This window comes from Cryptomeria japonica, chromosome 3, assembly GCF_030272615.1.
Source record: "Cryptomeria japonica chromosome 3, Sugi_1.0, whole genome shotgun sequence".
NCBI lineage: Eukaryota > Viridiplantae > Streptophyta > Pinopsida > Cupressales > Cupressaceae > Cryptomeria > Cryptomeria japonica.
In genome coordinates, this window is record NC_081407.1 from 900,381,971 (window position 1) to 900,526,149 (window position 144,179).

The window sequence follows — 144,179 nt, forward strand, 5'->3', positions numbered from 1 at the left end:
CCTGAGAAAAAGTCTTTATTTCTTTATTGACCGACAAAGATGAGACTGTGCTTTCTATATCATTACAGAAAAAGAAAAGTAGTTGTGCTTAACAAGTACGATGTGTTTCTTTTATTTGTCGTAGCCCAATGAAAATCAATGAAGTCATATTTTTCTTTCTTATCAAGATTTTATTCTCTCATCTTTTGTGAAGTTCCTTTCAACATATAACAGGAAATAATTTGGGACCATTTTTCTATGTAGTCTTACAAAGGAACTAATATTATGAGAAAATATTAACGACTTGAGTTGACCAATACAAATAGATTTATTTTTTTATTCAAAAATCTATTTAATTAAAAAAAGAATTAGAATCATGATATGAGTCTTTCAAAAGTTAAATCTGTTATTTTTTATTATTTAAATAATTATTTTATTTTGTTTACATAAAATTATTATTATAATATATATATTAATTAATTTGAAGTTTCTTTTTATGGAAGATTGTATATCATTCACAAACAACTTTGTAGCTATTTGATATGAGATTAAGGCGCATCTATTCTACCAAATTCATTAGGGACGTCATCCCAACCTTATGTCTTATGATGTCGAGGTCTTGTGCTCAACAAGACTTGATCCTTGGTGGGATCATTAAGAACCATTCAACTTCACCATTAGATCAAAGACACATTGATTAAAGAGTTATTTTATATACTTAACGTTATTTTATTTTACTTTATTTTACTTCATTTTATTATATTGTTTGCTTTAACTTTTTTGAAGAAATGTTTTTCATCTTTCTTAAAAATATATTTTTTTTTTATTTACATAATAGTTGTCTTATTTTACTTTAGAATTGTTTTATATTGTCTATTTTAAAAGCTATTTTTATTACTTTGATAGTTATTTTATTTATTAAAGAGTTATTAGGAGTGTGATTTTCTCTCACCATGTTTTTCCCTTCTTAGGTTTTCCATATAAATCTAGTGCTCTCTCGTGTATATGTGTTCATTGCTTATCCTTCTTAAATGTTGATTAGATTAAAGTATAAAGTTGGAATTGAGTCAAATTATAAAGTGTTAATATTTGTTCAAGAGTGATTCACGCTCCCCACCCCCCCGCCCCCCTCTCTTAGTCTCGAGGTGTGTCTAACACCTAGCACTAGCAAAAACTTTAAGAAACCCCCCCTCAAAAAAGGTACAATATGAATTTTGTGTTACTCATAGAAATAACATTTAATTTTATTGGTGAATTCTTCATTATTGGTAGAAATAAAATATTAATGTGGTTGGTGAATATTTAGGAATCACCTAAAATTAGCAAAAATTATTGGCAAATATTTATCTTTCTTAAGAAATAAAAAATTATTATTGTTGGTGATTGTTCATTGTATTCAAACAAATGTAATATTTTTTTTGGTGAACCAAGCATTTGATATTTAAAAATAATAATAATTTTATTGGTGAATTATGTAAATATACAAAACTATAAAGTTTTACTTGGCGAATTGTGCTTTGATATAAAACAAATAAAATAATTTTACTGGCAAAATATATAAATATACAAAACTATAAAGTTTTACTTGGCGAATAACACTTTGATATAAAACAAATAAAAGAGTTTTTCTTAGCAAAATTTCATTTCCGTTGTTGAGCTAAATTTGAAATCCTTTATGTATGTGAAAACCTTTATAACTAAAACCAATATATGTATTACTATTTTTTGACCATATTTTTAGTTTAACATATGTGTTTAAACACTCCAAAAATCAATGAGAATAGGTTTTGTTATATTTATGTGTTTTAAAGCTTAAAATATGAAGTAGAGTAATATTTTCTTCAAGTTCATGCATTTGAAATATTAGATTAAGGTGGTTTGAGAGTTTCAAAAACTAAATAGATTATTTAAATTTTTATATTTGAATGCTTAAAAAATGAAATAATTCATGTGACATAAAGCCTAAAAATATTATTTTAGATGATAACTACTAAATATATTGCTTAGATGTCAAAATGATAATTCCAATGAGTAGTATTTCATTTATTTGGTCAAAATTTACAAAATACTAAGTAGCCCTAGGGTGAGTGCAAGAAGTTGGGTATCAATTGGGTGGAAGTCAGGGTGTTGGAGAAAATGCCACTAGGAACAGAGCCTTGTTATTTCCTAAACGAGACCCAATTATGACTTGAATCCTCAAGACAAAAAAATAATGGGGCTCTTTTATGTTTTGGGGCCTAGATCATAACGGGGCCCTTTTATGTTTTGGGGCCTAGATCATAACAGGGCCTCGTTCCATTTTCATAATGGGGCCTTGTTTCGCAAAAGTATTTTCACAATAAAAAACATAAAGGGGCCCCATTATGTAAACAGGTTCCCATTTAGATAATGAGGTCATGTTATTTAAAAATTGGAAAACCACCCTGCCATGTGCCTCGGGATTTGAGTCGAGTAAGGCCTAGAATGCCCAAACCTAAGTTTTAGACCTGCAAGTACAAGGTTGGACTATGTGAGTGACAAAATACTGACTTCTGACATATGTTTGGTGCTCATTTTTACAAAATTATTAGACAAAATTAAAACCCATTAGAGATTACATTGTGTAGATTCCAACTACATAATTTTTTAAAAGATTTGATTAGTTATTCTATTTTTTAATTAATTTGTACTAGATTTGATCCATAAATTTGAAATATAAAGTTTTCTTATTTATTTAATAACTTTTTTTTATGTTTTTTGAAAAACAAATCACATGACATCAATCTACATAAAATTCTTTTCAAAATTTTAAATAGAAAATAATATGTTTAGGTCAAATTATGGTGGTTGTACATGGGGGGTTTTTAAAACAACAATTATGGCCAATAGAAAGTTAATAAACAAAAATACAAATAAATATCTTCATCAATCTCCAGTGTCTTACAAATCTTTTCCCAAAAGGATTAAAAAAAAACTTTTATTTGCGTCAAAAAGTGGTGGTCATACACGTGCATGGTATGGTCCTGAAATAGGCATTTTAAAATAGTGGTTTATAGAAATCCCCTTTGAAAGTCAATTTCTATTATCTAGGTATTAAAATAAATTACATATTTCGAAACTAGACTCCAAGTGCTACATTTTATTTTTCTATTTTTTTTCAAGATTCAAACTTTAAGTTCTTCAAAAAAATTGAGTCAAATGTGACAAAATTTGAAAATCAGGGAAAAAACTTCCACTTTTTGGCCAAAAATTGGACTCAACTTCTTGCACACAATCCCTTGGATATTACCCAGAGTAAATAGATTCAAAATTTCCAAAATGAAAAAAATAGACCAAAACCCCATCAACAATAGCAAACTAAGAGAGTGACCAAAAGCTAATAAGCAAAGAACACAAAGAGGGTATTAAGACATCTCATAGATGTCCTTCTGCAACTACTTCAGCTATGAATTCATTAATCCACAATATGTTGTTGACGAGCTCAATCACAAGTAGCCTCTTCAAAAATCGACATGCCTTACATGCTTTGTTGTGATGCATAGCCAAGGTAGTTTGCCAAAAGCCTTATAAGAATCGATATCAGTGCACAGATGCCTAGGTCTTAAGATATATTTCAATATCTTGAGGTAAGGCACCCCAACTCCAAGATAGACCACCTCCACTACATCATCCAAGCCACCTAAAAATCCTCTTTGATAATTTCCTTGCTCAATTGTAACATAGTATCCTTATCATCGCCTAATTCGAGGAAAGATGCTACAAAGCAAGAGCACACATTCATGTTAACTCTATATCCAGTTTTCAAAACTAGAAACTCATCTCCTAGGATCCATTTCACTTCTCGTATCACCAAGTCTATGTTAATTTAAAAAATGCATTTCAAACACACATCTAAAATTGATCTCGAGAAGGCCATTTGCCTCAAATCTATTGTCAACCTAATCAATATATCCACAACTAAAGTGTTTTCCAAATGCAGACAAGAAACTATAGCTAGTTTTATATGAATTGGCAAAAGAAACCTTGAGAATCTAAAGTCAAAATGCATTAAGCTTGGATGAGTGTAATCAACCAAAAAATATTTTCCTGCAATAATTTTAAATTATTTAAGACTTTAAGCCATAATAAGCTAGAGTGATGACGACCTTTAATTCACACAAGTTGCCATAAACAACATTGGATTATCTAGATCCATTCTCATCTTAATTAATTAATTGAGACAAGTGTCACCTTTCTATTGCATCATGCATGGATTTCATATTGTGACTTTATGGAAGCAGTCCCATCTCAAAGTAGTGACACTACAAAATTACTTGATGTGACTGCTATTTACTTGACGCAAATGAGTGATCCCACAATATTGGGTTACTTACATCCTAATTTTTGTTGAAATCACATATAATGATTTAAGCCTTGAGAGGTCCCAACTGAAGAAATTGATTCAAGAGGGTTAGATCAAAGCCTCTTAGATCAAACTCCCTTAGATACAACATCTATACTCTTAAATCATACCTGCAATGGAGTCTCCCTCACACCTATCAAAATGCTGACAAAAAGTCATTTTTACATTAGCTTTTAGGGGGTCATATGAATTCATTTAGAAGTTTTGTTTTGTTTTGTAAGTATGTAGTTCTTATTATAAGATTTCCAAAAAGTATAATTTTGAATGTATTTAATTTCATTAATATGTTTATTTTTTATTTCTTATGGATGCAAGTTTTTATTTGAACATTAAGGACTGTGTTTCACACGTGGAAATTTTGAAAAATAGAGAAAAGAATGTAAAATATATATATTTCCCTAGGTATTGATATTTGTAAGGAAGTTAAGTAGTGGAATAAATTTTTACACTAATCTTAAGAGGAGGGTAATGCAAAACATTTATAGATATTTACAACAAATACAAAAGATTAATAGAAATAAACACGAATAGCATGCATACCATAACACCGTGATTTACGTGGGGAAAACCCTTTCAGGAGAAAAGCCCCACACTCCAAAAGACGCCCAATATATTATTCAGAAATCAACAAATTACAATATACTTCTAGCCAAAGCTTCTCATACAAGTATCACCCACAAAGATCTAGAGGAAACTCAATAGTTATCATAGTCTTACCCACAACCTCCATCTCATGCACCTAATATATAGGAGATATTGTTGAACAACCGAAATACTGAGAGGGGGTGTATCAGTATTCCCTTCTGATACTTTAAAATCAACCCAATTACCACTTTGTAGATTCACATTACTTAGCATGTAACAAAAATAAATGAATGATCAAATAAATAGCAAAAGTAGAGATACCATCCACACCAACATACACAAGAGAATGCCAAATTTTTGTGTGGAAACCCATTAGGGAAAATCCATGGAGAGGGTTAACTCTCAATATAATATAAGTAGTTATAGAATATTACAAAATGTTCACTTCTTGAGATTCACTGCCAGAGGGCTCATTGTCCCAAAGATGAAGGCTTAGTACCGAAGGGCTTATTGCCCAAAAGAGAACAAATAGACAAAATGAACTGCTATAGTTGCATCTTACATATGCATGGAATACAATTCCAATTAGGCTCAATATACTTCACACACTTCATTATCTCTTCAGTCATTCGCATCTACTTCGATCCACATCACATCTGATCACTATGTCACATATCTATATTTGTATCTCTCTATCTATGCATATATGTGTATGTCAACATCAAAAGAGTATATCCCATATATATACTAATCTATATCTCAAGTTGGCCACGCATGCCTTACAAAGAAAATACTTTCCCTACTACCCCAATATACCTCATACGAACTTCATCCATATAGGTCGACTAAGATGGAAAAAAAGTTAATGCCAATTTGAATACACGTGTTATCCACAATGCTTAATCGTGTCACAAAATTGCAGGACCAAAAACAATCAACTAATGAAATGTGGATGTCCAGACAAACTGTTTTGTTTCGAAGGAACAGACCAATGGATAGGTCAAACTGCCAAACCATGTTTCTCACCTTCCGAAGATCCATAACACATGCAAACTGGAATATAGGTACATCTAATATTCATGAGTATACTATCCAAACCACAAACCCATATTTGTAATTGCGGAGCAACGCAGAGCAAAACATGATGAACAAAGTCACATAATTACCAGAGCAACAAAAGTGAAAGTCAACAGAAGTGTGTTGACATCAATGAAAATTGACATAACCTATATAACATTCTCCTTTACCAAAATATATCAATGACAGAACTTCAACAATCTCCCCCTTTGTCATTGATGGCAACATGCAAAAAAAAGTTATCCACTTCAAAGTAATTTTCAAAGAAATGTTGCTCTTCAAAATTATTTTTCAAAAAATTACTTTTCTACCATTCTCCCCCTATATTATACAGTTTTTTACCATCACTTACTCTCCCTTTTGTCACCATCTCTCCCCCTTTCCACTTGCTCTCCAAACTTCTCATTTTATCCCAACTTCTCATACTCTCCCTCTTTGCCATCAAGGGGAAAGGGTATCAATTTTTTTTAAAAAAGATACCTTCACACAACTTCCCCTTACAATAGTAATACAATTCAGAAAGAAAAAGGGTCTCAATTACCTTTTTGTAGGAATATCTCCTTATACTTTTCTTTAAGTTCCGAGAGAGGAATTCCAGGAACTAATAGCAGATGTCAACACTATGCATTGACTATTGCATTGCACAAGCAGGTCAATAGCACTAATCAAATCATCTGGCACAAGCAAACTCAACTTATCTTTTTCTGCATATTCCAATAAATGGGTAAAATGATCCATTTTAGTTTCAATAATTTCTTTGATTGTCCATAACTTCCTGACAAAATCATCTCTCTATTTCTCCACCAAGGACAGTTCCAACTGCAATGAATTAATCTTACTCCTTACTGCACCATCTTTATCCTTGAAAATATTAAAAGATTCTACAAATTTGTTCAGCTCAGACTCAAGGGAGACAATATTTGCTTTGTGGTTTGTTGTGGCAGTAGGCCACCTAAGACAATATTTGCAAACATTAGCATCTGCACCCTCACATTTCCTCATCTCCTTTATACATTTAGTTAGTTTCTTATGTGCAACAATACATTCTTCTTCTCATAGCTCTCTGCTTCATCTTCAAGATTTGGGTGTCCTTTTTCAGTAGCTTTTAGGGCTAATTGTTCAATCAATTTATATGGGAGCAAATTTTCAATAGAATTAAGAACAATATTGTTTTGGAGCAAGTAAACAATTAGAGCTTCTTCAATCCTTTCTTTGTCATAAGATGGTTCTGATAACCATACATCTCCTATTCTCTATATGTCATCAGGTTCTTCAAGCATTTTCAACACTTTATCAACTTCAAAGGGATCTTCATTAGAAGAACCAAAGAGTTCCTTCAACTTTTCTTCTTCTGCAATAATTGTCTCCTTTTGCTTCACATTGATTTCAACAATCTCAACATCATCAATGCTAAAGACTTGAGTTTTTTCCTTTCTATCTGACTTCTTCTTCTTTGAAACCGGAGAGGGGATCTCAATAGATTTTTTGTTTCTCTTCTTACCAGAGGAGGAACCTTTTAGAGTCCTCTATCTAGTAACATTTGATCCAATGAGTTCTTCATAAGTACCAAACTTATCTTCGATGAGATCTACCTGAAGTTTAAGAAGATCATTTGCATACATCATACACTCTTCAATGCTAATTTTATATCCAAATTATATTACTTGGAACTTTTGGGGCAACACAGCTTCCAAGAAACAATGATTTGTATCCACCAAAAAAGTAATGTTGTCCTTGTATATCTTAACACATCTTTAAAAGATCCTAAATCTTCAAATCAAGTTTTTTTGGAGTTCATAGAAATATTCTTTGCATGCATTGTCTTTGTCATTCAGATTATCCAAATATATTTTAATTTGCTTTCCTATAGGTAAGTTATCAAGTAAAATGCCACACATACAATCAATGATTCAAAGTGAAAACCATAACCATCATTTTTTATCAACTTGATATTGTTCAATACTTGTTGTCTGAACAGTTGACATAAATCATAGTCATTTCCAGTCTTAGCCATATGATAAGCAACATATACTACAATATCAGATGTAGAACCTTCTCTATTCCAAAAGTAAATCTTATAGGTAATACCCATAGCAACATATCTTATCAGTGGCCTTGTAATGGCATCAATCCGTAGAGCTCTTTCATCCAAAGTCACACCTGTCAAAGCTTCAACTTCTTTGTTTCTTATTGTCTTCTTCATAGGTACGGTTCCATCCAAACAAAGACTAATAATAACTCTTAGACCTTCTTTTGTGATTTGATACGGTCTATCCAACCAAATGCAGTCATCGTGAATTCTGCTCAACACTATCTTGACCAATTCTTCATCAACTATTATTGAAAATTCACTCCAAATATTCAAACCCCTGTGCCCTAAATCAACAACAGACTGTAAATCTTCTTTGGAGAAAGAATATTCAAAATTCTTTATTTTTACATTATTATATTCCTCAATCTATACATTAACAGACTTGTAGATATCTTCAAGACATACTACCTTAGCCGGTAGTGACAAAAATGCACCAACAGAAACATTCCTTATCGGCTCTTTCATAAATTTCTTGAATTCGGATCGGGATTCATCTTCACAACTAACAAACTTCCTTGAGTCCATGAGATAGAATTTGTAAATACCTTATCTCTACTGATAGCAATTTCGTTCAAATACTTATTTCTGCTCCTCAAATTTGCCAATTCACCGATAACAAAATGAACATCAAAAAATTATATATTTTGCTGAATAACCTAGGGTTTTGCCGCTAAAACTGTCATATTATCAAAAATCTACTAAACATCTTTGTTTGTGTGAACAATCACTTTCTGAAAACTTCACATTCTATCGCATAGCAATATTTTATGTCGCAATCTTCACCAAGAGTTCAAGTTCATCAATTTGTCCAAAATATCAACATGTTGTGACAACAACATCGCCTCTTTGATGGGGGAAAAAAGATCTTCATTGTAGCTCCCCCTAAGCCAAAGCTTCTGAACTAGTTTCTGGAGGGGATCTCTGCATCGGAGCTAGATGTGACAACATTTTCCATCAAGTCCACTTCCTTCTTTCTCCAAATATTTTTTATTTCATTCCTTATCTCTTCTACATCAATCTTCTTTACAGTTTCATTCTTTTTTACCGAATTATCTTTTTTCATATCCCTACTTCTGCATGTTTTAGCAATGTGCCCAACTTTGTTGCAACTAAAGCACTTGATATTCCTCTATTCTAAATTTCTTGTAGTCATTCTAGATCTGCATTGATTAGCCTTGTGTCCAAAACACTGCATAACTATCAATAACCATAAAAGAATCTATTTTCTTCCATCCATAATTTGACTTATGCAATTACTAGCCTTATGACCAAATCTTTTGCAAGTAAAACACTAAACATTTTGATTCATTTTGTTTCTACATTCTAGTGCCTTATGTCCAAATTTATTATAGGAAAAACAATAGCCATTGAATGAAGGGTACCTTTGATCATTAGGTTGTTTCATTGGAGGTATACTTGCAGAACTTCTTTGATTCTAGGGTTGCCTTCCTTTGTTTTCTTTTTCAGTGTGTTGTTCAGATTCAATCTTCTTCATCTTGCCTTTATCTTCAGTCCTTTTATTTGAACATTCACTAGCTTCAAAACCTAATCCACTTTTATCTTCTAGATATTGCTGCATAGCCATCATTTCATCAAGTTTCTTAATACTTTCCTTGAATTTATCTTCAGATCTCGGAATTACAACTTCATGTTCCAATCTTGCACATTCTTCAATCTTATGTTTGATTAAGTCATTCAAACATTCCTCAATTTTCTTACTTTCCTCAACTTGTAACTTCAGATCGACAATTGTTTCATTTTCTTGTTTCAATTCCTTGTTGATCTCTTTATATCTTTATTTAAACTTTTTGATCTGTTCACTCAGGTTTTGGATGCACTCATTGGCTTCTTTGATATTTTTTTTTAGGTCTTTGTTTTCACTTTCCACATTCTCAAGATCTTCAAGAGCAGTCTATGATTCTCCATCCATAAGAGTTTCTTCAACACCTAACTCGGGAGTCATATGTTCAACCAACAAGATCTCCCTTAAGACATTTAGCTAAAACAAGGGACCAAGCTTTGATACCAATTGTTCAACAACTAGAATACTGAGAGGGAGGGTGAATCAGTATTCTCATATGATACTTTAAAATCGACCCAATTATCACTTTGTAGATTCGCATCAATTAGCATGTAACAAAAAGAAATGAATGATCAAATAAACAACAAAAGTAGAGACACCATCCACACCAAGGTATACACAAGAGAACACCGGATTTTTGCGTGGAAAACCGTTAGGGACGAACCATGGAGAGGGTTAACTCTCAATATAATATAAGTAGTTATAGAATATTTTTGCGTGGAAAACCATTAGGGACGAACCATGGAGAGGGTTAACTCTCAATATAATATAAGTAGTTGTAGAATATTACAAAATTCTCACTGCAAGGCTCACTATCAAATAATCATTGAAGAAAGCAAAGAATTAACTAATGTTGAGTCTTAATACATAGTTGGATTTCTTATGTTACATGAAGAAAGACAACTCAATTTTTTTTTCTTGAGAAATTATGCTTTGTTGTTAGCTATTTTTGGTGGATCTATTTTTAGTCCCATATTTTCTTGTTTAATGCATGTATGACATTCTTTGACTAAGATATTTTGTGCTTTATTTAGGAAATTAAATATTCATTTGGAGTGTTATATTCACTACATAGTGTCCATATTTTTGGGGCTGTAAATCTATAAATCAATCACCCCTATTGCTATTTTCTATTAGAAATAAGCTTGTTTCTAAATCATCCTTTGGTATTGAAGCAATTGTTTGTCAAAGATTTTTAGATTGTACATTATGCATTTGAGATATCTAACAATCGATCATGTTGAACGTAGACTATTTGCCCAGTCTATAATTTAATGAAGATGACTTATTATCGGACCATTCGAATGATGACTCTTTTGAGAGGAAAATATTATAGGAACATAAAAAAATTGTTATCAAAATCTGACTAATTAGGGCACTATTCCAACTAATGATAGAGTAACTAAGGAGGCTAAGAACTCTCAAGCCTTATTTCATATTTAGTCAACTCTATATAAGAGCCTATTTATAAGATTTGCATGTACAAAGGCAATTGTGGACACATGAAAGACTATACAAGAAGCTTATTGAGGTAATGATCAAGTCAAAGTGGTCAAGTTGAAAACTATAAATAGATAATTTAAGAATTTGAAGATGCACTAGCTTAAGAATAAAGGATCACATCGTTTGATGAATACTCTTGAAAAAAAATTGAACAAAGAGGTTGTGATGAAAAAGTGTTAAGGTCTCTAACACCAATGTGGAATCTTGCTGAAATAATTATTGAAGAAAACAGATATTTAACTACTCTTGAGTTTAATTGTGTTGGAAATTAGAATCAAAGGATACTAATCATTATAAACAAACTATTAAATAAATAAAATGAGAACCATATAAGCATAGATTTTACACATTACACAAGATATACATGCGAAAACCTTTTTGGGTAAAAAAAAAACCCATAAAGCATTATTTTATTAAAACGTGTACCAAAATAGTCAATTAAAAAATAGACTGAACCTAGGGACACTTCTCCTTACTCCCACACGGCCAATAATACTTTCTATGCGTAATGATATAACTTCCCCTGGGTGGCATCACCTTACAACCAATCATTGGACAAAGGTTTTGATATGTGATGGCTAAGATTCAAGATTATTTTTTATATTATAGCATTCTTTCACTTGAATAGAACTAGAGATAAATTTTATGATAGAATACTTTCACTTGACTGACATGCCCATGATGTTCAATGCATTTTTTCTCTATGAAATGAGATTCTTTGGTAATAGTAAAAAAACTCTAGTTATCATATAGTAAGGTGGTACTTTTACAAATATCCAATTAAAACTCTTCCATAAATCTTCAAATCCATATCGATCCCTCAAAAGATACTTTTGTATTTTGCCCTTTTGATTAAAAGAAAAACATAGAAGATAGCTCTATCCTTTTTAAAGTGTTATGTCATCCATGTAATAGCACCCATACCAATTATTTTAAAGATGGACTAAAATAGAATCACCAGAAGAATTAGTAGCACAATAATTAGGTGAATTTGATTCTTGGTGTAGGAATAAGACTATCTAGTTAAAAATATGTATTTGTCGTCTTCCAATTAGGATAAAGTATTCCACGTAGTTACTTTGATTGTAAATAATTTGATGATCATTAGCAAGGAATAATGTATCTTATTTCTTTCAAGGAAATAATAGCCATGCTACTAAACATATAGTAATGGTCCATAAAAAATAAGCAATAGATGAGTTGTCATTTCCAAGCTTGCTCCCCAAAAAGTTTATGGGGCAATAACCACCCACGATAAGTAGGTGCTTTGCACCCAATAAACTAGAAGGCTACCTAAATCTCATTCAAAAATATTAGCTAAAGTAACACTCAATAGGAAAATATAGTAGCCAAAAGATGTTTTAAAAGTTTATAAATTTCTATTTTACATGTAGATGTCTAAGAGTTTGAAACCTTTTGCCCTTGCCTTCTATATTCACCTTGTCATCTTTGTGTTTTACCAAAAAGGGAGTGAATTTGTTCATTTTAATATAACAAGAATGAGAATTCTTTGAGAGAAAAAATGATCTCATATGGTTGTGAAGACCACCTACATATTTTAGGATCCAAACTACTCTATGGTATTACATCAAATTTGGTACATATAAAATGCTAATGCCTAGTTATAAGTGTGAGGCCAAAAAAGATTACTCTTCTAATACAAATCTTCAAAAAAATCTCCAAACCTTGTCTCCATGTGGCAACCAACCATTTACCACTTGCAAACCTCTTAGAAGATATACGCATTTGCTCTATAATCATTAAGAATCACCCAAATGTGTCACCAAGTGTCCCTTTTCTTCTATTAGTTATTGCAAATCTTTAACTTTGGTAGATTTTATCAATACAACATCCTATGATCCATTCACTCAAAGACCACATATAATGTCTAATGTCGTATTATTATACATTTTTGTAGAAAATTCTCTATTGTATTTCTCTCTTGTGCAAGTAACCTTATTACGCATCATGACCCATTTTACAATTCTTACTTTGACACTATGGCAAATAAAAAATAATTTTATTAATAGTACAAAAAATCTTATCATCATTTTTCTTGGTTAGGAAATCAAACATTTTATCATCCTCTACCACATGATGAAAGAATCCAGAAACCATAACTGACTCGTGTATATAAGATTTAATTTGTGAACTATGAAAAAATAAATTTATTTTGCTTGGACATGATGACAAAAGAAAGATAAGTATGGAGGAGAAGTATTAAATCTTTTAAAATATAATGATTTTACTAATATTATATTGAAGAAATGAAGAATTAAAACAAGGTAATTCTAAAATATCAAGATATGATATTAAAACATTTATAATATTCACCTAAATAAGATGAAAATAACCTAAGGTATAATGATGTAGTAATTGTATGAACAAAAAATCATGCATATTGTTCCTCATGTTACACTCCCTCTAAGAGAGCCTATAACAAGTTCTCTTGCTTTCTTCACGAAAAACTAATAGTTTCACATAGCCTTTTAGAGTATTTGTTTCATTCTATAGGATAAAGTAAACAAAGACATCATTGATGTTTACAGATAGAGCATTGTACTTTCTACTAAATAGACTTTTTTTTGAATAGTTAAAAGTTTGAAGATTTAGAATTTTTGAAGAATTACATTTTTTATTAGGGGAGGATTAAGTAGTTAATGCGTTTTAATAGCTGTTATAGCATTTGTTGATTTAATGTCTAATATTTTTTACAATATTACATCAATAATTGTGACTTTAAAGTTGTTAGTTTGATGATGACTATTCATAATTAATCGAAATGTATCCCTAAGCACTTAAAAAGCAACGAATCATGTGATACCACATCAACACACAAGTATCGGTCTCACTTTTTTTTGGATCGTTTTGAACAACTTGACTAAAAGCATGCTGATGTGTCATCATATTAGACTCAGCTAATTTCCACACAAAACAGCACTGTACATTTTTCAAAATCCGCAAAACACAACAGGCTTCCGCAAAATTTTCAGTAAAACTAGGTCTTCATGATCTGCATCCCCATTACTGTAAAACCATAAAAAAATTGGACAAAAAATACTGTAAATTGCAAATCTGAAAGTTTTTTTACAGTAACATTTTGTGTGGAAATTAACCACTGAAGTTTTTAATAGACTTCCATTTGCTTCATTTTTCTCTTTTCTCTTCCCGCCCAGTCCAATCGATGCATTTTGCCATTCGTTGGGTGTCTTCTCAAATTGCTGGTCTGAACTTTCATGATGCCTTTGTGCATTCCTGAATTTTCTACTTTGTTTGCCAGCTCATTTTGCAGAGCCAAGACAAGAAATGCACTTGTTGTATGTTGATCTTCCAGGTTCTTGATTTAGTGGTATGCTCTGCAAACATCTTCTCCAGCTCAGGATTTGAGATTACAGTAGCTTACTTAACTGGATCGATCTGCTAATAGCTCTTTTTGCTTAAAACAGCAGTTGAAAGAGGAATCAATCCATTATTTTTTTTCTTAAAGCTCCATGATTTGTCATCCTCATCAGAGCAAGCTTTATACAGATATGAACTCTCCACATAAGCATCCAGGGGCTTAAAAGATGTATGCTGGAATCAATACTCAAGGGCTATTTATGATAAAGAATATGATTTCCAGAAATCACCATTATTTCCATGCTTCCACATTTTTCAGACATGCAATTAGGCAGCTGCAACTCCAACTTTTGTCAAAACAAAAACGAAGGAAAACTTTGCAAATTTAAGAGGTTTAGGCACTGAAAGAGAGATGCCAAAGCAAACCAAAACCAAAAATTAAGAAATAAATTGAAAATTTGTTTTTGGTTGGTGTTGATTGCGGATAGGTTCAGGTGTTCCTGCACCAGCTTTTGACACAATCAAACCATTCTTATAAAAGAGATGGAGATGTAATGTCGCTTCTTGTGATCTTCTTGATTAATTCATTTAATAATATAATTTTATAATAATATTATCAAATTTAGCGTACTATATAAGATAATCTTGGTTTAGGTCCTACAAACGATATTAATTAATAGAGATTGAAATTAAATATAAAGAATTCATGATAACATCTAAATCCACAAAGTATTAACATTAAATGTCAAGAATCCACGATAACATATAAATCCATATAAGCATCATTCATTTTTAAATCAAAATACTTCAATATCATTAGTTTATTCCAAGGCATATTTATATAGTCACCCATACTAGGAATCCATTGGAAATGTTTGCAAACTAATATCTTAAATATGGTTATCCTTGTATTGAGAGAGCATGGGTGAATTCCCGATCCATCCATCTTGGGGTGGCATACTCGAGAAGATCCTCAAGCCCAAAGCCAAGATTGGATCCTTGATCCTCATTACCACCTAGCCCATGAACATGGCAAGATTTTAGGTTCATTCCATCCCTTAGTCCACCTTCGAGGCCGGTCGTCCTTGACCAATCCCAAGAGTACTCATTTACCTTCAAGCCCACAAGCATGCCAGGACCTCCAATCCATCCATCTCGGAGTGGGGTGCTTAATAGCATGTATGAAGACTACCTTCGTCAACAAGCCCAAGAGCACTCATTCGCCTCCCAACCCACAAGCATGGAAAGACCTCCAATCCATCCATCTCGTGGGGCGTACTTAATGAAGAATGGTCGGTACTTCAACTCTTGTGAACTTGAAACACTGGTCAGCCTTCCTATTTGCAAGACATTTCTAATAAATTCAAAATTAGATTTTTAAGAGAATTTGCTATATGAATTTCTAATGAAAACCTCTAATAGAGATGCAATAGAATTATTTACAAATAATTGCAATAGCTTCATTTTTGCAACACACACACATTCTTTTGCTATAGACAATGATTTTTCTACTAGATATCTTATGTCTCAATTTCTTTGATTTATGAATTCTTTAATTTTTCAAATCATTTCCCACTTGATGGATCCCTCATAATTGAGTTCCATCTCTCTTTAAACTTGAGGGAGACTCACCCCTTCAACATTGTTGTCATTTGCAAGGGTTACACCTTTTCCTAACTAATCATTGCCAATGGTTTAATTTAATGTTATTTAAATGTCTTTATTATCTTGGAACCTTTATATTAATATTTGAAAGGAAATACAAAAGCAAGGAAAGAAAAACAAAATCCAAGTAAGCTTATTGATGAAGTAAATGTTACCAAGAGAAATGCAAAAACCTTGGAGAAATCACCCAAATGTGAAGAAGGAGACACGAGAACTTTTGAAAGGGGAAAAGCAAAGAAAAACCCCTTGTGATATTATGAATGAGGCAATGCCTAAAGAGAGAGAGAGAGAGAGAGAGAGAGAGAGAGAGAGAGAGAGAGAGAGAGAGAGAGAGAGAGAAGCTCTTTTACAATAACATCATTAAGAAGAAATGAGAGAGGAGACATCTCTTAAATAGAGATGAAGAGAAGAGTTACAAAGTAACTCCCAAATCTATGAATGCCACCATTCATTAAATGTGTGTGACATATGTCCACATCCTTTTATGGAGGAAATATAATATTCCTTAATAAAGGAAAATAAAAGAAATGACTTGTCCTCACACATGTACTAGAGGACAAATTACATGTAGGAATATCCTAAACTAAATACAAATAAACCTAAGCCAGGTAAAGATTAAATATTCTAACACCCCCCCTTAAGCTTTACGTGGGGAGTTTACATCAAACCCTTACATGGGTTGCAATCCAAGATTTTTACAATGAAATTGGAACTTTTCTTTACAAAGTGGCTTGGTCAAAATATCTACAACTTGGTCTTCTCCCTTGCAATAGAGGAGTGAAACTTGTTTGTCTTCAATTTGTTCTCTAATAAAGTGGTGTTGGAGAGAAATGTGTTTTGTCCTTGCATGGAAAACTGGATTTTTAGCCAAGGCAATGGCACTTTGGTTGTCACAATACAATTGAGTTGGTTCGTGTTGAGGTAGACCAAAATCTTCAAGTAGTCTTCTAAGCCACAAGGCTTCTTTGGAAGCATTAGTGCATCCTTTGTACTCAGCTTCAGTGGATCCAAGAGAGGTAGATTGTTGTTTTTTACTATTCCAAGAAATTGCTCTTAAACCAACAAAAAAACAATAACCACAAGTAGATTTCCCATCATTGGGATCTCCACCTAGATCGAAATCAGTAAAACCGTTTAAGGTAAAATCAAAATTTGCATCATAAAACAAACCTACATTAATAGTTCCTTTAATATATCTTAAAATTCTTTTAGCAACTTTAAAGTGTGTTTGTTGAGGTTTAGACATGAATCTTGAAACCAAACCAACATTATAAGCAATATCCGACCTAGTAAGAGTTAAATAATTCAAACTTCCAACTAATTGTCTATACAAAGTAGGATCAACAAGAGGAGTTTGCATATCAAGCATTAACTTAGTGCCTAATTCAATAGGAATTGAAACATGGTGAGCATCATTCATGTTAAACTTATCTATGAGATCTTGAGCATATTTACTTTGAGATAAGAAAATTCCTTTAGAGGTTTGCCAAATTTGCATTCCCAAGAAATAATGTAAAAGACCTAAATCAGTCATTTGAAATTTTTTATTAAGTTAAAACTTAATATCAGAAATCAAAGTATTGGAACTTGAAGTAAGAATCAAATCATCTACATACAAGATAATAATGATAATATCATCTTCACTATGTTTAATATACAAGTTAGGGTCATTTTTACTTTTAATAAAGCCTTGAGAAAGAAAGAATGCATTAATCTTTGAATATCACTCCCTAGGAGGTTGTTTTAATCCATAAATTGATTTCTTTAATTTACAAACTATGTGTGCATTACCTTCTTTAATAAAACCAGGAGGTTGAGACATATAAATTTCCTCATGTAAATCACCATTAAGAAAAGCACTTTTAACACCCATTTGGTGAATAGGCCAATTCATTCTAGAAGCTAAAGCAAGCACAAGTTTAATTGTAGGCATTTTAGCAACATGAGCAAAAGTTTCAGTATAATCTAAGCCTTCAATTTGAGAAAAACCCCTAGCAACTAATCTAGCTTTAAATTTACTAACTTGATTATTAGCATTCAATTTAGTTTTATAAAGCCATTTGCAAGAAACAATATTTTTACCATGAGGCAAGGGAACTAAATCTCAAGTTTGGTTAGAAATTAAAGTATCATATTCTTCCTTCATTTCTTTTTGCCAATGTGGTTGATTTTTAGCTTGATCAAACGTTTTAGGATTATTAGAATTCATAATAGTAGTCATTAAAGCATAATTACAATAATTAACTCTTCTAGCTTGAATTCTATCCATTCTAACTAAGTATTCATCACTATCTTGAATTAAAGATTTAAACCATTTAGGTCTTCTTTTAAAAGTAATGGATTCATCAGTAAAAGAAGAGTCGTGAGGAGTAGAGTTATTATTATCATCATCACTATCACTGGAAGGAATAGAAAGAGATGCATTAAGAGTAGGGTTAAGAGAAGGAGGTTGGTCCTCCACAAGCACAACTTTGCTTTGAGTAAGTTCATCATCCTCCACTTTAGAACCATCATGAATGCTTTTTTCTGCAATACAAACATCTCTTGCAACTTTTACCTTATTAGTAATAGGATTGTAGACTCTATAACCTTTAGTATTTTCATCATAACCAACAAAAATAAAAGGAGGAGATTTAGCATCTATTTTTTTTCTTTTCTCCTTAGGTTTGTGAATATAAGCTATGGAACCAAAAATTCTTAAATTCTACAAATTGGGCTTTCTACTAGACCAAGCTTCTTCAGGAGTTTTATCCTTTTAAGGCTTTGGTAGGTGTTCTATTAATTAAATGAGTTACACAAGCCATAGCTTCAGCCCAAAATTTGTAATCCATATTTTTTGCATGCAATAAACATCTAGCCATTTCAACAATGGTCGTATGCTTCCACTTCGCCATACCATTTTGTTGTGGTGTATAAGGAATGGTAAGCTCATGTTTAATTCCAAAAGATTTCAAATAAGTATTAAATGCATTATTGACATATTCTCTTCCATTGTCAGTACGGAGAATCTTAATTTTAGAACCAGATTGTCTTTCTACAAACATATGAAATTTAGTAAACACATCAAGCACATGATCCTTACTCTGAAGGAAATATATCCATGTTCTCCTTGAAAAATCATCAACAAAGGTAAGTGCATACCTTGAACCTTGGATGGAGGGATTCTCCATGGGACCCAAGAGATCACTATGAACTAGATGCAATTTAGTATATGCCCTCCAAGATTGACCATGAGGAAAGGGTTCCCTATGCATCTTACCACTCATGCAACCATTGCAAACAATTTGGGAAGGAACAATAGTAGGCAATCCATCAACCATATTTGTTTTTTGCATCAATAAAATATAATCAGAATTGAGATGGCCAAGTCTTTCATGTCATATAGTAAAATCAATAGTAGTCAGCAAGGAATATTTTGTAGGAGCAAATTCATAGAACTTGAATAAGTTATCACTATCCATTTTAGCAGTAGCAATAACATGATTAGTTTTTTGATCAATGATAGAACACATGCCCCTATAAAAGTTAATCTTATAATCTTGACAAAGTTTAGGAACTGAAATCAAATTTGATTTTAATTCAGGAACATAAAGAACATCATGTAATTTCCCATTAAGAACATTCACATCAGCAATAGCTTCAACTTTGCAACTATGATTATTAGCTAATTGAACAGGAATATTGGAAGTATCGAGATGCAAAGATTCAAAACATTCTTTATGAGAAGTAACATGTTGAGATGCACCAGAATCAATAATCCACTCAAGTGGTTGAGAAACATTATAAGTACATGTAAATGCATGACAAGATGAATTACCATTATTATTACCTTTCTTATAATGAGGTTTATGTTGTTGATTATTTTGATTATTTTGGTTCATGGGCTTCTAACCATTTTGCTTCTTAAAACAATTATTAGTAATATGTCCATCTTTCCCACAATATGTGCAATGGGGTCTTGTTTGAGAATTATTCTTTTGATTAGTGTACTTATTATTATGATTATTATTATGAGAATTGTTATGATAGGATTTAGAATGAGATTGATAATTAGAAGTTTTGTGATTAATATTATGATTATGATTATTATTATTGGATCTAAAATTATTATTATGATTTTGGTTTTTAGACATAAAAGCATGTTCACTACTTTTAAGAGTACCAAATTGAATTAATTTAGCTTCCTCTTGACGTAATAAATTACGAAAAATATCATAAGTTAATTGAGTAACTAAGCTAGGAATAGCAAGTTGAGCATGAATATTCGTAATAAATTGTTGAAATTGACAAGACATTTTTTAAGAATAAGATGAATTAAACGTAAATCATCAAGGGTAACTCCTAAACCAATTAATTGACTATTAACATAATCAAACTTTAATAAGAATTCATCCATAGTTTTAAAATATGTATCCCTGAGATCTTCAAGTTGATCTTGAAGCTGAATTTTTCGGGATTCATTTGAGCTATCATAAGTTGTTTTTAAAATTTCCCAAGCTTCATACGCTTTTGTACAATTTCCAATTAGAACATACAAATCAGGAACCATTGAAATACCAATTAAACCAAGTGCTTCCTCATTTTGAGTCTTCCATCTATCTTGGTCGGTTTGAGGAGCAGTTGAAGCAGGCTCAGAGGTTTTATCAATAGCAACATCCAAAAGGTGCTTGAAACGAAAAATAAAGGAAATATGAGTTTTCCATGAATGATAATTAGTGTTATTTAATTTAATTTATGGAATTAATGTAGACATATTTACAAAATAAAAGGTTAGTTTAAAAAAAAATAACCCCTTTGATTAAAAAACGAATAATAACTTCCTTGATTAAAATTGAATCAAATTTCAATAATACAATTTTAAAAAAATTAAAAAAATTGTTTTAAAAAAATTATTTATTAAAAAAATAAATTATTTTTAAATCTTAAATAATAAATTTCAATTATTTTTAAAAATAACTTTAATTTTATTTGAACAAACTTTATATTAAAAAACTTTTAATCTTAATAATAAAATAAAACAATTTTATATTAAAAAAACTTTATTTATTATAAACTTTTTAGAAAAAGTAAACTAAACTAAACTTTACTTAATGTAAAAAAAAATAAGACTTTATTATAAAAAGTCAACTACTTTATGTGAAAGTAAGAGACTTAAAAAAAACCTTTATAAACTTGAATATACGTGAAAAAGAATGAGAATAAGAAAGGTACATGCAAAGACAATGGAATGATAATCAACGCATAGAGAAAGTAGGATTCATTATTAAAAAACTAGAGAGATCACCCAAGCAGATAAAAACAGGTCAACGAAAACGAAAAATGTAGAGAGGCGTTATGGCAGAGAAGAACTAGAGAGCAGAGACCTTGTATAGACATAATGCCAGAGGTGAAACTTGATAACTTGAAAACGTCTTGATACTTATTATAGCCTTTGTCTGAAAGCTATGAAATAGCAACTCAAACTTGCATGGAACAACCACTATGATTTGAACCTACAGTGCAAAACAAAGGAATAATCGCTTAATAGAAAAACAGAAGCTGAAAAAAAAATCGAGTAGAGAGAAATCGAGATGACAAGAGAAAGCAACAAGAGAAGGTGAAAGTTGTGCACAAGCTTGCAAGATTTAAAGAATTTTTTTACAGATTAAAGTTATATTATGCAATAACATATTAAAGTACTCTTTGAAAACAATTTCTACAGTAAATAGAAGACAACAAAATGGAATGTGATGTTCAAAATATGTTACTATGAAAAGATTGAATAAAGAATATAATATAAGTATTAAACTTCTGGAAAACAAACTGCAAAATAAAAAATGTTGAAACTTGCAAGAAAATCACAGATGCAACTCAATGATAAACCAATTTTGGTAGCAAGCCTTCCAAAAACAAGATAGATAATATGGGTTTGGCGGCAAGCCGACCAAACAGATTAAGGAGGCTGAGTTTGGCGGTAAACCTTCCAAACTAGGCATTAAAAAAAACCAGAAAGAAGAGACTTTGGCGGCAAGCCTTCCAAAACCACAACTTTAAACCAAAAAGAAGAAACTTTGGCGGCAAGCCTTCCAAAGCCACAACTTTAAACCAGAAAGAAGAAACTTTGGCGGCAAGCCTTCCAAAGATGAGAATCTAAGAAAATTAAACCTGTAGGCAAACTTGTTAACAAGTTTGGAAAAAAATTTAAAATCTGAAATAAAAAACTTGCACAGTAGAAAATATTAGAGAAAGAACTACTTCTCCTCTCAAAAATGCCTCCAAGAAGGTGAACTCCATAGAATGGTAGTTTTCATCAATCTCAACTTGAAATAAGGATTAGAAACCTACTCTGATACCATGAAAGGAAATACAAGAGCAAGGAAAGAAAAACAAAATCCAAGTAAGTTTATTGATGAAGTAAATGTTACCAAGAGAAATGCAAAAACCTTGGAGAAATCACCCAAATGTGAAGGAGGCACAAGAAGTTTTGAAAGAGGAAAAGCAAAGAAAAACCCCTTTTGATATTATGAATGGGGCAATGCCTAAAATGTGTGTGTGTGTGTGTGTGTGTGTGTGTGTGTGTGTGTGTGTGTGAGAGAGAGAGAGAGAGAGAGAGACCCTTTTACAATAACATCATTAAGAAGAAATGAGAGAGGAGACGTCTCTTAAATAGAGATGGGGAGAGGAGTTACAAAGTAACTCCCAAATCTATGAATGCCACCATTCATAAAATTGGTGTGCCATGTGTCCACGTCCTCTTATGGAAGAAATCTAATATTCTTTAATAAAGGAAAATAAAAGAAATGACTTGTCCTCACACATGTATTAGAGAACAAATTACATGTAGGAATTCCAAAGGAATATCCTAAACTAAATACAAATAAACCTAAGCCAAGTAAAGATTAAATATTCTAACAATATTGGTGATGATATACTTTTAAGGTTTTTTTATTCAAATAAGGCTTGTGATAACCAATTTTCTCTTTACAAAAATATACAACAGTTAGAAGAAACTCATCAAGCCTAATCAAATATAGTTAAGTTAGACAGAACAAATTCATGTGTCAAAAATTGTCTCATCTAAGTATGGGGGTTCCCTTCTGAAAGTGTATGGTTGGCAACTCAAGGAAACAATGCACCAATCAATACATGCATACATACATACATATATATACACATACATCCATCCTTCCATGAGTCTTCCATTTGTTACACAATCATCTCACATACCTACCTATCATAGTGTCCCACTTCCTTATTCTCGAGCTCCTTCTACATCGGATCAATTTCATGTGAAGTTGGGACATCCTTGGCTCTCTTCCATGAAAGTGATCCTTTCTACAATTCATAAGTGTTTGAAATACCCTCTTAATGAAATATCATAGCATGTACCAACCCACAGTGAGGCATGGAGATGTTAATCTTGATTATTTTTGGTCTAAACAATTTGAACCTCTTAAGCCTCGAAGTGATGCTCTTTTTCAATTTTATCAAAGGTGGAAGAATGAGATGATCCTATCCTTGAGCAAGCCTAGAGATTATAATCTCATTCCTCTTCTTCATAATAGACCTATTCCTCCTCCTCATGATGGACCCAATCTTCTTCCTACACCTTCTACTCCTTTATAAGTTGCAGTTCCACTTCCTTCATCTTACAAAGGAAAGATATAGCATCTCCCATCTTTCCTAAAAAACCTTCTCCTTTGAATCCTTGTTTTAAGGAAGAGAAGAAGCCTATAATTGTTGATCCCAAACCTTCACAGCCTTCAACTAAAACTAAAAGAAACCGTTGTGCGAGCGAATGTCGATGGAGACATCATGCTAGAGCTTGTGAACTTGCTTCTCAACCTGTTTCCTCCCCGAAGACTCCAAATGTTGACATGATCCCACTTGTCCAACCTTCGCCTAACCCTAGGGAGGAAGTTCAACCTAAATCTCCAAGACGCAAAATGCTTAAGAAAAATGATGGTTCATGTTCTATTCCAATTAAAGATCCTATTTTTATTAATCTTGATGAAAAGATGAATGAAAATGATGTTCATGCTAACAATGTTGATTCAAGTGATGAATATGAATACGTTGATGTTGTTAATGATTTATCTAAACAATTTTCACAAACATTAATCATATCTCCTAGTAACAGACAAAGTGATCCATCATTAGAGAATGGTCTTTGTTTGGAACTTGTGGTAGCTCCATCTAGTGTACTTGAAGTTGCTCCTCTTGCATATTGTCCACCTTCCCAAAACAATGTTGAGCAAGATTGAACGGTGGATGACTTGCTTAAATAGCTTCATTTGTGTCGTCGACCCTCTTTCTCTCTCTCTCTTGCTTGTTCGTAACCTTCTTCTATTTGTTTCCCAGATATTCTATTTGTGGTCCCTAGTGTTGTCTACTTGAGGATGATGAAAAGCGTTGAGATCTCTTGTGGTTCTACTTTCTTTGGGGGATGAGGACAATTCAATGCATATAATACATGATATACATTATTTATCATAAGAGCATATTGACCCCAGTGTTAAGTAGAACCCTAATGTGTTTTATGTTTTGTGATTGTTATCCTTTGATTTGTCCTCCTTAGGGGCATATTGTTGTGATAACGTGTTTCTCTTTTGGATGAATGTATACTACCTTAAAGCAATTGCTCTCGTCATGGCGTATGCAATCACTTTAACGTGGGGACATACACTCTGCTCAATATTTCTCTCTTTGTGCATCTCAATACTCAAGTTACTTAGCAAACTTAGCCTTTTGCTTTGTAATTTTGGTATTTTTTCTTTTCATGAGTCATGGTAAGTGAGCCTTATTGGGCTTGCAGTCATGGTTCTCTTTCTCTTTCTTATGATGTCCACTTTATCTTGTTCTAGAAGTCGTAAGATACCTAAAGTCCACTAGGGGCGTGGTGTGTCTTGCCTCCACAACATCTTGTTGAAAGCCTTTCAATGTGAACCTTTGTACTTTACCGAGAGTATGCCTAGCCTCATACTCCCGCTAAAGTGGAGGCTAAATGTAGCATCCTAAATTGTACTCCCTACAGTTTTGATCGCATTTGGGTCCTCGCTTTAGTGTTTGCGCCCCTAGGCCTAATGAGGACCTGATTCTGCTCATATCATGCAAACTTGACTTCATTTTGACATTGTGCATCATCCAAACCCTTTGTCCTGACCCCTAAATTGGATAGGACCAAGGTGCCTAATAGGACTAAGGCACCACACCTTGGTCCTCCCAATTAGGGCCTTGCTTTAGGCCCCTTAGCCATTTCAAAATTTGACCAAGAAACCCAACCCCATGTCGGCTCATCTCGGAAAAATTAATGTTTTTCGACTGGCAAGTATAAAAGGAGGCTTTCCCCTCTCATGTAAGGATCCATCCATCCATCAACACACAAACAAGACACATTCGACATCAAGCAATCAAGCATTTAAAATCAAGTGAGCAAACAATCAGTCTTCCTTCAAGCATAGGAGCAGCAATAAGGTCAAAATTCAAGCATTGGAGTTGACATTCATGTTCCATGTCATTGAAGACTCCATAAAACCCTAATTTTGTGTGGAGACAAACAAAACTTCACAAGGAGGTATATCATTTGTGTTTTCAGTCATTATTCAACATTTCCATTACTACAATTCAATAATCTTCCATTTCTATTTCATGGGTAATTCCAAAACTGGGATTTGACTTAGGCAAACCCCTATTCCCAGCCTATTTCCCCTTCTTTCTGTGTATAGGAAACAAGTACAGAGCTGTGATCTTCAGAATAAGCAATATTTATAGTGACGAAGCAATCCCCCTTTGGAGTGTGAAAAGTTTGGAGGACCAGGGCGTTGGTGAAATAGTCTCGATATTTTAGGAGCTCTTTCTGGGAACAGGTTTAAATCATCTTATACTACTCAAACCCAGATTCGTGGCTCAGTCATGTAGCTATAGTTTATTGTTTTCATATTTTTAGCACTTTTAGCCTAATTTCCGCAATTCAACTCACAAAAGAGGGATATCCATAAAACACCCAATCCAATCAAATTCTCAGTCCCAATCCTTGTTGGTTTGTGACTAAATATATTGGATTGGAACCCTCTTTTGAATGTAATGGTCTTAAGTCATAAAATCGGTGGTTTCTTCCTTATGTGGTGGAAACCCTAATTTTTCACCATTTACAATTTTATATATATATATATATATATATATATATATATATATATATATATATATATATATATATATATATATATATATATATATATATAATTCAATCCCATAGAAAAGGGACATTACAAGAGATGGGTTGAGGATTTGTCTTTCTTTTAACCATCATAACATATAGTGGTACTGCATCATTAACAAATCCAATCAGCTTGTGGCTAAGACTCCAAGAATTAATGCTCTTAGGGTTTCTAGAAAAGGCACATTTACTATAGATCTAATTTTGTTTTGATTAGGTAAGGATAGGAATTGCTTGGACCCATTACAATGCAACCATCAAGACAAAAGGAACAAATCTCACAAGTGATATTGGGAAAACAATAGTGAAAAAGCTTTTGACCAAAACAAGGAACCTCGAGAGACAAGGGTCTTGACCCTAAATAACATATTTCTCTTTCACAACCCCCGAAATTTTATAAGGAGATAAAGAAGAACCTTTCCTCCTACGAATGATAGTCCAAGAAATACTATTGTCCAAGACCTCATTACCATGGGAAACAAGAGATGGCCCTTTGATTGGAGGAACAACAACAACCAAATAGGGGACAAGATGACAAGGTGGGAGATAGTCGTCAAGCACATGAGGAGACTGAAGTTGTGAGGAAGCACTCAACACAAACTAAGTTGGACTCAGGGTACGAGGATGTGCAATAAGGGCTTCAAGACACGTCAAAGCCACACCAAAAATAGGATTGTCATCAAAATATTGGGAAGAACCGTCATCGAAAGAGGAAGGAACCTCCATGGTCAAGTGATCTTCCTTAGCATTCTTCCATCAAGTAGCAAAACCTTTCTAATGCAAAAGAGAGCAATTTGAAGCTAAGTGACCAATAGTGAAATAGCGACAACATCTAAAAGGGAGGCCCTCATAATCTGACAATCGCATCCAAGGTTGATCCCCAACCATCAAAACCACCCCCCACGAAGGGGTTTGGAGATATCAACATCAACCAAGATGTGTGCAAAGGTGGAATGACCCATGTGGGAAACAAAATCATCAATCTTCAAAAATGAACAATTGAGTTGCTAAAGGCCTCATAATAGGAATTCTCTCAAAACTAGAGGGGAAGATATAATGGTCTAGCCCAAATCAAGCGCACATGGAGTGATTCAGTGGGGGGATTAAATGAAGAAGCCCAAGATTTAATGGAGAGAGAGTGCTCTCCCTAAACCCAAAGTTAATCTAGTACCAAATTACGATCCTCAAAAGAAGCAATGAAAAATCATTTAGTGTAGGGAAATATCTCAATCTTACCAGACGCAATAGGCTTCCATGAAGCTTACACCCAATAGTGTAGCTCTGGAAGTAGGTCTAGAAGAGTAGGCAAGAGATTGGAGAAACAACACACCAAGCCTCACCATTCGTAGAAATCCTCATTCTCAGCAACATTTGCATTGCAAACAACCACAAGAGAAGATTTAGCACATGAGAGAGATCAGCTCACATGCGGAGTGCAAATATGACCATATCTTCTAGCTTGAGAAAAATTGTGAGACCTACAAGAAGTCCACGTACGTTTAGGACAAATAGGGATAGCAAAAGACCCCCAAGGGCCACTCAGGCTAGAAGGGACACCAACAATAGCATCATTAGAAGGGAAGGGGCCAACATCCACCTACTTAGGAAGGGAAGGCGAAGAAATGGAGCCTACAACCAAAGACACCATAGGTAAACCCAAATCAAATCCAACCTTAATTGATGTAGAAAACCTAGGCATAGCCACAACATAGGGAACCTAAGGAGGAGGCACAATCATGACAACAAAAGGAGTCGTGCAAGGGACCCCTAAGGCCGCGGGAGCGAACGCAAGGGTTGCAAGAGTAGCAAGAGTGAGCGCAAGGAGAACAAGAGCAATAGCACTCCTTTTCAATTTACATTATATATATATATATAATTTTGTTATTTTTAGAGACTAGAATCATTGATTTTCTCTGTAGAATAAATATAAGATTATCAACTCTAATTTTCATTCTCTCCTTTATACTCAAGAGCTCATGCTTAATTCCATTTTGCAGAAGTCAAGTCTTCAACCACCAATTGCTTGGTGAAAGTTGGTGTTAGAATTGTAATACACTCTTATTAAAATTAATTCTAGGCTCTTATACATAAGTCTTTGTATCATTTTACTCAACCCACCTAATTCAAACTTATTTATCTCAAAATTAGATGGAATCCCACTATTTTTCAAAAGCTCAATGTGTTCAAAATAAGTACTAGTTTGCTCAATTTGAGGACCTCTCTATCTTAAAATTTGTATGATTAAATCTAATCTTATATGATCAATAATAGTTGAAAAATCACTCAACCACTTGATCATCATCTCAATAGACTTTGTTAGCTCTACTCCATGTCATGGTACGAAGTTAAGGAAATCAAAATGTCTAGGATGAAAAAAGAGTAACAATTATAATGTTGGACTTCTTAGTGGAGATCCACTCCCCAATATTTGAAGAACTTCTCACACCATCTTGCACTAGGGCTCTTCGATAAATAATAGAGATGAAAGGTTGATCTCATATCTACACATTATTCAATTTTTAAAGTCTTCTTCAATGACTTTTTATGCACAAAAATACATCTATGGCAAATTGAGTTGTCTTGCCTATTGATCACACTATAGGCTATGATATGGTGTTCTATTTCCTTCTTGAAAAATCCTACTTGACTTGATTTTAGGTGATTAGAATCTTGTCAATCAACTCACCTAGTTTATTATTTGCAATAGCTTGTATTTATGAGTCATAAAAAAACAATTTAAATCCCTTGTAGGAATGGTAGATTATAGTCTTGTCAAACACACTTCATAATACTAATTAGTCTATTCGATTTTATTCATTTGAATCATTTGTTCAAACAATTACATCTTTGTATCACCCTCCTATACAACATTTATATATTCAAATTTTTGGCATTAAAACATTTATATGAAAGGTTGATGCTAGGCACCATTTCTGGCATTCCAATAGACCATCAATCTAGACCTCCTCTATTATAAATTTTTAACATACTTGGAGTGTGCTGATAAATTTGAACTATTGTTCTCTATGTAAATCTGCACACTCTAGGATTCAAGAACTTTTAGCCATCAGTAACATTACTCTTGTTAAAGGTACAGGACCAAGAATCCTCTAGGAGGCTAGTATTGTTAACATCATCTTGAAGTTAGTTTTCACTATTTAGGAGACTCAATGTTATTTTACATCAATTAGTTGTGTCACATAAGGAACTGACTTGAACAAATGTGACACAGATAGGACAAGATGTGTTGCACCTAGTCAACTGATAAACATATCTTTCATAAATGACAATGCAATTAATAGAAGATGTAGAAGTGTGTTTTGAAGAGGTGGAACCTTCACCAAACATGTAAAAAGTTAAATATGGTGTCATTATAGTGAATTCAAAGTAGTCAACTTTCACTTCTTTGTAAGTGAATTCAAAAGTTAATCAAATATCAAGATTATTAGCATTTGATTGTACAATCATATAAAAGAATGAGGAAGTTAACTTTGGAGGTTATAGTATTTATTTAGTTTGGTCGTGATGATGAAGGTAAATTAGATACCAAATCATTAAGGAGAAAAAATTAAATTAAATTAGTAAAGAAAATTATTATCACAATTTAGTGAAAAATAAAAGCCAAATGAATGAAATCCTTACAATGCAACCTTGTTGGTGTAAATAATTATTCATCTTGGATATTATTACACCTTACTTAAATTTACTTAGGATAATGCATTTCATAGTAGTTTGGGTATGAGACACTTGGGTGTTTGTGCCACATTGGGATAGTGTGTGTAGGAGAATTTCCACCTTTTATGGTGTGATCTTGTTACTACTCTATCATATCCACTTATTGTGGAGTGATAATTCCACCTTCGATGGGTGATCCACCTCATGTGGAATATTTTATTGTTTCTCCTACCTACCACACCTATTTCCTACCTACCCTTGTTTCTTATTGAGCCACATGTCATGTTTGTGTGCTCACAAATCCATTTAGCCTTGCCTATATAAACAAACTCATATTCATTGTATGTAATTAACGATTGATAATCCAATTGATCACATTTTGCATCTTGATAGAATACAGTTTATTCCTATCATCTATTTTATTCTCTCTTAGTTGTGCTTTCCATTGCCTCTAGGTCTTGCCAAAATCTCACAAACCTAATACCACATGAAGTTGAATTAGTTTCTATGTTTATTTAACTTCCATATATCAATTTTAGCTATCTTGAATGTCACTATAGATCAGAGGTAGTCAAATTTAAGGATTCTCTTAACAAAATCTTTTAAGAGAAAGAAGCCAAGGGAGGGAAGTTCATAAGAATGTTTATGAAAATGATTAGGTATGAAAATAGTCTTTAATATCACTTGTAAAAACTAATTTTTTTGAAATTCTTGACTTTAATAAATTGATTTTAGAACAATACAAAATAAACACCAAAAAATGATCTTACACTTGTTCATTAGGCATAAAAAGGTTTTTCATCAAGTTTTGTATATCTAATATAGCTTGTAAAAGTGATTAGTATACTCTAGCGTTCTTCAATACCACGTTGGAAATTAAGACCTTTGAATACTAAACATTGTAAAATAAATAAAATGAGAACCGTATAAGCATAGATTTTACACATTACACAAAAAATATGTGAGGAAAACCTTATTGGATTAAAAAACCCATAAAGCATCATTTTATTAAGACACTTACAAAAATAGTCTATTAAAAAATAGATTGAATCTAGGGACACTTCTTCTTACTTCCATGTGGCCAATAATACATTTTGTGCATAATGATATAGGTTGCGCTAAAATCTTCATATTAGTTTGATATTTCCAATAACCCCCATTCATAAATAATTAGAAATCTAAAAACTATTAGACTATAGTTATTTTAAATGGGATATTCTTGATAAACATATAATTTGTTTTAGGTTTTATAACCTTATATTAGAACAATATATAAATGTTATAAGGGTATTTACCCCTAATAATATTATGTTCTAACAAATCACTTAGGTGGATCTCTCATGTCTCGTGAAGAAGAATTGAGATGTGTTTAAAGAAAGTAATGAGAAGGTTTTTGCCTCATAATTAAATATCACAAAGAACGAAGGTGGCAATACTAGCAACAAAAGCAACCGAGACAAAAAAAAATAGAATTATTCAAGAGGAAGAAGAGGTGGTTCAATTGCAAGAGGAAGAGGTAGAGACATTTGATAATAGAAATATTTGGTGTTATCACTCCAATAGTTATGGTCGCTTTGAAAAAGATAGTGATGAAAATAGAAGTGTGAATTATGTTAATGACGATGAGGAGGCTTCTCCAAGCAATGTGTTATTATCGTATGACAACTAAAAACTATCTTAAAAGAGGTTTGGCATTTATATTAGGTTTGTTCCAATCACATGTTAGGGGAATACTAAGCTATTTTCTTACAATGGATGAAAGCTTCAAAAATAAGTTCGAGCTTGGTTATGATAAATTCCTAGAGGTTGCAGCAAAAATATGAGGTAAATACTAGAGAAAGTAAGAAATGTGCGAATTAATTTATTATACTAAGATATCAATATTGTTACATTTGTTCCAATGTCCAAGACTAAGATGTTCTCATTTAAGTTCAATGAATATAGTAGTAAAGTTTAGTGGAAATATGAAGTTGTCACATCTCAACTGTGGGCACTTTAATTTGAAGCTACTAATATCAAAAGAACTAATTTCTAGATTGCATAATGTTGAAGAGCATAAGGCTAGTGAAGAATGTCTAAAGGTAAACATGTAAAAGAAAAGTTTATGAAACACAATGTCTAGAGGACTCGTTATCCACCTCAATTGATTCACTCTAATATTTTTGGGCTTTCACATGGATAAGTCGTCATATTTCATTACACTTATTGATGATTAATCACTAACTTGTTAGTACTTTTTGGAAGCACAAAAATAAATCATTTGATGCATTCAAGAGGTTTAAAGCCCTTGTGGAGACTGAAAGTGGTTGGCAAAACAAAATGTTTATTCATGGACAAGAATTTTGTTCAATAAATTTTATAATTTATTATGACATGAATGGCATCAAAAGGCAACTCACAACTATCTACACACCTCAATAAAAGGACATGGCTAAAATGAAGAACCATCTAGTCGTTGAAATGGCAAAAGGCAAGTCATAAAGAAATTGAGCAACTCTTCTAGACTAGTACAATTGCCCAATAATGTATATTCTTGATCGGAGTCACACTAATGCACTTGAGAGAATGACTCCTTATAGAGCATGGAAATAAAAAATATTCTAATGTTAGTAATTTCAAAATAAGTATTTGTTTAGCATTTGTTCATGTAGCTAATCAGAAGAAACAAAAATTAGATCCAAATCTTGAATTATGCCAATTTGTTATATACAATTAACAACGTAAGGTTTATTGGCTTTATCTTGCTCACAACATTATTTTCAATAGATTTTTTATGAAGGGAGTATATGGGCCTTAAAAAGACTATGTTGACAAATCTGAATTTGTTTGTAATAGTTATAATACAGATGATATTACTAATGAACATCCCAATAATATTTTAGTTTCAAGTACTACAAGTTCACCAAACAACCCTTCATCTAGTTCTTTTTTGGCCTTTTATTTGGCAATGAGATTGATTTATTGTGTTTTCCTTTTATTGGTTTTAGCAATTTAGACATTGGCAATGATTTGTGGTAAGTTTATTTACACTTGGCATTGATAGAGGTCATCCTTTTATTATTTTCAACTATTTTTAGGCAACTAATGACTCCACATGTTCCTTTTGTACAATTGATCTAGTATTCACATTCAAATATTGTCATTTGATCTCTATGACTACGTGTTGTTTGAGCAAGCAAAGCATCAAGATGTTTTCCTACACAAATGAAACATCTTCCCATTTTGGCACCTATTTGCAATTGCTTCCCTTCATATGTCTAGCCATTTCCTTAGTTGTTTATGTTTATCTTTGTTGCATCATAACTTTACATATGTTTTTCAATAGCATGACAATATTCTCAACTTTTCTTGGAAGAATTTATTTCTTGGGTAGGAAATTACTTCCATGGTTGCATGGTTGATTCATTTCCTAGTAGGTGACAAGATTTATAACATCTCTTGGTTGCCTAACTCCTAATCTTAGAGCAACAAATAGGATCTAAAACATTTTCTTCTTTCTTGTTGGCTAGTGATAATAGCTATTATATCTTGGATTTTGGACTAAATGTTAAGGGTTGTTTATGAGAGGTGAATCTTTGTTCAACGCATAGGAAAAGGGGAAATGAATGACCTCTATAGAGAAATAGAAAGAGTGAAACTTCGTTTAGCAAAATGTGGGAGTAATGAAGACCCCTAGCATGAAGAGGGGATTGAGAGGATGAAAATTGTGTTGAGAAGCCTCATAGTGAGAGAATGGCTAGCGTACAAGAAGTTGCTATAGTTATTGTCACTCTTTGTAATAGTGTAAGCAAGTTGTATTGTGTTGTAGGCTATTAATAAATCTATTACATGTGTTTGTAGTTTTCATTTTGTATATGGATGTGTTTCATAAGTTAATTCTAAACAATTATGTTTTGAATATGCATATACTAATGTTGTCTAGGTACAAGCAATGTGAGAAAAAATAAATTCCGTTCATGTGAAAAGTACTTAGGAGCTACTTCCACATAACAAGAAATGTGTTGGTACTATGCATCAACAAGACTAAGTACAATAGCAAGTCATTTAAAAGCCACAAGGTACAATTACTTACAAAAGACTTCACTCAAAGATATTGGATATATTATGAAGAGGAATATGCACCAATGGTAAGATAAAAGACCATTAGAATTGTGGTTTCCCTAGCAATTCAAAAGAAATGCTGCATACATCACATAGATGTGATTAGTATCATAAAAAAGTATGTCTTGCGTTGCTCACTTTACCTACAAAAATACATCATTCGCTTTTTGGATCCAACTTCTTATTTTTCTAATTAGCTACATGAGCATAGGTTAGACAAACAAAAAACTTGAAATGATCGATGTTAGACTCTAATTGGAAATATGCACTATTGTAGCAACTTCATCAACCAGGAAAGTGTTGCTCAATCCCTTAATTTATAACATGCTTCTTGTCATTCAAACATTGTATGATTTTTCCTTCCAACTACACTATTTTGTTGAGGTGTGTAGCTAATTGTGAGCTACCTTTTGATACCATTTATATTATAATAATCCATAAAATCTTTTGAAAAAAAATCACCTCCACGATAAGACCTTAAGTACTTTATTTGCAATCAAATTCATTCTCCACAAATTATTTAAACTCTTAAATATATCAAACATTTCATCTCTGAGCTTCAAAAAGTACAACTAACATTTCCATGAGTAATCATCAATTAATGTAATAAAATATGATTACTTACCCTAATATTTTATTTGCGTAGAACTACAAATATCAAAGTTTGGCAACTAAAGTGGATGACTAGTGCTCCATGCACTACATTTTACAAAATTTTCTGACATGTTTGGCTTTAGCATATCATTTGCAAACCTCTTTTGCTCTTCAATCTTAGACCAACCATAAACTAACTCTTCTAAGGTTAGTAGCTTCAAATTTTGAAAATTCAAGAAACCATACCTAAGATGTCACATCCATTTAACTTCAAATACAATATTTAAAAGGTTACTACTATCTTATACAAGCTTTAATGAGAACTTATTTTTGGACAGACACAACAGCAACCCTATTTCCTTGATTCTAATGATAGACTGCACATTATTTATCATTGAAAAACGTTTTGTAGTTTTTTTCACATTGTTGTTCAACACTCAACAAATTGTGTTTTAACTTTGGAGTGTAATAAATAGCATAAAGGCATTTATTATCTCTATTATTTACCTCCATAGCTCCTTTTGCTAGAACCTCCAAGGATTTATCATCACTAAACTTGGTCTTGAAGACTTCACCTACTATTAAAAATAGTTTATTATTACGTAACATGTAATTAAAATTACTTGAATATATATGTCAAACTTAAACATATCATAAGATAAAAACAAATTGCTTGCAGAAGATCTGCATTAACATAATTAACACTATACTTTCATTACCAACTTTTAACCTAAATTCCCTTACAAAGTGACCATATATGTTGTAATGATAACTCTTAATAATTATCTTATAAAATCTGCATTATTCCTAACATGTGATTGGAACCACCTGCATGTAAATACCAAACATCTTTAAGACACTTTCCAGCTTTCTCATATTATAAGAACAAATTGCTTGGAGAAACCTCAGCATTTTCATTAGTACCTATTGCAATGATCGTACAATATTTCTCTTATCAAATCTACCTCTATCTTTTCCTCTTGTGGCTAAACCACCTCTTCTTCCTCTATTTCATCTTAAATAATTTTGATTTCTTTCTATGCTTTGTCCTTATTTACTTCTACAAGAGTCTTCATTTTTTGTGATCTGCAATTTTGAAGCAAAAGTCTTCTCATCACCTTCTCTAAATGTGTCTTAGTTTTTCATGAAACATAAGAAATCAAACTAGGTGATCAAACTAAAGAGTAGTTGAATCTTTCATCTCTTCAATAACTCTTGGAACATGATCCCACCTTAAGAGACTTCAACACTTTTTTCACAACAACCCTTGTTCAACAATTCTCCAAGAGTAGCCATATCGTTGACAACATGCTTTACTTTTAAGCAATTAATGAGCATAGTTTCAATTTCTTGCATTTTCAAATTTTTATATTGTTCCTTGAGAGTCTACAATTCAAGTACTTTGACTTGATCATTGCATTCATAAACTTTTTGTGATCTTCTAGGTATCCATAGTTATCTTTACACTTCCAACTCGACAATAGGCTATATCTAGAGTTGTCTGAATATGAAATAATGCTTATTCTTCTTAGCCTCCTTAGCTGCTCTATCATTAGCTAGAACATTAGCCCAATCAATTGGGTTTTTATAACCAATTTTTACAATCTAATAGAAGTCTTCTCCTATGAAAAGAGTCATCTTGATGCTCCAATAATCAATCATTTCCATTAAACTATGGAATGAACAAAGAGTTAGCATTTGACATGATCAAATTGTTACACAGATCTCAAACGAGAAACCTACACCCCATTAAAATATAAACAACCCATAAGTGTTATTAAACTCTCAAACCTAACATCACCTCAAGTGAATGGTTAGTCGCAAGTTTCTATGGTGGCAATTAATCCACAAGATTGATTCCCATAGGTGTGAAAATTGGTCCAATACCAATCAAAAAATGCATAGCAAAAGGAAACATTTGTAACCTAGCCTCTTTCTCCAACACCCATTGAAGTAAAGGACGTGTTTTACCCATAGATCATCTCCCTTTGCGCCAATATCACACCCTATTATTTGCTCTTCAGCATTTTTACACCAATTTACACAACCTTTCTTACCATGTGTGTGTTTTCTCACTAGTTTAGGCAATGCATGTGTATGTTATATATGTGTATCTTAACACATTCAAATATTCTAAAAGATGATCCAAGTTTTTTGCAATCCAAATTTTATTCAGTTTTCTTTTTCCAAGTGCAAGAAACTTCCTCAGCGTCATTGTAATTAACTCTTAACAAAGCACCCAGCCTCTCACTATGAAATGAGATTCTCACTCGTATGTTGAAAGATACACATATCCCCATACAATACTTGTTAGCATCTATGACCACAGGTTCTTACTATCATTCGACAATACTTCACACCAAACTTTGACATAACCATTGTATAAGGTAACCAACTACAAACAAGTTGATCCTAATAATCCTCTGATTATGATTGGTCTAGAAACTTTATTTATGATTTCACACATTGTGGGGAAAAGCTGGTCAAATGCAGAAACACTTCATAAATGCCCCATACTTCCATTTTGACACCATAATTTTTTGGAAATCTCACCACTCCCTACTTTGTTGCCTCAAAATCTGGGAAATCATTTAACAATTTGAATGTTCAAATACTATCAAATGTATTTAACCTCATATTTTTCAATTTTGACAGATTAAATATTTTGGAATCTCACAACTTCATCTTCAAAATCTGGCAGACCATTTAACAATTTTGAATGTTCAAATGTTATCAAATCTGTTACCTTAAATGCTATGAACAGAATATAGCTATGTTTTCTGATCCTTCTGAAAAGGGTGACAAATTGAGATCTAGTCTTATGCAAATCTTTGGTCACTAGATTCTGACTGAAAGTGGCCTGGATATATTTCCTGGTTATCTACCTTCACCTTGTATCCCATTAAGGAAATGGAACTTGCATGCATTCTGTTGTGAATCCCTTAACCTATACAAGAATACTATTTTTTTTATTATGACTTTGCTATTTGCCTTGGGATCAATGATATCAGAGATGCAACATTTTGTTAAACGTACAAATTCCTTGCTTCAATATATATTTGCTAACTTGTCACAGAACTCAAGGGCTTAAACTCTAATGATATCTGAATTCGTAAAATGGAAATCAGGGCAGTTGCATGACCAAAGTCAAGTTAAACTTTCTTCAATTCACACACATAAAGCAGGCTTGGCAATGTTTTCTTGAGACAGAGGAAAGAATGACTTGTATCTTTGAGCTAATCCAAACAATCCTAAAGTTCCCCCAGTGTGAAGCATGACAACAATATCATTGCTATTTATACATTTTTGACAGGTAAGTGATGCATGTTCCCAGCTAGAAAGGGTGTACACTGGGTCCAACAAAATACCTGTCCGCTGAGCAATCTCTCTGCATAGTTCCAATTCTCCTTTAAATACCCTACCAAATCTGCAAGCAATAAAACTAGAATTTAAGGGGAAAAAATTACCAGTGAGTGATTTTAAAAACATGGAAAAAGTTGCAGCAAAAGCATGAATGCAATATGGCTATGAGTATTCTAGCCTCGCAGAACTGTCTCAGATAGTACTTACACATGTAGTCACTAATGAATAAAAAGCCACAGAAGCAAACTTATGCTCTGATACGTGATGTCCATGGGGAGGGCTAAGTCACATCTCAAGTGAAGAGACATCAACATAGAATTTATAATTTCTAAATGTTTCCTGTCTAAAGAGAAAGTAAAAATTACTGTGACTGTCCTTTTTCTGAAAAAAGAAAGATTCCTTACTTCCTTGGCATTTGCCGCTCTATCCAGTGAACAAGATCTACAGATTTTTCATCAAAAGTAAATATGCAGTCACCCATTATAAGCTTTTTGAATTCAGTGAGTAGGCGAACTTTGTGCTTTTCATATCCTTCAGCAGTATCAGCTAGCATTATCCCAGTAACCTTCCATGGCAATCTCAAAGGTAAACCAAATCCGATTATAACTTGTCCAGTAATAATAAAACTTAGAACTCAAAAGGCTAATGAACCTCAAGATTTATTTTCGATTTGTCAATAACAAACTATTGCACAAGCAGCAACAAATATGATGATACATAAACGTCAAGTACAACATAAAAGACATGCCACTATAAGCTATTGCAATTTTGTCCACATTAACTTATTTACATTTGCAATGAAGAGTTAAAAACAGGCTGAAGAACATCCAATATTATATTTTGCTTACCCTAATAATAAAGCTCCTAAAGCCAGTCCAACAGCCGTTGTTCCTGTACCAGAGTCTACAACTATTTGTACGGTTTGGTCTCTTCCAAATAGAGAGGGCTGACTGAGATAATCCACAAGCCTTATCAGACCTGAAAGATGCAAAGATGTATAAGTGTTAGCATCTATTTCTGAGATGCATCCAATCATGAATCAGGATTATACAGAATATCTAAATACATCATATACCAAGAAGACTATCAAACCTGTTTACTGAAAGAATATTTTCATCAATTCCTAAGGGAACCTTCATATGATTTGATACAATTTCCCTACATATAGAAGGAATTTGGGGTCACTACAGGAAAAAGATGATTGGCATGTCCCTCAACTAAAATCCTCATCCTTTCCAACTGTAAAACTCTGTGTGTGAAATGCACAGCATATAATTACATTCAAAATATGAACTCTTATTGATATTCAGAAATGCTATAAGCACACAATCTAAGCAGGCAAAAACCAAGTAATTGAGTTTCACAATCATTTCCTCAAGTATCCTGGACTTTGATGTGGATCGAAGAAAGTTGAAAGAGGAAACTAAACAAAACACTTCACAACTTCATCCCCATACTGGCAATCCTGGTACCCATTGTTCAAGACCTATAAGTTAAATGCTTAATAAAAAGAAAGGCTTTTATTAAATAGGTAAAAGTAAAATACAGTCTAGGAAATGGCATTATGCCTAGGCTTTTAGCGTTGCCATCAAGCATTGTGGCTCTTTTCCTCTTTTCCTGTCTCCATACCACTTTCCTCCTCAACAGAGTTTTCTGTTGAGTTTCTTCATGGCAGCAAGAGTGAGAGTAAGTTTTTCGAACAAACTTCTGTTCAAATTTATAAGCATGTTGTATAGAGACTCATGGCCTATCTCCTATTTTGGTGAGCATGTATTGAATGTTCCAACAATTTCTATCAAATGGTTGCCTACAGAGAATGCTGAATTTGGCAGTAGTGGCTTCTGCTTCCATACAGGTTCAAATTACGATATCAATGCAAGTACACAGAAAAGTTAATTTTGTGTGTTCTTTCATTCTGTGGGAATGTACCCTTGGCAGAAGCAATGGATGAATCTATGAGCCAACTTCCATTCGTGTATAACCATGCCATACAGAAGTCCATGGACCATTTCCCATTAGGTTGCCATGCATTGAATATTAAAACACTCACTTTACCGAATAATTGCATACATAGAATGCTGACTTAGGTGGTCTAGCAGTTTCAGCTTCCAATTAGGTTAAGTATCAATATCAATGGCAAAACTTAATTGTGTTATGTTGTTTCAACTTTCATGCAATGTCTGAAAGTACCCCTTGCAGGGGGCAAGTTCCCCAGAAATCCCGGGCAGGAGACAGATGTCCCCCAGTAGTCCTTGGCTAACCTCTATATTTTGTCCAGAGTATGTTTCTCACATCCTCAAAAACTTTGGGCAGAACATGAAATGCATCCTAGAATCTGAGGGACACAAGACTAGCATCCCTGAAATGTGGGGAGCACAAAAAATGCATCCAACGACCCCAGCAATGCATAGGTACTGTTATTGTTAGTGTAGGTTTTTATTTTCCTAGTTGTGTATAAATCATGTTTACTTAAGACAAGTGGGTATTGAGGTGTCGGCATGCTATGAGGAGGTGCATTTACTATGTTTAGACCATCATGGTGGTCTCTCCTCATTGGTCGGTATTGCCACCTCCACCCCTCTCTTGAGTCTGTATAAACATGCTACATTGCTTGTATTTTCATATAGTTGGAGATAGTAATCTGATGCTATTTTGCCTTGGAGCACTTCACATCAGTTTTCTCTCGGTATCACTGTCATGCTGTTTATTTCATTTGCACTTACAGTTTATTTGATCTATCTCTTTCAATTCAATTCTAGGTTGTAATCTGTTTCTCAGATTTTAACAGTTATAAACTATGTTACCCCAAGTTTCCGGGACGGGGGGACGGGGGGACGGGGGGACGAGTTTCCGGGACGGCAAATTTTTTTGCCAAATTTGGGGACGGGGGGGGACGGCAAAGGGGACGGCTGTATAAAATATAGGGAAAATTTAAAATATATAGGAAAATTCTAAATGTTCATATGAAAACATGGATAAAGCATGCATCTATACATTATATTCATATGAAAACATGGATATAGCATGTGTATGATACTATGAAAACATTTTAGAATGCAAACATCGAACATACAACATTATCAATAGACTCAATACTCAATATGCACTCAGAATTCAGAATTTCAATTCATTCACATTGTCAATATGCATATCATAATAGATATTAAAGAAATAAAATACATAATGGAGCCTAATCAGACTCAGAGGTTAAATTTTCACTACTTCCATCAGCGCAGTTCCCCCCTATATTTTTCGACGGGGGTTTGGGGGCAGTGCCCCCAACTTGGGGTCAAGGGGCAGCGCCCCTTGCGCGCTCCCTGTTATTTTTCTATTGGCAAAAAACCCTTCATGAGATATTTCACTCCCTCAATTACGCAAAAAATATCATTAAAAAAAATTTGAAAATACGACTTTTTTTATTTTAATATTTTTCCCTAGCCCTAGATGTGGGGGACGTCTGGCCGTCCCCGGGACGGCTGGGACGTCCCCAATCCGTCCCCAGCCGTCCCCGGGACGTACGGACGTCCCCCACAGCTAGGGAAGCCGTCCCCCCGTTTCGGGGACGTCCCCTCAAAATTTTGACAATTTGGGGACGGGGGGGGGACGTCCCCTGGCCGTCCCCAAGTCCCCGAAACGTCCCCGGGACTGGGACGGGGGTTTTCAGGTAGGGGACGCGTCCCCGGGTTTCGTAGGTTATAAACCATTGTCTCCATTAAGCTTTTCCAAAACTAGTTTTTTATTATTATGGAATATTGGCTAAGAAAATAGAAAAGAACAAAAAGGTGAATATGAAATTAGATATCCTTATGAATGTTGCACATTTTGTCATTGGAAAATGTTTTGGATTGTAGTCTCAGTTGAGCTACCTAGTTGAGTGCTTGAGCTGCTTGAACTCCCTACTTGCCTATTTGAGCTGGCTGTCTACTTGTTTGAGCTGCCTGCTTGGATGGTTGAGGTGCTTGGTTGGTTGGTTTAGCTGCTTGCTTGGTTGCTTGAGCTGTGTGGATGTCTACTTAAGCTGCTTATATGTCTGCTTCACCTGGCTGCCTGTCTACCTCAGCTGGTTGCTTGTCCACTTGTTTTCTTAATCAGATTATTTGCCATTTCACCATTCAAAAGGGTCAAATATTATTTAATTGTGGTGGCTTCAGTTTTACGAAGGCAAATATAATTATGAGACTATCACATATATATTTCTCTCACTAATAAATGCCTAGCGTTATCTATTTGGAAACAATTTCATTAATTCACCCATTCTCTTTGAGTGCGGTGGCTCAGATTCTTTGTAACATCTTTGTTAACGGGGCAGCTTTGTAACAGACTAATTTTATTTTCTTATTCTCTTCTTGGTGTGACTGCTATAGAAGCACCTGTGCATGTGATTGAGGCAGGGTAAGTGTCAATACATGATTATTTTATGTTGAGCTGCGTTAATACTCAGAATGTGGTGGCATACATTTATTATGGAAGAAAACCGTGAGTATGTTGTTGCCGCTGTTTGGAACGTAATGGTGCGTTGGTGATTTCTGAAGTTCACTGGGCGTTATTGTTTTCTGGAGACATGTATGAGTTTATGAAATGAATTCTTCAGAAAGCCCTTATTGTTTTCAAACGAATTCATTCAATCGAATGCATTCAATCGTTCTATTTTGGGTGCGATGGCTTCACCTCTTTGAAATGTTTTTTATGTTGAAGTCGTGACTTCTGTCAGAAATGAAATGGAGTCATCCTTCCACATTATCATTCCAATTTTTATGAAAGAGCCGATGTTTTTTTTTCAACATTGATGAGTCCTCTATACGAGCTTTGGATGTTGGCTCAGTTTTTTTTTTTTTTTGAAAATGAAAAATAAGTGTCAATGCCTGAATGATACAACAGCATTAATCTTTCTGAATATTATTTTCCGTGTGAAGGAGATGTGAAGCTGTTTTCTTTTTGTAACGTGTTTGTACATTGATGAAGTCTTCATGACTGGGCTGTGAAACGTTTGAGACATTTTAGGAGTACTTTTGTAAAGTATAGTCAAGTTTATCAGAGCGGGGTATGGGAATATAGTTGAGTTTATCTGAGATGTGTATGAAGAAAAGACTGGTGTGAAATGAAAGAATATTACTATTTTGGTCTGCTGTGAGCTTGTATTCATTGATACATCTGCTGAAAATACAGAGGTGCTGTGTAATTTTGGATTGGGATTGAAGTTCTGAGAAGTATTTTGAGTTTGTGTATTTTCTGAGTTGGTGCTCAAACTGTGGTTGGAACTTGGTGCCATAGCTGTTCGGAGTTGGTGCTCCAAGGAGAGTTGGTTCTCTCTAGGAGTTGGTGTTCTTTAAGTAATCTGGGTTGGTGTACATTTTGATAATAAATCCTTTTGTGTACCGTGGTTTTTTACCCAAAAGGGTTTTCCACGAGAAATTTTGGTGTCCTCGTCTTCTTATTTGCTCTCATTTCTTTATCTCAGTTTGATGTGGTTTCCCTCTCAGTATTCTCTGTGTGCTCTTCAATGAATGTATGTTATCAAAAGTTATGAGGGTTTGTGGATGCAGAAGCAAGTATTGAGTGCAGCAGGTCTACTGCAAGTTAAAAGATACATAAAAAATAAAATACAAACAAAATTTAGATACAGAAATTAAAAATTATCAAATTTGGAGGACAAAAGCAAGAGTAGAACATAAGCCATGGCAAGGATAGATGCAGAACAAGGTCTTCATTCAAAGCTGAAGAAAGCCCCTGCCTAATTATTCACAATAGCAAATTTTCCAGCAGCAAAGCAGACTCCAGAGATCGCATTGAAGGATGAAGAGCTCAATCCAGAAGTCGTCATTCTCAAGAAAAACAGTTATAAGTTATAAGACGCAAATTCATAAGCTCCTGGCAAACATGAGTAGGCATTCAGAAGTGGCCATGCCACAAATGGAAGATCGTGACAAAGGAGCAAGTACAATTGCTGCCCAACATGGAGCATTTTCATGTGGATGAGGCATTGATGGAAAGCCCCACATTTATGGATAAAGAAAATTTATGTATACACTTCTGAGATGAGGGATTAATCCCTGAAAATAACACAAGTGACACTCTCCATGGATCAGATAATTTGACCTCCCATTGGACTTCTGGGAACACCATGCTTTTTATAATTTGGGCAATTCTATAGGGGAATTTTGTGCACCTCTGAAGCTACCCTAAGTATTCCCTTCTCTATATCACTGTATGTGTTACATTCGATCTGCATTATCCTCTCCCAAAATTGATACATTTAAAGTCAGAGACAAGTAAACAGACTCAAGATCCAGAGTACAAAAATATCCAATTCCACTGCCAGTTTTTTCATGATCAGACATCTCAGATAGGGCTGTCCTAGAACTAAGAGGAAAGGAACTCAGATCCCAATTAGGGTTTTGAATCTCAACAAGCTAAAACAGGCAACCAAGGACCTGGAATGGACAATAAAGCAAAACAGAATGCACAGCACCAGAAATAATTCACCTGAAACTTTTCCATGGTCAACAGGAAACTCCAATAGATGAGTAAGGACTGCATCCACATCCTCCTCAGCACACCTACATCTCTGGCGACTACTGATTGATAATATAGGCATATCCTTACTGATTACTTCCATACCCTGTTTTGAATAGAATCCCCATAAAAGCACCGATATTCCAGGTCCCCATGTGACTGTGGACTCTGAGAAAAATAGAAACAGAAGCTTCTCTCAAGGCTTAAATGGAAAACTCTGTTTTGGGTAGGTTACATTGTTACAAGATAAGGTTCCTGAAGTCAATCTGCTGACATGTGGAAGTAATGACAAAATTCAGATTCCAGAATTGATCTATGAACAAAACTAGGAGCTTGTCTATAATACCTTAAGGCTCATCCTCAATCAACGGTCAAGAAGAATTTATAACAGACCGGAAGGCTCTGGTGTTTAAAGAAGGAATTGGAGACACAAATAGATTGGCTGCCACCAAATGTAGATCTAGGAGAGGATTTGGATTCAGAGAATAACAGTAATGAGTCTGAATCTCATTCAGGTGACGTGATTGAATAAATCAATGAGACTGACTTGGAAAAACTTTCCCTATCTGAGCTGAAGAAGAAAAAGATTAGTAATCAAAATGAGAAGAGAGGTATGTCACCAAACTTGAAGTCAAGGAGATTCATACGCCATTCAAGGCTAAGCTCTGTAAAGATAATAGAGAACATGCCAAAACAGCACAGAATGATTGGGGGAGAATACTGCAAAAGGTAGGTATAAAGCCTGCTACATGAAGCAAGACCCTATCATATTAATCATCTCATAGAATGTGAGGCTGAATTGCAACTTGACAAACAGCAACTGCTAAAGAAATGAATAATCAACGTGAGGCCTGACATAGTGTTACAACAGGATAATAAAGTCTCTATTGAGGCTTTCACGTTTCAGAGAACTTGCTAATAAAATTTGCAGTTATAATTTTGGATCTTGTGATTCAAAATTTCAAATGGTTCTTCTAGGGGTATTAACACCCTCCCTGTGGGACATTAAGCAGGCTTCCACAATTCTGCTTGCTTTCTGATTGCGACCAACATCCACAACTGAATTTCAGAGACAGAAAGTAGATGCAGTGGAATTCTCTAAGGGCCTTTAGAAAGTATATTAATATAAGGACAAGTGTATCCTAGAGAAAGAATTTGATGAACTGGTGCATAATTCTCAAAAGTCAAAAGGAGAGATTATTTACTCACATTTAACAGCATATTCTAATGTACTAATAACAGATTTTAAAAGTTGAGATGTTATGTCCAAGGGTTGAGCTAAATTGATTAAAACATTGGGTTTTCATTGTGGAAACCCAAGTGCAAATCCCTAGAGGGACATCTAATGCTAATGTGGAATTCTAAGTGGTTACTCTTAGTCTTCCCTAGTTAGCTTTTAATGTAGATGTGGTTTATAAAAAGAGTGGACTTTTAAGTAATGACTTAATCTTCCATGGGTGATTTCTAGTGTGTGTGCTTGTAAGAGCTTGTATGTTTTCTTAAGTTCTTGCAAGAGCTTGTATTCATCTCAAATGGATGCTCATATGAGCAGAAAATTTGTAAGCAATATTCAAGAAAAAAAAATATTCAGATGTTATGCCAGAATCTGGTAATTTGGATTACTAAAAGGTTGTGTTGAGGAGTTTATAGCTAAGAGAATGCACCAGTATGTCAGCAGAAAATTTACTTGAACCTTATCTATTGATTGATAAAGGATTAGTGCAATTGGCAGGTTTAAAATCTTTAGATTATTAGCCAATTTCACTCAAAATCACCTAAGAATCCAAACCATGGAGATAACTATTTGAGTTCATGACGATGTGGCCACAAGATGAAGCCTCCAGAAAAAAACATGAAAGAATGGTAAGCTACTTATATCACAGGTTCAAAGATCTTTGCATCACTGAGAAACTCAAACTGATCAAGTAAAAAAGTGGAACAAGAGACAAATTTAAGTACGCCTTTATAAGGTTAGCTACTCACGTCACAGATTCAAAGATCTTTGCATTGCTCACAAACTCAAATTGATCAAAGTTAAACTGAAAGTGTGGAACAAACGACAAATTGGAGATAACTTTACTAGGTTATGGTTTTGCAGGGGATTAGAAAAACAGAATTATAATTCGTTAAATAATATACACGTTTAGCATCAAGCAGAAGGCATTCAGAATGAGACACCTTATGATGAAAAAAGTTACTGGAATTGTATATGCTTGTTTACTGAGAAAATTCTAGAACTTAAAGAATGTACAAAACAATAAACAGCTTTGATAGTTGAAGCAACTGAAGGGTTTTGCAGAGACAAATTAAATTAGTCACAAAAGAAAAGTACACAAGCAAAAGTTAATAAATGCAGTGCACATGAGCAGTGACATTTATGACTATAAATTGCTTAATATCTTCATAAAAAAGAAAAGGACCTAATAATGCAACAGCATCGCCTCCACCCTCCTTTACAACTGCCACCTTCCTTGTAGAGGTGCAAGTTGCAATGCATGACATGTGCACCTTGCTACCATGCTGATGAGAAGCATAATTTTCCACAGGCATGGGTGACATTTTTACTTCATCATGCAACCACATTATTGAACCATCATCACCAGCTATAAGGCTGGCATGTCTTGCAAGTAGTGCTTCCCTGTTTGCATAAACAGATCTTGGAACATATATCACATGCCCATACATTTCAGATATAAGATTATAGCCTGTTGGGATTTCAGGTTGTTCTCCTCGAAGAAGCAAATGAGCCTGTATGCCTCGTTCTGCACAAGCCACAGCTGCCAACAAATATCATACAAATTAATGTTTCTCCATTAGCACTTAAATAATTCAGTTTAACAAAATGCATTTGGTCATTTTGGAAGTTATAGGGATATGATAAATCATAAAATCAATAAGAACAAAACAAAAATCATAGCTAACTGTTAACATTCCATACCCAATGCCGCTGCATGAGCACTTTGACACCCCCCACATGTAACCTGCAATGGCCAGGAAAATAATGTAAGACAGCTTTTGTGGGAGGGATTTATCATATTAAAATTTATCTATACAGAAACCATTTCACATTGCGACACTGAAAACTTCAACAAAATGGCTTCAGGAGTCACAATAAGTAACACTGAAGATAAAATCAATCCATTTTGATTTATCAGATTCTAGCAATTTCCAAACAATTAATATGAGGTGATAATCAACAACACTTAACCTAGATATAAATATTTCATACTTTCAACAGATTAACTAAATACCTTAAGTCAAAACTCTGCAGGATTGATTTCTCACCACATCAGTCACAGAATGAGCTTCAATAAGTGGAAGCAACGCATCGAGTTTTCTTGTTTTATTCCCGCTTATCAGAGGGTGCAACAAATCATCTCTAATTACATAAAAAGAATTACGGCGCTGTCTGGATTCTTTCAATTTCTCACCAAGAGCTGGGTGTAGATTGGAAGAGAATGAAAATAAATTGGCACAAGTTCCTCCAGCTTCTTTTGCATTAGACAGTAATACCTCATGAATTTTAACCTGTGGACTGCTGAGGAGCCATCTCCTATCAAGGATACGTGAGAGCCCTCTCTCATCATATGGTCTTCCCATGGCATTGCTCTAAAACAAAAGAGTTAGAGTTTGTCTTATGAATGGTTTAAATTTCCTCAAAGTAAGTTTTATGTAGTGATTTTATGCCATATTGTTAACTTAGTACATATCAAACAAAATCTGCCAAATAATGATTCCAATGTTATCTTGAACTAACAATTCTGAGCATAGCACAACATTCAGCAAGTAATTTGCATGGCATAATTAATAATGGATTAACTGTGAATAGAACAGGAAAGAATAAGGTCTGCATGCAACACATAACACAGATTATCACAAACAAAACCTATTCATCCTGCAGATTGGCCTATCCACAGAACAAAATCAGACATATTACAACTTTCTATATAAATCATTTTCCATGTCATAGCTGTTGCAATAATTTTGCTGGTTGGCTTATGTCACAAGCTTCACAATCCTATTGGTTGGTGGCATTTCCAGCCTTATCCGTAATTACATTAAAGCTCTTTCTTTCCCCAGAAAAAAAATGCATCATCTTCATATAAAAAGGATAAGAAATTATATTTTGCACAAGCTGCTAAGAGATAACCAGAGGGGAAAATACCCAAAAGCAAAAGCATAAGAGCCCAAGAACAACAAAGACAACATAAAGCAAGTGATATATACATAGCAAACAACCAACAAAGGCCCCAAGAAAGCAACAAAAATGCTGCCACGGTCGGAAAATCTGCCACACTAAAAAGGATATAAAGGGCAGAACGAAACCAGAAAACAATACAGCAAAGCGAGTACAGTAACATCCCATCACCGTACAGAACTGAAACCAAGAGAACAACAATGGAGAATAAAATGATGCAAGCAGAAATCAACAATCGTCCAGAACAAAAAACTCAGGAATTGTCAATCACAGAAAGAAATCTCAGGCAAAGAATTGCCTTCCAGGTTTTAAGAGAAAATCCATCTGTCCATCTCCACCTGAAGTCCAACCTTGTAGGGTGAATCTGTGAAAGTATTGCAATTTCCAATTTAATAAATGAGTTATATGCTAGATAGTGTATTTCTGATTTTGGTATTATTATTATGACAATAATATTATCGTCTTTCTTTTCTGCAGGTCTGAAGGAAGAACATGTATCGATTTCAATGTCTTCCTTTTCTTTTGAATGATGTATAAGTAGCAAGGCAGCCACGATCAAGTGGCACCTTGATCGGACATGTCTTTTAGACATGTCCGACCAAGATGTCACTTGGTCATGACTGTCTACCGATTCACTTCGGTGTTTATGATAACTAATCGGTGCCAATTAGTATATGTTAACAGATCAATATAAACACAACCGAAATGAATCGGTGTCAAAGCAAATGATAATGGATTATCAACACACCTGATAATGAATCGGTGTCAAAGCAAATGATAATGGGTTATAAACACACCCGATAATGAATCGGTGTCAAGGCAAACAATAACAATAACTAATAGCATTAACGCTTAACTGTGTTAAGCAAGTCGTCGATCTTAATCCATTTTATCCACTATCAATATCATAATCAAGATCAAAGGTTACAGTCTAATAAACATATTCAGTTCGGAAAGCATAAATCAGATAATCTAATAGTATAGATGAGTAGACCAAGACAGAGGAGATTAACGAGTTAGGATAATCTTATCTTGCAGAAGCTACCAATGCATTAACACTCCCTCTTAGCTTTGGAAGATAGATAAAGTAACCTACATCACATTTCTTTTTCCATAATGTCAATCTCTAAGAATATATATCATCTATACATATGATATGAAGTATCATCAGAACATAATATACAAATATAAAACATCACTCTAAGGATGTGACACAGAGTATCACCTAATCATGTGATATAAAAGATTTATCATTTCATTATGACAAGATATCACCTAAACACGTGATATCAGTATTGCCTAAACACGCAATACTAAGGATAAACATATGGGAAAGGTTAGATTCCCATCTTATCCAGGTTGTGATATGTGCACAAACATTTTATACAAATATTTTATCACAACACCATCATGGCACATCCATGACATACCAGAAATCCAATCATGATAACTAGTTTAGAGAATCATAAGATCGTCACCTTATGATGTCTACATACAAGTGTTCATAATCTGAGAGATCGTCACCTCTTAGATATGAACACAGGGGGTGAAACCCTGAATGTCCCAACATGACAAAAGAAGTTTACACATTAAACATCTTATTTACAAAGCAGATTACCTTTCTATCATACCTAAACCTTTTATGAAGTGATCAACCTTCACTCTGGAAAGTGGGTTGGTCAGAATATCTGCAGTCTGATCTCCTATGCTAACATATTCCAATTTGATCACATTTTTGTCTACCATGTCTCGCACATAATGGTATGGAATCTCAATATTCTTAGATCTGTCATGAAATACTGGATTTATAGAAAGCTTTATGCAACTCTGGTTGTCACAATGGATGACAGTGGGTTTCATGGGTTCACCAAATAGTCCCACAAGCAACTTCCTAAGCCATACTGCTTCTCGAGCAGCCATGGAAGCTGCAATGTACTCGGCCTCGGTGGAACTTTGAGCTACAGAAGACTGTTTTCTGCTGATCCAAGATATCATGGCCGATCCTAAACTGAAGCAACACCCTGAAGTGTTTTTCCTATCAGTCACACTCCCAGCCCAATCTAAGTCTGTAAATCCGTGTAGGTCTAGATTGACTTTCTCATATTTTAGACCAAGGTTTAGAGTACCTTGTAAGTATCTCATAATGTGTTTCACTGCAATCAATTGAATTTCCTTAGGCTCACACATAAACTGACTTAAGGCATTGACAGCATAACAGATATCTGGCCTTGTATTCACCAGATACATCAGGGACCCAATCATTTGTCTGTAGAGTGTAGGATCAGTGGATTGTGACTCTGTTGCTGCTTCCCTAAGTTTATGTAAATTAGTTTCCATGGGAGACGTCATAGGTCTGCAGTTATGCATTCCGAATCTCTTCAAAATGTCCAAGGTATACTTTCCTTGGTTTAGTATAATATTGTCAGAATTCTGCCATACTTCCAATCCTAGGAAGTAATGAAGGAGTCCTAAGTCCTTCATATCAAATTCTTTGGATAGATCATTCTTTCATTGATCTATACGATGATCATTTCCTGTGATTAATAAGTCATCAACATATAAATTCAACATTAGCATATCATCTTTATTTCTTTTGTAGTAGAGATTAGGATCTGCATCATTTTTATAGAAGCCTAGTCCTGAGAGATAGGTGTCAATTCTTTCATACCAGGCCCTAGGGGCCTGTTTAAGCCCATAGAGAGCTTTCTTGAGTCTGCACACATGAGACTCTGCATCATGAATTTCAAACCCTTCAGGTTGCTCTAAGTAGACTTCTTCTGAGATCTCACCATTTAGAAATGTTGTCTTAACATCCATTTGGTGTACCTTCCATCCTTTTGTTGCTGCAATGGCTAATACAGCTCTCACTGATGTATACCTGGCAACAGGTACAAAGGTTTCTTCATAGTCTATTCCCTCCCTTTGTGAGAATCCTCTGGCTACAAATCTGACCTTGTGTTTCTCAATACTGTCGTCTGCAGCATGTTTGATTTTAAATAACCATTTAGATGAAACCACAGATTTCTTGGTTGGCCTAGGAACAATCTCCCAAACATCATTTTTCATAATGGATTGATACTCTTCAGACATGGCATATCCTTCCATACTTGATGTTTAAGTGCATCTGATACATTGTTTGGTTCAGATTTAGAGAGATCATTCGTAAGAGCAACATAGCTAGTGAATTTATTTGGTCTTTTACTTTCCCTGAAGGTTCCTGAAGGAGCAGCAAACTTCTGAGCTTTTGCTACAGTCTTGGTGGCCCATAAAGGTCTTTTCTTGAGGTTTTCTCTAGGTGAGTTTGAAGTTTCACCTATGGTTTCCTCAAGATTCTCCCTCTGAAGCTCAGGAGTGGGGTTTTCTTCTATGTTAGGAGTGGGGATATAGATTTCAGGCTCTATTGTACTTAGGGCTCTTTTGAAGGCTAAGTCTTCTTCAAAGATTACATCTCTACTAAATTCAATATTTCTCTAACCATGTATATATATTCTATAGGCTTTGGATGTTTCGCTGTATCCTACAAGTATTCCCCTTTTTCCAGAAGGTTCTAGTTTTAGTCTTTTCTCTTTAGGTACATGTATGTGTAGGGGAAAAAGCAAGACTAGGTTAACATGTCCTAATCCTACCTTTTGACACACATTACGGAATACGAAAGAGCCTAGAGGTATCACACAATTGGCTACTTCTTTTTGTGAAAGAGAGAGCCACGGGCTACCTATTAGGGTTTCTATTCCTTCGTTGTAATTGAAAGATAAAATGATGCAAGTTCAATTCCTAACCTCAAAGTGTAAGTATGAACTAATAACAAAATTGCAGAATGGAAGTTAAACAATGGAAAGCTGCAAACACAAGGACAAGACAAGAATGCAGATGCGTACCCGGAGTTAAAATCTGAGTGAAAATGTTCGGGACGGGGGCACGGGCGCCACTGTCCTAATTCTGCTCCTGAAACTGCACCTGAAACTGCTATTTTGCAACCTGGAAAACTGTCGGAAATGCTGTCTGACAGAGGGACCAGGGCGCCCAGCACCCCTGTCCCAGGGACCAGGGCGCCTAGCGCCCCTGTCCTGGCAAGACCAGGGCGCCCCACGCCCCTATCCTGGTCTTTTGCTCTGAAATCTGGTGTATGGTTCGGTCTCCGTCTGCTTTTTCCGGATCTGCAACTTGCGGCGTCGTCTGAATCCCGAAATCTACACTTATATCTGAAGAGGTGTTTTGAGCGGCTATATAGGGTTTTGCCTTAGTCAAACCCCCGCTTTGGTGATTTCCACCTCCACGAATAGCCAAGTTGTATTGTAAAAGTAATGTGTGTGCAGACCTTGTGTGTGTGCAAGATCCTACAATGCAAGTAAGCAAACTAGAGCAACCTAGAAAGTAAACCCTAATTGCTTGTAAATGATAATGTAAATGCTCCAAATCAAGATGTAAAGAGATCTAAAGCATGAATACAAGTGATATAATGAGGCTTATGCAAAGACATGAAAACAACATGAAATCATACCCAACCCCAAGGGAGGGGTACAAGCCAATCTTCAGTCGGTGATCCCTTATTGCTCTTCAATGTCTTCAAAGCCCTAAATGGATGAATGAAATTAATGAATGCTTGATAGATAGATGTTGAATGTTGTTGAAGTCTTCAAAGATCTGCTCTTTCACTGCATAGAAGGTCCCTGAAACCAAAATCCGGATCCTTTCAAATGAAGAAAGAGAGCTCTTATATATGAAACCCTAGGTCTTAATTTCAACTCTAGGCCGACTTAGAGATTGAATCTCCCGCCAATTTCTTGGGGTTAAGCTTTATTTTATGATTGGATCGCGCTCCTAAAATTTCGGGAAAAATGTCCGGGACCGTGTGCACTCCGGGCGCCATGGTCCCGGCAACTTTTCACCAAATTTTCAGGGCCGTCGGATATGATGATTTTAGAGAGAATCCCTAAGTTACAGGTGATTTCGAGATGTTTTGACCCCCGAAATCAAGCCCCCAAGTTCAAAATAGGACCTAATCAGGGTTTTTGATTAAATGATGTATTGGAGGAATAAAATGAAAGGGGCACACTTTAATGAAAGGGCCCAACTTTATGATGTGGAGGACGATGAAATAGGACCTTAGACCTAATTAATTTGATTAATTAAGTGCTAAAGGGGAAATGCAATGCAAAATGCGCCAAGGCGGGTGCTAAACTAGGTGTGAAATTGTACTGCGTACAATTTACGACGCTACAATGTATATAGACAGGACACCCAAATATTCTAAGGTGGCTAATATCTAGCTTTAGTTTGGTAAATACTTCCTCAGGAGTTTTATCTTCAAGATGTGAGTGAGGACATCTGTTTTGGATATACACAGCAGTGTTAGTTGCTTCTGCCCAAAGAATGATATTTAGATTCTGATCAAGAATCATGGCTTTGGCAGCTTCTACAATTGTCCTATTTTTCCTCTCAGCTACCCCATTTTGTTGAGGATTATAAGGTATTGTTAGCTCCCTCTTAATCCCTGAGTTTTTACAAAAATCTCTAAATAATTCTGATGTGTATTCCCCCCCATTATTAGTCCTTAGGGTTTTGATTTTATTACCCGAGTAGTTCTCTGTCAGTGATTTAAACTCTTTAAACCTACTGAGGATCTCTTCTGATTCTTTGCACTTCAGAAAGTAGATCCAAGTTTTCCTAGAGTAGTCATCAACAAATATTACATAATACAAACATCCTCCTAGAGAGGGAGCGGACATAGGTCCACATACATCAGAATGAATTAACTCTAATACTTTGCTTGTTTTCCTAGTACTATTATGGAAGGCACCCTTGATATTTTTACCTAGGGCACATCCCTTGCATGCCTCTGAATGATATTGCTGCAACTTAGGTAAACCTGTGACAAGGTTTCCCATAGATGACAAAGCTCTATAATTCAAGTGGCCTAGTCTTCTATGCCAGACCTCATTTGCATTTGTTGCTTCATGAATCAGGGCTAGGTTGGGCTCTGTGCACAGCTCATACAAATAGCCTCGTCTTTGACCAATGACTTTAGCTTTCTTAATGGAAGAATTTTCCGACCAAGACAACACCTTGTTCGCCATGAAAGTTATTTTGTATCCGTTATCTTCTAGGGCTGATATGGAGACTAGATTTCTCTTGATGTCGGGGACATACAGTACTCCTTTGAGTTGCAATGATATGCATATCTTCAGTTTGATGGTGCAGGAACCAATTCCTCTAACTGGATATGAGGAATCATCTTCGATGGTTACTTCCTCTCCATTATCCTCTGTCATGGAGTCTAGCACTTCTCTAAACCCTGTAGTTAGACTTATTTGATGCATGGTTTGTAAGTGCTGAGTAGAGGACACAGTTCTGGGAGTTATCTTCTCTTTTAGATTTTCCTGCTCTAGCAAATGTGGCTTGTTTGGCTCTCTCTGGACATTTTGCAACAAAGTGCCCGAACTTATCGCACCTATAGCATTGAATATGTGATAGGTCTCTCTTTGAAGTGTTCTTGCCTTGATGACCCTTCCTCTTCCTAAATTGCTTCTTCTTGGTTGTCTTATTTGTGTTAGTATTTAGGACTTGAAAGTCTTCATCTATGTTCTTTTGTTTTATTCCCATCTTGTTCAATCTTGATTCTTCTTGGAGAAAATCGTCCCTTAATCTTTCAAACTTAAGATATTTGGACCTTGCACTGATGCCTTGGACGAATGTACTCCATCCACTAGGCAACCCATCTAGAGCAATGAGTGTTAACTCTTTGCTTTTGATCTCGTAATCCAGAGTTGCTAGTTCATCTCTTAGAGTTGATATCCGCATAAAGTAGGCGTTGATTGTCTCCCCCTTGTTCATGGTGATATGATTTATTTCTCGTTTTAATGCCAGAGTTCGACTTGCATTCAATATCTCAAATGTACTTTCAAGTGCTTTGAACATTTTATAGGCTGTCTAATGTTTTCTTATGATGGGCATTATGTTGTTTCTCACCCCATCAACTATTATTTTGATGGCTTTTTCATTTCCTTCAATCCATGCGGTTTTGTCAGGTTCATTTCCAGGTTGATCATTTTTAGTTTGAACAAATGAATCTACTTTGTTCTCTTTTAAGATCATCTGGATTTTGAACTTCCAGGCTGAAAAATCATCGCCACCTCCGAGTCTGTCTTCGAATCTGATAGCGCTGGCCATTGGAGAAATGTGATGTAGTGTATAACCTTGTTCTTAAATTATTCACAAAATTGAATAGCCTCAAGTTCGATCAACTTGGCTCTGATACCATGTAAAAGTATTGCAATTTCCAATTTAATAAACAAGTTATATGCTAGATAGTGTATTTCTGATTTTGGTATTATTATTATGACAATAATATTATCGTCTTTCTTTTCTGCAGGTCTGAAGGAAGAACATGTATCGATTTCAATGTCTTCCTTTTCTTTTGAATGATGTATAAGTAGCAAGGCAGCCACGATCAAGTGGCACCTTGATCGGACATGTCTTTTAGACATGTCCGACCAAGATGTCACTTGGTCGTGACTGTCTACCGATTCACTTCGGTGTTTATGATAACTAATCGGTGCCAATTAGCATATGTTAACAGATCGATATAAACACGTCAAAGCAAATGATAATGGATTATCAACACACCCGATAATGAATCGGTGTCAAAGCAAATGATAATGGGTTATAAACACACCCGATAATGAATCGGTGTCAAGGCAAACAATAACAATAACTAATAGCATTTAGATCGACACTTAACTGTGTTAAGCAAGTCGTCGATCTTAATCCATTTTATCCAATATCAATATCATAATCAAGATCAAAGGTTACAGTCTGATAAACATATTCAGTTCGGAAAGCATAAATCAGATAATCTAATAGTATAGATGAGTAGACCAAAACAGAGGAGATTAACGAGTTAGGATAATCTTATCTTGCAGAAGCTACCAATGCATTAACAGAATCAGCCTCATTTTTAAGTTCCCCATAAACATGTGGGAAGGAAATACTGGCAAAGAAATTTCTCATCCTGTCAATCTAAATTAATAGCGAGGTTATATTTAGATTTCCAATTTTGTACACCCAATTGGGCCATTAATAACAACATCCAAGCCACCAAAAACCTGAAAATTTTCCACCTTGTTGTCCACTGCCAATCTGAACAGAAGCTAACAAGCCATAAGTATAGCAAATTTGTTATAGCACCTACCCAGACCAGCACTTATCTGATAAAAAGTTAATCAGAATTTTGATAAATGATACATCCAACCCCAAATAGAGTGGGTGAGCCTTGACACACCCCATCAAAATATCCCCGAGCATAAGTCCAATCAATAGGAGGATGAATCAAAATCCTAGAGACATTCAGCTTTGGAATGAGTTTGAAATGTTCATAAATAGAACAGATCTGGGAAGAACATTGAAAAGTAGGAATCCAAGAAAATAGAAGCAATCCTAGCCAACCAAATACCCTAGAAATCAATCAATGAAAGAGCCCTATAGGAAAGTAAAGCACTGCTAGAACCACCTTTCAAGGTGCTCATAAACAATATTCCCACCTGTTGTGACGTTTTCACACATCGCCCCATTGCAAATGGGGACCCATGTTTTTTGCTTTTTAGGGTTTGTTTTCTAGGTCTTTTAGGGTTTTGTTAGTTAGCCTTTGCATTTTGAGTGCTATTGGGGAGATCAATAGGATAGCAAGTCCGGCTTGAGTGATGTCCTGATCCTGAAAATTTGGCTAAGTCTGGAATGTCCTGATCCTGAAATTTGACTAAGTCTGGAAATTGAAAAACCTCAAAAAACTAGATTTTGCAATATAACTCCTGGAGGTCTGAAACCACTCTCAAACATCCTGAAAGATTTATACTTAAATGTTATATTCCATTAAAATTGTCCTGATTGAGAGTTCGAAAAGTCAAATTTCGCTCCTGTCCTTCACTGAGGGTCCAAAGCGAAAAGCGCTCCTGTCCCTCTCCAAGGGTCCAAGGCGAATCGCTCATGTCCCTCACCAAGGGTCTAGAGCGAAAATACTTATTTGAGCCATTCCTGGCCTTGTTTGGTTAAATTGAGACATCAAAAGCATGATGGAGGACGAAATGAGCATGATAGAGCATCCAGACTTGATCAAAAACGATGAAATGATGAAGTTTTTGCCTAGAAGGTCAAATTCGCTCCTGTCCCCCAGCCAGGGACCAGAGCGATTTCTTCCCTAGACAAATTTCTCGCCAAGATGAAACGAATTCCATGTCAAAGGTGAATGAAAGGAAGCATGACAAGTCCGTTGAAGATAGTTTTAAGCATTGGCAAAAAGTGATTGGGCCTACAAATGCAAATTCGCTCCTGTCCCTCAGCCAGGGACCAGGGCGAAATCTTGGTTATTTAGACTTCCCCTTCGAATTTTAATAAATCCAGGCCAAGGTACAAGGGGGCGATGATGTTTGGAACGCTTCGAAGAAGAACAAAGTTGCAAGGACCATGAAAAGTGATGAAATTACCCAAGTTCGCTCCTGTCCCTCTACTAGGGACCAGAGCGAAATGTCCAAGTATACTTAATTTTGAGATGTCACTTCCATTTCAAACGTTCAAGAAGGAGTAAGAGACACCATTTTATACTTTGAAGACAATCGAAAGTTGATAAGAACAAGGATTAGCCCAAGGAACAAAGGTTCGCTCCTGTCCTTCAGTCAAGGACCAGAGCGATTTCTATGGAGACCATCATCCCTTCCAAAAAACCACGCCAAGGCAAAGTTATACAAGATCGAATATGTCCTTGGAAGGATGATGGACAAGGAACCAAACGTCAAAAGGTGACTAACTTAAGCAAAGATGCAAGTTCGCTCCTGTCCTTCAGTCAAGGACCAGGGCGATTTCTACTAAACTCGTCATTTCCCTCAAAAACTTACGTCAGGGCAAGGTTACACAAGGTTGAAAATATCTTTAAGAAGATGATGAACGAGAGGTTAACGACAAAAGGTTGGCAAATTTGAGCTAAATGCAAGGTTCGCTCCTGTCCTTCAGTCAAGGACCAGGGCGATAATGGTTCTAAGAGGCATTCATTTACAAAATAGAATCGATCAAGCATCAAGTTACGAATGAAGATCCCAGTTTGGACGTAGGAGATGAAGTTTCAAACGTGAAAAATGCAAGATGGAGGACCTAAATGTATAATCGCTCCTGTCCCTCTCCCAGGGACCAGAGCGATGTGGTTTGTATCCCTTACATCTCTCATGTTTTGGCGCCAATAAATGTTGAAATACATTAAATGCTAAAATTCGATAAAAAACTTTGAATTATTTGATTAAAATGGCATTTGAAAAATAGCGCATAAGGCATTTAATAATTGATTGGGCCTTTTTAAAATCGAAATTATTAAATACAAAGGCATTTAAATTGATTAATTATTAAATTAAATAAAAAGGGAGAGCGCTTGGGGTTATATTTTTATATTTTTATAAAGTCGGCCTCCCTTTTATTTAAATTTGCTTATTATTTGCCTTATTTCTAAAAGTCGGCCTTTGTGAAAATAAAGAGGTAAGCGCCTATATAGTGGAGGTGTGTTTAGCGATTCTAATCCATCATTCATCCACTCACACAAGTGCGATTTGGAGAAGAACAACAAGGTGCGAATTTGGTTAGAAGTGGAGCGAATTCTCTATCAAAGCGTTGAAGTCCTCAAGGTGGTGAAATTAAGTAAGGAGGTGCATTTTATCCAAGGGAGAGCTTTGATCTACACTTTGCCTAGCCAAAATTCATCTATTTTTTAGAGTTAATTCTCAAGAAGAGGTATGGCAAAATCATCTTGACACCCTTATTCAAGGTTTGATTTTTTTAAGCATTTTTGGGAAAAATCTAAGTATTACATGGTTAATTAGGAAATGATAACTCAAGATTTATCATGAAGTTTCCTAATTAAAATCTTGAATATTCCTTTTAAAGTTTAATTTTTAGATTTCAAGATATATTACTAATTTTGAAATGTTGTGTAGGTATCAAGATGGCGACTCCAAGCTCGAAAGATCTACGAGTCGGAAGACTCTCCTCAAGGAAAATCAAGCCAGATCAAGGACGGTCTCCTCCAGGACGATCAAGCAAGGACAAGGGCGACCTCCTCCAGCCTAGCATCGACAAGGACGACTTTCTTCGATCCAGCATCATCAGGATAAGGGCGACCTCTTCCAATCCAGCATTCCAAGGCGAGGTACATCAATCATCTTGCACATCAAGGACACAAGAAGTCAAAGCAAAGGGTTCGTTGAAGAAGCAGATAGTACCAGATGAATTAATTAAAGCTAGCTTCTCAACAACATCAAGTTGAATATCTACCAAGTTACAAGTGTCAGACGAGGTGGCATCCTAGTCATCACTTCTCCAATCAGTGTGGTCCACCTCAGCATTTCCAGATTCAATGTACCTAACTCATGGAAGGTGGCACAAACTCCGATGTACCTACCCCAGCTATCCATTGGTGGAATTTTCCAGAGAGGACATGTGTCCAAGCAATACAATTTTATCATTGGTCAAGCATTAAATGTTATGTAATGGTTGTAACAAACCCTAATTAGGGTTTTCATTGTTGAATCTTGGCCATTGATCTCGAATTGATCTAAGCCATCGAATTGTATTGAAGGCACTATATAAGCCCTGGCATTTCATTTTGTAAAGGGATTTTTTAGCAATAATTAGAGATAATAAGTTAGAGAGTTGAAAATAGTTAGAAGATAGAAATAGAATAGTAACTAGAGTAGAGTAGAGAGAGAAGGCAAAGATTGTTGCCAAGATGTTGTTGTGAAAGACTTGTAACTTCATTAAAGAAATGGTGAAATTTATGGGTCGATTCGACAATTTGCATGGTCTTTATACTTCTCGTATTTGATTTCATGTTATTAGATGAGTGGAAGAAATGTGCTTGATTGATGGTGGAATTCGTACATCTATACTACTAGCAGTTTGTTGATTGCAGACTTGCCTTGTGTAGTCAACTGGAATCGTTCAGCTTAAGCTTAACTTCAATTGTCGCTTCTTCATTGATATGCATCAACCTGATGGTGTCTATGCCTGCAGTGATGATTTGAACATCATAAAGCTTCCCTTCGAAGATCGCACTAGCCTTGTGGAGATGGTCCTGCGATGTCAAAACAAGACCTAGTTAGAGTTTCATCAAAGATCATTCATTGCTCTTACATTCTTAGTGTTAGGATTAGATCCTTTCCTCGCCCTCATCTTTTTTCCTTTTTTCAAATCTAAGCTAGTGAAAATCCTGTGTTCCAGCAATATTCAAAGCAAATCAGAAGTTCAGGCATCAAGTGTAAGTCCCCTTGTGATTCCAGCAAATCACATCATACCACAGAGAGCCTATCCACACGTAGAGACCCTACATAAAAGAACATTGGAGTCACCCTGATTGATCCTTTTTTGCGATATCTTCAGCAATCAGAGACTTTATTCAAGAGAGGATAAGGTACCCTTGGGTATTTTATTCTGTGTTAGGCTGTGTACAAAATACACGTCAACACCACCCCATACATTCCACGTGCCAATTAGCCCCTCCATCTCAGTCCAAACATTGACCATATAAGGACAAGAAACTAACAGATGATCAATGGTCTCAAAATCCATCTTACACAAAGAACATCGCCCGGGACTGTGCCAACATTTTTGTAACAAATCCCATGTCAAAACTTTATTCTTCAAATCAAGACACATTTAAACCCTGGTTTTTAGTAAAGACTTAATCTTCCAGAGGCTCTTCCACCACCAAGCATGAGCATGATAACCCTAACTATTACATTAAAGCTTTACATAAAGGATCTTGCCATTTAAGTTTTTCACACATGGAGACATCTCCTGACTGGAATCTGAAGTGAATGCAAGTGACATAGATCAAAATAAGCTATATTACAAAAACTTGAGGCTCTGGATGGTTATTAAATTCAAGTTAATCAATTTCATGATAAGTATAGATGGTATAGTTAGGGGCATGGTTTATTGTGTGCCTAATTTACCAACATTACACACCATAAACTGCTATGAAGAAACAGAACCTATCAACTTGTAGGGACACAACATACCATCATGTTCTTGACTCATAATATCCTATCATCCTAATCCTTCATATTTACCAGTTTGATATATATTATTATATTTTATTTATAAAAATAACTATTACATACTTCCCATGTATGTACGTCATTAATATGTGACAATTATTCGCAGATAGGTAATGAATGGGAAATTTTTCAACACACTACCAATCTAAAAACAAGTTTGTTGGTTTGTCAAATTCTAATCTTTGATATTTACACAAGATTGCTTAGCCTCCATTTAAAATAAATTTCTATTTTCTTGCATCTCTCAGAAATCATGAAGCTGTTGCAGTTACAGGAAATTTTGATATCTCCAAATCAGGTTTGGAAAATGAACAAGATCATTTATTTAACAAAGTATATAGGGAAATGATCAAACTTAAATCCTTATAAATTGAACTTGAGCCTCGATTATCATTATAATATTATGCTCTGATTGTGATGTTTCAGTTTTAAATAGCACACTGGAAACAGAAGTTAAACATATCCTGCTTGGAAAACAGCATGAAAATCACTCAATTTTTATATTTGTTTTTTGCTGCATTAACAGACATCATATACACATAACAACAAATGTATCCATGCACACAAGTTAGAAAAGAACAGTATTAAAAATCTGGAACATTGTTGGATGTGTGAATCATCTGTCGATAAGTGATTCTTAAGCCTCCATGGCTAGTTGCCACCAAACATCTTGTCACCATAGTTTGATAACTCAAAGAGAGCTTGCTGACTTATAGTTACTCGCAAATGAAAAGGACCTGGCAAGATGCCAAAAAAATTGCCATCAAGTTTCAGGCTAATAGTTAACAAGTAACTTACCTTAAAACTTGCAAGTTCCAACAAGTCTGTAGAAAACTTGCCTACAATCAAAGAAAAACAGGAAACAGGCTCTCAATAGGTGATTCTTAAGTGTTCATGGCTAGTTGCCACTGAACATCTTGCCAAACATGGTTTAATAGCTCGGAGAGAACTCACCAACTCATAGTTACTTGCAAATGAAAAGGGCATGATGAGAGACATCAAAAAAACTTGCCATTGAGTTTTAGGTGAGCAATCACTAAGTAACTTGTCTGAAAAATGTGAGTTCCAATGAGCCTATGCCTATGCTCTCCGGGAATGTGCCCCTTGCCAAATTTGACCCCATCCCCTATAGGAGATGGTTTTGGGGACTCGGCGGCAAGTAGGAAATGTCCCCACCCCATTCACAAATTTGCAGAAAAACAAGACATGTTCCAGATACTCATATTTTTTTAAGAAACACCTAGGTACATTATGGGGCCACTAGGGGACATCCAGACGTCCCCTGACTGTGCCACAGACGACTAGCCATCTCCTGTGCCCCAAGCATGTTTTCAGTCAATTGATTCCATACAGCTGGGATGAGCCATCAACCTTCATCATTATATGAAAATATATACCTTATTTTTCATGGCAGGTTTGGAGGTTATTGTAAGAGGGAAGAACACAAATCAAAAGATAATTTTAGGATGCTGATTTCCTAATCCTTACCTTATCGATGCTGTCACAAATCTGTATAAGATTGCTAGGATATGAAATTGCTTTAATCAGATCAAGTAGCAGGACTGTTATAGCAGTATGAAGGCCCTTTCCTAACATAGTGTTGGTGTAAGAGAGAATTAAGCCCTAGAAGACACATTTCATGTTATCGGCATCTCAGTCCATACAGGTGACATTGAATTCCTGTATGGTACATCTAGATAATGTAAAACCTCACTTCCTGTGTTACAGAGTTAATTGTAGGTTGACCCAGCTATGCTAATTTTCTACAGCAGCAAGTATATCAGCAGTAAATGATCATAAATGCAGGAAATAAATGAATAATGTCAGCATTAAAAATTCAAATATAAATATATACCTTTTTATTTAATATTAACAGATTTTAGGCCCAGTTTAAGAGGGAAAATTCAAAAAAATATTTCAAAAGATAACTTCAAAATGTTCATGTCATCAACCTGTATACCTGCTGTTATTTTTACATAACAGATGTTAAGGCCAGTTAAGACAAAAAATACACATCAAAAGATAAATTCAGGATGCTCATGGCATCAGTCTGTACACCTGCTATTGCAGGTCTATACAATAGAGCTTGAAGAGGGAAAACATTACCTTCATCAAGTTTGGTCTCAGGATTGTTGCAGCTATACGAGGGTTTTTTCCTGACAAAATGCTCACGTAAGAGAGAATTAAGCACTAGATGGCATTTCTCATGTTACTGATATCGCCAGTCTATTCAATTGATATCACATCCATGTATGGAACAATTAGAGCAATAAAATCATCACTTTTTCATCTTTAAGGTTATGACTCATCCTAGCTGTATGGAGTCAAAATTGCAGTGTTACTAGATGCTGATTAGGGACAGCTGCATATTTTCTATGTATTTGTCATTTTCTACTTGAAACTTGCAGCCTTTAAGCCATTTGTTAAACTTAAGTCTTACATATAATAATCTGCACAATGAAAGTTATTAAATTTTGTCAATTCAAGCCTAATGGTACATATTAAGGTTTTATAATGTCTATGATGAATGCCTTATCAATGTTATATGAATATTGGAAATTTCCTTATGTTTAAAATTTTTCCCTTTTTTTTAATAGCCATTGCCTGCTGCCCCCATAAGAAATGCCTCCCGAAAACCCTATCCCAGAAACACATCCCCTATCCCCTATTGGGGGAACATACGCCGACTATATGCAGAAAACTTGCCTACAATAAGAAAAACAACAGGCAGAAAACACGCAAAAATCCTCATTTTTTGTCATTTCCTCATTTAAACTATTGTGCCTTTGACTCTTTGAAAACATTGCATCAGTTTATTGATGGTTAGTTAAAAACACTAAAATTATGCAAAATGGCATGCACCACAAAGGTGTCCCTGTGGTCTTAAAGCCTATAATTTGGTAACAGAAAAGAGGCACTGCCCGGGCCCCTGGACCTCAAGAGGAGTGCTGCCCCTGACCCTGCTGGGAGCTACAACCCCAAACCCCCACTTTAGTTTAAAAAATGAAAAATGAAAAATGTAATGAGCTGTGTCAGATGGAAAAACGGCAATTTTTTCCCCTTTTTTGCTTGAAACAACAAAAACAACACTTTTTTCCTGCTTTCATTAATATTTGAGCATTTTTGAGTTTCCCAAATTGCCCAATTCAATGCCTAGTAAGCAAATTTCATTTTTACTTTTGAGATTTCAAGTCAATTCTGATTCTAAGTAATGCTACAATGATCAAAACAGATCTACATGCAATGTTACATGGTGACACCTCCCTAAGGGTCCAAATGGCATCTCCAATGTTCCAGGTGATGCAATTAAGGATAGGGAGCCAAATGAATAGTGACCTCCTCCTTGCAGCTCAACCAAATGAACCCTAGACTTAGCAAATTCAACACAGTATGAAATGAACAATAGATTAAGTTTCAAATTTGACTTGTTTATGGAAACACATACACAACGGATTTCAATGTAACAAAAAAGAGGGAAACAAGCTGATCTTATTGATCAAATCCTTAGAGAGGAAAACTCAGTACCATATACAAAATCACCCTTTCACCTTGCAAGAATGACTGCTACCCTATCAACTCTTGCAAAACACCACCACTTATATCTAACAACATGTAGGCTAACTCTCAGCTCCCAAAACCTGCAAAAATAGTGGAGAACTCCAGCAAAAGTCTTCAACCTACAAAACAACGTTATGGAAGCTAACCTCATTAGATTCAAACTTGTTTTTATATTCCCTTCCCTCCAAGTGTGGTGCCAAAATCAAGAGAACATCCAATCTTTATCAAACTGTAACTGCCATCATCCATAATTCCTCCAAATTTGGTGTCCAAATCAAGGAGTCGAGCAATGGTCAAAAAATAACTCCCAAATGCACCTTCTTAAACATGCACCGCCTTGCAAGATCAAATGCATAAACATACATCCACATGTAAATGGGGCACTCAAATTCCAAGCAAGACTTGGACTAGTCAAAGATGCCTTCAACACGTCTCCCCATGCATCATAGATGTTCTTACAAGTTATAATGACTACGTCAAGTTAAGAGGTTTCATAAACACATCATCAACCTGCAAACAAGTGTCATGAAGATTCTTTGAGCTCTCTGCCAAGTAGGGTGCCCAAAATGAGAGGGAAACAACTTTGCTTTTAAAAAGTTTTAATTTTAAAAAATGATCCCACACCAGGGAACCCAAGGTTAGCACAAACAAACCAAATGTCAAACTAAACAAAAAATATTTTTGGTGATGCTGATTGCTCGGACACTCTGATGCTCCTGCATCACCAAGGACTTAAATGGGACTTCCCTTTTTGTCAAAATTGGATAGCCTCCACTATTTGATACATAAAAGATAGAATAAGAAAATTTTTAAGGAGAATGACAAAACTTAAAAAGGATAAAAGAGGAAGATTGTCATTGCAAATTCAGCATATTGCATTTACTCTTTTTTATTTTAGCTGCTTTTAGTTATCAAAATAGTCATCCTCCTGCTTTCTCCAAAATTCAGCAAATTGTTTTTTGTCCCCAAAATTGTGTTCCCACATCCCTGCACTCCCTGGTCCTAGAAATTCAGAGAAACACTACGTACATGTTCTCTAATTCGTTTTTTAAGCTTCACATGTGTTGATTAAGTTATTTTACATATTTATATTTTTTAGTGTGCAATGCTTTTGACTAGTCCTCAGTTCAATTCAAATTTTAGGTCTGCCAAGATTCTCCAATCATGTTGTTTAACACTTAAATGTAAATAAGTACAAATTGATAGGTACCAAAATATGAGTCCAGTGTGCAGTTAGTGATTGTAATTTTTCATGTTATGTATAAATACTATAAAGGTCCTTGAATAGCATCATCCCCATCAAACTCTGATTCAAGGGCTAGGACCCCATGAATGTACCCACATCTCTTGGTGACTACATTTAAACATAATATAGCTATATCATTATTTATTTACACTTGCATCCTATTTGGCCCTTCGCCATGTCCTCATCTCTTGGTGATTATATAATATCAATAAATCACTCTATATATGCAAATATATTTCTGTACAACAAGAAGATGGCTGATATTATATTAATTCTTCTTTTAAACCATGTGTTGATAGACCTAGGCCAAGTAGACTGAGATGATTTTTTATTTTTTTTACGTTTTAACGTTGATTCTATTTGTTGGCCTCAATTTTTACCATGGCAATTTTTAAACTTTCCGTGCTCATGTAATTGACATGTGCCATCAAGTCATTTTTCCACATTATGCGTCAATAATAAATTGCACGTCAAGTTTCTTTGTGATATCAACTTGTTCGAGTTGAAAAATTAAAATATCTACATTGTTTGGCATTGGTCACAAAATCACCAATCGTCCTCAAATGTCTAGTCACTCAAAAATTGTGGTCATTAATCTACATTTATAGTCGCAATCTATTAGAATTCAAACCCATCGGCCTTGAGTGTTGCATGTTTTCCACACCAAGTTGTCACAGCTTGTCCATCTCATAATTTGTGCGAGAATAATGTTGCACTTGATCATTTTTTTGTCGGAGGCAATACAGGTTTTGCTTGAGTATAACCTAGAGATGCAAGTGTAAATCACTCTCAAGAATTCGGCATGTTCACAAACTATTTTGTGATGATCATACTTCTAGAGAGGTTCAATTGATTCATACGTGTGCTTTTATTTTGTTCCGACCAAATTAAACTCTACAATGCTCAATCAACCAAGTGATCAAATTTTAGTATATTTGCAGCTCATTGTCAAAGATTATGAAGGTGAATGCTAAGCATTCAGTGTTAATCGCACAAAGTCATTGCCATTTTGAGCTATAACTGTTTTGTAAGCTCAAACTCATGGACCCATGGTTGTTTTGAGTTAGAATTATTAAAGTATCGAAGTATGGACAAGTTTATGGGCCCTTGGATATATTGTGGAAGGTAGAGTTTGGGTTGATAAGTATTTTCATATATTATTATTAACCTTTAAATAGGCCGACATGCATAACCATTCGTAGGAGTTAAAAAATTTATAAGAATAAAATTATTTAGTTTTGGGTTCCCAATGACCCCTCACCTTCTCCTCTTCATCCTTTGTTGCCCATTTCAAAAGTTTTAAATCCTCCTAAAACACCAACACCATTTTTATTGGGCTTTCTAAAACCCCAATATGCTTTGTCAATAATTTTTAAAGTTGGAGAGCTTCCCAAGCTGCCAAAATACTCTTTGCTGGCATATTCAAAAGTTTCCAAACTTATTGAAACGCAGAAATGCATTCGATAAGGGTTTTCCGTGGTTCTAAAACCCTCTAATTTGCCAATAGCACATGGCTGCAATCATTTCAAGATATGCTCAAAATGGATTTGTTGAAATGGCTTCAAAAACCTTTAAACAAATCCATTTGGCAAGTGATAAATCAAAGTTCCATGACCTTTGCTATCACCCTCCTACCTACGTGGAAATGGAGGCTCTGGAACAAGTTATGGACATCCATTAGAGGCATATGTGATAAAGGAGTTCTATCAAATGTTATTTCAAATGCCCTGATACATGATGCAAAATGTGGAATTATAGACAAGTCATACGAACTGCTTGACAAGATACCTCGAAGATTGAGAAGCTTTAAGTAAATGTACTTGGTGAGTGTAAAACCAAATGTTACACCCATTGTCAAACCGCGCCCCTCCATACCTGCACAAAGATGGGATTTTTGGTGCAAGGTATGAGCATCTATCAAAGCATAAAGGATAGAGGAATCTTGTCAGATTATTGTTGTTGCAAAGGCAACACTAATCTCGGGACTGTAAAGTACATGCAAGATGGATTGGTTTAAAGAGAAGAAATTTTCAAGCAAATGTAGTTGTTGGCAGTTCAATAGTTCATAGAACCTCTAAAACACTGAAATGCACTCAATCAAGGATTTCAAAAGTTCTAAAACTCCTTCATACACTAATGCCATTTCTAAAACCACGAGGTTTCCCACTCAAATATAAAGGCCAACATGCAAGCCCAAAAAGAAAAGTAATCTCACATTATGTTAAAGACATAAGATTAGCTCCCAACATGGGCATAGTAAAGGTATGCATGAACACTCTCAGTTAGATAGACATCCAAGTGAGTTAGCAAAGGCGCATGATATGTTCCCTCAAATGAATCTAAGACATTTGGTCTCATGGACTTCTACATTATGAATTTAAAGAGGGAACCCTAAAACCATTTGTTAAGATGCCTCAAAGCAATGTCTTCTCTTGGACATGAATAATTGCAGGCTTTGGGTAGAATGGACATGTTGACTAAATAATGCTCTACAAACTAATGCCTCATAAAACCATTAACTTCAGACTACTAAGTATAAGAAATGATTGGAGCGCAGTTGAAAATCCTTTAGAAGAGATACATGGTGATTTTGTGAGAAAGGATTGACTCGATGTGGCACCAAGTGCTTTCATCAAATGATAGAGGAGGATGTTAAGCCTACTAAGGCGACTTATGGAATGCTCATGAGCCTGTATCAAAAAAGTTTATATGAAAAGGCAAAAGTTGTTGATCTGATGAATAAGAAGCATGTGTCCCTAAATCAAGAGTCTCAACTCGTCCAAATTAATTCTTATAGTCAACAAGAAAAGTTACAGAAATCTAAAAAATTGGTGCCACTTACATAGAAGGAAAGGATGCCTTCCAATATCATTGTTTTTGCTAGTTGATTGAAAGCGAGATGGGATAATGGACATTGTCAACCTTGGCTTTAGAACTATAAACTAGAACATATTGTAGCATGCTCCTTACACGGTATTCTTGATGATAAATGTGTTATGGGTTCATCACCTCTACCACCTAGTAGGGATCACAATGTTGTTGTAGGAGCAAATGATAGAGCCTCTTCTTTTTGGTTTTCTAATGGTGGAATACCCTAGTATTCAAACTCACTGCAATTCATTTTCTAAATAGCTCATACTTTACAGTGTAAGACATTAAAGATCCAGAAAGTGCTATAGCATTCCAAGAGTGTCTAGTGGGTGACCCATAGTTGCAATCAACAGCATTCACCTTGAGACAACTCTCAACAATGCTGATTTTAAGCGTTACAAGTAGTTTTATGTAACTTCATCATAGGAGGAGTTGTTTAGCACAGAGGCTGTCCATGCCAATGCAATGCATAATCTAGGGCCAGTGTCATCCACCCTGATTGGCTGTAACAAACATGCTTCAAAATAAAAGAGGTAGGTGAAGCTTTGGCAACCTGAAAGTTGTGATTTCTCAACACCATATTCCCATGATCCAAGTTAATCATGCCCACAATCAAGCAATTAAAAGATTTCAACGGCAAATTGCCATCTGATTAGTCATAGTCACCCAAGTCTAAAGCTCTCAAAGAACGAAATTCAAATCAATATGCTAAAGACTTTGTTCTTATCTTCTTGTTTTGCTTCTTAAAAATTATTATAAATTAAGTCATTGAAATATGACTGAATAAAAGACTTTATGTTTATAATTTTTATAAATATAATAATCTTTAAAATGTAATTAATTTATAAACTAAAAGTGATTTAAAAAATCAGTTACATATGGTAACACACATATATACAAAGGCTAGATTGTAATGGTATAGAGGATTCTTTTCCACGGACTTTTTCCATTCATATACATTTGTACAGCAGTGGAGAGAGACTTTGAGCTCTCCTTTTTTAATTTCAATAAAGAAGAATATTGCTGGAGTGTGAGTTTGTGTATTGTTTCTTTATTCTGTAAATTCTTCTAATGTTAAGTTTGCAATCATTCTCTAAGATATTTCCTTTCATGTGATAGATGTAACAAGTCCTAATGCAACAGTGGATGTAATATTGGTTGTTTTCATATCTATGTGTCTTGAAAGCCTAGGTGAATGTCTCTTTTCTTATGTTAAGCAGCATTTCCTCATTTAAAGCCTTGTTGCAGTTTTTCTTCAAATCTCTTCATTATTTTCTTGGAAAAAACTAGGATATCAGCCCTGTTGGTTCCCAAAACTGATGTTCCACTTCCTAGAACCAAATCTCACTCAACAGGCCAAGGTTGTCATAATGCAAGTGAAATGAGCTCATCAAAAGCCAACTCTATGAGAGTGGGTTATATCTCCTACCCTTTGAGCTCAGCTTAGACTTGGAAGAGTATTCCCAGGGGTAACAGGTAATGAAATCACATCAAATGAACAAATAAAATATTAAAATAATGACAACCAAAACCCAACTTGATGACTTGGTCCCATACCCTATCACTGAACCAAGAACAACTAGCTGCCTCAAAATCCCCATATAACTAATAATAATATACAATCATAACCCACACGAAATGAATTCATTTGAGGCTCAATAAAGATAGATCCTTGGTTATATCACAAGGCTATGAATGTACAGAAACTACTCCTACTCCTACACTACTGGTTTACATTGTTTTTTCTATGAATGATCTAAGATTGGTCAAGTGGACTGCAGACCATGACAATCCAATGGGCCACAGTCACAAATAACAGGAAACAATGGAAGAAAACATGAAGTGTCAATCTGGGCACATATGCCATCAAATTACAAGCATTACACATAGAGCATACTTAGTAATCCAAACTGAATTGCATGAATCCATATGTAATAAACAAATGATTATTACAATGCCTATAATATCTTAGAATGTTGTCACATTATCAAATGTTTACTATATTCATGTCAGCAAGCCCATTCCACCTAAAACTTTAGGGATCTCTCAAGAATTAGAATAGATTCTCAGACCAGGTTTGCTAATACGCTTTGAAGCGGTTATATATCTCTTTTGCATCCTTCCCCTAGATTTTGAAGATAAAACAAAAAAAGATTTTTTACCTTCTCAATGTTTCCTAACATCCTCTATAAAACCTTCTCGTAGAAGAATCCTTGTGATGTTCTCGGTAATAATAGTAGCTGCTACTCGAACTGTTTTTTTTTTACCATATCAGCATTTCTTATATAAGTCATTAGATTAGCAATAGTATCATTACCCATGGCGAACTAATTCTTAAGAATTTACAAGCTCAATATAAAGGCATGTTCATCTTTTTTAAGGAATATGCCTGACATTACTTCTACATAATTTATCAGTATTTATAATACTTCAGGAGCCAATGAGATTATTTTGGTGAAATTCAATTCTCTTAATTCCTCAGTAACTGAACCAAAAACTCGAGTTCCTCTTGGATTTCCTTTCTGATCAATGACAACTGCTGTATTGTCATCAGATCATATTATCATTCCATCACTACGTTTAAGTTCTTTACACGTACGTATCACTACAGCTCTAACTACCTCTGATTCTTCCAGAGGCATATTAGGTGCTGCTTCTTTAATTATAGCAATGATAATATCGCCGATATTAGCGGTGTTACGATTACCTGCTCCTAGCACTCAAATACACATTAATTTTTGGGCTCCACTGTTGTCTGCTACATTCAAGTAAGTTTGGGACTGAATCATATTTCCTCCAAAAGAATTGTTAACTCAGCAGAAAAAAAGTATTTCTTATCAATTCAATAATCTTTTTCTGCCATAAATATCTCTTTGGTTCGGCATTATTTATGCAAACTACCAATAAATTTAGTATGTATAGGCATTTTATACACAACGATTTGAAAAGCTGCTCTACCTATAGTCTCTGATACTCCACTTATTTCATAAAGTATTCGACCTGGTTTGACGACGGATACACAATGTTTTGGAGATCCCTTGGCTTTCCCCGAACCCATATGTATTTCTGCAGGTCTCATTCTAATAGGTTTGTCAGGAAATATACGTGTCCATATTTTTACGCCGCGACAAGCATAACAAGTAATTGCTCGTCTTCCTGCTTCTATCTGCCCAGATGTGATCCAAACAGGTTCCAATGCCTGAAGAGCAAAAATGATACATATTATCCTCTACATGCCTCACGGATTCATTGCCTTTCTACAATTGTGTAAATGATGTTCAATTTACATTCAATATGCAAGTTATATTCTATTAAAATAATCTTGTTGCATATATTATAGCCTTAACGTATAAATCTGACTATCTTCTTGTTTGTGGCAGGTGAGAGGAGCATTTAATATTTTCTATGTCCTATCTCACGAATGCCACTCAATATAAGTATATAACAAATGGGGTACGGTCAAACAATGCCTTGATCGGTCATGACCGATCAAGACATTACTTGACCGTGCCTCTTTGTTTATACTAAACAAATGCATGTTCAACGTTAATACCAATCGGTGTGGAAGTATTATAGCAACCGATGTCTATCGGTGTTCACACAATGCTAACAGTCGATAGTTATCGGCATGTTAGCCTTAAAACCCGATGACTATCGGTGTAGGCTTAACACCCAATAACTATCGGTAACCTTTATTATAATGCCACCCGATATATCATATGCAACCCGATATTAATCGGTGTTTTGATTAATCATTTATTTATCATAATTTATGTTAATCGATATAAATTTAAATACAAGATTTATTAATCGATGAACATAAACAAAATACATAGTATGATTATCAATGAATAGGTTATTTATATGCAAATGTAGAATGGCTATCAAAGAGGAAATAATTGCTTGAAGGTTTTATCATAGTTATCGATATGATAAATGATTGAATGAGAGACTTCATTTATCTCTCATTCAATCATTTATCTTACCGAAGCTATCATGCATTAACACTCCCTCTTAGCTAGGTAAGATGAATGTAGACAATATATTCAAGCATCACAATTCAATTGATAGTTAGCATTTTAGACATTCTTAGGAAATCATACCACCTAATCATATGATATGAAGTATCACCTAAACACGTGATACTAAAGTCCATCAATCTTGTGATTGACAGGATATCACCTAAGCATGTGATATCAGTATTGCCTATACACACAATACTTAAGGATAATCATATGAGAAAGATTAATTTCTCATCTTATCCAAGTTGTGATATGTGCACTAACACTTTATACAAATGTTTTATCACAACACAATCATGGCACATCCATGACACACCAAAGATCCAACATGATAACTGGTTTGGACATTATAAGATCGTCACCTTATAATGTCCCCATACAAGTGTTCACTATCTTGAGAGATCGTCACCTCTTAGATATGAACCCAGGGGATAGAATCCAAAAGTTGTCCTATCATGACAAAGAGGTTTACACATTAAACATCTTATCGGTATGCAAATATAGATTACAAAGCAAATTACCTCTCTATCATACCTAAACCTTTTCTGAAGTGATCAACCTTCACTCTGGAAAGAGGTTTGATCAGAATGTCTGCAGTTTGATCTCCTGTACAAACATATTCCAGTTGGATTGCATTCCTATCTACCATATCTCGCACATAGTGGTATAGAATCTCAATATGCTTGGATCTGTCATGAAACACTGGGTTTACTGAAAGTTTTATGCAGCTCTGGTTGTCACAGTGTATAACGGTGGGTTTCATAGGTTCTCCAAACAACCCCACAAGCAACTTCCTAAGCCATATTGCCTCTCGGGCAGCCATAGAAGCTGCAATGTATTCTGCCTCGATGGAGCTTTGAGCTACAAAAGACTGCTTCCTGCTGATCCAAGATATCATAGCTGAACCTAGACTAAAGCAACACCCTGAAGTGCTTTTCCTGTCTGTCACACTTTCAACCCAATCTAAATCTGTAAATCCATGTAGGTCTATATCAACTTTCTCATATTTGAGACCAAGGTTTAGGGTACCTTGTAGGTATCTCATAATGTGTTTTACTGCAACCAGGTGTATCTCCTTCGGTTCACACATAAACTGACTTAGAGCATTAACTGCATAACAGATATATGGTCTTGTATTTACCAGGTACATCAGAGACCCAATTGTTGACGGCAATATTGTACATGAAAATAAAACTAGTTAATTAAGTTGTAATTGTCTTGGTTAGTTGGCAATCGAGGGGTGGCAGTTGCCGTGCGACGGTTGGCGCTCGCACCCCCTCGGTATCTTTATATACTTCCGAATGTAACTTGTGAGGGACAACAACAATTATGAATGGAATAACATCTCTTATACTTGTCTGATATCTATGGCGTTATTATTCTGCATTAAGTGCTTTATCTGTGTACTTTAAGTTATTCACCCGAGAGGGTAAACATTTGGCGTCGTTGCCTAGACGTACTCGGGAACGGAAAACGCGGATGGCGCACAAACACGATGGGCCTACCCGTCGGTGAGATTAACCCAGAGGCCGACGAAGCGCAAACGGAACAATCGTCATGGGACGCAGAGCGTGATGGCAAGAGGCGAAGGGGAAATTGAACCCTGTAATAATCCCGGCACAATGTTGAGATAAATTGTGGCCGAAAGGAAAAATAATAAAAGTTTTTTTTTTGTGTACATGGCGTGTGCTTGCTATGTACGGAAGTGATTTATGCCCAATGTATTAAATAAAGATAGAAATATAAGAGCAGAAACAGACGAGTGGGAGGCCGCGCAAAGGGCCTTGATTCTGGAGCAACAAGTAGAAAGTAGACGGAGGCTAAGGCAACTTGCCGAAAGACGACCTGCCGAAGGGTGGCCTGAGGGGAACCAAGGAGGTGTCACGAAGGGTGCAGAAGCCGACGGAAATTTCTACGCGTCACCAGAACACCATAGGGTGCGGAGCCACGAAGAGTTTCTGGAGCAAACAAGGTTAAGGAGAGATCTAGTCGAAGAGACCCGGGATCGGTTCAGAAACTTATCCCTTACACCACAAAGTGAGGATCACCAAAGGGAGCCAGGAGTGGGCGCGGGTGACAACGAAGGGGAGGATAACCGTACGGTAGGTGCCACACTCGGCAGGCAAAACACCGTACCTCCAGTCACCCACGCAGGACACACCACTGGCACCGGAGGGAGTGGTGCAGGGGCCCAGCCACAGCCACAACCACCTCCAGGAAGACGACCCCCATTGATGGGGAGTAAACAGAAACTGCCGAAGTTCAATGGCGACGGGAAGGAAGATCCCGTCCGCCATTGCCGAACGTGCGAAACCATATGGTCAGCGAACGGTGTTACTGACCAAGACGAATGGGTAACACAATTCCCAGCAACCTTGAGAGGAGTGGCCATAGACTAGTACTCAGATATGGACAAGGCCAAAGTCGGCACATGGCCTGACCTGAAGGAGTTTGGGATAGAGTTCCGCATCCTGAGAGATGACAACGAAATAGTCGCCGAGATCTATGGAACGAAGCAGAACAAGAACGAGACTGTCCGAGCCTATAGTCGGCGGCTGAAGGAACTATTGGGAAAAATGGAGAGTCAACCAGCAGATGGGTTGAAAAAGCGATGGTTCGTGGAGGGACTAAAGCATTCCCTCCGAAAGAAGATGAAAATCGTTCCACCTACATCGTACGAAGACGCATACAATAGAGCGATGGATCTCGAGAGCGAGACCAAGACATCGAAGAAAAAGAAGAAGAAGGATAGCTCGTCCGAGGAGGATGACTCGTCACAGGAAAGCAGCAGCGACAGCGAGGCTGGCAAACGGGTGCAAGCGCTCGAGAAAGACATGGAGCGAATGAGGAGGGAATTCAAAACAATGAGAAGCACCGGTCGGACCGAAGGGGACATACGGTGCACTGAGTGCAAAGAGGAGGGGCACACAAAGGGTACTTGCCCAAAGAAGGCATTGTGCGAGATTTGCCAAGTGATGGGACACTCCACCAAGGAGTGCCCATACAACATGAAAACCCGGAATACGTAAATGAACCAGGTCTTGTTCACGGAGCAAGCCACAACGTCCGCACCAACAGGTACAGGCCAACAAGCGAACAACAATGCAACCTCGGGATGCTACCGAGATAACCAGTGGGGAGGACGAAACAACAACAACACAAGGAGCCGGATCCAATACGACTCCAAAGGTTGACCGATGGTACAATGCAGAGCGTGCAGCCAGTGGGGGCACTTCGCCCAAGACTGGCCGAAGGGAGAGGCCACACAATATTTGTGCAAATGGTGCGGACCAGGAGACCACGAAGACGCCACCTGCCTGAAGTCCGGCGTCAACTTGCTCAATGTCGAGGAAACCAAAGAAGAGGAAGTGCTGGTCGTAACCCCTGCCCAAGCCAAACACGCAATGTGCCTAGACCCGGAGATGGAGAAGCGAAGGGCACGGGAAGCACGGGAAGAAATTGAGAAAGAGATACGAGAAAGGGTGAAGGCGAAGGGTACGGCGAGTACTTCCAGCCGACCGAAGGCGGAGGATGCTATACTAAATCAAATTTTAAAATTAAAACTAGAGGTGCCTGTGAAGGTACACAACCTCCTCCAGACGATGCCTCAATTACGAACAGCGTTGCTGAATAATCTCTCCCAACCACGCACCAATACCAACCACTGCACAGATGTTCCTGGGGGGTCTGCAATAGACCCCATGCTACTGGCAATTAACACTGGAAGGAACCCGGCCATTGTGGAGATGGGTATCCTTGGCACCATTCTAACCGATACCATCGTCGATGGTGGATCAGGAGTGAATGTTCTTCCAAAAAAATCCTGGCGGAAGCTGGGGAAGCCGACGCTGTGGCCATCTACATTCAATCTGCTCAGAGCAGATCAACATGGAATCAAACCCATCGGGACACTGATGGGCCAACAAGTTACCATCGGGATGCAACCCTTCATACTGGACTTCGTGGTAATCCCACTAAAGAAAAAAGGGTATGATGCGATCTTAGGGAGAGGGTGGTTGGTGGCAGCCGAGGCCACCCACAACTGGAAGAAGAACACTCTGTCTATGGAGAATGGAGGAAGGAAGTTTATCATAGACCTCGGGACACAGTTGGTTAGTGAGGAACTGGCATCATCTTCGGAATCGGAGGGTGAAGGAGAAGGCAACCTTAGGAACGAAGGACGAGGCTGCAGGGAGCCCAACGACAAAGGGATTCTCAAACTAGGAGAATGCTCTGAGGATGAAACGGGGTCATTGAACAGGCTCTTCCACTGGCAGATGGAGGATTATGAAATGTTCCAGAGCTACAGGCTCGAAGTAGAGGAACCAGAGCAAGTAACAGAGAAGGTGTACCTGCCAGAATACATAGAATATTGGAAGGGAGATGCCCCAAACCTCGGTGACGTAGATAATCCGAAGATCATTTGTGTCGGCAACGATTGGAACCCTGTGTGGAAGGTTGCAGCTTTCAAAATCTTTATTATTCTTCTTCTTCTTATGTACGGGAAGGAGACCGTGGTCCCTGTAGAATTTGTGGTTCCAGGTCTTCGGATGGCCATTGAAAATAGACTTGCCACCAACGGATCCAAATTGAAACCCTACCACGCGAAGCGCGCAGGGGACCCAAGAGGCCGGAAGGACACCCGAGAGGCCGGAGGGGGACCCGAGAGGATGGAAGGGGACTCGAGAGGCCGGGCAGGCGACTTGAGAGGCACAGGACCAACGCGGAAGACTCTTGGGTGAGGAAAACCGAGAAGGATGAAGGGCGATCCCAGAGACAGGGGACCCAAGCCGACAACTCTCTAGACAACTAAATTGGGAAATTGGAAAAAAAAAAACTTATGGCCGTACGGGTCCGTACGATAGTTGACCATACGGCTGGGAAAAAAAATATATTAAAAAAAAAAAAACCGTGCAGTCCGTACAACAACCGTACGAGGAAAAAAAAAAAAGGTGCACGATGGTGGGGACCACCGTGCAGTGGACCACCGATGGCGGGACCACCGACGGTGGACCACCGACAGTGGAACCACCGAACAGTGGGACCACCGTACGGTGGCAACACCAACGATGGACCATCGGCGGTGGGCACCACCACAGGTTAAAGTTGCGCAAACTAAAAGGAAGAAATAAAAACCCCGCACGAAGAAAGACACGCAGCCCACGCCAAACAAAAAAAAAACGGATGAAGAGAAAAAAAGGAGAGACGCGCACAACAACGTAGCCATACACGTAGCCCCCGCACAAACAAACACATAGCCGTACAGTGGAGGGGTGTTGACCACATGGGAAGGTGGTCGTACGATTGGAGGTTCAGTGCTGTTGTTGACCGTACAAGGAGGTTGTATGGCCGGGGTGCCATCGGGGACATTACAGAGGAAACTTAAAAAAAAAAATCACAGAAATGATGCGCGCCATGGACTTTCGTGTGGTTCTGAAGGTTGTAAATTGGTCTTGGCGGACCCCGCAAGGGGCGCTGCCCCTCGACCCCGCTGGGGGCACTGCCCCTAGACCCCCAGTTTATTTTTGAGCTACAGTACACTTGTTGGAGTTGGGCGAAGGGCATTAGAGATGTCACGGTAAGTGTTGTGGTTGTCCGTACTGTGAGAAGGAACCCTGAAGCTAAGCATTGGGGAGGGAAGGCATTGCAGGTCCATGCAGTTGTATGACACCAGAGAGTTATTCAGTTCAGTTATCAGCCTTTGGGGAGTGTGATGGAGGATTTGAGGTGTCTCGTAGCCTTTGTGACAAAGGATTGTGGCCACCTCCAGGCATGAATGGTACGCTTTGAGGAACTTGGAGTATGTCTCGACTGGACGTGAGGTTGCCTTGGTGGATGCACAGAGAGCTCGGGAGGAGTTGACCACCAGGTTGGAGGCAGTAGTAGCGTGAGACTTAGCTCAGCGTACCCAGGAGTTGGATGCCGAGAGGGCAACGGCGGTGGCTATCAAGGACAAATTGGCTAGGGAGACAGTATCATTTGAGTAGCAGTTGGAAGAGGCTGAGACTGAAAAGCATGTTTTGCAGACAAGTTTGGTTTAGGCACAGGAAGATTGTGATGTCAAAAGGAATCACTAAGGGTGAAATCCGCATTTGAGCATAGGATGGTAGCAGAAAAGGGTTTTCAGGCGAGGACGCAGCAGGTGTATGAGTTCCGAGCTCGACTGGCATCAACAGTTCTATTTAATGTCATCTCTATTTTGTATTAAGTCATCCGGAGACGACTTCTTTTCTTTTGGGGGAGATGATGTTGGCGGCAATATTGTACATGAAAATAAAACTAGTTAATTAAGTTGTAATTGTCTTGGTTAGTTGGCAACCAAGGGGTGGCAGTTGCGGTGCGACGGTTGGCGCTCGCACCCCCTCGGTATCTTTATATACTTCCGAATGTAACTTGTGAGGGACAACAACAATTATGAATGGAATAACATCTCTTATACTTGTCTGATATCTATGGCGTTATTATTTTGCAATACGTGCTTTATCTGTGTCCTTTAAGTTATTCACCCGAGAGGGTAAACACCAATCATCTGTCTGTATTGAGTAGGATCAGTGGGTTGACTCTGCTGCTGCTTCTTTAAGTTTATGTAAGTTGGTTTCCATAGGAGAGGTCATGGGTCTACAATTTAGCATTCCGAATCTTTTCAAAATATCCAAGGTGTACTTTCCTTGGTTTAGTATAATGTTGTCAGAATTCTGCCATACTTCCAATCCTAGGAAGTAATGGAGTCCTAAGTCCTTCATATCAAATTCTTTGGATAGACCATTCTTGCATTGATCTATAAGGTGATCATTTCTTGTGATTAATAAGTCATCAACATATAAAATCAATATTAGCATATCACCTTTATTTCTTTTGTAGTAGAGATTAGGATCTGCATCATTTTTGGAGAAGCCTAGTCCTGAGAGATAGGTGTCAATTCTTTCATACCAGGCCCTGGGAGCCTGTTTGAGCCCATAGAGAGCTTTCTTGAGTCTACACACATGAGACTCTGCATCATGAATTTCAAACCCTTCAGGTTGCTCTAGGTAGACTTCTTCTGAGATCTCACCATTTAGAAAGGTTGTCTTAACATCCATTTGGTGTACCTTCCACCCCTTTGCTGTTGCAATGGCTAATACAGCTCTTACTGATGTATACCTAGCAACAGGTGCAAAAGTTTCTTCATAATCCATTCCCTCCCTTTGTGAGAAGCCTCTGGCTACAAATTTGGCCTTGAGTTTTTCAATACTGTCGTCTGCAGGATGTTTGATTTTGAAAAGCCATTTAGATGAAACCACAGATTTCTTGGTTGGCCTAGGAACAATCTTCCAAACATCATTTTTCATAATGGACTGATACTTTTCAGACATGGCATCCTTCCATACTTGATGTTCAAATGCATCTGATACATTGTTTGGTTCATCTTTAGAGAGATCATTCATAAGGGCAACATAGCTAGTGAATTTATTAGGCCTTTTGCTTTCTCTGAAGGTTCCTAAGGGAGCAACAAACTTCTAAGCTTCTTCTACAGTTTTGGTAGCCCATAGTGGTCTTTTCTTGAGGTTTTCTCTAGGTGGATTTTGAGTTTCATTCATAGTTTCCTCAGGATTCTCCCTATGAAGCTCAGGAGTAGGATCTCTATCTAAGTTAGGGTTGGGAATATAGACTTCATGATCTAGAGAGCTTTGGGCTCTTTTGAAGGCTAAGTTTTCTTCAAAGATCAAATCCCTACTTAGTTCAATATTCTTTTGACCAGGTATATATATCCTGTAGGCTTTGGAGGTTTCACTGTATCGTACAAAGATTCCCCTTTTTCCAGAAGGCTCTAATTTTAATCTTTTCTCCTTAGGTACATGAATATAGACAGGGCATCCAAAAATCCTAAGGTGGCTTATATCCGGTTTTGATTTAGTAAAGACTTCCTCAGGGGTCTTATCTTCAAGATGAGAGTGAGGACATCTGTTTTGAATATATACAACAGTGCTAGTTGCTTCTACCTGTAGCGTCCTAAAATTGCGACACTTGCAATTTCAACCGCATTTGGGTCTTCACGATGGCGACGCAACACCGAACCTGAATGGAGACCCCGAAACTTGTCCATGACATCAAAAACTGCATTTTTCAGCACCCTGGCCTAATCCTCCTTGCACCCTGCTGCCCCTGGAGGTGGGACCATGGCGCCCAGCGCCCTGGTCCCTGGCCCTATTTTGGGCCCGGTCTCTTATGGGGCTTCGGGTCTTTAAGTTTGCAAATTGGAAAATAATGTTTCCTGGTCGGCCTAGGGTCGGGAAAATCAGTCTATCAACCCTAAATTGACAAGTATATAAACTACATTTCCTCTCCCATTTTGAGAGGAAAGAAGACATATGTGTACAAGACGTGGAAACGATATTCAAGCATTCAAGCATTCAAGCATTCAAGCATTCCTTCAAGCAATTGAGCATTCTAAATCTCCATTCAAGGCTAAGTGTTGCATTCAAGACAAGGATTCAACCATTGAAGAGGAGATCACATACAACATACAAAATACAACATTTACACCTTCGCATGTAAGAATACAAACATTCTTACAACAAGGTATCAAGTACTTGTTTACATTACAAACATTTACATTTACAGCATTCTCATTTCTTGGTTAATTCCAAAACCGGGGTTTGACCTAAGGGCAAACCCCTAATCCCTAACCCCCCAATCGTCCTCTCTTTTCTGTGTGTAGGTTGTAGGTACGCGGCTGTAATTGAAGATCTGGAATCCTTGTGCAGAGACGAACAGATCCCCCTTCGTTTCGCGGATTTTTCGGAGGACCGTGTGCACGCCGGGCGCCATCGTCCCATCAACTTTCGCTCAAATTTGCAGAACAGCACCGTCTCGACATTTTACTGCTAATTCCGGGTCCGCAGCTTCATCCCATATCCCTATCTCTGTTTATAAGTGAATCTTTCTTGCTTCTACATGCATTCCTAGTTCAATCTTTCTACATTCTTTACAAAAGAGGGCATCCTTGATGTCTTAACCCTTGAAACTCATATAGAATCCAATCTTGCATTGCGTGGGATTGGATCTTGTGGGTTTCAACCCCTCTTTTGAATGTAAAGTCTCTCCTAAGTGAAAACCATCAACCCTAGTGACTCTCCCTTCTCTCTCCTTGGAGTTGGGGAGGGGAGAACAACTAGGGTTCGATTTTTCCGCTTTACACTACCCAAAGATTGATATTTAGATTCTGATCAAGAATCATAGCTTTGGCAGCTTCAACGATTGTCCTATTTTTCCTTTCTGCTATCCCATTTTGTTGAGGGTTGTAAGGTATTGTTAACTCCCTCTTAATCCCTAAATTTTTACAAAACTCTTTAAGTTATTCTGATGTGATTCCCCCCCATTATCAGTTCTTAGGGTTTTAATTTTGTTTCCTGAGTAGTTCTCTGTTAGTGATTTGAATTCTTTAAACCTATTAAGGATCTCTTCTGATTCTTTACATTTCAGAAAGTAAATCCAGGTTTTCCTAGAGTAGTCATCAACAAATATTACATAATACAGAAACTCCCCCAATGAATTTACAGACATAGGTCCACATACATCAGAATGAACTAACTCTAAAATTTTACTTGTTTTCCTAGTACTACTCTGAAAAGCACCCTTAGTATTTTTACCTAGGGCACATCCTGTGCATGCCCCTAAATGATATTGATTTAGCTTAGGTATACCTGTGACAAGGTCTCCCATTGATGATAAAGCTCTAAAATTTAGGTGGCCTAGTCTTCTATGCCAGATTTCATCGATATCTGCAGTTTCATGAATTAGGGCTAAGTTGGGTTCTGTGCATAGCTCATACAAGTAGCCTTGTCTTTGACCAATTGTTTTAGCTTTCTTGATGGATGAGTTCTTCGGCCAAGCCAACACTTTGTTGTCCATGAAGGTCACTCTGTATCCATTGTCCTCCAATGTTGATATTGAGACAAGATTCCTCTTAATGCCTGGAACATATAGCACTCCTCTAAGTTGTAATGATACACCTGACTTTAGTTTGATGGTGCAATTTCCAACTCCTTTGACAGAGTGTGTAGAGTCATATCCGATGGTTACCTCCTCATCATTCTCCTCTTTCATGGAATCTAGTACTTCTCTGAATCCTGTGCTGTGTCTGGATGAGCCACTGTCGATCACCCAGGAGTTCACTTTGTTTAATGCTTGATTTGTGAGTGCTGAATAGAGCACATACTTCTCGGAGTCCTCTTCCCTTTTTGATTTTCCTGTTTTGGCAAATGTGGCTTGTTTAGCTCTTTCTGGACATTTGGCAACATAGTGCCCAAATTTGTCACATATGTAACACTGAATTTGAGAGAGGTCCTTCTTGAAGGAGTTCTTGCTATGACGACCTTTTCTCTTCTTGCATAGCTTCTGCTTGCCCTTTTTGTTTGAGTTCGTATTTAGAACTTCAAGATCTTCATCTATATTCTTCTGTTTGATCCCTTGCTTATTTTGCCTTGATTCCTCTTGGAGACAATCAGCCTTTAGCCTATCGAATTTTGGAAAGTTATCCCTTGCACTGATGCCTTGGACAAACGTTTCCCAAATACTAGGCAACCCATCTAAAGCAATGAGGGTTAATTCTTTACTTTGATCTCATATCCAAGGGTTGCCAGTTCATCCCTTAAGGTAGATATTCGCATGAAGTAGGCATCGACTGATTCCCCTTTTATCATGGCTATATGATTTATCTCTCTTTTTAGAGCCAAGGTTCTGCTAGCATTGGATATCTCAAAAGCGTCTTCAAGTGCTTTGAACATGTTGAAGGTTGTTTCATGTTTCTTTATAATGGGCATAATATTGTTCCTTACCCCATCAACTATGATTTTGATAGCCTTATCATTTCCTTCTCTCCAAATTGCTTTGTCAGGTTCAGTCTCAGGTTCTTTAGTTTCAGTCTTTACAAATGATTCAACTTTATTTTCTTTTAGAATCATTTGAATTCTGAATTTCCATGCGGAGAAGTCGTCACCCCCTGCGAGTCTATCTTCAAATCTGATAGCGCTAGCCATTGATAGGATTGTGATGTTGAATATATACTTGATTTGAATTTTACGTAAAATTCAACAGCCTCAGGTTGAATTTTACGTAAAATTGAACAGCCATTGATAGGACTCAAACCTAGGACCTTCCATACGCTGATGGAGTGCTCTACCACTGAGCTACTGGCCCCTCTTGAACCAGTCCATCGTCGGTCCGGGTGTGGCTTATTTCCAACACCAACACCCCCCCTTAAGCCACACCTCTTGTGTGCTTGGGGCTCCTAACCTGGACCTGGCTCTGATGCCATGTAAATGATGTTCAATTTACATTCAATATGCAAGTTATATTCTATTAAAATAATCTTGTTGTATATATTATAGCCTTAATGTATAAATCTGACTCTCTTCTTGTTTGTAGCAGGTGAGAGGAGCATTTAATATTTTCTATGTCCTATCTCACGAATGCCACTCAATATAAATATATAACAAATGGGGTATGGTCAAGCAATGCCTTGATCGGTCATGACTGATCAAGACATTACTTGATCGTGCCTCTTTGTTTATACTAAACAAATGCATGTTCAATGTTAATACCAATCGGTGTGGAAGTATTATAACAACCAATGTCTATCAGTGTTCACACAATGCTAACAGCCGATAGTTATCGGCATGTTAGCCTTAACAACTGATGACTATCGATGTAGGCTTAACACCCGATAACTATTGGTAACCTTTATTATAATGCCACCCGATATATCATATGCAACCCGATATTAATCGGTGTTTTGATTAATCATTTATTTATCATTATTTATGTTAATCAATATAAATTTAAATACAAGATTTATTAATCGATGAACATAAACAAAATACATAGTATGATTATCAATGAATAGGTTATTTATATGCAAATGTAGAATGGCTATCAAAGAGGAATTAATTGCTTGAAGGTTTTATCATAGTTATCGATATGATAAATGATTGAATAAGAGACTTCATTTACCTCTCATTCAATCATTTATCTTACCGAAGCTATATGCATTGACAAATTGGACATGGCATTGTTAAAATCCTGGATAGATCCTTGCACCTGCATAGCCTCTAGTCACCACTAGAAGAACCAACCTCTCTCAAAATGAGACTCAGAACAAAGCATATACCTCAAAGTCAAAACTCTAAACTGCAGCACTCAAACAATTTCAAAATCTACGGCTAAGGATAAATCCTGCCCAAAATGGATGCTCTAAATTGAAGGAAAACATTTGCAATTACTTCTAGTAGGTGGGTAGTCAGCGCCATGAATGCTAGTGGGTCAAGCAAGTCAACTAGGAAACATGCCATAGGGCCCCAAAAACCCATTAAAATAATCATCTTGAGCCATGTTGGGCCTCTGAAAGATGAAACACTATAAACTATGGACCCCCGATAAAGGAATAGGAAACCTGTCAATGGTTCCCTTGGTTCCAAGAACCACCAGAACTGCCGACGCTTTTAGTTGTCTCCTCCTTCTGCATCATCAGCTCTTCCTTTCCTCTCTTTTCATTGATTCCTCCCGCTTCCACCTTCCATTGAAGCTTAGGTTGGGATTGGGAATTGGGAACCATTGGTTCCTAGTTCCTATGGAACCACTTTCTGCCTTTCTTTCATTACCTTGGGAAGGGAGTTAGTGAACTTTTAGATTTTGAATTTAGGCAACCAACCAAGGTGAAGGGAAGGGAAAACCACAAGCCAAAAACATATGACATGACAACCCACATTAAATCTCTCAAATCAGTTATTATCAAAAGGTAGACAAGGTCAAATGCACAACTTATGGAGCTCAACAAGGCAAAAAATTGACACAAAAGATAGGGTAGCAAGACCCATGTCAGCATTGCCTAGGGTTTCCTTTCTTATATTTTAGTTTTGGCTTGTCTCTTTCTAGATTTCTAGTTAAAAACTTGCCCCTAAAAAACCTAAAATTCTATCTTACGAGGGAGCTACCCCTCTCAAATGCAAAGGAAGATTGCTAATTCAATAGCAATCTCTCCAACTGTTGTAAACTTTGCCATTGCCCATTGCACAAGTTAGGTTATGTTCAGCAAAAAAATATCACAAAAAAATTGTTTACCAGCACTATTGTAGGTCCATGAAATTATTAAAGATCAAGAGATTTTAGAAAAGTTAAACTTGACACAAAAACAAAGATACCAATCAAACTCACCTTGACGAGGTCAAAGTTTACTTTGCTGATGCCAGCATTAATATTACAGCTTTTATTCTTGTTAATGTTACTATATGCCTTGCCATGTCACTACACAGACTTCAATGCAGGCCTCATAGTGAGCATATAATATCCTTTCTGATCCTTGAAAAAGGTGACTGATCACCCTTTGCAATATATGAGAATAAAAGGCAAAAACTGTTCAAATGAATTAATTGTTGCCGATTGGCTTTCTGCCATCAGCAGGTCAACCATCAACCAACTGAATACATTCAATGAATGTCATTCTCTGTTTTAAACAAGAAGTATAGGCATATTGCACACTGATAGAAAACTTACATTTAAATAGTTCTCACTCTTGAATGCTTTGCGGATTACACTTGTGTAAAAGTTTTGATCACCCTTACATTGATATTTAAATTAATTGAATAAAAGCAATTAATAACAGTTAATCTAGATAATAGAGCTGGGACGGATAATGGAACTGAAACAAAAGCAATAATTAAATAAGAGGACAGGTGTATTCAGTTCTAGGATCAATGATAGATAAATGATATTGATGCTGTTCTGGAATGATTCACCACTAGCAGAAAATTAGCTGCCTAAATTTTGATGAATATCTCAGAGTCTGAACTCACACAGAAAACTCTGGATCAATGCTACACCCTGCACGATCAATCCCCACTCCACCAACCTCATATGACATATAGAAATTATCTGAGCCACACAGAACTGATGTGACAAAAAGAATGCCTGAGAATTTGTTCACCTTCGCTTACTGGATATCTAAGAAGTCAAGCTAGTGTCTAGAAACAACATTCAGAAAGCTACCAATTCAATAGGTGAACAAGTTGTCCTAGGTCAAACCCTTTGGTGGAATGAATTAACAGCATTCACAAAAATGCAGATGGCCTGTATGATGACACAGATTTGATTCCTTTATTGCACTTCAGAATTGAGCTGTGCTCTAATTATTCTTCTTTCCTTATGTTTGCATTCCTAACATTCACCTTAGGTAATTAAGTACACAATGAATGTCTTAAATTCCACGACATAACATGTCACATGAAACTTGTGCTAGGTCAGCACATAGTGGCTAGTAAAAGGGAGCAGGAAAGTTTAGATTTAGATTTAGTGCCTTGGATTTTGAGTGTCATTTCTGCACTCCTTGGTATTAATAACACAACCTGCATAAATGATCTTAGGGTAGGAAACAAATGTGTAGAAATTAGTGCAAACACAGGGTGGAAAAGAAATGAATAGGAATTGAGTTGAAAGCCAGCCCTAGCACAAGAGTTTCCCACTTATAATGTATTATTGCATTAGGGCATTGCCATTAAGTGCACAATGAATGTCTTTAAATACCACACCATAACAACATCACATAAAATTTGTGCCATTAGAGTCACAATGGCTAGTAAAAGCAGGAAATTTTGAATTAGGATTTAGTGCCCAGGATTTCAAGGCTCATTACCACACTCTCAATGGTTGGTCCAAATCAATTCCACACCCCGTAGACATGATCTTAAGGAATACAATGATGATCTTAAATTAAGGTAAGGAATGAATGTATGGAAATTGGTGCAAACATAGGGTGAAACAGGAACGAATAAAAAAATATAAAAAATTCATCAAAAAATAGATGACATGTCACATATCGACAATAAAAAATAAAAAAATATATCCAAAAATAAAATCTAAATTACCTTCAATAACTCCAAGTTGGAGGTCCTGAAAATGCCTTGTGCCATATGATGATCAGTCACAAACATTTGAATCTCCTCAGCCTCCATGTAAATTTGTTTTACCCACTTGATCTTTGCACCCATCTTTCGCAATATCAAATTGAGTGAGTGGACAACACATGGTGTCAAAAAATTATGCCCATACATACACTCCACTTTAGAACCAACTGCCCTACAATTTTTACCAATGTCTATTATGACTTCAACAATATTTTTGGGGCCCACCATTTCAATTGATTCTATGAGAATATTATCGATGAAAGTTGCATCCTTCACTTGCCCCTCACAACCCACTATCTTCAAAAACATCACCCCTTTAGGGGACACGGCAATGACATTGAACAGTGATCTATTTTTGCAATATTTCCATAGCCATGTATCCTTGATTTCTCTTAATGATGCCTCCACTGAAGCTTTCTCCTTTGCCAATAAGGTGGTTCACACCTTTTCATACCCAAGATTAATGTAATCAGCAAGTGCATTGGAAATGGTCATCACCATATCCCACCAATATGATGATCTAACAAGGTTGAAAGGAGGCCCACTGCCATAAATGTAACATGCAATTCTCTCGTCTTCAACCTTCCTTGGGTCATTCATGAAGGCCTTTCCCAATGGGCCTCTTTTACAAAAAAAATTCTCTTCTCAACAAGATGGTGGCAATGGCATGAAAGGATGTGGACCAGCCAATAGGATAAGCCAATAAGCCACTAGCAGATGTCTACCACCTTTTCTTGGCAAGAGGATGTGCCCTTGGCTTGGATCTACTACTTACCAATATCAACAACCTCATTTTCTCTAATATACCTCATTATTTGAGGCTTTGGCAACCCTTTTTTATTTGGCCCAGGGTAATCTAGTATTCACAAGTTGGAAATAACACACAAGTGATCTTTCACTCCACTACACGAGCTCTTATATTTCATTCCACATTGGCTACAATCCCAACAATAACCCCCACCACCAAGAAGTTGTTCAATCATTGTCATATGTTGCCAAAAAGGTGACAATGTATCAAATTTAAATGAACTCTCTGCATTGGGGGCAACTTTTCTAGAACTACTAACCTAGGGTTCAACCCCCACTTGAGCATCTTTTTATTCTAAATGCCAAACAAATATTGATGTATTTACTAATTGTTTCTTCTTTGCCAATGATATAGCATTTAATGTGTGCATGTCTCAATACTGGAAAAATGGTAAGGACCTCATGATCTATGAAGATAAGGACAAAACAAATTGATAACTAAGTGATCCAAAATAAACCAATAATTCAAGACTAACAGAGAAACTTAGAGAGACTCCAGAGTGTCCACTGTTTCATACGATTGAAATAATATCAATCATTGACCTCGCACAAGTATCTTAGGTTTTGGCCAACCAATTTTTATGTTGAAAAGTGAAGACATTACAAGGAGGCCCAAGGATGGTGCATTCTTGATGGGTGTCCAAATTTTTTCAATGTGCAAACACCATATCTGCTCTTACCATCATTCTATTGCAACATCTCTAAAATGTTTATTAAACATTTTGGATTTTCATAGTTATAATATCATATATTTGGTTACTAGTAAGTAATGGATTTAATTTCAACTTTTCAAGTCTCCTTCTAGACCTCTCTTCAAGGAAATTACAAGATCAATAATGCGTATTTTCAGATTGCCCTCATTGTTCTTCAAATACAAGCTAGGATGATAAATTGATAATTACAATTAGAGGAAGGTTGAATCTATAAATTTAGATTTATTCTTATTTATTTATTTTTAAATGAGTTTTATTATCTTAATAATCAAAGACCTATGATAGTAAGTTTCCCATCCCAACCCTCATACCCAACCTAAGGGGTCTAGGTTTTGGTCCAAGGACGACTTCACCCCGTGTTTCCCCAAAGGCATGACCCAAATGACCCAAGTACCCCCGAGGTTGTCTAAGCCATGTCACCAGTGAATCCAAAAGCTAAACAGGACAAGAAATATTTGAAAAATGTTGAAATGTAGCTAGGTCGAATCCCTAGCGTAATTAATTTTAATGTGGCCCTTGGCCTTAAAATTAATTGTATTGATATAATTGATTAATGTTTAGGGCTGAGCCCCAATTTGGATAGCTTGTAATTGGGCTGGGCCCAAATAGATATCAATGTAACTTGTGAATGTTAAGGGCAGGCCCTATTTGGGCGCTCAACTTATGTAACTTATAATGGTTATGGGGCAAGACCTATTCATTGTGTAACATGTAGTTCAATAGGTCCTATTGAATATATAACTTGTGGGTTTATCTTGCACCTAGCACATTTTGTTAACCCTACCCTATCTTGCCTAACGTGTGAGGTTATTTGGTTTTGGCGCCAACTTATATTTTTTTAATTTAGACTCCTACCCGACCTAAGGCAAACTGATGGCTAGAGTCTCATGTATATGTAATGCTAATGCAATTGCTAAGACACATACATTCAGCAAACACATTCCTATCTGCCATAAGCGAATTACTTCAGTGATCAGCAAAGTATGATTAGAGATTAGCGAACATCAAGCATAAGATCTATCACACTCATATGCATCTAATCTCTGCACCTGTGAATCGCCTTAGGGCAGCAAACACTTGCAAAGTCAGCAAATTGAGGTTCTTCTATCAGTGAGTTCATCTAAAGGATAGCGAATTTATGTTACTGCTGGAAACATCATCTCAAGGCTGAGCGAAGACATTTCTGGGCTATCAAACCTGAATCAGGCTGGGTGAATATCATTCTAAGTCTGCTGAAGTTGTTCCCAGGCTGCTGAACCTGCTATACTGTCGAATACCTGTGCTTGCTGTGCGATCCCTCTCAAGGACAAGCAAACCTCAACTAGGATCACTGAATCACAGGCTGAGCGTCATTATCAAGTTTGGATATCTGATCTGCATTATATCAGATAAGTTATGTGTTGTGCCCTAGCTAGGTGAAGATGTATTAAGCTACTGTGAATAATCTAATCAGATCTGCATTTATTGTTGCTGGGTTTCTCCTCCAAGAGGGAGGTTTTCCCAAGATATCACTGTGTTATGCGTCTCTCTTGTGTTTTCTGTTATTTACTGTCAATCTGATTGCTAAGATTAACATAAAATCAACAAAAAACCCTATAACAAGAATACAAAAACCAAAAAGCAGTAATAAAACACAAAAACTATGATTATAACTTTCCAAAACTTATTGATTTTGTTGCTCAAGGTTGCTGTTTTTTTTTAATGTTAAAAGATTGTGAATGGTGTGTCTGATAAGTGCTATGAGAATCAAATAGCTTGCACCTACGAGATTCATCATACAAAAGTAAGTTTATTTTGAGTTTTTTGTATGATTTTAAAATTTATTTCCAAACTTCCTATGTTATTGTTTTTCTTTTGAATGTTTTATAGTTATTTTTTTAAACTTTGCCAAATTGTTATTCATTTTTTAAAATATTGTAGAGTTATATCATTGTTTCTTTTATTTTATTTTTATTTTTCTATGTTAACATAGCCTTGGGGTACATTTTTTTTCCAATTTTCCTCATAGTGGTTTATTTTAAAACATGTAGGCACAAGTATCCATTTGTATGGTAGTTTTGGTTTAATGGCCCAAAGGATCAATAGATATTACAAATTTGACTAACCCCTTTGACAACACATCACCATGATTGAGCAGCTTCCTAGAGATTGGGGTTATCTTTGGCATTGCAATCAATGCCATAATGAATATAGGAGCTCAAATGGTTGAGTGAAAGCTCACTTGTGTGCTATGGTCAGCTAAAAAAAAAAAATTTGCCTAAGGTTCAACAAAAAGGGGTTGAAAAAAACAAATCTTCTAGTATATAAAAGAGCCAGAAGAAGATATTGTAATTAATAAAGCAAAACCAAAAGCCCATGTTTATCCAAGAAAGGACGCTAAAAGCCACCTACAAGGCCATCTATCGCCTTTCCAATAGTGACAACCACATCCTTTCACTAAATCATTTTCCCAAGAAGACAATAGCCACTCTCTTTCTTGCAAAAGAGACGCATTAGAGAGTGCAATTTAAAGCAAGGCAAAGGCCATTAAAGATGAGCACATCACACATTGCATTTAGACCAATGGGTTTCCACTCAACCTTGTGAGATCAACATATAAGTCGGAAATGGTAATGGCCATTAATCAAAAACCTATAAGGGTCTTGGGTATGAAAAGGTGCACACCACCTTATTGGCAAAGGAAAAACAATTTGTAAAGACATACTTGCAGCGCCAAATAAGGACTCATGGAACAAAACAAACTATATGTTGTTTCTAGTGTTCCACGGAAACAAGTTTCCCCCTTCTAGGCCCAAGTCCCCCCGTCCTCGAAACCCGTCCCCAAAAAATTTTCCCTTTGTCCCCCCATCCCCAAAGCCCGTCCCCACATCCCCCCATCTCCCTATCTCCAACGGCCGTGGAACAATGGTTGTTTCTAATTGATTGAACAATTGCAAAAATAAGGCCTTAATTAATGTCATTGTAGTGTGCCCTAACGAGGCAATGTTTTTTAAGGCAATCACTTGTGAGGGGTAAGTGAAGAATGAAATTTTCATTGCCATCATCCTCACAAAATCAATTTAGATGGTAATTGCGAAAATGATATACAAGTCATGACAAACAACACTAAAATTGCAACGCAACAAGTTTATTAGAGGAGGCAAGATGTGGGCTCATTTTTTAGACACCATGTGTCATCCACCACTCGGCTTGGTGACTTAGAAGATTGGTACAAACATAGAGTGGATCAAAGAAATGTACACTGAAGCTAGGAGATTTGGGTGTTCATAACAAATCAGCATATGTCACAAGCCATCTTCAAGACTAACAAGTTGGAGTTGTTGAAGCTTAGTTTATAGAATTTCAATATTTTATTTTTTGATTTACTCAATTTTCTATAAAATTTTCATTTTTGTTTACACCATATCGAGTTGATGAGACTTGATTCCAATAACACGTAATTGTCTTGATATGACTTGTAAAGGGGTGAGGAGCATTGAGCACTATGGTCACCAACAACCTTTGGGTTAAATGGAGGTAGGTTGAATTCAAAGGATCCAAAAAGGTCCAAAAATTGGTTCTATAAAATTATTGGTGATCTCATGTAAATCATCTATTGAGTTTCATTGAGCCCATCATGAGTATAATCAAGTTTGTAAATACATATAGGCCATTTTTGGGAGACAAATATGACAATGCAAACTCCATGATTGAAAAATAAAGGTCATTTTAGTAGATAAGGAGAATGACCCCATAGAAACATTTTTCAAATAGGTGCAAAAAGCCATTTATAACTACAACAAGACAAACAAGCTCTTGCATCTCCTAGAATTTTCTAAGTCCCTCGTGTATTATAGCTCAAAGATACTTTCTTTGCCAATGAAGGTGGTATCATGTAGAGATGTTGAAGTTACCATAGGGTACAACGCAACATTCAAAAGAAGCTTCCCAAATTCAAATGTAAAGGATATTGTCATGGTGAATTTGACGACTTTATATCTTCAAAGACTCACAATCTTGGCACTCTTTGAAAAAAAAGAAGAAAGATGCTCATACAAGGCTTTGTTAATGCATGATAGCTTTGGTAAGATAAATGATTGAATGAGAGATAAATGAAGTCTCTCATTCAATCATTTATCCTATGGATAAACTATCAGGAAAACTTCAAGCTATTTCATTTGATCATAATTCTTCATTTGCATATGTCCAATCTACTTAGTCGATCAATGTTCAAACTATTGATAATCATATCATAGCATAGTATACCGATTAATATCAGTTTGCATTATAAATGTGATCACTGATTATTATCGAGTTAACCATGTATACCGATTTATATCGGTTGAATTCTCAACAGTAAACAAATGATGATTATCGGATTGTTATTGGGTGACAAAGCATACACCGCTTGATATCTAACTATTAGTTAAGTGATTGGTATCGATTAACAAGTCACTTAGACACCGATTGACATCGGTTATCATGCAACGTAAATACCGATTGGCATTGGATACTAAGTTACGTAGACCCAAGTTACGTAGACCCTGATTACTATCAAGTTGTTGATTAGAATAAACACCGATTGGTAATCAAAGGGTGCGATCAAGTAATGTCTTGATCAGTCATGTCCATAAGACATGACCGGTCAAGGCATTGCTTGATCCTCCCCTCTTACATATATATACCAATCGATATTTATGAAAAGGACATTGAAATCTATAAAATGCTCCTCTCACCTGCCACACAAAAGAAGATAATCAGATTTATAAGATAAATAGATAATACATAGATAGAGAGAATATAAATTAGAATACATCTTGCATATTGAATTGAAAATTGAACATCATTTACATGGTATCAGAGCTATAGTTAAATCGAACCTGAGGCTGTTCAATTTTGCGGAAAATTCAAAACAAGCATATATTCAACATCACAATTCTTTCAATGGCTAGCGCTATCAGATTTGAAGATGGACTCGGAGGAGGTGATGACTTCTCAGCATGGAAGTTCAGAATTCAAATGATTCTAAAAGAAAATAAAGTCGAATCATTTGTAAAAACTGAAACTGCAGAACCTGAGACTGAACCTGACAAAACAACTTGGGGAGAGGGAAATGAAAAGGCCATCAAAATCATAGTTGACAGGGTGAGAAATAATATCATGCCCATCATAAGGAAACATGAGACAGCCTACAACATGTTCAAAGCACTTGAAGATGCATTTGAGATATCTAATGCCAGTAGAACCTTGGCTTTAAAAAGAGAAATAAATCGTATAGCCATGATCAAAGGAGAATCAGTCAATGCCTACTCCATGCGAATATCTGCCCTAAGGGATGAACTGGCAACCCTTGGATATGAGATCCAAAGCAAAGAATTAACACTCATTGCTCTAGATGGGTTGCCTAGCATATGGGAAACATTCGTCCAAGGCATCAGTGCAAGGGATGAATTTCCAAAATTCGATAAGCTAAAGGTTGACTGTCTCCAAGAGGAATCAAGGCAAAATAAGAAAGGGATCAAGCAAAAGAATATAGATGAAGATCTCCAAGTTCTAAATACGAACTCAAACGAGAAAAGCAAACGGAAACAACTCAGAAAGAGAAAAGGTTGTCACGGCAAGAACACCTTCAAGAAGGACCTTTCTCATATTCAATGTTACAGATGTGACAAATTTGGGCACTATGTTGCCAAATATCCAGAAAGAGCTAAGAAACAAGCCACATTTGCCAAAACAGGAAAATCTAAAAGAGAAGAGGACCTCGAGAAGTATGTACTCTATTCAGCACTCACAAATCAAGCATCAAACAAAGTTAACTCCTGGGTGATCGACAATGGCTCATCTAGACACATTACAGGATTCAGAGAAGTGCTAGACTCCATGAAAGAGGAGAATGATGAGGAAGTAACTATCGGAGATGACTCTACACATCCAATCAAAGGAGTTGGAACCTGCACCATCAAACTAAAGTCAGGTGTATCATTACAACTTAAAGGAGTACTATATGTTCCAGGCATCAAGAGAAATCTAGTCTCAATATCAGCACTGGAGGATAATGGATACAGAGTGACCTTCATGGACAACAGAGTATTGGCTTGGCCAAAGAATTCATCCATCAAGAAAGCTAAAACGATTGGTCAAAGACAGGGCTACCTGTATGAACTATGCATAGAGCCCAACTTAGTCATAATCCATGAAACTACAGATGCTAATGAAATCTGGCATAGAAGACTAGGCCACCTAAATTTTAGAGCTTTATCATCAATGGGAGACCTTGTCACAGGTCTACCTAAGTTAAAGCAATATCATTCAGGGGCATGCAAAGGACGTGCCCTAGGTAAAAATACTAAGGGTGCTTTTCAAAATAGTACTAGGAAAACAAGTAAAATTTTAGAGTTAGTTCATTCTGATGTATGTGGACCCATGTCTGTACATTCTTTGGGGAGATTTTTGTATTATGTAATATTTGTTGATGACTACTCTAGGAAAACTTGGATCTATTTTCTGAAATGTAAAAAATCAGAAGAGATCCTTAATAGGTTTAAAGAATTCAAATCATTAACAGAGAACTACTCAGGAAATAAAGTTAAAACCCTAAAAACTGATAATGGGGGGGAATACACATCAGAATTATTTAAAGAGTTTTGTAAAAATTCAGGGATTAAGAGGGAGTTAACAATACCTTATAACCCTCAACAAAATGGGGTAGCTGAGAGGAAAAATAGGACAATTGTTGAAGCTGCCAAACCTATGATTCTTGATCAGAATCTAAATGTCAATCTTTGGGCAGAAGCAACTAGCACTACTGTATATATTCAAAACAGATGTCCTCACTCCCATCTTGAAGATAAGACCCCTAAGGAAGTCTTTACTAAATCAAAACCAGATATTAGCCACCTTAGGATATTTGGATGCCCTGTCTATATTCATGTAACTAAGGAGAAAAGATTAAAATTAGAGCCTTCTGGAAAAAGGGGAATCCTTGTAGGATATAGTGAAACCTCCAAAGCCTACAGGATCTATATACCTAGCCAAAAGAATATTGAACTAAGTAGGGATGTGATCTTTGAAGAAGACTTAGCCTTCAAAAGAGCCCAAAGCTCTCTAGACCCTGAAGTCTATATCCCTACCCCTAGCATAGATAAAAATCCTACTCCTGAGCTTCAGAGGGAGAATCCTGAGGAAACTATAAGTGAAACTCAAAGTCCACCTAGAGAAAACCTCAAGAAAAGACCACTATGGGCCACCAAGACTGTAGCAGAAGCTCAGAAGTTTGTTGCTCCCTCAGGGACTTTCAGGGAAAGCAAAAGGCTAAATAAATTCACTAGCTATGTTGCCCTTATGAATGATCTCTCTAAAGTCGAACCAAACAATGTATCAGATGCACTTGAACATCAAATATGGAAGGATGCCATGTCTGAAGAGTATCAGTCCATTATGAAAAATGATGTTTGGCAGATTGTTCCTAAGCCAACTAAAAAATCTGTTGTTTCATCTAAATGGCTTTTCAAGATAAAACATGCTGCAGACGGCAGTATTGAAAAACACAAGGCCAGATTTGTAGTTAGAGGGTTCTCACAAACGGAAGGAATAGATTATGAAGAAAATTTTGCACCTGTTGCCAAGTATACATCAGTAAGAGTTGTATTAGCCATTGCAGTAGAAAAGGGGTGGAAGGTACACCAGATAGATGTTAAGACAGCATTTCTAAATGGTGAGATCTCAAAAGAAGTCTACCTAGAGCAACTTGAAGGGTTTGAAATTCATGATGCAGAGTCTCATGTGTGTAGACTCAAGACAGCTCTCTATGGGCTTAAACAGGCTCCCAGGGCCTGGTATGAAAGAATTGACACCTATCTCTCAGGACTAGGCTTCTCTAAGAATGATGCAGATCCTAATCTCTACTACAAAAGAAATAAAGGTGATATGCTAATATTGATTTTATATGTTGATGACTTATTAATCACAAGAAATGATCACCTTATAAATCAATGCAAGAAAAATCTATCCAAAGAATTTGATATGAAGGACTTGGGACTCCTTCTTTACTTCCTAGGATTGGAAGTATGGCAGAATTCTGACAACATTATACTAAACCAAGGAAAGTATACCTTGGATATTTTGAAAAGATTTGGAATGCCAAACTGTAGGCCCATGACCTCTACTATGGAAACCAATTTACATAAACTTAAAGAAGCAGCAGCAAAGCCACAACCCACTGACCCTACCCAATACAGACAAATGATTGGGTCCCTGATGTACCTGGTAAATACAAGGCCAAGTATCTATTATGCAATTAATGCTTTAAGTCAGTTTATGTGTGAACCTAAGGAGATACACCTAGTTGCAGTAAAACACATCATGAGATACCTACAAGGTACCCGAAACCTTGGTCTCAAATATGAGAAAGTTGATATAGACCTACATAGATTTACAGATTCAAATTGGGCTGGAAGTGTGACTGCCAGAAAAAGCACTTTAGGGTGTTGCTTCAGTCTAGGTTCAGCTATGATATCTTTGATCAGCAGGAAGTAGTCCTCTGTAGCTCAAAGCTCCACCGAGGCAGAATACATTGCAGCTTCTATGGCTGCCCAAAAAGCAGTATGGCTTAGGAAGTTGCTTGTGGGGTTGTTTGGAGAACCTATGAAACCCACTGTTATACATTGTGACACTCAGAGCTACATAAAACTTTCAGTAAATCCAGTGTTCCATGACAGATCCAAGCATATTGAGATTCCATACCACTGTGTGCGAGATATGGTAGACAGGAATGTGATCCAATTAGAATATGTTTGTACAGGAGATCAAATGGCAAATATTCTAACCAAACCACTTTCCAGAGTGAAGGTTGATCACTTCAGAAAAGGTTTAGGTATGATAGAAAGGTAATTTGCTTTGTAATCTGTATTTACATATCAATAAGATGTTTAATGTGTAAACTTCTTTGTCATGATAGGACATTTTGGATTTTATCCCCTGGGTTCATATCTAAGAGGTGACAATCTCTCAAGATAATGAACACTTGTATGTAGACATTATAAGGTGACAATCTTATGATGTCCAAACCAGTTATCATGTTGGATCTCTGGTGTGTCATGGATGTGCCATCATTGTGTTGTGGTAAAAGATTTGTATAAGATGTTAGTGCACATACTACAACTTGGATAAGATGAGAATTTAATCTTTTCTCATATGATTATCCTTAAGTATTGTGTGTTTAGGCAATACTGATATCACATGCTTAGGTGATATCATGTCATCACAAGATTGACGTGATGAACATTTGTATCATGTGTTTAGGTGATACTTCATATCATGTGATTAGGTGATATGATTTCCTAGAAAGTCAGATTGTGTAAAGAATAATAACCATCATTTGAATTGTGATGCTCAATATATTCTCATTTATCTTACCTAGCTAAGAGGGAGTGTTAATGCATGATAGCTTCGGTAAGATAAATGATTGAATGAGAGATAAATGAAGTCTCTCATTCAATCATTTATCCTATCGATAAACTATCAGGAAAACTTCAAGCTATTTCATTTTATGATAATTCTTCATTTGTATATGTCCAATCTACTTAGTCGATCAATGTTCAAACTATCGATAATCATATCATAGCATAGTATACCGATTAATATCAGTTTGCATTATAAATGTGATCACCGATTATTATCGGGTTAACCATGTATCCCGATTTATATCGGTTGAATTCTCAACAGTAAACAAATGATGATTATCAGATTGTTATCGGGTGACAAAGCATACACTGCTTGATATCTAACTATTAGTTAAGTGATTGGTATCGGTTAACAAGTCACTTAGACACCGATTGACATCGGTTATCATGCCACGTAAATACCGATTGGCATTGGATACTAAGTTACGTAGACCCTGATTAGTATCGGGCTGTTGATTAGAATAAACACCGATTGGTAATCAAAGGGTGCGATCAAGTAATGTCTTGATCGGTCATGTCCATAAGACATGACTGGTCAAGGCATTGCTTGATCCTCCCCTCTTGCATATATATACCAATCGATATTTATGAGAAGGACATTGAAATCTATAAATGCTCCTCTCACCTGCCACACAAAAGAAGATAATCAGATTTATAAGATAAATAGATAATACATAGATAGAGAGAATATAAATTAGAATACATCTTGCATATTGAATTGAAAATTGAACATCATTTACAGGTTGTACCTCTGTAAAGTGGAAAATTGGGAACCTTAGCCGATTCGCCACTTGAAAGAAGAGGGAAACTTTACTAAGGTTCAATTTTCACTTGGGAAGACTTTACATTCAAAAGAGGGGGATGAATCTACTAGATCCAATCCCAAAGGATGCAAGGACTAAATACTAAGTAGATTGGTTGAAATTGAAAAGCAATTAACCCTCTTTTGTAAGTTAACTAGTTGAAACAAGACTAAATGCTGGAAATGAAGACAATGTATGAGAAAACAACGAGCTACAGATTCGGGATTCAATCGTGCACCAGGATCTGAGAAGTTTAAGATGGTTCGAAGCTGCTCTGCGAAATCCAGCAAAAGCTGCAGGGATCGTGTGTCCGGACAAGAGCACCCTCCTATTGGTCCTCCGAACTTTCCGCACGTCAAAAGGGTTTTTTCCGTCTCTGCGAATAAAGCTTAATTCCAAAAGTACAACTATGCACTTGTTTCCTGCACACAAAAAGAAAGGGAAATGTGTTGGGAATAGGGGTTTGTCTTCAAATCAAACCCCAGTTTTGGAATTAACCAAGTGGTTGAAGTAATGTAAATGAAATGACTGAAAGTAGAAATCCTTCTCTTTGAGGGGATGTTGAATTGACTGAAAATGAAATGCTTATACCTCCTTGTGAAGTTTTGCTTGCCTCCACACGGAATTACGGTTTCATGAAGTAGAATGTTGATCTCCTCTTCAATGCTTGAAACCTTGTCTTTATTGCTGCTCCAAAGCTTGAAGGAAGACTGAAAATGCTCAATTGCTCTTTAATGCTTGAATGCTTGATCTCTTGAATGCCCGGATGCTTGAATGAATTTCATTATTTGTCAAATGAGAGGGGAAATCCCTCTTATATACTTGCCAGTGGGGTTAATTGACTAATTTTCTGACTTGAGCCGACATAGGGGGGAATTTCCCGCTCTAATTTGAGATGAGCCAAAGGGAGGGACCACTAGGTCCCAAATAGGGGATCCCAGGGCACCACGCCCTAGTCCTACCCTATTTTGGGGCAGGATCAAGGTGCAGGCAGAGTGCTATGTTGAATTGCAATGTATTTTTTATGTCCTGAGCATATTCGAGTCTTCGATCAGGCCGAGGGGCGCAAACACTAAGGCGAAGACCCAAATGCAGTCAAAAATTGCAAGGGGTGCAATTTTAGGACGTTACATTTAGCCCCCACTTTAGTGGGAGTATGAGCTTACGAAAATACTGTGAGTAAAGTACAAGGAATTCAGATTGAAAGACTTTCACCACATCAAGGAGGCAAGATTCATCAAGCCCCCAGTGGACTTTAGGATCTTACGACTTCAATGATAAGGTAAAAGGGAAGATCATGAGGGAAAGAGAGAACCATGACTACAACTAGTAAGGTTCTCTTACTATGAGTCATGAAAAGAAGCACCAAAAATTACAAAGCAAAGACAGAGTTCGCTACGTAACTTTAAGTATCAAAAGAGAGAATCATGAGTGAAGTGTATGCCCCCACGTTAAAGCGATTACATACGCCTTATCGGGAGCAATTGCTTTAAAGCAGGATACACCCAAAGAAGGCAAGCACGTTGTCGCAATAATTTAGCCCCCAAGAGAAGATAAATCAAAGGATAATGAACACAAAACACGAGGTGGTTTCACCTAGCTTTGGAGTCAGTATGCTTTTTATGATAACTCATGTATATCATGTATATATATATGCATAGAATTGTCCTCATCCCCCAAAGAGAGGAAACCACCATGGAAGAAGGGAACACATGTGTCTTTTGAGTCAACATTGGAGAGACCAAAAGAGATCTCAACACTTTGCATCGTCCTCAAGTAGACAACACTAGGGACAACAAATAGAAGGATAGGGAGAACAAATAGAAGAATGTCACAAACAAGCAAGAGAGGAGAGAGAGAGTCTACAGTGCTAATCAAGCTAATCAAGCACGTCGTCCTCCCCCCGATCTTGCTGATCATTATTTCGGGAAGGTGGACAAGACGCAAGAGGAGCCACATGGAGCACAATAGATGGAGCTATCACAAGTTCCAAACAAGGACCATGCTCTAATGATAAATCACTTTGTTCTTTACTAGGAGCTACGATTAATGTTTTTGAAAATTTTGCAGATAAGTCATTGTCAACATCAACATATTCATATTCATCATCAGAAATATTAGGAATTTAGGATTAACATTTTCATAATTAAGAAAATTTTCACCTATTTCTTCATCAAGATTAATAAGAATTGGAGCTCTAATAGGAATAGAACTTGAACCATCATTTGTCTTAAGCATTTTGTATCTTGGAGAATTAGGTTGAACATCATGTTTAGGAGAAAATGGAACCATGTCAACAGTTGGTGTTTTGGGAGAAGAAATGGTTTGGGAAGCAACTTCACGAGCTCTAGCACGACGTCTTCGTCGACGTTCTCTCGCACAACGATTCCGTCTAGTTTTGGCTGAAGGTTGAGAAGAGTTAGGCTCATTAGGTATAGGTTTTGTCTCTTCTTTTAGAGAAGGATGAATGGGTTGAGGTCTTTTAGGTTGGACAATAGGAGAGGCTAGTTGCTTCTCTCTATAAGATGGAGGAGGAACCGCACATATAAAGGAGGAATGGGAGGTGTAGGAAGAAGATTGGATCCATCATGAGGAGGAGGGATAGGTCTAGCCTTAGGGGGGATAGTTTGTTTTTTCGAAGGAAGAGTTTTTCTACCTTTGGGAGGAAGAGGAGACTCATCCATAGGAGAAGGAATGGATTCTTCTTTATGAAGAGGAATATCTCTTTTCTTGGGTGAAAGGATACTCTTCTCTTTAGGAGAAGGAATAGATGCCTCCTTGGGAAGAAGATTATTTCTTTCCTTAGGAGGAAGAACAATCGTATCCTCAAGAAGGGGTATATGATCATCAAGAGGAATGCTAAGTGTTGGATTTCTAGGTGTACTCAAGTATAAAATCATTTCATTTTTCCAGTTTTAATATGATCTAAAAAGAGCATCACTTCTAGGTTCAAGAGGCTTGAATTGTTCGGACCAAAAATAATCAAGACAAACATCTTCACGCCTCAGTGTAGGTTGAAATATGCTATGATTAACAATTATGATTTCACCATTATGAGGAAATTTCAAACACTTGTGAATAGAAGAAGCGATCGCTTTCATGGAAGAGAGCCAAGGATGCCCCAACTTCACACGAAATTGCTCAGATGTAGGAATGATAGCAAATTGAACATCTAAGCATTTAGTGCCAACATCAATAGGAAGTGTTATAGAACCAATAGCAGGACAAGAGAAGCCATCAAAAAATTTAACCATAACATCAATATCATCATATATCACTTGATGCAATTGCAAATTATAAAGAAATTCTTCAGTTATCACATTAACCATGTAAGCAGGATCAATAAGGACTCCTCTAGCGGGTATACCTTTGATTTTTGCACTTATGTATAATGGGCCATCGAGTGCTTTAATGGTCTCACTAGGATCAAATGTTACGCACAAATCCTTAGGAGGTTCTTGTTGATCTAAAAGGTTCACCATGTTATTAGATTCAATGGTCACGTCATTGGGAGAGAAAGCAAGATGATCAGTTTCAATCGCTTTAGTGGAATGGGATGGTAAAGGATCAGTGAAAATTTGATGGTTCTGATTAGGAGCTATGGATTTGTTTCCTTTATTATTCACACTTGCCACAGATATAGTATTGTTATCAATCAATTCTTGAATCTTACTTCTCAATGAAAAACATTTTTCAGTATCATGACCAGGCTAACGATGATGTTGACAAAAAGATTTAGCATCAAAATAAGGTAAAGTTGTCTTAGATGGATCAATTGGTTTGATTTGGGGAAGTTTTAACACATTCTTTTGTATTAACTGAGACATAATGCTATGCAAAGGTTCATTCAAAGGAGTAAACTCTTTTTCTCTTGTAAAGAATTTAGACAAAGGAGGCACACCTATAGCACCTACGAGTTGACTGTTGTTGATGTTGTCATTGAATTTGATGAATCCTTTGTTTGGTTTGAACTTCACAAACAATTGTTGAGCACCATCACCCTTATCACTCAGAGCCATGGAAGAAGATGATTGTTCCAATTGACTCGCAATTAGTTGATAATTGTGAAGTACTCTGCACAACTGTAGAAAGGAAATAAACTCAGTTAATAAAAGTTTATCCCTAATGTTTTTTTGTAAATTAGCAATGAAAATCTTTTGAATGTCTTGATCAAGCACAGGAAAAGAAATCTGAGAATACAAATACTTATATCTACCAATAAAATCAGTCACTTTTTCTTTAACTCCTTGTTAACAATGTATTAAATCACTCAAAGTAACTTTAGGACCAATGTTATTGTGAAATTGTTGAATAAAAGCATAAGCCAATTGTTGCAAAGAAGTAATAGAAGAAGGAGGCAAAGAACAATACCATTGCAAAGCTCTATCCCTTAATGTTCTAGTAAACAATTTTGCTAACAACCTTTGATCATAAGCAAAGCCACTACACAAAGTTTGGAATGTTTTAACATGAGTTAAAGGATCACCTTTTCCATTATAAAGTTCCAATTGAGGGACTTCTACATGTTTAGACATAACGGCTCTAACAATGTCATGAGATAATGGGCGTGCTACATCAAATGTGGGCACATTATACTTGGATTGATTCATAGAAGCTATTTGTTGTTGTAAGGAAGATACTGTTTGGGCAAGACTATTGATTGTAGCTTGGATAGAAGGATTGAAATGAGACATGTTGGATTGAGAGGGTGGAGTAATATTGTTGAATGAAAGAAGAGATTGAGAATAAGGAGGTGGAACACTATGATAAGTAGGTAATGGAGAAGATTGGGTAACACATGGAAGACTCGTGGGAGGAATGAAGGAATTGTGATTGAAGGAGTTGCCCCCTTGACTAACATTTATAGGCGGTGAATGTGATTGGGTAACAAGAGGAACACTCATTGTAGGAGAAATGAAAGAAGAGGTATTGCCCCCATGACTAACATTTGTAGGTATGACATTTTGTGTAGAGGTAGCCATGATGTTTGATGTGAAGGTAGGAACACTAGTCATAGGAGTTGTCAAAGGAATGGAATGATTAACTTGACTAAGAGGTTGTGTATAACCTAAGTTTTCAGCACAACTCTTCATAGGCATGATATTAGAATCAACAATATGAGCAATACCACGCAAGATATCAACACCATGTTTATCACTTTGAATCATTTTTTTTAATCCTTCAATCAATGGGAGAGCTTCACTTTTCAGGTATTCTTGACTCATCCATTGTTGAATATTACCAAATTGATTGTCCATCTTTGCCAACTGATCAATGAATACCCTAGTAAGTGATTCCTCCTCATTGTGAGAATTATCAAGAGGATAAACAAGAATATCTGAAGGATGGGGAGAAGCAACAATATCCTCATTGAAAAAGCTAGCCAAATTAGGCTCCATTTCCTCAGTAATTAAACCTTGGGCAGCCTTAATTCTACACCTTCTTCTAACGGGGATACTATAGGTAGGTCTAATAGTAGTAAAACTCATGCACTAGGGAGAAGAAATTGGAAAGAATAATGCATTCTAGGAATTTGAAATTACGGTTTTTCTTAAATAACCTATTAATTTTAAAAGTTTGAAAGGAGAGAAAATCAAAATTAAAATTAGGGTTGTCCAAATTTAACCTCTTAATTGAAATTTTGAGATTTTGGAATGTTGAAAAATTGAAGAAATCAATTTAATTTTAAAAATTAGGGTATATTTAAGTAACCACTTAATTTTAAAAATTAAATTAATAATGGAAATGTTGAAATTCAAATTTGTTTTCGACCTTAGGGTGACCTAAAATCAATAAAATTTCACAAATCTCTAGAATTGTGCAGTAAAATACAGTCAAAACAAGCTCCTGAAATTTGAGCATACACTCAAATCTGAAAATGAAAAATCAGAATTAAGGATGTAAGCCGTCGGGTTCACCAAAATGTAAAGTGGAAAATTGGGAACCTTAGCCAATTCGCCACTTGAAAGAAGAGGAGAACTTTACTAAGGTTCAATTTTCACTTGGGGAGACTTTACATTCCAAAGAGGGCGATGAATCTACTAGATCCAATCCCAAAGGATGCAAGGACTAAATACTAAGCAGATTGGTTGAAATTGAAATGCAATTAACCCTCTTTTGTAAGTTGACTATTTGAATCAAGACTAAATGCTAGAAATGAAGACAAAGTATGAGAAAACAGCGAGCTACAGATTTGGGATTCAGTCGTGCACCTGGATCTGAGAAGTTTAAGATGATTCGGAGCTGCTCTGCAAAATCCGGCAAAAGTTGCAGGGACCGTGTGTTCGGACAGGGGCGCCCTCCTATCGATCCTCCGAACTTTCCACGAATTGAAAAGAGTTTTTCCGTCTCTGCTAATAAAGCTTAATTCCAGAAGTACAATTGCGCCCCTGTTTCCTGCACACAAAAAGAAAGGGAAATGCGTTGGAAATAGAGGTTTGTCTTCAGATCAAACCCCTGTTTTGGAATTAAACAAGTGGTTGAAGTAATGTAAATGAAATGACTGAAAGTAGAAATCCTCCTCTTTGAGGGGATGTTGAATTGACTGAAAAATGAAATACTTATACCTCCTTGTGAAGTTTTGCTTGCCTCCACATGGAATTAGGGTTTCATGAAGTAGAATGTTGATCTCCTCTTCAATGCTTGAAACCTTGTCTCTATTGGTGCTCCAAAGCTTGAAGAAAGACTGAAAATGCTCAATTGCTCTTGAATGCTTGAATGCTTGATCGCTTGAATGCCCGGATGCTTGATTGAATTTCATGATCTGTCAAATGAGAGGGGAAATCCCTATTATATACTTGCCAGTGGGGTTGATTGACTGATTTTTCGACTTTAGCCGACATAGGGGGGATTTTCGTGCTCTAATTTGAGATGAGCCAAAGGGAGGGACCCCAAGATAGGTCCCAAATAGGGGATCCCAAGGCGCCATGCCCTGGTCTTGCCCTATTTTGGGGCAGGATCAAGGTGCAAGCAGAGTGCTATGTTGAAATGCAATGTATTCTTGATGTGCATGAGCATATTCGGGTCTCCAATCAGGCCGAGGGGCACAAACACTAAGGCGAAGACCCAAATGCAATCGAAAATTGAAAGGGGTGCAATTTTAGGACGTTACAACCTCCATGGCCAATGATATATTTAATTGCAACCTCTTGAAATCAAAGTTCTATAATATGTATGCATTTTTTTCTAAATTCTTACTTTTCCTTTGCAACTATTTTGTATGTTTTATAATTGCAAATATTTTGTTGACTTTGTCTCCAATTTCAACATGTTGCAAGTTCTTTGATTGAGCGGAACTAGAGCACATACTTATTGAAATCCGATAGCTAGATCGGATTATATGTGCAAATAAATATGAGCAAATTTACGTACATTGGGCTGGGCCCAAAATTGCCTTATTGTAACTTGTAAAAGCACTCAAATCAGGCCCTTATTAGAGCGCTAAGATAAAAACATATCGTGCTCATTGTATATTGTAATCAACCCCAAAATTGGGCGCTAAAGTTAAAAGTGAAAAATAATTCAATAGTCGACTTGGAAAATTGTAAAGATGAATCTTGTATATAACAAGATTCATCCTAGTTTCAAAATAACAATCATTCAAGCAATCTTCTTCAAGTTAGCGAATTATCCTCCAAGTTCAACGAAGTTGTCTTCCAAGTTAGCGAATTGACTCTCAAGTCTAGCAAGGTGGTTAGCAAGCATAGCGAAGTGGTTGACAAGCCTATTGAAGTCATCCTCAAGCCTTCGCTGTCATATCCAGTGTGCTGGTTGATCTTCAGAAGTCTGAAACAGAAAAATTACTTGGCAATTTGTTCCAGCACTTCAGTAATCTGACTTGGGCTCTAATTGGTGGAGTAAATCAGATAAGTGATGCTTGTAATTTTGCTCATATATATAAAGATTTATCAGGATCTTTGATGCTGGGTTTTTCCTCCAAGAGGGAGGTTTTCCCAGGGTATCGTTGGTGTTTTGTGTTATGTGTATGTTCATTTCATTTACTTTCTGTTAATTAATTAAATCTGATCACTAAATTAACAATACTCCTCTATCCAATCAATTAAGTGCAACTAATTGGCTAGAGAAAAGGCAAAGGAGTTGATCTGCTTTAATTCCAACTTGTGCTTCATGTCACATAAATAAGTTGTGTACAAGGAGGCAACGAGGAACTAGGATGCTACTTTTGTATGGCTTGCCACATTCTCTTTCATGGATGACAAGACTCGTATACAAAACATGGTGACTAGGAATGGCAATGCAAGTACTTGACTACTTGTGGTTCAAACAAACCAAGTGATGAGCTTGATGCTCTCAATGAAGAGCAATATAGAGATTAATGATTGTAATTTTGTAATGATTTGACATCTGACATTGAATTATCAATTTTCTTTATCAATATCAACTATGACCTCAATTCAAAATATTTTTGTGAAAATTATGGTTATCATTATATATTTTAATATTATACACTATAATATTTTAATATTCTATTATATATTTTAAACTATTATATATTAGCATAATAATATAATCATACCCATATTTCATTATTGTAATTTATAAATAGATATTTTGAATTAAAACAAAAAATATATTGGTAAAAGTAGATAATAATACCCATGATTGCAAATAAATACTTTAATTGAAAACACAGTTGATAATTGATAATACATATATAAATACCCATAATACAAATAAATATTTTGAAATGAAAACAAAATTGATAGTGATCAAGATAAACAATAATTCAATGTCAAATGTCAAATGTCAAATCATTGCAAAACTACAATCATTAACCTCTATATTATTCTTCATTGAGAGCATCAAAGTCATCACTTGGTTCATTTGAACCACAAACACAACTCCCACTCACTACGTCCTATGTACAAGCCTCCTCATTCTTGAAAGAGAAAGTGGCAAGTTGTGCAATAGAAGCATCCAAGTCAACACACAATTGTCGCTCCCACTTGTTATGTCCAATGTATGAGCCTCCTCATCCTTGAAAGATAATGTGGCAAGCCATGCAATAAAAGCATCCAAGTCGACATGCCCAAGGGTTGTATTCCAATTCCTCATCAGCTCCTTGTACTCAAATTGTCCATATGACACAAAGCACAAGTTGGACTATAGGTAGATCAACTTGCCTACCTTTATATATATCGTATAGTCAAACCCTATCATATCAAACCCAAGAAAAAAGATTACTATATTGGCAAACCCAAACCCCAAACCCCTACCCAACCCAACAAATTCATCAAAAACTAATGTTAGTATTTTAAATTGACAATGCTAAAATTATTATTTATTTATTTATTGATCGGTAATAGAGTTGTATTTTATTGATTTAAAAGGAAACATTACATATATAGAAGTTTTGAAAATCATCATCTTCCTCGCTAAAACAGCCCAAATCAGACCAACATGGCTACCATGCAACTACCGCCCTGACCATCATGTATCAATTATCATGTATAACTACAAAAAAGCCATTTTTGGCTTATCAAAGCTACCCCTACAATATACCATCCTATCCAACACTACCCAAACCACCTATTAGCCATAGAAACGAAACCCTAAACAGCTAATTTCAAACCAAGCCACTTACAATATTAACAAAATTTACAAGGTATACAAAAGAACATTACTTACACAAAATTCTGCAACAAAACTATACAAAATTTAAACATCATCATTTTTTCTTTTTCGACCCAAGAGAATTGGTCACCCAATAGTCATTTGAGTCGAAAGTCAAACGTTTCTTGCTACCTTTCGCCGCCGCATCCCCAAGTAGGCTCAACTCCACTTCCTTCTCAGGCAAAAAGTGAGGGCACTCCACCCTATCTGAGCTTCAGTGCACCGCTCTTATTTGTCCAACATTGCACTCTAATGGATAAAGGGCCGAAGCAAAGGCTCGAGATCCCCCACCTATAGCCATTCCCCATTCCCTGACCCCTAGTTGAGCCATGGCCAGAAATGATTTCATATCGTACTTCCACTCATCCTTTATGTATTTCTCCATCACCTAGTGAACTTCTTCTTCATCACCCAACTCCAAACCCCACAACATCACCAATGAGACAATATCAATATTAGAGCAATAATAGTGTTCAGCCCTCATGAACTCCTCACCCAACAAAATGTCCATTATCTGCACAAAAATCGGCTCATCAAATTTAAACAAAATTTTCATCCTTTTCTCCGTCACCTGGCCAAGAAAGGCCAATTGTTGCTTCGGTCTAATCAAAGTGAAATTTGCTTCCATCTCCAGCTTTCCCGTACCACATTCACATTCATTGTTCTCAAGAGTTTTTGCAGGGTCTGAGATGGCAAAAATCCAAATTTATCACCCGGGTTGGCTCTCGTATTTAATGCACATAGATTGCCATTATTAAATTGAGAGTTGGCGGCATATGATCCCCTTAAAAATCGAGAACAAGATCTCAAAAATCCTCCCAGACTTTGTCCTTTTGCCCATCATTAAAAGCAGTTGCCAACTTTGATAAAGCATCTGCCACGATGTTCCCACCCCTAAGGGTGTGAATAATTTTAAAAAATTTAAAGGTACCAAATAATTACAAATTAAATGAATAAATTTATTCAGTCTCCAAGTGATCACCTCCCCTTTGATGATCACATTAACAACAATCAATGAATACCCCTCCGGGTGAAGCTTTGCAACGGCCAATTTCTTTGCCATTCTGACAGCCAAGAGAACAGCCTAACACTCAGCCTCATTATTCATTCCTTTAGCCAGCTCCCAAAGCAATAATACTTCCATTCCAATCTCGTGCCACATATCCTACACTTGACAGGCCCAGGTTACCCTTCAAGGCTCCGTCAAAATTCACTTTTATCCAACCTTCATCCGGTTTCATCCATTCTACTTCCTCTTTCTCCTTACCACCCGGATTATCCTAAATAGGCCCCGTAACAGGCCACTAAAATTATTATTCTTAATGGTTTTATTCTTACTAAAAATAAAGTTCAAATTTAAGTCTCTTATTGGTGTTCTTATTTTATTTTTTCTTCTCAATGCTTATTTGAACTTATGTTATTATTATGATTGTTATTTATTAATATGTTTCAGGCAATGAATTAAGAGTCTCGACAAGTTGCTGATCATCCATCCTTTTGTTGATATTATTAATGTGTTGCAAGATTTCAATGGGGCTTCCCTACGGGATCTATTCACATAGTGATCTTCCCTTGCCAACAATTTTGCTTCATTAGTGCAAATATCATGCTTAGCCACTAATAAGAGTTCTGCCAATACTGATTTTTCCATTCTATCATGTTTAAAATCGCAATCACGCCCTTTATTCTCATTTCGATGAATCTATCCATTTCTCCAATATATTTTCTCCAAACTGTATCAAACGCTAACAGAAAAGGCAGATTCCTCTATGGTAAAGGATGAAGGCATCCTATTCTAGCAATAGTAAAAAGGTTAGGAACTATATTATTTGTTGATTCTTTTAAAATGTTTGAGGCAGATGGATGATCAAGTGACCATGAATGGCCCTTTGCAAGTTTGACAGGGACCAACCATCCAGAAGAGCTTTGAACAATTGATGACAAAGCCTCGTCATGTTTAATGAACACTCCAGAAATTTAAAAGAAAATGGAGGCGATGGAAAATTGGAACGTTTTTGTCAATAGCTATCACAATTTACAATCATAAAGATTCCATGGGTTAATATAAAGAAAACATTTGCAGATCAAGATTGACGAGACTTGATTCATGTAGAATTTTGGAATCCTTATTAAGTCAAGCATCTGCTTTGTCAGCCATTTATTTGTTTGCCTATCAAACATTATATCCTACGAAACCCGGGGACGCGTCCCCTACCTGAAAACCCCCGTCCCAGTCCCGAGGACGTTTCGGGGACTTGGGGACGGCCAGGGGACGTCCCCCCCCGGTCCCCAAATTGTCAAAATTTTGAGGGGACGTCCCCGAAACGGGGGGACGGCTTCCCTAGCTGTGGGGGACGTCCATACGTCCCGGGGACGGCTGGGGACGGATTGGGGACGTCCCAGCCGTCCCGAGGACGGCCAGACGTCCCCCACATCTAGGGCTAGGGAAAAATATTAAAATAAAAAAAGTCGTATTTTCAAAAAAAATTTAATGATGTTTTTTGCGTAATTGAGGGAGTGAAATATCTCATGAAGGGTTTTTTGCCAATAGAAAAATAACACCCGATGCCTATATAAAATAATAAAAGTATTTTTGGCCTCGCGGGGCGCTGCCCCTCGACCCCGCCCTATATCGCGACAGGGAGCGCGCAAGGGGCGCTGCCCCTTGACCCCAAGTTGGGGGCGCTGCCCCCAAACCCCCGTCAAAAAATATAGGGGGGAACTGCGCTGATGGAAGTAGTGAAAATTTAACCTCTGAGTCTGATTAGGCTCCATTATGTATTTTATTTCTTTAATATCTATTATGATATGCATATTGACAATGTGAATGAATTGAAATTCTGAATTATGAGTGCATATTGAGTATTGAGTCTATTGATAATGTTGTATGTTCGATGTTTGCATTCTAAAATGTTTTCATAGTATCATACACATGCTATATCCATGTTTTCATATGAATATAATGTATAGATGCATGCTTTATCCATGTTTTCATATGAACATTTAGAATTTTCCTATATATTTTAAATTTTCCCTATATTTTATACAGCCGTCCCCTTTGCCGTCCCCCCCCGTCCCCAAATTTGGCAAAAAAATTTGCCGTCCCGGAAACTTGGGGTAACGTAGGTTATATCCTTAATTCTAAACAAAACTTGAATCTTCTATTTAAAGTTAGAATTTTTATTTAATTTTCTTTTCTAAATTCTATTTTTAATTAACTTTCTTTTCTAAATTCTATCATTAAAAATTATTTGAACCACATCCAATTTTATTTGCAGCAGCTAATTTGTCAACCTGCAAGCAATATTGGAGTAAGTGTCCATACATTCAATCTGTGAAAAAAAAAATCCTACCCACTGAAAACACTCACATCTTGATGAACAAAAATTTGTCTTTCATAAACAGTGGGTAGAATAGTATATTGGATTCACCAAAATGAGGGATTGCCATGGAGATCCCAGCAAGAATGAACCTCCTTCTTAGATGTCAACGACGATTGCACAAGACATGTTAATAGGCAACTTCAATGCTAAAAATGTCAATATTGGGTGGCCCTAGCCTTTCACTCCAAATAAGCCAAAAAAATAATTACATGGGTGGACATTGATTGTCTAGTTGTTTGTTCACTTTCCTCATTATGATGTGTGTTTTTACTTTTTTGTATTTTTCTTAATTATTCTTGAGCTTTGAGGATAACACTTCAGGGGTTGTGTGTGTACCGACCGCATGGGTGTCAATATTAGAATAATATTAAATAATTATTAGAAGATAGGGCTTACTTTTGTTAAAAAGTCACCTTCATGTCTTAAGTGAGTTTGCTAGTTTTAATGTTCAGGGTGAGTCATGTCATGTTTATCCTTTTGCATGTTTATTTGGTTCATCCTACAAACTCTATGAAAGGAGATGAACCTCATTGTAATCAGTATCTTAATATCTAACAGATAATAATATTTTGTGCTCAATTCAATTCATAACATGGTACCAGAGCAGATCCAAAGAAAAAAGGTTTGCAAACTAAAAATCGCAGACTTTTTTTTGACAAAAATCATGGTTTTTAATTCTAAAAATCACATCTGATTTTTACTGGTGAAAAATCCCTTGATTTTTTTTCTTTATGCAAATCACAACAATAATCTGAATTTTGCATAGATTTTTGTGATGAAAACCAGCCTCTATTATTGATCGATCATGGTTGAGAAATTTAAAATTGCGACTCATTTATTTTGAAAAATTGTATGTATGATTCAAGAAAAAACTGTGATTTACACCTAATTACAAGCCAGGGTTATCAAACACATAGCTGCACCTATTAAATGTAAAGTCACGATGATTTTTTCATTAAATTGATGGTATGTGTCACCAAAAAATTACAAAATTGCACCAAGGTATTTTAGGTGGAATTTTTTCAAGGCAGTAAAGTAGGAATGGCCAAGGTTTTCAAACTAGGGTTATTATTTTTTATCTTTGTGGTTTGTGGTTTGTGGCTAGGGTTTCTTCCTCATTTTTTCAGGGTTTTCCTTCCAAAATTTGCAGAGTGTTGGAAATATGTGCTAGGATTTGACAAGAGATTAAAGATGTTTCTGTTTGATTGGGCCACACTGGACTTGTTGCAGAGGCGGCCAAGGCTTTGTTCTTGGGCCTTCACAATGCAAGGCAATTGCATAGTATTAATGATAGTAAATGAGCTGCTTCGGCCAATATTTTCCCAAGAATGTTTAGTTCCAAAAAGTTTGAATCCAATCACATGTCACTTGATGGGAGTAATTACACTCGATCTTGCAAGGCCATGAGCGAAATGAAGAATGCTACAAGGATTTCAATGCAAACATACTTTTTTGCCATGTTGAAGATCAACCAGTTGCATTGCAAGGAGCACCCAGAAAGATTACTATACCAAGATGACTGACAAATTGCACATGTTTTAAGAAGCCCGCACTCTGAAGATAGGTAGGAACGTAGTGTAGACAAAACTCAATATGAATGGTTACCTAGGTAGCCTGGGAGTTTGTGGACTTTGAAAGTCATTCCCTTACAAGGCAAAAGAGACAACTTGATGGAGCTCTATGAGTGTAGCTCAACATGAATTGTTGTCCAATGGTTCAGGAGACCAATGATTTGGAAGTTCAAGGAGGTGGTAATCCAGAACTTGGTAATTCAAATACCGAGCCACACCTTTATGAGGATTTGAAGTAGCTTGAAAGAGTTATACCTGCTGTATGGTTTGTTTTCAAAATAAAGCTTATAAAGAATGGTGAAATCATGGTTAAAAATGTTTTTAGTTTGATATATCATATGTTAGTTTGTTTTGTTTTAGTGTGTTAGCCTTAAGAGGATATCAAAATAATATTAAATGATTATTAGAAGATAAAGTTTACCATTGTAATAAAGTCGCCTTAGTGACTTAAATGAGAGTGAGTCATGTCATCTTTATTCAGTTTGCTCCTCCAAACTATATATAAGGAGATGAACCTCATTGTAATTGGTTACCTGGTATCTAATCTAATGATAATATTTTGTGTTCTATTCATCTCATAAGAGTTGATTCTTTTAATAAAGTATTGGTAGCATTCTCATTTCTATCACCAACAAATCTCTCACAATCAATAGCCAACAACATTGGGGGATGAATTTGGCCTTCAAATGTACTTTAAAGACCGTACAACCCTAGAATTGTTGGAAGATATCTGAATCACCTCAATACTTATACTTCAATGCCTCATTGGACCTTTAAAATCCCCAAAGGTAAGCAACTCCCTCTTGTTCTATAGTCATTTGACATAGCTCGATATGCCCCATCTTGTTCTTATTAATTATAACTTTTGTTTTAGCTTTATTTGAGTCCTCGTTATTTAAGCTTTTTTCTAGTATAATTTTTTATCTACTTTAATTTTTTTTAACTTCAATATAGAAGCTTGACCTGGAACATATATAATGAGGGTCTAAAGGGATTAATTAGAACTCTATTCCATCAAGTCGCAATTGAGCTTGCAATAATGCCTGACAGAAGGTCGCTACAATAATGCATGACAGAAGGCCTCTAAAGAGATGCACCTCCTTTTGGTTGCACAAAGAAATCAGGTAGCAAACCCCCTTTCCATGCATATACGTGAGACTATTGGGCTATTTCTAGGTTCAAACGACTGAGGTGATACCTCCAGTGATCAGGTATAATCCCAAGGCCACTAGAATAACAGTAGCCAACAGCAACTAGTACATGCCACTCCTAGCAAATATCTTCACATCTGAGTTTTAAACACAGGAGTTCTAATAGCATAAATTAGCATTGCACACAGAAACATTCCTTACCAGAATGAATATCAGACCATGCATCTGCCCTTACAAACTCCATCTTCCATCTTCACACCAAACAATTGATCCTTGGCCTGCAGCATACACTATCAATTGTAGTAATAGAGTTGTGATGGTCTACTTTCTCCCTAATATGCTCAAATAATTTGACCTAACTGAGTTAATGACGGTACTACCCTCATTAAATTGTGAGAAAAGAAAACGAAACCTGCTAGTTGCTTGTGACTTCATTGGAATTCAGTGCATATACTAGGACTCACCTCCAAGTTATACAAGATTTCATTGGAGTTTGGCGTATAAACTAGGTGCCTGTCATGGTTACAAGCTTTCAAGAATACCCGTTTCCATGTTAAGGCGATATCTGACATCCTTTGTCTGCTTATTGAGGTTTGATGTCGATATCAGATTCTGTAGAAAGGAAATCCATTTCGAAAGCAACTGTGTCGCATTTCATCAATTTCTTCTCATTTTTGTTTTGTTTTGTAAGATAAGATTCCTCTAACAATCTCTACTAGTACTTCTTGTTATACCCACCACCTGTATCCGCAACTATCATAAATGGGCCTAACCCCAAAACGCCATGTTTGAATTTATTATGTCACTACCCCCTTGTTTGCCCATCTTATAACAGAGCAATTTTGCTGTTACACTTTGCATTCTCCATCTAGCTTGTTAATTTGTAATCGTCATCTATCTGATATCTGCTAATTAGAACGTTTATTAATGGTGGCTTATCCTTGTGGCAGATTTCAATCCAAATTAATATTACTAATTTCGTTCTATTTCTCTCGCACAAAATTATTTATTGATCTCTCTGGCATGATCATATTCTTCAAATTATGCTAACTTCGTACCCTAAATATGCATATACAACGAACCCTCGGAGATTCGTGCTCCACAAATTTTATAATAGAATACATATTTTTGTGATTACGAACCATTAATTTTGCCAGTTAGGGTTTGTTTCGTTTGACATAGGAGCTAAAAACCCTGCTTCGCACAAGCAGAAAAAGGTTTGCACAACCTCTGGCAACTAACAAAATACTAAGTTTTAAGCTGTATAGACCAATCTGCAAAGAAAAAAATACTCTAATCCTAAATCCTATGAATCCATCACACATCCAAAAACCAAAATTTAAGCTGATTAACTTTCTGAAAAAAATGTATTACCCTCGAAGCGCATTCTTTTTCCCAAAAATTCTCTCATTGATTGATGAAATTATCTAATGCATCAACGTTGATTAACTTCAAGGATTCACTGAAAAAGTGTAGTGCACTTAATTACCGTGTGGAAAGACAAGGACGTTGGTCTCAGAAAGGCTGATATGGATGACATTGAACAGCGACTTCTCTGTATTGACATTATCTTCCTACTTCTCCCTGTGCTTAGGAAGGAACTTATAGATGACAGAGTTCTTAAAGTTCGGCCGTTTTAGCAGTTTTAATTTTAAAGTCAGTAATTTTCGGGGTTATTATTTTTAACAGCATAGTATTATCAATGGGTTTTAGTCCACCGACGTTAGATTGGTTGTAATGAGTTCATCATGGATCAACTCAATCAACTCAATCAACTCAATTTTGTAAGTGTAAGTGTAAAATCTATCTTATAAGAAATGTTCTAATAAATTTGATAGAATTATGTACATTTTGGTGGTGTCTAAAAGTTCTTTGTGGATGATATAAAATGTTCCATCAAAATAGTATAATATTATTAGTTTAGTGGTAGAATATAGCAATCGTGTTGTTTTTAACTTGTTATTAAAAATTATATTTTAAATCAATAATATATCAAGATTTTTTTTATATAATTTTTTTTTTAACTTCAGCAAAGTTTAGATGCAATTTCTTTAAGACAAAATTATTGAAAAATAGTTTACTTCAATCTAATTGGCTTATAACTTTGAGACGATATGGGCAAAAATACGAAAAAAATGATTATGAATTATGTAAATTTATAACATTGAAAATTGTAACTTTCGATTTGAGAAAATATAATAGGAATTAAAAGTACAACCACTAACTAGAATATTATACATTAATTGTATTATATATTAATATTATAATATTATTATTACTGCATATATTATATCAGTATATTATATTGTGTATATTATAGTATTGTAAAGCGGAAAAATCGAACCCTAGTAGTTATCCCCTCCCCAACTCCAAGGAGAGAGAAGGGAGAGTCACTAGGGTTGATGGTTTTCACTTAGGGGAGACTTTACATTCAAAAGAGGGGTTGAAACCCACAAGATCCAATCCCACGCAATGCAAGATTGGATTCTATATGAGTTTCAAGGGTTAAGACATCAAGGATACCCTCTTTTGTAAAGAATGTAGATAGAAAGATTGAACTAGGAATGCATGTAAAGTAGGAAAGATTCGCTTATAAACAGAGATAGGGATATGAGATGAAGCTGCGGACCTAGAATTAGCAGTAAAATATCGAGACGGTGTTGTTCTGCAAATTTGAGCGAAAGTTGACGGGACGATGGCGCCCGGCGTGCACACGGTCCTTCGAAAAATCTGTGAAACGAAGGTGGATCTGTTCGTCTCTGCACAAGGATTCCAGATCTTCAATTACAGTCGCGTACCTGCAACCTACACACAGAAAAGAGAGGACGATTGGGGGGTTAGGGATGAGGGGTTTGCCTTTAGGTCAAACCCCGGTTTTGGAATTAACCAAGAAATGAGAATGCTGTAAATGTAAATGTTTGTAATGTAAACAAGTACTGATACCTTGTTGTAAGAATGTTTGTATTCTTACATGCGAAGGTGTAGATGTTGTTGTATGTTATATGTTGTATGTGGTATGTGATCTCCTCTTCAATGGTTGAATCCTTGTCTTGAATGCAACACTTAGCCTTGAATGGAGACTTAGAATGATCAATTGCTTGAAGGAATGCTTGAATGCTTGAATGCTTGAATGTTTGAGTATCGTTTCCACGTCTTGTACCCATATGTCCTTCCTCCCTTTCTAGGAGAGGAAAAGTAGTTTATATACTTGTCAATTAGGGTTGAAAGACTGATTTTCCCGACCTTAGGCCGACCAGGAAATATTATTTTCCAATTTGCAAACTTAAAGACCCGAAGCCCCAAAAGAGACCGGGCCCAAAATAGGGCCAGGGACCAGGGCGCTGGGCGCCATGGTCCCACCTCCAGGGACAGCGGGGTGCAAGGAGGATCAGGCCAGGGTGCTGAAAAATGCAGTTTTTGATGTCATGAACAAGTTTCGGGGTTTCCATTTAGGTTCAGTATTGCATCGCCATCGTGAAGACCCAAATGCGGTCGAAATTGCAAGTGTCGCAATTTTAGGACGCTACATTTAGCCCCCACTTTAGCGGGAGTATAAGCGTACGCTCATACTTCCGGTAAAGTACAAGGAAACAACATTGAAAAACTTTCACCACGTCAAGGAGGCAAGATACACCAAGCCCCCAGTGGACTAAGGATCTTACAACTTCGATTGACAAAGTAAAAGGGAAGATCACGAGGGAGAACCATGACTGTCAGTAGTAAGGTTCCCTCACTATGAGTCATGCAAGAAAGATATCAAAAATTTTCAAGGCAAAGCTAAATTTGTCAAGAAATTTTCAAGTATCTTGAAAAGATATGAACGGGATGTATGGCCCCCCTACGTTAAAGCGATCGCACACGCCTCACCGGGGGTGATTGCTTTAAGGTAGTGATACATATAAGAAATGAGAAAGGAGCACGTTATCACAAGGATTTAGCCCCCAAGTGTGAGATAAGCCCAAGGATAATAGACACAAAACACAAAGCACAAGGTGACTTCGCTTTCCTCGGGGTCAGTATGTTGTATGATAATTCATGTATATCATATGTATGTGTGCATAATTGTTCTTCATTCCCCAATCAAGGAAGGTCACCTAGAAGAAGGGAACACATGTGTCTTTTGAGTCAACATGAGAGAGACCAAAAGAGATTTCAATGCTTTGCATCATCCTCAAGTAGACAACACTAAGGACAACGAATAGAAGAATGAGAATAACACATAGAAGAAGTAACAAAAGAGAGGAGGAGAGAATCTGCTATGCTAATGAACTAGTCTAGCACGTCATCTACCCCCCGATCTTGCTGATCAATATTTCAGGAAGGTAGGAAACACGCTAGAGGAGGAACATCCAACATAGCAGATGGAGCTATCACAAGATCCAAACAAGGGCTATGTTCATGTTCCGAGCCACGTTGTTCTTGTCTAGGAGCTAGGATAAGTGCTTTAGAAAATTCGTTAGATAGATGGTTATCAACATCAACATATTCATATTCACTATCAGAATGAACAGGAGTAACATTTTCATCATGAATAACATTTTCATCTATATCATCATCAAGATTTATAAAAATAGGATCTTTAACTCACACATGATCAAGACCATCATGCATCTTATGTTTAGGAGATTTCGACTCAATTTCTGGTTGAGGAGAAAATGGAATAATGTTAGTTGAAGGTGTTTTTGGGGATTGCAAAGTTTGAGAAGCAGCTGCCTGAGCTCTAAGACGACGCTTTCATCGGCGTTCACGTGCAGAACGATTTCATCTAGTCTTAGTAGGAAGTTGCGAAGATTGAGGAGGAGGAATGTTCTCATCCTTATCACTTGGGTGTTTAGGTTGTGGTCTCTTAGGTTGAACAATAGGAGAAGAGGAAGGTCTCTTCTCTCCATAAGAGGAAGGAGGAGGAACTGCTCCATATAAGGGAGGAATATTTGGTTTAGGAAGGAGACCAAGTCCATCATGACGAGGAGGGATAGGTCTACTTTTAGGAAGTTTATTAATCATAGGCATAGTCACATCCATAGGGATGGGTTGGGAATCTTCTTGAGGAAAGACATTAGTTTTATCTTTCAAAGGAAGAACTTCCTTCTCAAGAACGATAGGAATATCAAGTTTGGGTGTTCTAGGTTCACTTAGAGATAGGATCATATTTTTCTTCCACTTTTGATAAGATTTAAAAAGATGATCACTTCGCGGAGGAAGAGATTGGAATTGTTTAGGCCAAAAGTAATCAATAGGAACGCTAGAAGCTCTTTCAGCTGGTTTAAAGAGACTATGATTGACAGTAACAACTTCACCATTATGGGGAAATTTCAAACACTTGTGAATAGGAGAAGCAATAGCTTTCATGGAAGATAGCCAAGGATAGCCTAGCTTCACACGAAATTGTTCGGATGATGGAATAATAACAAAGTCCACATCAAGGAATTTGTTATGGACCTCAATAGGTAATGTAATAGAACCAATTGCAGGAGAAGAAAATGCATCAAATAATTTCACAACCACATTTGTTTCATCATAGATCACTTGATTCAATTGCAAAGTAAAAAGAAATTCTTCAGTAATGACATTAACCATACAAGAAGAATCAATAAGCACTCCACGGCAAGGTGTATTCTTGACTTTTGCAACTATATATAAAGGACCATCAGGTGCCCTAATAGTTTCACTAGAATCAAAGGTGATGGAAGGTTCTTTAGGGATTTTCTGCTGCTCTACAAAGTTAATCACATTCGGAGTCATAGACACAAGATCATCAGGTGAGACAGAGGAATCATTAGTATCAATCGCATTAGAGGTATGAGAAGGTAATGGATCAGTAAAAATCTGGAGATTTTGGTTAGGAGGAGCTACAGATGTGTTGCCTTTATCATTCACACCAGAAACAGAAATAGTATTATTATCAATCAAATCTTTAATTTTACCTTTTAAAGCAAAACATTTTTCAGTATCATGCCCAGGATGACGATGAAATTGACAAAAATATTTGTTATCAAAATAGGGTGAATTAATCTTTGCAGGATCTATTTGCCTTATAGGAGGAAGAGTAAGCACGTTTTGTTCCAATAACTTATTCATAATACTATGCAATGATTCATTCAAAGGAGTGAACTTTCTTTCTCTCTTGAAAAACTTAGAAATAAGAGGCACACCCGATGCCGCATTCACATTGTTGTTGATGATGTGTTCATTGAATTTAATGGACTCTCTGTTCGGTTTAAACTTCCCAAATGGTTGTTGACTACTATCACCCTTATCACTCGGAGTCATAGGATTTGCTTGTTCCATTTGACTCACAGTCAGTTGATAATTGTGAAGAGTTGCGCACAACTGTTGGAAAGAAGTAAACTCAGAAAACAGGAGTTTTTCTCTAATATCTTTTTGTAAATTAGAAATAAAGATTATTTGAATATCATTGTCAGGCACTGGAAAAGAAATTTGAGCATACAAATGCTTATATCTACCAATGAAATCAGTCACTTTTTCTTTAACACCTTGTTTACAATGCATTAAATCAATCAAAGTAACCTTAGGACTTATATTGTTTTGAAATTGTTGAATGAAAGCATTTGCAAGTTGTTCGAAAGAAGTAATAGAATAAGAAGGCAATGAGCAATACCATTGTAGGGCTCTATCTCTTAATGTTCTAGTAAACAGTTTTGCAAGCAACCTTTGGTCATAAGCAAAATCAGTACATATTGTTTGAAAGGTCGTAACATGTGTTAGAGGATCACCCTTACCATTATAAAGCTCCAAATGCGGAATTTCAACATGTTTAGGGGGAATAGCTCGAACAATGTCAAGAGAAAGTGGGCTCGCAACATCAAATGTGGGCACACTAAACTTAGATTGATTCATAGAGGCAATTTGTTGCTGTAAAGAAGAGACAGTTTGTGCAAGATTGTTAATGGTCGCTTCAGTCGAAGAGTTCATATTAGATGTGTTAGATTGTGATGGAGGTGTTATGTTATTGAAAGAAGGTAGAGAGTAAGGTGGTGGGACACTATGATAGTTAGTCATAGGAGATGATTGGAAAGGAGGAACACTACAAGGAGGAACGGAAGGGTTAAATGAATTGCCCCCTTGCGTCATGTTCATTTGTGGAGATATAATAGGAACACTCATTGAAGGAATGAATGAAGAAGTCGGATTGAATGAAGGAAGAGGGTTGATTGAAGAAGAAGGATTGCCCCTATGACTAGTGATCATAGGAGGAATGTCTTGTATTGAAGTAGTCATTATATTTGATGTAAACGTAGGTATACTAGCAATAGGAGTTGTCAAAGGAATAGAATGATTAACTTGAGTAGGAGGTTGTGTATAACCTAAGGTTTCGGCACAACTTTTCATAGGCATCACATTCGAATCCACAATGTGTGCAATACCACGCAAAATATCAATTCCATTCTTATCACTTTGAACCATACGTTTTAGACCCTCAATTAATGAAAGAGCTTGACTATCGAGGTATTCTTGAGACATCCATTGTCGAAAATCATCAAATTGGTTATCCAATTTTGAAAGTTGTTCTACAGAAACCTCATGGAGAGCTTCTTCATCATTAAGAGGATTAGAGGAATTACCCATGTCCTCGTTAAAAAGGCCATTCAAATTAGATTCCATCTCCTCGGTAATTACACCTTGGAAATACTTAATTCTAAGGCTTCGTCTAACGGGAATAGTGTAAGTGGGGCTTATTGTTGTAAAACTCATGCACTAAAGAAAGAGAGAAGATTTTGAATTTTAGAGGTAGCAAATTTCAATAAAATCAGCCAATCTCCTAGATTTAAGCTGTTAAATGCAATCAGGACAATCTCCCAAAATTTCGGAAAAAATGTCCGGGACCGTGGCGAACGGAGTGCACACGGTCCTCGCAACTTTTTTCGAAATTTTCAGGGATGAAAGTTATGATGATTTTAAAGCTAATCTGAAAAAATTGAGTGATTTTACGATCTGTAGATAGGCCAAATTAAAGTTGCAATCTCAAAATTGAACCCTACCAAGATTGTCGAAAAATGCAAAATTTGAATTTTGAAAAAGAGAGGGAAACTGAAATTTTGAATTTTATGATTTTAGAGGGAATGCTGAAAGCAATGCAAGTTTCGAAATTTAAAAGTTGACTCAATTTCACGCAAAATTTGATTTTGAAAGCGGAAATCAAAGTTGTTGTAATTAAACACTTAATTTCAAAAGTCACAAATTGCAAAAATTTGAACAAAACATTGAAATTTCGAATGAATGCTAACACACTTTTCAGATTTAGGACAGTAAGAAACACAATTTTGATACAAATTTCAATTTCAACAATTTTTGAATGATTAGAAGCCTCAATCCAAGCAATCGCTAGACCAACTTTGACTTTAATTTTGAAAGTGTTAAAATTGATAAAATCAGCCAAAATTCTGGATTTTAGCAGAAAAATACAGTAAGATCTAGCTCCCGAAATTTCGGAAAAAATGTCGGGGACGATGGCGCTCGGGGTGCACACGGTCCTCGCAACTTTTTTCCAAATTTTCAGGGATGAAAGATATTGTGATTTTATTGCGGAATCCAAAGTTACAGCCGATTTGGAGGTGTTTTGATTAGTGAAATTATCAGTCAAAGGTTGAATCAAGAAGGTCTTAAAAATTAGGGTTTTGACATTTAACCACTTAATTTTCAGAATTAAAGCACAAATATGAATTGACAATTTGCAATAGAAGGGTAGATCTGAAACAAGCATTAACAATTAAACATTTCACAAGCTTAATTACTAAAAAGAAAATTTTAGGGTTTTTATGCAATTAGCCTCTAAAATTTGCAAAAGATCAAACATGGAAATGTAATTAAGGAAGCAAATTTTTTAGATCTAACCATGAATAATCAGAATGAGGATTTTCACGTCGGGTTCACCAAAATGTAAAGCAGAAAAATCGAACCCTAGTAGTTCTCCCCTCCCCAACTCCAAGGAGAGAGAAGGGAGAGTCACTAGGGTTGATGGTTTTCACTTAGGGGAGACTTTACATTCAAAAGAGGGGTTGAAACCCACAAGATCCAATCCCATGCAATGTAAGATTGGATTCTATATGAGTTTCAAGGGTTAAGACATCAAGGATACCCTCTTTTGTAAAGAATGTAGATAGAAATATTGAACTAGGAATGCATGTAAAGTAGGAAAGATTCGCCTATAAACAGAGATAGGGATATGAGATGAAGCTGCGGACCTGGAATTAGCAGTAAAATGTCGAGACGGTGCTGTTCTGCAAATTTGAGCGAAATTTGACGGGAGGATGGCACTCGGCGTGCACACGGTCCTCCGAAAAATCCGCGAAACGAAGGTGGATCTGTTCGTCTCTGCACAAGGATTCCAAATCTTCAATTATAGCCGCGTACCTGCAACCTACACGCAGAAAAGAGAGGATGATTGGGGGGTTAGGGATGAGGGGTTTGCCTTTAGGTCAAACCCCGGTTTTGGAATTAACCAAGAAATGAGAATGTTGTAAATGTAAATGTTTGTAATGTAAACAAGTACTGATACCTTGTTGTAAGAATGTTTGTATTCTTACATGCGAAGGTGTAGATGTTGTTGTATGTTATATGTTGTATGTGGTATGTGATCTCCTCTTCAATGGTTGAATCCTTGTCTTGAATGCAACACTTAGCCTTGAATAGAGACTTAGAATGATCAATTGCTTGAAGGAATACTTGAATGCTTGAATGCTTGAATGTTTGAGTATCGTTTCCACGTCTTGTACCCATATGTCCTTCCTCCCTTTCTAGGAGAGGAAAAGTAGTTTATATACTTGTCAATTAGGGTTGAAAGACTGATTTTCCCGACCTTAGGCCGACCAAGAAATATTATTTTCCAATTTGCAAACTTAAAGACCCGAAGCCCCAAAAGAGACCGGGCCCAAAATAGGGCCAGGGACCAGGGCGCTGGGCGCCATGGTCCTGGGGGACCAGGGCGCTGGGCGCCATGGTCCTGGGGGACCAGGGCGCTGGGCGCCCTAGTCCTGAAGGACCAGGGCACTGGGCGCCATGGTCCCACCTCCAGGGACAGCGGGGTGCAAGGAGGATCAGGCCAGGGTGCTGAAAAATGCAGTTTTTGATGTCATGAACAAGTTTCGGGGTCTCCATTCAGGTTCAGTATTGCATCGCCATCGTGAAGACCCAAATGTTGTCGAAATTGCAAGTGTTGCAATTTTAGGACGCTACAAGTATATCATTTATTATGACATTTTATTTTATTTTTATCAATTAAAGTTACGCTTTTGACTAGAGCTATGAACCAATAAGGCCACATTTTTTAGGGACCTCATCCTTAAAGTTGATTGGCATTAACACCCTTATATCTCTTTTTTCATCCTAATTCTTTTACTCTCCTTATCACTTTGTTACCCCTATCTCTCCCTTGTTGACCTCCTTTATCTCTCCATGCTCGAGTGCCACCTTATCACTCCTTGTAATCTCCTTATCCCCCCACACCTCCTTATCTCTCCATCGGATTGACGCACTCCTTATCACTCTACCACCCCAGCTCCTTATCACTCCTTTGCGCTATCTTCAGGCCACGCCTCCTTCATGTCTAAGGCATTAACATATCACTGATTGGGTTCCTATGTGTGTGGCATATATGTATCCTTCCGCGTCGTTCCCTAGCACTCCTTCCTCATCACACGTGGGTGCATCTGTCCTCTATCACATGCGAGCTCTACCGTCTTGTGCAGCCTCAACTACCACCTGTTCAAAATGACCCTATGTGAGATTCGAACAACAAACCCAATAACGCATTGCGGGGTCAACCCCTATATATTATTATATTTTATTTATACAATATATTATTATATTATATTTTAGTATTATTTTTATTTTTCTTAATTATACATTAAACATATTTAAGTAAAAAATATATATTATAAATTAAAACTATAATAATAATATAACTATTACTTGTACAACTTGAGTTGGCCTAGTAGTGGAGAACTTGTACTCTTGAAAGAGAGGTCACAAGTTCAAATCCCACAAGCGGGTAAGGTATGTACACCTCATCGGCTTCTGTCCATTACCAATCAAAAAAAAAAAATAGCAATGAGGCCTTGTTTGTTGTGATTTAGATTGGTAATCTTGATTATTATTATAATTAAATAAAATTTGTTCATTAGATTTAAAAGGTAATAAATAAATGATTTAATGTATAATTATAGGTCTAATATTTTTTTTGGAGTTTTTTTGTGGCATCTCAAGTATGTTGATATGACATCAAATAATAGTTGATGGTGAGGATTTGAGAGCTCAAGTTTGAGTAATGAACTTGTCAAATAAATTATAAAATTTTGGAAACTTCAAAATTCCTATGTCTAATTTTGAGAGGCAATAAATTATTAAGGTCCTTCCTCTATAAGTGAAGCTACAAAATAATAATATCATTTTATTCTTTACTAGTTTGAATATATTTGTAATGATGAAATTTGCATACTGATATCATTTTCCATTTAGTTTTATATCCATTTTGATTCAATGTCTTAAACGCAATAATATATCTTAGTAAATGTCATATGATTTGTTTTACCCCACAAGCCCATGAATCATTTGCAAAAAAAACACCTGTGACATGTGAAGAGAAGAAGCCATGATTAATGCTATGCAACCATGAGAAAGAATTGATTCAAAGAGGAATCTAATATTGAGATTAACTTGTAAATGAATTGGATTAATTACAATGAATGAATGACTTGCTTTATAGAAAGCAAGAAAAATCTAATATAAAATTAGGAGACTAGTATTACCTCAAAGAACTAAAGATTAGCTCAACTAAGTGAACTTAATCTATTATTAGCTTAAATTAATAAAAGATAAAAAGCACCTAAGTTGAACTTAAATGAATAAACTAATTAAAGGGCCTAATTAATTAAATAATTTGGTTCTAATGTTTTTCCATGAAAGGATAGGCCTTTATTGGTCCTGAGAACATGACAATTCCAAGGTACTGATACAAATACATAATCAGAGAAAATTATCTGATCCCTTCTCTAGTAACTAAAATACCTCCTTCTTGTCCATAACCAACAACTCCTCTAATTGAGGCCCCACAATTCATCTAATCCAAGCACAACCTCCTCCTACCGGCTATCTACCCCCTTATTAGCCAAGCAATCTGCCACCCTATTGGCTTCTTTGTAAACATGAGATGTGCTAAACTCCATAAGTCAATCCAACCAAAACTTGATTTTTAGGATCCATTGCTTCACCTTCCAGTTCACAATTTGGCCTTTTGAAATCACATTAATGCAAATCTGAGAGTTTCCTTCTATCTCAAATTTTTGAAGACCTTTGGACATACATAATCTGATTCCATGCAAAAAGGCATCCATCTCTACTATATTATTTGAAGCTTCTCCAATATAACCATATAAGACGCACAAACATTTACTTGAGCAATCCCAAATAATGCATCCAACACTTGCTTCTCCTAGATTGCCTTTGGCAGCCCTATCATGATTGAGATTTGCCCACTCTTTCTCAGATGAAGACCAATAGGCGTCCTGCCTCCTATTCTCTTTCTTGGGACCTATCTCTTCAAGAGTTCTTAAGGAACCCCATATTGTTTGCATATGTTCATCCCATTTTGTGAAATAGGAAACCTTCTTGGAATAGATCTTCACCATTACCACCTCACATATATCCTATTTCAGATCGGCTATAATATGTGGTTGTGAGAGAGGTTCCTCCCTAAAGACTCTTCTATTCCTTTTCTTTCTAGATCTTCCATACCACCATAGAAGGACCAATCAGCCAAATATCACCCCAGAGAGGGAGAGTTCTCGAGATTGGCCAGCTACTGATGAAATCGAATAGCCTTTCCTACCTAGCGATTTGCCAACACACCAATTCCATAAACCAATCCCAACAAACAAAAGCGAAGGGGCACCCAAATAGAAAATGTTCCAAAGATTCCTCATGATTTCTACACATCAGGCACATGCTAGGTCCAACGATCCCAATGGAATTCAGCCTATCTCCTGTCAAAATCCTCCCATGCAGAGTGACCCACAAAAATGCACATGCTTGAGGTGCTAGTGTGTTATGCCAACACAATGTGGCGGTACAAGGCCTCCCTATCTTGTCCCTAAGTAGTTCATACACCATCTTTACATTATATTCCTTTGAGGTTGTGACACAACAAACTATTTCATCTTCTACATTAGAGAGAGGTTCTCCATTTTTGTAGTTCCAAAATAATCCCTTGCCTATCCGCATGAGGTGGCACAAAGTCCTCTACCAGAATCCACTCCAAAATGGTCATCACCTCCTCTACGCATCTCACATAGTTAGCAATAAAGTCACGGTGTGTTCGTTCAACTTTTGCCACCCAATCCCAACTATTGAGAAGTTCCACTAGAGCATTTTCTTCATTCCATAAATCGAGCCAAAGCTTTGCCTTCTTACCATTTCCAAATTTCCACTTTAGGTGATTGGTAATAATCTCCCTACTATCCCACATAAACCTCCAAACTAGTGGCCCTCCTTCAGAGTTAGCTATAGTCAAAATTCTATAAGGATCATTGTCATCTAGGTATTTAAACCACATCAACTTACACCAAACTTCATCAATACATTTAAACATCTTCCATGAGAGCTTAGCTCCCAAAGCTAGATTTTGGAACTCTAATTTTTGCAAACCGGACCCACCCTCGGACTTGGAAAGGCAAACCACATCCCACTTGATTAGTGAGATTTTCCTCTTCTCTTTTGCCCCGGACCACATAAATATTTGTAATAAACTTTCAATTTTATGGGAGACAATTATAAGTCAGTTTAAAGCAAGACATCATGTATATGGGGATTGTTGACAATAATGCTTTTATCATGATGGTTCTCCAAGCCTATGATAGCCACTTGTTCTTCCACAATTTAGCTTTGGTTTAACATTTACTGATGATGTCCTCCCAGTACAAATTTCTATTTGATCCCACAAATAACAATGCTCCTAAATACTTGGAAGGATGAACCAATACCTGAAAACCTAACAACATAGCTATTCTCCTTTGCAATTTTTTGTTGGTGTTAAAAAATAAGACTTTGGAATTGTCTTTATTCATGATCTATCCAAAAGCTATTGAATACATATTCAATGTGGAATTGATGGCTTTTGCTTCAGAAATTGATGCCCCCTAAAAAGGATAGTAAGATCTGCAAACTGGGAATGAGTAATTGGATCCATTCCCTTGTTGACAATGATACCTTTCCAAATCCTAGCTACCCTTTTAGCTTTGATCTGCCAACTCAACGCTTTTGTCATAATCACAAATAGAAAGGAAGAAATTGGATCTCCTTGGTGGAGTCCATTACCTGATTCAAAGAAGTCAAATAATGAACCATTCACCACAATGGAGTATCTTGAAGACATAATACAAGCTCAGATAATATTAATATATTCAAAAAATCCAAATTATCAAGAACAACAAACAAAAAATTCCATGAAAATTTGTCATACGCCTTACATCCAATTTGATCACCATACCTTTTTGACGATCGCCTTTAAAGGATAATACTGTCGGTAATGTCCCTCCCTAGAGTAAACACGTTCTACTCCTTTGAGATGATTTTGGGAAGAAACTTTTTCAATCTATTTGTCATAGCCTTAGAAAATCTCAAAGATCGTATTACAAAGGGAAATTGGCCTATAATCAGCCATAGATTCATAGACTTCCTTTTAGGGAATTAGAATTATGACCATATTGTTCATATCTCGAACAAACTTCTTGCCTTTTTTTATATCTTCAACTCGTCTAGAGATATCCTTTCTCATGAATCCCCGACATATTTGGTGGACTCAAGCAAGGAAGTCGTTGGACCCAAGTGCCTTATCTTGGTGTAGTTGAAACCTAGCCCTTCCTACTTCCTCAATCGAAAAGGCCTCACACAATATTTTGTTATCTTCTTTGAGAACCATCTTGGGCAGTAATCCAATGACTTCATTCCTCTAGTGCGGATTTGGCTTTTCTTCCCCACATAGGATTGACTAAAAATATCTAGCGACTTCTTCCCCAATCTACTTTGTGTCTTGACACCAATCACCAACATTGTTTTTTATTCTATCGATACTGTTGTGCATTCTTCTCGATTTAATTGAGGCATGAAAAAAATTGGAGTTGGAGTCGCCATTCTTTATCTAGTTCTCTCTCAATTTATCCTTCTAATACAATTCCTCTTTGGCCAATAATTCTGACAAATTATCTTTGAGTTCTTTTTCTTTCCTAAAGTCCTATAAAAACATCCCACTTTTGATGATTTTGTCATTCAAGTTGTTGAGCTCGACTTTCACACACACTTTCTCTTCAAAAATATTCTTGAGGCATTCCTTGTTTCATACCTTCAACTTATTTTTGATAAAATTCAGCCTTCGCATAAAATAGAAACTCGTCGAGCCTCTAAAAATATTACTCTCTCTCCACCATTCCTCTAATTTGTTGATCAAATAAGCCTCTCTCCACCACATTGTTTGAAATTTGAAATATCCCTTGCAAGGTTTAAACCAATTTGCAACAGCACAGGAAAATGATCTGATGTAGAATAAGAAATAATTGAAGATGAAAAATAAAACTCTGTATCCACCCAAAATATTCCCAAAAAGAAGCGGTCTAGTCTTTCGGCAATATTGGTGAAGCCTTCAATCTCCTATTAGTCCATGCGAAGACACCATTACTCGGCTCAATATCAAAAAGTTCACCGTTGTTTATAAATGCTTCAAAATTGGACATAATCATGTTGCCTTTGAGGATCCCGCCACTTTTTTCTCTAGAGTTGAGGATAGTATCAAAATCTCCTCCAAAAATGATTATATGGTCACATGTTTCCTCAATTGTATCTTTTAAAAATATTCAAATAGAGCCTTTCTCCTCAGTTTTGGTGGGCCCATATATATTAAATATATGAAAAATTAATCCTTTACCATATAAAAAAACCTTACAAATCAGCCAATGCTTACCTCCATCCACCAGAGATGGATGGAAAAGGTTAGAATTCCAAAGTACCCCCAATCCCTCAGATTGGCCACTAGCATCTTGGAAGATCCCCTCCCATATTGTATAGTATTTGATAAAAGAATTCCTAGATTCTTGATTAAATTTAGTTTCTTGTAGAAGTATTTATATCTGCATCTTCTTTTGTCGAATAGCATTTAACTGATCCCCTCTTGTCAAGGGCCATAAGACCCCTAACATTCCATACAAGAATCCTCATCTTCCTCCAAGGGAGACCTTGGCTCCCTTGGATAGTTTCAAGAATTCAAACACACTCATAAGGCCCTTCTCTATGGCTTCATCCTCTCTCTTTTGTTTATTATTTTTCCTACCTCTTCTTTAATTTGACATCCCTAATTGTTTGGTCGTCGACTAACTCCGACATCTAATGTTCACATTGCCTAAGGTATCCTCACCTACCAAATCCACAATCCCTTTCTGTACCCCACACTCCATGCCAAAACCAAGGTCTACCTTATTCTTCTTTGAGGAAGATATTGACATATCATTTAACACTACATTATCATTGGGATCCCTTTGCAAATTTACCTTGTCCTTTTCTATCATTGTCTGAATGGATTCACATGATTTCTCCACTCGATTCCCTTCCTCATCATCCTTACGCATCTCTTGAGTGGGTATTGTAATTTCATTCATTTTAGAACAATCTTTACTAAAAATTCGATCATCCAACTTCTCCTTGCCTTTTCCTATGTCCATAAGAGACCTAATTTTTGTATTAATTATTGTGCCTCCAAAAGGATTACCTTTCTTAGGTGTCCATCTAACATTCTTACGACCCCCCATCTACAGTTGGATTCTTTATGGTCCCTACACCTGCATTTTAAACAAAAGTACATGTCCTCTTCAACTTCCAACTTTTGAATCCAATGTTTCCTCATGGCACATAACCCAATTTATTTGGGAACAACTATAACTGTGACAATCTTCAATCTAGCATATATGTTGATGAGCTAAAATAATAGCTCTTTTATTTCTATGACTGATAAGTTTTTCTTATGTTTTAAGTTGCATATTGGGACAATGTTTAAGCTATGTGATGTATCAAAGTTTTGATTATGTGCATTCTGAATGATAGCCAACCCCGTTGAACCCTGTATTGTTCTGACTTAATATTTCTATTGCTATATAAATTATTATGGTAATATCATGCGTGGATGTATAAATGTTGTGATTAATGGAAATGTGTGTGTGTGTGTGTGTGTGTGTGTGTGTGTGTGTGTGTGTGTGTGTGTGTGTGTGTGTGTTATAACCTTTAATGCGGGAGTAAATAAGTTGTTGCATAAGCTGTTGTGTTAAGCCAAATGGAGAATCACACCATACAAATAGTTGGAGACATTTCAGGGCGGTTGAGCATTTAAAATAGTGGAGAAGATGGTGTTCGAGTGAATCGACAAAGGAATAGTGAGGCGATACTAGACTCATTTATGGTTGTCTCCAGCAAGCATCAATCTAGTAAAAACCACCATGCTATATTTTTGGTTGTGATTTAGTAAAGTCACACGTTCTTTGTGGATTAACTTCTTCTCCTTGTTGTAATAAATGTTTCCGCCTAATTTCATGGGCATGATCTAAGTAGTTGAAATTTTGTTATAACTTTCTTATAAATAAATACCTACACCTCTTCACGGAGGTTAGACAATGTTTTCTAGAATTAGAATCATTTCTCTTATTTTATGCATTGTATCGAATTTTGGAAATAATGAATAAAAGCTATGTTATTCTAAGTATGTAGAATCATTTTGAAGTTTGGATACACTCATCCAAGGGGGCCCACTTGGTGAGTGTTCTTGTGTGATTGTTAGATTAAGTTTCCTTTTTTGTCACAGTAGATGTTCTAGCAACTGATTGTTCTTGCAGCCACTGGAACCAGATCCTGTGACTGTTCCTGCAGACAAAGTAATTCTTGCTTGTCAGCTCTGAACTTAGTTAACAGTTATTTAGTTAAAATCTTTTGTAAATGTTAAGATTTACTGTAACCATTAAGTTGTCGTATTTTCACTTGTTTATTTTAGATAGACTTAGTTGTTGCAGTAGTGCAGAATGACTTTCATCGAAACTTAGTGCATATACAATGCAAACCTATTTCAAGTAATATGTCCCTGGGTTGAAAAGTAAATGAACCTCGGTCATGGAAATTATAGCTACTCAGAATGGATGACCAATCTTTAAGTTAAGACTTTAAATCTAGTTAATCTTCTTTTTTTTCAAATTTGTGAATTACTTAACCTTTCCGAGAAATGCTTATGTGAGGGAAAAGTTATTTATTTTGTGGAAGCAGAAATTCTAATAAGATTTTTGTGAGTCATGATTGTTTCATCATCATAGTTTGGTGTATCACCTCCTAAAATAGTTTTAATTTTGTCAATTTTACCAACCATCTCTTCCGCTTTTCCCCTTTTTTAGTTTTAGGAGTTATTCAAAGGGAGTCGGCCCATAACTCAGAGATTCGTTTCTCTTTCTGAGTTCACCCACAACTCAAGATTCATTTCCATGTTGCATAGGATTGTATAAGCATCGGTACTGATTTTCTTTGCAGAAGCGGGTGCATCCTTCGTGACAACAGTTACAAAATGGGTGGAAGCAAGAGAAATGGCACATGCAAAAGATAATAAAGTCGTTGAATTTCTCTATGAGGAAATATTTACAAGATATGGACTCCCAAAAGAGATTGTTTCAGATCAAGGACCACAATTTACTTCCACATAAATTGTAGCATTGGTTAATGAATATAATATTAGATACAGGAAGTCTACTCGATACCATCCTCACGCCAATTATCAGGTAGAGGTTACAAATAGGGATTTAGAAGTTATTCTTACCAAGATAGTAGCTCTTCATAAGAAAAATTGGTCAAATAGACTTCCTGAAGCCATTTGGGCATACAGAACAGCATGGAAGACAACAACTGGTTTTACACCTTTTGAAATGGTATATGGAAAAACAACCATGATGCCCATTGAGTTTGAGCATAAAACTCTTAGGACAACTCTGCAATTGAATATGACTCTGTCAAAAGCACAAAAAGACCGCATCATGCAATTGAATGCCCTAGATGAACTAAGAAAGATGGTTGTCCAGCATACAAAAATTATTCAACATCAACGTGCTAATTGGCATGATAAATATATTAAGGAGAGAAAGTTTAAATGTGGAGATTGGGCATTGTTATATGATTCTAGATATAAGGTACAATGGGGAAGCTACAGACACGTTGGTTGGGCCCATATGAGATTGATGAAGTTTTTCAAAGTGGAGCAGTTTGGTTGGCAACAATAGACCTAGTCAAATTCAAACTTTTGGTCAATGGTCATCGACTACACCTTTATCATAAGCCTGCAACAAAAGAAGACTTCCTGCAACAATTTGAGAACCAAGTGCAGACCACAGTTCTTGCAGCTTCTGCAAGGGACCTTCTTGGTACAAAGTCTTAAAATTCCTTTTGCATGCATTCATAATAAACATTTCCATATTTTATGGAAATATCGTTCTCCGCTAATAATTTTCTCGTCCACCTCATCTCATTTCATTTCTATTTCTGCCACATCATCCACTTCATGTTACCTCGTCTCATATTATGAATAGCTAATCGTTTGATTGCAACATTAATCAACATGACTGTAAGTATATGTATATTATTTATTTTTCTTGAATTATGCATTTACACTTTCATTATGATTATTACTTGATATGATTTGCATAATCCACATTCCCTCCCCTCTATCCTTTTTTGAATGTGTGGACACGTGTCATCTTAAGTTGGGAGGGGTGTTTTATGGTTTTATTTACGACTACGTAATTATGTGTTTTAATTTTCTTGACATCATTTTTGAATGAGTTACTATTGATGTGAAATCATGTAGCACAGGTGAGTATACCTTTCCTATCACCATAATTGATGAAAGGTAATGAAGAATAAATAAAAGGTTATGGGGCATGAATTTTCAAATCTCCCAGGATATTTCAGCCTTTCATTTTGTTGTGATGATATTCATTTTGTTGTGGTGAATTTTTTTTTAATGTCAAGTTAGCTATGGGAGGTGCGCCTATTCGTCATGAGCCTGTGATTCATGACGCTTTGCTACAAGACAACCAATGTGAACACTATTTTCGGACCTATGGGTGGATTGATTATATTTTGAAATTGACATATTTTAATGAAGAGATTGTGCAAGAATTTATGCACACATTCAGTGAAGGGGAGGCTTCTATCAAAGGGTTACAAGTTATAGCCATAGAGCAGAGAATAGACGAAGTCACAGGGTTGCTACAGGATGGAGAACTATATCCTGAGAAAAAAGATGCAAGAAGTGCAAGGGCGGAGTTTACTCACCCAACTAATGGACCTTTGAGTGTGGACAAGCAAGGAACTAAGCAGATATCTCTTCCAGGAGAATGGTCGCAGGTTGCATTTCATGTAAGGAAGTATTTAATATGTGATGGTAAGTACTCAAATCTTCATTATGTCCATTTTAAATTATTGAGTCATCTGAGGCATGGCCGAAGGATGAATATTCTAAATGTCTTGTACCATCTTATCTCTATTAGTGCAAAGGACACACAGAAGGGCAGTACCTGTTCTGTAAGTCATCACAGATTAATCAAATTATTGGTAGAACGGTCTCTTAGAGATGTCTCGCAGATGTCATAGGGAGATTTTGAGGATATCGGGCAATTTGGGGAAGAAAATGTTCCTGTTGCAAAAGAAATTACAGTTCAAGAGGAAAATATCGAAGAAGCCTCGTCTCCTAGGGTTTTTGCGGCAGCTAAACCTCCTATTGCCGAGGAAGCTTTATCTGGCATAGAAGGAACAATAGTTGAGACAAGTGTTGAGCAACCCTCCACTCAAACTCAAAGTGGGGCTACATTTTATAAAAGGAAAGGTAAATAAAAAGGTGATGCAGGGGGACAAACTATGGAACAACGTAGGTTCCTCCTGTAGCTGAAAAGCTAAAAATGAAGGAGGATTTTCCTATAGAAGAACCTCCTACAACCACATGAGAATTTCATTAAGAAAGTGATCGGGTTAAGCAAAGAACACAGGCAATAAGAGATGTGAGTGAGGTTATTTCTGTGGAAACATCAGAATTAGGGCACAAAAGTAAGAAAGAGGGTAAGCCGCAGGAAGCACATGAAGCCGAAAGACTATCAAATTTAGCCCAAATAGCATAGCAGTTTGAAGAACCATGTGATAAGATCTTGAGCCCTCAGGTAACTACTCACAGGCTCCCTTCATGCCTCACTAGCTTATTTGTTGCACTCACATTTTACAGACAGTGGGAAATAGAAAAGGCTAGGCTACAGGGGATAATTGACAAGCATAAAAAAGAAATTGAAAGGAGGGACAACCAAATTGTTGAGTTACAAACTATAGTCACACAATTCTGTCCATTTTAATTAAATGAATATTTGCTATTTATTTGATTAAAAATCCACTAGCCATTAGTTAATTAAATTAATATTTAATTAATTCATCTTCAAACATTCTCCTATTAATTAAATAAATTATTCAATTTATTTTAATTCATTCATTAAACCAAATTCAAATCAATTAAATGAATAAAATCTATTTATTTCATTTAATCCCCTATTCCTCTTTTAAATAAATTAAATCAAACATTTATTTAAATCATTTATCCCCCCCACTTGCATTTTCCTACAAATGCAACTTGCACACATTTATTGAAATAAACTAATTTTATTTTAATAAAAATCCTATTTTCCCTCACCCACCAAATCCAATTGCATTCCTAAACCCCCTTCTAGATTCTTCTAACCCCTTCCTAATTAGCCTAATGCATCCCCTAATTATTGTCACATTCCTAAGCAACTTTAAGTCACTTATCAAAGACTCCAAAGTCTTTGAAAAACATTTAATGCTTTGTGTGTTCAACAATTTAACCTCCAAAGTCTTCCAAAACCACTAATGGCTCTTACATGACCATTAATGGCTCTTACATAACCATTTATGGTTATTTCAACTTGCACTCATGTGTCTCCTCAAGCATTTATTGCTTTGACCGTGGTTATCCCTTTTACCTTTGCACAAGAGTTTATCCATTGGATAAAAGCTTTATTCTTTGAATAAAGAATTTATCCATTCAACTAACCTTGACCTTAACTCTCAAGGTCATGTCAAACATTTAATGTTTATTCCCTCTCCTCTCAACCTATCTCACATTGACACTTGTCATCTTGGGCTTGGGTTGAAAGCCCTCACATGGATTTGAAATCATTCAATCCTGGCCCTTGTTGAGATTGCTCAATCTCAACCATCCATTGCTCCATTTTACCTATAAATAGAGCTCATTTCTTCATAATCCAGATCCTGAAAACTTGTATGCATTTAAGCTATAGGCATTTTGAGAGAGCATTTTACTGTAATCAACTAATATCTTGTCATTTTGGATAAAATAAATCATTTCAGTGTCAATAGCTCAATATTAGCTTCTTTATTCACATTTAGAGCAAATACTTCAATCTCAAACCTCCATAAGCATCCATAGTGCAAAAAGCTGCTGAGAGCTACACTATTTTGGAACTTGGAGAGGAGAGGAACAAAGGAGAAGAAACCAAGAGCATGTTAGGAGGCATTTGGAGATGCCTCATCATATTTACCTTCTTAGTTAGATATTTTATCATGCTTTTGATATCTCTTTTGATATGCTTGTGTAGGAAAGTATTTTGTTTGTGATTTCTAACACTAACAGTTTGCCTTTTCTTCTTGTTTGTGTTTGGTTATCATTGACTAACCTTCCCTTTTTGCAGAGCATCATTTGGTGAACCCGACTTGAATCTAAACACCTAAAAAAACATTTTTTTTTGACAACTAACATGTTTGAATGTTGAACTTGACACATAGGTTGTGCTTTAGCGCTATTGATCACGTTGTAGTGCTATTGCAACTTGTTTTAGCGCTATTGTACCAAGTTTAGCGCTATTGACATTGTTTGAGCGCTTTTGACCTTGTTTGGGCACTATTGAACATGTTTGAGCACTTTTGCCTTCCTTGTCATTTTTCTTCTTTTAGCGTGTTTGTGTTAAATAGCGCTTCTGTTTAAACACAAAGTAGCGCTATTGTAACAGAACGTTGTAAAAACAACCCTGTAACCGAAAAAAGAAAAATTCTTAGGCTTGTGGAAGCCCACCATAGGTTCGGTTTTTACTAACTATTTGTCTCTTGTGCAGGTCTAAAAACCAACCTCCTTAAAAATTAAAAACTTCTTTTTGGTGTTTTAAAAATTGAACAACACAAAATTTGCTTTCTTGCAAGCTTAGGATCAAAATTTGTGTTTGGTGCTCTAAAATTGAACAAAACAACTTTTGTTTATTGCAAGTTTAGGCTTAACTTTTCATTTGGTTCTTAAAATCAAAATAAATCCATTTCTAGCATCAAACTTAAGCAAAAATTTACAATCCGCACTTCAATTTTTGGTGCAAATAAAACTTACAATCCACTTGTTTCAAACTTTTGCAAAGCAAATTTTCCTTCATATGTGCTTCAAATTAAGTTGACTGGGATTTTCAAAGTTCTAGTTTACTTGAAATTTTTCATTTGAGGTTAAAAAGAACACCATGATTGTTGGAGCAACATCTCCAAATAGTTAGAACACATTGCGATGGCAAGTTAAAAAGAACAAGTGTTTTTCGTGCCTGGCACACTTGTGCAAAAAGTTGGTCGAGTGGTCCTACTTCTAACACGCACTATCCTCTCCCTTGGCTTTCGTGGTCCTAGGTGCAAGAGAAAAGTGTTAGTAACACTCAAAAAAATTATCTTTTTAAGAGAGGCCTACCAAGAGACACATCACTCTTGGGAAGGACCTCGCACGGTAAATCCTTCGAGCCGCTATAGAAATCAGGTGAGAGCGAAAGCAGTAGCCTTGGGTATAGTTGTTCCTACAGTGTAACTTGTCAAAAGGATAAATGAGCCCCACCACAAGTTACAAGGCTCTTAAGTGAGTCACTGCAGAATGAACTTATGTCCAAAGACATCAAAAATGACTAAACACCTTTAAGTAGTAGCCCACCAGTTCTATTGATTGAGAATATTTGAGATATAATTCAGTGCAAGAGCATAGATGGTTTTGCTCCCAAGATACTCACCATACATATTTCCTTGAGTAGAAACATAGCTTTTTGAAAAGTCACATGTGGTTTGATAAAAGTGGTGACTCCCCCATCATAGGGATCATCTATTTGTTATACTCGCGCAAGACTTAGTATATCACATCCTTACCTGCCACGACGGGATTCATAAGGTATGTAGTACCAAAGTCGAAGAAATATCAAGATGTGGGCTGAATTTATCACAACTGGCCATTTGACCTTAGGGATACAAAGTGTTTGAGGTGTCTTCATTTTAGTCAAGACCAAGTACAAATTGAGCTGACTTTAGGCTTTGGAAAGAAAACACCTAAAATACACTTAAAGGAAAGGGTCATAAAAAGTCCAAAGATTGGGTTGATCTAGACCCATACTCATTTGTGCCTTTTAAGGCAACATTCTTGTGTTTATGTGCTTGCTTTATTTTCTTGTCAAAGAAGAATCAAAAATCAATTCCAAAACAAGTATTCATCCAACCAAACATCTTTCAAAAACAACCAAAAAGATCAAAAACAAAGAAAAGTATCAAACTTTATGACCATTCTTCACATCCTGCGAAAGAAGAATCGTCATCAGAACATCACTTTGAAAAGAAGACCATTGAGCCCAAAGGCTTTAATCAAAAGGAGGAAATTCTTCTATCTCAATAGACAAATCTTTGTCTCTCATAGAGTTTTTCTACGTCACATGCGTCTCTACCTTCAAGGCAAAACAAACGAATTTGATTCAGAATCATTAAACCGCAGAGCTTTTATGCAATATAGAGCTTTGAGTTATCACAAAAACCAAGGAGGCAAGATTAATCCCAACTTCTTCCCAAACATTTGTATCACATACAACATAACTCGAGAAATGCCACCAATGCCCGAAAGGGAAGAGGTAGAATTTGTTCCATTTGTGACACAAAACTTTTATTGAAGTTAAAACATTTCATCCATCATCTCACTCATACATCATCACTTCATCATCAATCCATTCCAACTCTCAAAAGGTTCTTGTCCTAAGTTCTCTTTTAGATATTTCTTGAATCAAACACATCACATCACTTTTTAGATTGTTTCTACATCTAGGATAAGCTCATTCTAAGAGACACATCTACACAGGTTAAAACTAGTACATGAGTGAATCCTCTCATTACTAGGTAGTTAAATCTGTAACACATCTCAGATTTCTCTACACCTTATCACATCAAAACTTATCAAACAAACAAGCAATTCAAAGAAGGAATTTTGGTTATGTCTACCTTTAAAGTGCTAGAGATCTACATGCAACACAATTCACCAAACATCAATCTTTCATTTCATCAACAACTCATCATCATTTTCGCTCAACTTCAACAAAAACTTGTAAACAAAATGGCTCACACCCGATCACACTCAAGGCAATGAGAAGTAGAAATTGAAGAAGAAGAGGAGGAAAATATCAATGAATTTCAAGAAGCACTTGGAGGAAATGCAAATGACGAAAACCCAAGTACTCCTACTCCGGCAACAATAGAAAGGGCCCAACATAACCCTCTCTTTAACAAACTTTTTGACGAAATACTTAGGAGCAATGCAGATGCTCACTTTTTAAAGCTCGCTCAAGAAGGAGCCAAACTCCCCTCTGACTTTGATCTTGCCCAATTAAGACAAGCATCAGAACGACAAAGTCGCCATGAAGAAGAAAGAGGTAGAGATCCCATTAGATATAACATTCCTCGAGGTAACCCACCACCTCCTCCTCCAAATGAAATGGAGATGTAGCGGCAACAAGTTGAAAATCTCGCCCAACAACTTCATAGTGGTGTAAAGACTAACCAATTCTCACTCAATGACATCTGTCCCTATCCCTTTGATAGGAATCTTTATATGCCACCCTTTCCATGAGGATTTGAAACACCCAAATTCGAAAAGTATAGAGGAAAGGGGGATCCTTGCGATCATGTCAGAGAATTTCATTCAGCTTGCCTCGAAGTGGCATATGAGGACACATACCTAATGCGACTTTTTCCCCAAAGTTTGGGAGGAACAACCACATCATGGTTTTCCCGACTACCAGGTGGCATTAGGACCTTTGAAGAACTAATTCAAAAGTTCTTGACACATTACTCTCATAACATTGAACGCGACATCACCATGGCTGATCTGTGCAACACTAAACAAAAACCAGGTGAACTAATCTCAGTATTCCTGCAACGATGGTGTCAAATGTCTAGCAGATGTTCTCTTCAGTTACCTAAATGAGAACCAGTGGAAATATTCATTTCCAAATTAAACGAAGAAATGGAGTTTCACCTGGATGTCAAAGACACAAACTCCTTTAATGACATGATCACCAAGGGCTTGAAATGTGAGCGGGCTCTCATCAAGAAAGGACTTATCAAAATCTATAATGAACCAAATGATAGTCCTCGCCCACGCTTCAACAGTGACAAACCAAGTTTCTGGAACAAAAATAAGAATATCGTCAACGATGGGGTTGTGGATGCCAGAACTATCAAAAGTGCACAACCTATGGTTCGATTTGCAGGACGGAATCCTCCACCTTAGACTAACACAAATGTTCCTTCAAATCAAGGTCGCATCACATCTCATGATGAACCTAGACCTCGTCAGCAAAAACAAAAACGAACATACACTCCCTTAGGGGAACCCATCGAAATACTATTGCGACAACTGATTTCTCAAAATTTGGTCACTCTACCTAATACATCAAACTATGAGCCTCAAGTCAAACCTGCATGGTGGAGAGATACTAAACATTGTGATTTCCACCAAGGGAGAGGACACAAGACAAGTAATTGTCACAGATTGAAAGATCTTATTCAGGATCTTATTGACCGAGGTGAAATTGAAATCGAAGGGCATGACCCAAAAACAACAAACAATGATCATCTGATGTTCAAAAATCCACTTCCATCACAAGATCAAAGGGGTCCTTCCACTTCCAGGAGAGGCACTGATACCACTGATTATACGCAGGCTGCGTATAATTATACTGTAAATCACCTGTATGATGCCAGTGAACAAGTTGCAACTATAACCATCAAGAATCTCAGCTCAAATTGCAATGTTGTTACATGTCGCGGAAAGGTTACCATAAAGGCAGCTCCACAAGGCACCACCTCCATACCAAAGCAGTACAATCTTGTGGAGCAATTAGACAAAATGCCTGTGCTTATATCCATTTTAGAACTCTTGCGCCTATCTCCATCTCATAAAACAATCTTGGATCAAGTTCTCCAAGAGGCGTCAGTCCCTGCGAACCTGAATACAGACCAATTTCAAGCCATGGTTGGAATTCTAAAGTCATCCCCTTGTCTCACTTTTTTCGAAAGTGACAACTCTTCCTTCCAGCAACCTCATAACTCCTTAGCACACATTGAAGGATTTATCAACCAACATAGGATCAAGCGAGTCTTGATCGACAATGGAGCAAGCCTGAATATTTGTACATTGTAGTTGGTCACAACATTGGGATATGCCATAGAATCAGTGGATCCTCGTAAGAAGATCACAATCAAGGCCTATGATGATGCAGAGCGTTCCTCCAAAGGAGTGGTGGTAATACCAATCTGAGTGGGCCCTGTGGTGAAACACATCATCTGTTAGGTTCTGGACCTTCCTCTGCCATACAATCTATTGTTAGGAAGACCTTGGATACATGCCATGCAAGCCGTTCCATCTACCTATCATCAATGTATCAAGTTCCCACATAACGGTGTAGAGATCACAATCCTGGGTGATGCAAATCCCTTTGCATATTGTCATAATATCAACCATCAACCAGAGATTACCGTTCCTAATAACAGAGAAGCCATCTCCTCCACATCATATATAAGTCCAACCTCTCTTGCCAATTCAAACACCCCTATACCCAAGCAAGAAAAGCTTAAGATGAAAATAGCAGAGGAAGGTTCTGGGGAATACAATTTGAGTCAACTCTTTTGTGTGGGACAAATGCCCACTTCTCCTAGAACACATGGCAAACCACAACAGTTACTTC

The 144,179-nt window shown here is 36.4% G+C and overlaps 1 protein-coding gene across 6 annotated transcripts; it reads right to left on the reverse strand.

The window, feature by feature from the left end:
* Positions 1 to 20,558: 20,558 nt before the first annotated feature.
* Positions 20,559 to 117,731, reverse strand: LOC131066377 (D-cysteine desulfhydrase 2, mitochondrial). Of its 6 annotated transcripts, none has more exons than XM_059216996.1 (8): positions 117,557 to 117,729; positions 47,930 to 48,253; positions 47,583 to 47,625; positions 47,065 to 47,421; positions 38,980 to 39,109; positions 38,536 to 38,709; positions 38,137 to 38,195; positions 20,559 to 20,869 (listed from the first exon to the last, which is right to left on the reverse strand). In XM_059216996.1, the coding sequence occupies exons 1-8, from the start codon at positions 117,632 to 117,634 to the stop codon at positions 20,847 to 20,849; spliced, it is 1,188 nt and encodes a 395-aa protein (XP_059072979.1). In that variant the 5' UTR covers positions 117,635 to 117,729; the 3' UTR covers positions 20,559 to 20,846. The 6 variants fall into 6 exon arrangements, with proteins under 6 accessions (XP_059072979.1, XP_059072977.1, XP_057857111.2 ...); XM_059216994.1 differs by lacking the exon at positions 20,559 to 20,869 and adding an exon at positions 21,445 to 21,695; XM_058001128.2 differs by lacking the exon at positions 20,559 to 20,869 and having other exon boundaries at positions 37,856 to 38,195; positions 117,557 to 117,726.
* Positions 117,732 to 144,179: the final 26,448 nt, after the last annotated feature.

Coding starts and splice junctions, on each gene's coding strand:
- LOC131066377 (XM_058001128.2), bottom strand. CDS start 117,634: ATGTCAATACAGAGAAGTCGCTGTTCAATGTCATCCATATCAGCCTTT. Junction 39,110..47,064: donor CGATGCTGTTGCATTATTAG/GTCCTTTTCTTT, acceptor TGCATCTTTCAG/GTCTGATAAGGCTTGTGGAT. Junction 38,196..38,535: donor GAGCGGCAAATGCCAAGGAA/GTAAGGAATCTT, acceptor TATTGCTTGCAG/ATTTGGTAGGGTATTTAAAG.